The sequence below is a fragment of the Mugil cephalus genome, chromosome 12 (genome assembly GCF_022458985.1).
Source record: "Mugil cephalus isolate CIBA_MC_2020 chromosome 12, CIBA_Mcephalus_1.1, whole genome shotgun sequence".
NCBI lineage: Eukaryota > Metazoa > Chordata > Actinopteri > Mugiliformes > Mugilidae > Mugil > Mugil cephalus.
In genome coordinates, this window is record NC_061781.1 from 10280320 (window position 1) to 10424498 (window position 144179).

At 42.6% G+C, this 144179-nt stretch overlaps 1 protein-coding gene across 4 annotated transcripts; it reads right to left on the reverse strand.

Annotated features, from left to right (window-relative positions):
- Positions 1–13919: 13919 nt before the first annotated feature.
- Positions 13920–102828, reverse strand: epha3 (eph receptor A3). Of its 4 annotated transcripts, none has more exons than XM_047600592.1 (19): positions 102477–102828; positions 94668–94732; positions 87706–87717; positions 86199–86859; positions 55770–55925; positions 51692–52051; positions 46417–46541; positions 40439–40601; positions 40035–40140; positions 39497–39561; positions 38291–38416; positions 34674–34859; positions 31314–31375; positions 29096–29305; positions 26419–26568; positions 26010–26203; positions 21301–21456; positions 17854–17969; positions 13920–16594 (listed from the first exon to the last, which is right to left on the reverse strand). In XM_047600592.1, exons 1-18 carry the CDS (start codon positions 102568–102570, stop codon positions 17891–17893), a joined length of 2970 nt encoding a protein of 989 aa, XP_047456548.1. In that variant the 5' UTR covers positions 102571–102828; the 3' UTR covers positions 13920–16594; positions 17854–17890. The 4 variants fall into 4 exon arrangements, with proteins under 4 accessions (XP_047456548.1, XP_047456547.1, XP_047456545.1 ...); XM_047600591.1 differs by having other exon boundaries at positions 17854–17972; positions 102477–102821; XM_047600589.1 differs by lacking the exon at positions 17854–17969 and having other exon boundaries at positions 102477–102824.
- Between the last annotated feature and the right edge of the window lie 41351 nt (positions 102829–144179).

The following is a 144179-nucleotide window of genomic DNA, read 5'->3' on the forward strand; positions in this document are numbered from 1 at the left end:
TCTCCACACATTGACAGAAAGTTCAACAATTACCCCAGAGCCCAGCCTCAAAATATGATTAGCATGGACCCAGATGATAATGGCTTTTACATGCAATTACGCCAAAGGGGGACTTACACCATATATGGGAATAATGTAGTAGGAGAATGAGACAATCGTTTGCTAATGTCTGCTGCCGTTGGCTCACCCACGAGAAATTTGTTTATTATAAGGTTTTATATTCAGACACGATGCGTCTGCAGCAAATCATGTGTTTCGTTCGCTTAGTGACATGTAAGACTTTGGCGTGATGGGAACAAAAATGGGAGATGACAGATGCGCGCTGCCCTCGATCGAAGCAGGAGATATGCACAGATGTCAATACATAACCAACTGTAAGAGGCTGTGCAGATGTAATTGAATGCCTAAGGGAAAATTAGGTGTGAACTCACACAGAGATGGCTGACTTGTTGTGGAAGGTCGTTTTCAAAGGCTGTTGTTTGTTGGAATCAGCTTTTATTATACCTGGAGAAATCGCTGGCTTGTAAATTGTCGCTTCCGCTGTGAATTTCAGCGCAAGAAAATAAAAATGTGGTCTCAGACTCAATGTTTTTAAATAAATTTCTGTGACAAGACAAATCCAGCGAGGGCCTTTCTCCCATTAGGGAACACAAGTTACTAAAAAAGTCTAATTAAAGTTGAGCCTGTTGCAGAAAGGTATGCTGGGGGGTGGGGGGGAAATGGACGAAAACGAATCCAGACAAAACGTTTCTCCAATTAGGGAACACAATTAATATAAGGTTATTTATTTTTATTTTTGGCACAGTCGACATGTGGATCATGAGAAAGTAAGTAATATGTATTTATTCATTGCCAGTATCATATGATCAAACTATTACGTATTGACATAGATAGATTTTTTTCTCTCTCTCTCATTCTTTTCTCAATACTTCCATCATGACCGTAGCTGAATATACTGTAACACTGAGGAAGGGCTTGCGCCAAGGCGTCTAAATGTGTTTTGTGAAGAGAGCCAAAAAAACTAAACAAAAAAGAGAGAAGAAATGTAGTAGAGGAAATGAGTATTTTATCCTTGACTTGGAAGTTTGAGATGTATTGCTGTTTTATGTTTTTTTTTTTTTTTTTGCATTTAGTTTTTTAATTTTAATGTTAAGGTTCAACATCTTTCTGGTTATACGCTACCTCACATTACACCCTTATGCACTGCTCACACATGTATATACACAAGTATATTTGTGTGTGTGTGTGTATATATATATGTATGTATATGTGTGTGTGTGCATACAAACACACAACAAGTGCAAGCTATTAAACACACAGTTCATTCACCCATTTTATTTTAGTTAGTTATTTTGCCTCATTGAATTATTTGATTAGTTGTTAAAACAAGCAAAACCATTAATGATTTGCTTTGGTTTCTTAATTATTAAATGCAATGCCGGTAAGATGACCACACAAATAACAGCATGGGACTGTGTATTATTTCAAAATTTCATCAGAGAAAATCACATACATAGGCCTGTCACATTATACTGTCTGTTCAGGTAACGTGCTTGAAATTAGCAATTCATCAGCGTAGGTACAATATACAAACTCAAAGGGGGAAACAATAATCTAAGAGTCTGTTCCACAAAGGTGCGCCAGGAAAGAAAAAAAAATGTACGAAAATGAAACAAATAAAAACTCGGCCGTGCTCAGACAGTATGCTCCGGGAACATCTGTCTTTGTGACTTAACTTGATTTCCAGAATTTCCTGCAGCACCTTCGGGTGAGAGTCCGCAACAAAGCGAACAATAACTCTTTCTGCGGGACATAAATGCATGACTGCAGCAACGTTTCCAGCTGGGTTGAACACAGTTAGCGGTGTGACATCTGTAAGGGTTTTCCTTGTGGGTGTTCTACACGCCGCCCCACCGAAACGCCTTCTGTGTAAAATGCAACCAAACTGCATACACCCCCGTGTAGGTACACACACCAAACACACACTACTAAAACGACTACTTGTACACTAACACTTGGTTCCATTTAGCAGGGAACCCAAGTCCACCGTAACCCTAGAAGTTCAGATAATCTGCGTCTTCTAGTCATTTTAAATTTCACCAAATTCATTTTGAAAACAGCTGTATATTAAAAAATGTTAATTACTACTATTTACTACTTTACCAGTATTTTTTTATTAAATATTAATTAGCTGTTTATGAAATGTAGTATAGTAATAACAACTTTACTACTACTACTGATATAAATGATAACAGCTGTAGATATTTGGCCAAAATGCATCATATTCACCAAAGACAAAGAACCTGCTGACCCAGACAAGCAGCTCAGCGTGTGAGCGTAGTCAGCTCATCAGCTTCATTGTAGCTATTTGCCACTAAAGCGCACCGCTTCTTCTGCATTGTTTAGACTACACCCGTGATCAGAGCCCTGCAGGGCTGTGGTTTGCCGCTCCGCGAGGCCTTCCCCCGGCGCTGGGAGTCGGCTGCGTCGTCGCGGCGGTGTTGGGTAACCCTCACTCAGAGCTCTGCGGCTCGTCTCGGTGTAAACAGATGGTCTCTGGGCCGTGGTGACGGCTTTCTGATCTCGCCCAGATAGGGATTCAGTCTGTCAGATGAGATTTCCAAGCCCTACGGAGGTGAGGTGGCTGAAACGGTCCGAAATATGCGAAGTTTAAATAAAGGCCCAGGTCCGATTTCCTGGGAGAATTTCTGTTTAGATAATCGAAATCATGCTACGAAGTGTGACAAGATGTGATGTAGGACTCCCTGGTTCTGAGCATGGGTGGTGTATTTTCTTGGTGTTGCATGTCTACTTCTCTGCTACATTCTAATGAGACTAAAGAAAGAAAGAAAACTCCATTTGCTAGAGCACTAAAAGGGCAATTGTTCAAAAAACAGTACAAACTAAATTATATAAGTTATTCTTCAAAACCTCCCACAGAGATATGTAGTGTGAGAAAATATACATTACCACAACAAGCAACTCCAAGATGTTTTTTAGAACTGATAAAAACTTCTTTCTTTTTTACCATGCACCTCCTCAATATATTATGTTTTTGAGGTTATTATAAATACTGCATGTGAATGTGGGAATAAACAATCTTACAAAAAGACTCAAAATGATCAATAGGCTTCAAAACTCAGTCTGCAGATCATAATTTATTAGGGACCCAGCTTAAGATGTTGTTTTCTAAATGCATAAAAACCAGATGGTCCCAACTTTATGTGTTTTCTCACTTCTAAAATTTAAAATGTTCTGCTTCACAGTCAAATATTCTGTTGACTATGTATTATTTTGAAAAAAACAAATAAATTCTTCAAGGCACAAAAAAAAGTTGAAATCCTTCAACATTTAATAAATCTGTAGCAGAAGCTGCTTTTCTATATATTTTTATTTCCTGGTCCATTCATTGTTTTGACAGTCTTCAGATTTATCTGGTGACCCGTAGGAGAGATCAAAACACTCAGACCCGGCCTTAATGACAACCAAATGTCCTTGACCTTAACTCATGCTGTCCACCTTCGGCCGCATTCCTCACCCACTGACAGTATTCTTCCGTCTCATGATGTCAGTTTGGGAGCAGCGTGGATTCTGTGGAGCAGAAGTGGGGAAGGAAGGAGGAATTTCCAAGTGGGATGAAGAGATCATCCCTTTAGGTATTTTGCCCGTAGAGCTTACAAGCCTGATGAGGACGAGGCTTTCCAAATGAAGCTTCTTACAATGCGACGAAAATATTCGTTCGTGATCTCGCCACCTTCTTTTGGAGAGGGGAGACGGGGTAGAGGGAGGGACGGAGGTGGGGAGGGCACTTGAGTGGTTTCCATTTGATCAGTATGGACCTTAACTGGGATCTGTCCTCATATTTTCCATCCAGAGAGGCTGAGGCGCTAGCAGACCATCACATCATTACAAGGGCTTTGATAGCCATACCTCTGTTATAAGGGAAAGTAGGCAAGGTGCCCTGAGTGTGTGCGAGTCTGTCTGTCTCCCATCTGCCAGTTTGGCCCATTTCAGTTGGCCATGGAGCGCACTAAAATGAAATCTGAGATTTTGTCAACATCTAACATTGGACTCGCGTTTACGCGTAACCATTTTTTTTCTGTCTCTTGTTCACCGATACCTCAAAATAATTGGAAAAAAAAGAAAACATATTTAAAATATAAAAGACAGATAACACATGTGAAATATAAACTACATGTGTATATAGATATGTGATTATACACATGAATACATACATATGCAGACATTTGATCAATAACGCAAAAGGGCTTTATTGCCCCTAAATGTTAGGGTTGTTCCTCCAGTGGCCTGCTATAATGATGTATTAACATCATAATGACTCCATTAGGACAAAGCGTCATCTTACCAAATCAATACAGACATGCCTGACAGTCCCCACGAGTCTGTCTGTCTGTCTGTCTATCTGTCCCCTGCTAACTGTTCTTGTCATTAGTGCATTATTGCAGCCACTTCCCTGAACTGTAAGGGTGGCTGTAACTGGAGAGGAAGTCGGAATCAGGGAGCATGAAAAACGCAGCCGATACTGCCCCGGCTCGTTAATGTCTTTTTTCCCTCTTGTGACAATCATCGGAAGTGGGAATGTTTTACCATTTTTCTAGCAATAAGCCCCATCCGGTCCTTCGCGGGTCCTCGCTGGGCCTGTAAATGTCTTTCTGCATATATGCAGGTGCACTTGTTGTTACAAACTTTAAAAAAATAATAATAATTTAAAAAAATGTCCCACGCGTGCTTTGCCGTAGTTGCCGCTCGCACTTGCTCGCATAAGCAAAGATTTCCGCGCACATGCGTCCCTCTCCGGTACACCCACTCACACAAACAATAAGGTCCCCATGAAAGGAGGGCTGAGATCTGAGGAGACCTAACCAAGTTTGACAGTCGACAGCCCTATTAAAGCAGGCCTGGCTGCAACCAAATGCAGTGGTAATTGTAAATGTCAGGCAGAATTAACACGAAAATAAATAGCTTAACTTTCCTTATGTGTGTACATGAAAGGGAACAAGGGAGAAACATCACAGCGGAGCTGTGTGACACAGCCTCCTGCAAGTCAGCCCTCAACCAGTTTCACAGCAACAACTCTGCATAAGTTTGATTGTAAATGGAATATGAGCCGGTCTTAAAATGGAAAGAGCGTCAAATTATACATCCCGGCTTTATAAACAGATTACACATATGTGAACCTTTATGGCATTTATGGCTTTTCAACAGAACGCTGTTACCGTGACCATTTGACTTGCCCGTACTTTTCCACATTTTCATCTCGGCCATGATCGCATCGCAAATGAAAGTGACTGACGATTGAAAGCGCCAACCCCGGGGCTCGACTATTCCTCCACATTCCTGCAGGACAAGCGCGGTACGACTGACTGACTTGCTGGCTGGATGACCAACGGACTGTGGTAAACTGGCTTACTTCGGGGAACGGCCGGAAAGAACTTGTCATGTCTCCTCGGCTGACATGGAAACACACAAGAGGAAAGAGGAGAAGGGGAGAGAGAGAGAGAGAGAGAGAGAGAGAGAGGACGAGAGACAGCGAATGTGACAGAGATAGAAATCTTGCTTTACGCGCTATGTGGAAGCGGCCATGCATGCAGGCCGCACGGTCTCGGCAGTGCGCTGCCTTGTGTCATTTGTTGTTTTCTCTGTGTTATGTCTCAGTTGCCCCGCGCTCTGTATTTACAGGTGCTGGCCAGTAAATTAGAATATCATCAAAAAGTTGAATTATTTCAGTAATTCCATTCAAAAGGTGAAACTTGTATACTGTATACTTTCCTTCCACACATAGTGATATATTTCAAGTGTTTATTCATTTTCATTTTTATTATTACAACTGACAGCTAATGAAAACACCAAATTCAGTATCTCAGAAAATTAGAATATTCTGAAAAGGCCAATGAAAAAAATGTTTTTTTTAGAAATGTTGGCCAACTGAAAAGAATGAACATGAAAAGCATGCGCATGTATAGCACTCAATACTTAGTCGGGGCTCCTTTTGCCTCAATCACTGCATTAATGCGGCGTGGCATGGACTCGATCAGTCTGTGGCACTGCTCAGGTGTTATGAGAGCCCAGGTTGCTCTGATAGTCGTCTTCAGCTCCTCTGCATTGTTGGGTCTAGCGCATTGCATCTTCCGCTTCACAATACCCCATAGATTTTCTATGGGGTTAAGGTCAGGCGAGTTTGCTGGCCAATCAAGGACAGGGATACCATGGTCCTTGAACCAGGTACTGGTGGTTTTGGCACTGTGTGCAGGTGCCAAGTCCTGTTGAAAAGTGAAATCTGCATCTCCATAAAGTTGGTCAGCAGCAGGAAGCATGAAGTGCTCTAAAACTTCCTGGTAGACAGCTGCATTGACCTTGGACCTCAGGAAACAGAGTGGGCCAACACCGGCAGATGACATGGCGCCCCACACCATCACTGACGGTGGAAACTTTACACTGGACCTCATGCAACGTGGATTCTGTGCTTCTCCGCTCTTCCTCCAGACTCTGGGTCCTTGATTTCCAAAGGAAATGCAAAATTTGCTTTCATCAGAAAACATAACTTTGGACCACTCAGCAGCAGTCCAGTCCTTGGCCCAGGCGAGACGCTTCTTACGCTGTTTCTTGTTCAAGAGTGGCTTGACACACGGAATGCGACAGCTGAATCCCATGTCTTTCATGCGTCTCTTCGTGGTGGTTCTTGAAGCGCTGACTCCAGCTGCAGTCCACTCTTTGTGGATCTCCCCACATTTTTGAATGGGTTTGTCGTCACAATTCTCTGCAGGGTGCGGTTATCCCTAGAGCTTGTACACTTTTTTCTACCACATTTTTTCCGTCCCTTCGCCTGTCTGTTAATGTGCTTGGACACAGAGCTCTGCGAACAGCCAGCTTCTTTAGCAATCAACTTTTGTGTCTTGCCCTCCTTGTACAAGGTGTCAATGGTCGTCTTTTGGACAACTGTTAAGTCAGAAGTCTTCCCCATGATTGTGGAGCCTTCAGAACAAGACTGAGGAACCTTTTAAAGGCCTTTGCAGGCGTTTTGAGTTAATCAGCTGATTAGTGTGGCACCAGGTGTCTTCTATATTGAGCCTTTTCAGAATATTCTAATTTTCTGAGATACTGAATTTGGTGTTTTCATTAGCTGTCAGTTGTAATAATAAAAATGAAAATGAATAAACACTTGAAATATATCACTATGTGTGGAAGGAAAGTATACAGTATACAAGTTTCACCTTTTGAATGGAATTACTGAAATAATTCAACTTTTTGATGATATTCTAATTTACTGGCCAGCACCTGTATGTTTGCAAGCGCAGATCTGTGTTGTGTTCATTGCTTAGAGCAGAGTTCCTGGCTTACGGCCTTCTAAACTAGATGAATCCACCAGCTCCATTTGTAAAATTAAAAAAAAAAAAAAACTTATCCAAATGCAATTATAAGCTTTGCGCAAGAAATGTGCATCATATTTGAGATGACATTTCAGTGATGTCAGTGAGGAAATGCACGCACTATTCAACAAAAACATATTCTTGGTTCTTAGACCAAATCCAATATTTTTTTTTATGAATCCTCAATAGCACATGTCCAACTTTTGAGTCACTTGTTGCAAAACCTTGGCCATTTCCATGGTGTTTGAGTTATTGCGCGTTTGATAGTAATGTTGCAACCAAATGGTGACCCACTCGAGTACATATATGTATATATATATATATATATATATATATATATATCCATGCACGATATATGAACGACCAGTCTTTAACCGCTGTAGCAGCTGGTGAAGCGCTGGCCGCGACATCTTCTGGAGCTCAGCTGCTCGAGTCGATAGTGGCATTAACATGTGGCCTCGCAATTCACTGAGGTCAATCTGCGCGAAGAGGTACGAAAAGTGGCAGAAAATCCAGTAGTCAAAGCGGGACCTCGTCTGAACGTTTCCCCCCGTATCCGCGGCCTTCGACCCCGGTCATAAAACTGGTAGACGCAGAGGAAATTCAGCACTAAATCAGCCCGTCGCTGCCTCTCACACGCCGGGTTTGATCCTGGTGATGTATGGCTTTAATATATCGATGGGAAGACGGGGGAATGGATAGAATGAAAGACAGGCAGAAACAATAGATAGCCCCCAGGAGTTTCTGTGAAGGTGTGTGTGTGTGAGCATCAGGGGGAATCCTAACTTTTATAAAAAATAATAAAACTAAATGATTTGACATGTTGACATGTTTGCCTCTGTAACAGACGTTATTGATGAGATAGAATAAGATGAGTTACACAGATTTCAGCACCTGCACGTGCAGATCAACTCTGAGGGACTATACAGAGGGTTGGAAAGGAATAACTTTTTGGTTGTGTTTCATGTTCCGTGGCTCAAGTCGGTGATGTCATAGAAAATAGACTACATCACCCTCAAGGGCTTATCGCCCAGGGAGGTCCACAAGGACGCAATGACAACACAAAACAGGAGACGAAAGCGCTGAAGCAGTGGAAACACCCAGCGTTTCTGGCTTCCAAGAAAACCAAATTGATGAGGTCTGCAGTTAATGTGGAGGCCAATGCAAAGTCACTCTGTCACAGAGGGTCCCTATACTCCAGGAGCGCTGGACTCAGTGGGCACATGTAAGCACATGCTAATTAGAAAAATGGGCTACGTCAGAAAATGAATCATCAGGCGTCATAATAACTTCATGTGTTTGAATGTGATTCAAATCATGTATCAGGTCACTCAGAAATATTTTTATCTTGCAAAATATAAAAACATATCTCTGCAGTGCCACAGACCATGAATAGATGTAGACAACAGGTGTGTTGCACACAATAGTTTTACGATAACATGGACACAGCAATGCCTACGACTTCAATATACATGTTTCTGTGACAGCTCTCTAGAACATGAGCTATAATATAATAATAATGTATTGTGTGCTGTGGCAGATATTTCAGACATAAAGTCCATAATTTGTTATCTGTAGATGAACCTACACTGATCAGCCATAACATTAAAACCACTCACCGGTGAAATTAGTAACATTTACCATTGTGTGACTTGTTACTTAGACATGTACCTTTTCATCTACACCAGCCCAGACACCCCCCGCCCCATAGCAATGACACTCCAAATTCTCTAGATCCCAAACTGATCAAGCATCTGTGGGATGATCCATAGAGAGCCACTGTGAGACACCACAGGAAAGAAACACTCAGAAGACCCACGTCCATTCTCTGATGAGTCACAACTGTTTCGGAGACACAAGGGAGACCTACACAATATTAAAGTAATATTACAAATTACATGTCAATAACTCTAGAAGAGGTAACTGACATCTTAGTGTGCCAAAATAGTGTTTTCAGTTAAATCAGTGCATGTGTCTGTTCTCGCAGAAAAGGCTTCTTTATATCTGTGTTTATTTGTTCAGCTGAGACTATAAAGGAGAAGATTTTTAAATTCCGGTATTGAATAATTCATTTAACATGGGATGAAACCCTGTGGCAAAAATCTGTAAGAGCTCAGCACGACTAAACAAAAGCCATGTTGTTCCAAATAAAAGCTATCACACACAACTGTGTGAAATTACGTGAATGATGCAAAGAACGTGACAGCGGTGGAAATACGGCTGTTACCAAGCCCTGTGATGTTATCATGCTATCATCCTCCCAGCAACAGAAAGAGAGACACTATTACCTCAGACTGGTTGCGCGTTCATTACCGCGCGATGCCAACAAAGCAGGGCCAACCAGAAAAGCAGAGGTGAGAGGACGACGTGCGAAAGGTGAGAGAGAGAAAAAAGGGAGGACAGACGGCAGATAGGTGAAGGGTGAGGAAAAGACAGTGGACAGATAAGAAAGTGAGGGAGAAAGAGAAAAAGAAGGCTAATATAAGGGGGAGAGGGGACCGACGGAGATGATGTAAAGACATAGAAAGAGAGAGGGATGACAGAGTGCTGACATCAGAGGGCCAGCAGTCCCTCAACATCACTCAGCTTTCATGGAAAATCAATTCTTCCTGGTACAGACAGCGGTGATCAACAGCAGACACTCTATAGCTGTGCTTCCGCCAATAAGTGGTAATAACACCTCCTCAGGTTCATTACTACACTCTCACTCTGATTCTGGGCTGTGGTCCAGAGTGGACTTTTTTCTGGGGTTGTTGCAAATTACACAACTTCTCAACCCAAGGCCCAAAGGAGCCAGACACCACAAGGCACCCCCAGAGGTCCTGAGTGAGGTTTAGTTCAGGGGTAGTTTCCACTTTTTTCCGGCCAAGGACCCCCGAACTGATGGAGAGATTAAGTAGGGACCCCCCTGCTATGGGTTCTATATTAAACTCGGTCTAGTGCTATTTATACATATACATTATTATTATAATTTCAGATTCAATATGAGGCTATCCCTTAATCCTTAAATAAAATATGTTAGGTCATGTTAATGTTTTTAAAGAAACTAAAAACAAAAAAGGACATTTGTGTGAAACTAAATCTAATACATCGGTAATCCAAATTCAAATCCAAACTGTTTTTTTAACCACTACAAATAGTAAGCTGCGAAAAAACCTAATCGATCGCCAAACAAGACAAAGAGTTGCTGTAGGATTTAATGCTGACAATTGGCAACAGACGTGTTTCACAATGAAAACATTATGCATGCGGATTGTTAGAGGGTCGTGTTTACAACGGCAGTTCACGTCTTTGTTACAGCACGATAGCATCCCACAGCATTTTAACGTTTGACCTCACAACATCCTGTTGAATTATGAATTAAAGAGCCAGCAGCTATAAACGCACAAACTGACTGCACGAGACTCGGATCTTGCCAATCTATTGTTGAGATGAGTGTGGGTTGAAGACGTGAGAAACCCCAGGGATTCTCGACGCTGGGATTTGCCAGCCGTGCGTTAGTCACCCCAGAACGCTGACGCCAAGACAGCTTTGGGTAAATCATAAGGCCTGTAATCATAAGGCCTTAATTAGACAGCAAAGGATGCGATCCAGTTGGGCCAAAGGTTAAAGCTGTTGTGTAGATTCATACTTTTGGAAAACCAATCAAAAAGCATTTAGAATTTTCCTTGCTAACTCTCAGAGAGCAACACAAGGGACAGAGCAAAAATGATACATTTAATGCTGTTAGCATGAAAAAGTCCCATGAGGGATTTTAAACCGATGCCTTTTTCCAAGTTCATCTTTCTTGACGCATCTCACTGTGAGCGGCCTCACATGCAGCACAGGTTGATCAAAAATGCACAGCCACATGTGCTTTCCACTTAAGAAGACAAATATTTGGTCGCAGCCTCTCCGCCGTACCACCGCTGGGTAGGGGGGCTGCGATGATAGCTTCCCTTCCCTTTGTGATGGCGTCATTTGTTAAAGTGACAGAAGCAGCCTGAGCGCCGTAGTCCTGGGACCGGTGCGTGAGGCGTGCGCCGCGATGATAACACTGCATGTTACTTTGGTAATAAAATGATTGAAGAGTCAGGATGTGCGCAGATTCCACAGAGGACCCAGGCATCGCAAAGCTGACGACCGGCATCCCTCTGTCTCCGGGTGCGTGCGCTGGTTACGCGTGCGGTATTGTGACAGCTTAGTGCTCCCTGCAGTGTACATGTGTACATACGAGATCTTATTTGTGTCAGCCCCTACACCGCTTTGTGTGTGTTCTCGCACGTTCGGCACGACGCTGGAAGCTTTAATTCACCCGCGATCGACTGCCGCAGACAGATAAAACATGGTGCGAAACGAAGATAATTAACACATGACATCCCCGGCCCTTTATCGGTGAACTCTGAACCCAGGAAGTGAGCTTAGAGGGATGAAATCCTCACAGCGGGCTGGAGGGGCAGCCGAAACGGAGCATTATTTGGTTTGCAACATGGCGTCGGGCCCTGTAAAGCAGCTGCACACAGCTGGAGGTCAGTTCTCACTGAACCAAAAGGAAAAAGAGGGTAGGCCAAAGAATATGTTTCAAAGGGAGGATACATCTCTACACAGGGAGGATGGGATGTGGGCGCTTGTCCTGTTCTTTTTCCACATTAACATGGCCCGCTTTTAAGCGACTGCGCAAAGTTCACATGATGCATGCTGCACTCAATTATACACACAGGCCTCAAGTCAGCTGAGAATGTTTGCAGATTAAATTAACTTGGCATGTATGGACCCTTTAGGTCTAAGGTTTGGCCCTCGAAGGCTTAAAGAGAGCGCATTACTCACTTAATTTAAAAACCAGTGGCACCACTGTTAGCGACGGCTCTGCGGTGTCTGAGCACACACAGAAACAGTGGTGCTTGACAAAAATCTGCTTTGAGTTTTTTTGACGATTTTACGTTGCCCCCGTTCAAAGTGGGAAATTCATTTTACACATCATGACTTTGTTTTCTCATTATCATTACTCTCCAGGCGGAACCACGCTTTCTGCGCCTGCACTAGGAGAGTGCTTTTCAACGGCGCGCTGCCAAGAAGGATGATGAATGTTTCTGGATGTTCCTCTCCTGCATTATTGTTCAATAAGTTTTTTATCAGCTCGGAGAGAACTGTCACACGCATCTCACGTCCGGCACACCTGCTTTTACGGCCTCGGCTGCATCGCCTCATCGTCCCACAACTTTCACCCTCCGTGCCTCCCCGCCTTCCGCCCTGCTTCGTTTTTCCCATCACCCTGACGCTTCCAGAACCGCAGAGGTTTTATCGATAAAAAACAAGGCAACATCGGTGGTGTTGTCAAGTATACTGTGTTCATTGTTTCCTGACTCGAGCAGCGGAGCCGTGTTTTCTCTCTGTGCTCATCTGCCTGGGAACATCTGGATACTGTCAGCCTTTCAACATCGACCAGAGCGACCATCATTCTTTCCCCGCTCTGACACATCCCATCTCCTCCCAGTCAACGAAAAAAGAGAAAGCGCAGAACTTCCGTCTTAAAGCCACACAACAAATCAACTTTAACCACGGATGATCGGAAGCAAAGTGCTTTATTAGATGTGGCCGGGGAAACAAAGAGCAGGGTGGGAAGGATTTGAAAGGCAGAGGTGTTTAAAGTGGGAGCTTGTTGGTAGAAGTGGGAGGTTTGTGGAAACGGGTATTTCCAGCGTGGACAGATAGAGAAATAGATGGTCTAGCATGTGTCTTTATGTGTGACATTATTTAAATAGAAGTAATAGTAATAGTGGACATTAAAAAAAAAATTTAAAAATCTTTTGTTGAATAGCAACATTTTAAGTTATGTTTTCATTTCCACACTAGAAATATGCACTTGTTGGGTTAAGAATGGTAAAAGTTTATGGTTAAGATGTAGTTAAATTAACAAAAGCAGAGTCAGTATGCAGATTTATTTTAGCTTATGAGTAGTCATCAAAGAAAGGAAAAAACTACTAGTTATAATCATTTGATCAAATATAGATTTTAATTTTTCAACGTGTCTGCGCAACATTATTTTTTTTAAATATCGGAAATCAACATAGCATCTGGTTTAAATGCACCAATCGAAGAAAACTGTTTGAAAATTAAGGTGCGATGCTTTTTCTTAAGTGACATTTTATTTTTAAAAAAAATATATGATCTCATATATATATGTATATATATATATGTATATATATATATATATATAATTTTGAATTTACTTAAAAATATAAATTTATTCTATTATTATTTTAGTTTCTAAATGTGTTGCTCAAATTGAAAATAAATATAAAAAGATATTTTCTACTTTGCAAACTTTACATTGCATTGTTTTTCTGTTTATGTTGAAGGCCAAGATTGTCTTGGATATAAACAACCCTCATTTTACTCCCTATTTACCAAATGTAAAATAATAAAAAAAAAAAAAAGATAAGACCTGAGTGATGGACAACTCCCAGTTATGTTCTATTAAATGTGATGAAACTGTCTGGCCTACGAGCTCATCACATGATCAAATAAAACAAAATAAAAACACAGAGCAGGTCTATTATCATCCGTTTTTTGGAAAATATTTTGCGAATATTTATTTATAAAAATATAAATGTTTCCACTACAAATCATTTTACATTAGTAGACAAGGCCATCTACATTTGCACACATAAATTCTCACACAGACACACGTATCAGTCTTGAGACATAAAATTAGGGATCTGGATATAGGCTTCATAACAGTATTGCTCTCTTAGATGTCTCAGGTTTATAAAGTAAGTCAAAAACAAACAAACAAACAAAAAAAAAAACACAGACACTGACACATAATTTACTCTATGCTCCATAAAAGAAAGAAAAAAAAATGCACTGTATAATGTTAACAAATAAATAATGTATCTTAATTGCCTTTTTATTGTAGAAAAAAACAACGCTGACAAATATAACTCAAAACAAGATAAAATATAATACAGATGAGTTTTGTCTCTTTTTTTTTTAATTAAAAATGTTGCACAATTTGTATTCAGTCTTTTATACATACAAACATTTGTACAAAAAAAAAAGGGATGGCCATGTACATATAGTGGGATCCGTAGTGCTAGTTGCTATCATTATGATGGTTTACATTATGTACATGCTAATTAGATCACATAGCAGCAACAGCAGCATCCACAGGTAGACCAAGTAACAGAAGTTAGGGCTGACAGACAACCGAACAGGTCGGGGTTTCCCAAAAGCACCGAAATCACCTCTGTCTATTTGACAAGCTTAGTCTATAGCCGAGGCAATTCCATTTCAAAGTGCTCGAATGCTGTGTACTAAGTGCTTGAAGAAGCTTAAAGACATCCTCTTGATTTAATATGACCCACCCATTAGCACAAAGTACCAAAGTGCCAGTTCAAATATACCAGGTATCTGTTGTACTGAACAATTGGCTGGGGGACATCAAAACAGGAGAGTAGCATCTTAAAGTATGTACCTCGATGTACACAGATCTTCTGAGGTGCCTTTAGGAAATCATGTCCTGATATGTGACGTACTGGGATACTATCTCAGAAAGCAAACGTCTATTAGAACTGCTGCAACTCTCTCCAGGTTTCCAAACCCAATTAGTTTCAGGGCGATAGCTGATAAACCCCACACCCCAAAGAGAGCGCACAAAATAAAAAGACTGTCTTGAAATCAAACCAAAACCTGGAGCTTTTTGCTAGGTGATCCCACCATGATCCAACACGACGACAGGAGGCACTCTACTTTTTGCATCAAATACACCAGGATCTGTGGGTTAAAAGCTAGTATTATAATTTTTTTTTTTTTTTTTTTTACACCAAATTCCCAATCGGCGAAGAAAATGGCTTTGTTAATAAGTTAAGGATCCGAAGCTAAGCAAAATGGGCTACAAACTCAAATGGAAAAGGGCTGACCTCAACCCATCAAATGATCTCACGCAGGCGCGACCACCTGACGTTGCGGGGGCTTGACGGGGATGAGCCATAAGAAGAAACTCAAGTACAAAATGGTAGTTTAAAAACACGCAGCCACAACGGAAGCAGAGGGCTGGCACTGCTTCGTATTCCTAAGCTGCCCTCTCATTCATTACTTTCTTACTTTTTCCTTTTTCATGCACGTCTTTCTGAACCTGCCATCTCGGCTCCAGAGTCCGCTCCATGCCCTCTACTGTTTCTTCATTGTTCGAGAAAACTGAATGAAGCACACATCCTGAGATTTCACACACAGGGCACTGGGTAACAGCACTACAGCAGTACAATATCTGTTCGTAAGCACACTGAACACAGATGTCGCTGTAAAGCAAAATAACGTGTGATCTGCGTTATGGCCCCTGTACCTTCGAAGCACAGCTTTCAGTACATTATACATGTGATGGACTGATGGCTTCCGTACAATGACACTACTTGACTGCTTATATTATTATTATTGCTTTTATGGGACATGTTTACTGAATGGAAATGCTATAGGTTACAGAGTAAAATGGCTCGGTAGGCGTCTGGGTGCGTCTGTAGCTCAGCTCTCTTATGGATAGACAGTAAATGTAGGTAGTTTGCAACAAAACTTCACGCCTCAGGCTCCATTCGTTCTGGAGCGGTCCACGTCTGGGTCTGCACGCCGTGGTCTTCCGCGCACAAGCTGCGTCGCCGCTTTGCTCCACAGGCTGCTTGTTGGGCAACGACAATCATGGAGAGCTCCAGCGTTATGTAAATCCAGTCCCGTATGTCCCAGCACAGTCCTCGTACGTGTTCCTGATCATGTCTCTATTACTTCCTTCTCTTTCCTCTGCTCTCGACCCCCGTATTAGTCTGTAAGGCATCTCAACTTGGGCATGGAGGGAAGGAGGGTTGAGTCAGCCAGTGAACTGCTCTTACCTGGCAGGTGCGCACTGAACTCATTCCCATTTGTCTCTCAGGATACCTTTCAATGAATCAACATCACTTGAATCATATCATATTTTTCCCCCCATTTCCAGTTCGGATACACAGCCACTGTGTTAGAGTGCGATTAGCAACCACAGTCTGTCTACACAGACCAGCACAGATAGGTCTCTGGTGGTTTTTTCGTTTGTCGGGTTCAGTCTTTTTTTTTTCTTTCCTTTTTTTTTCTTTTTTTTTTAAACAGGCACTGGGCCGTTCTTGGTGTGGGAATCGAGGGCTTTCAGGCTACTCACTATCTTCTTCTGCGGTCCTACAATAGTCACTCCAACCTTCTTCAGATCCCTGGTTTGCGAAATAGAGAGAGAGAGAGACAGAGAGGGAGAGAGAGAGAGAAAAAGACAGAGACACAATCAGACACAGGGGAAGATGGGGAGAAAGAAAATGGAAAGTACACATTAGAGATGGCGAATGCGACACGCTCCCAGCGCTGCTCCCTTCACTTTCCTGTGCAGCTGTCATTCACAAAGAACTGCATTTCCCAGAAGGCCACGCTGACAGCTGCTATTATGACCCTGTCAGCGGAGGAAACTGTGGCGTGCGAGGACCACAGTGGCAGGAAGACCTAGTTTCCTGCATTGCATTGAACTGGATTTCTTTAACAGGGCAGGTACAAGTATGTGGAGCGGAGCAGCACGGGAGCATATTAAGGAACACTGATTCAAATTCATCTGTTAAATATAAACACGCTTATGACGTCTCAGAGGACCAGTTATTGTACATGCATTCAAGAAAAAACACACTCGTTTATAGGTTATTTAGATTGTTAGGCATGTCACGCAGAGTAAACCTGAAATACACAAAGTAGTTAGTCATCTTAATTGAGGTACTGAGTCTGTGAAACATACATCGCCAACAACTGCACGGTACAAACTGAGCAAAACACACGGAGCATTGCTTATGTTCACAGCACAATGTTAAATGTCTCCTAAATACGACTGTGTATTAGTAGAAGCAGTGGTATTGCAGGAAGGGTTGTAGCACGACTACAACAAATGCTTTCAGCCATTAATTCTAGCGCTGTTTTAAGAGGAAGAAAATATTACGCTGCATTTTAATTTCTCAGATGCAAGCAGAACACCGGGTTTGCCAAAGCAGCCAAAACAGCAGACATTTAGAGAATATGTAAGCACCAAGAAACTGACAAGAGGGGAGATTACACACTGTGCCACAGTATAAAGGGACAGTTGACTTTCTAGTGACAAATGTAAACTACAAGAGAATTGTATTTTTTATGTTTAAAGTTTAATGTAGTTCCTATCTGTTTACCTGCAGTGCATGTTAAACTTCAATTTGCAACTTCAATTATATTCAAAATGAGTTGCTGTTCTACTGTGAACATCAAAAGAGTAGCTTTAATGTGTTTTTTCTAGAGATCCTATAGTGTTTTTCTTTGGTCATAGTCTGATGGTAACATAGCTGATACTGAATGGCACTGTAAAGTAACTATCCCTTTAAAAGTCAGACGAAGTGGAAGCACATCAGTGGTTCCTGAGGTAGGTTATCGGTCTCAGACACGGCTTTGGTCTCGGTCCTCCACCCACCATCCAGAGCCTGAGCAAGGTGGAGCGGAGCTGGGCGTTAGAGAGTGGTGATCCCCATGGACGGCTCCCATTCTGGGCAAGTGGCTGGTGTGACGTGGACCTCCGTCAGAACCACTCTACTGAGACACAGCCAGGCCCGGCAACATTAAAACATTGAACTAGACGACATCATATTTATATATGTCCTGGTTAGTAGTACACATACATTATGCTATAATAAATTAGGCTAAATTGTTTGGCTTCATCTATGGAGTGCAAGGCACTCAGGTTGCTTTAGAATATATATGTATATATATATATATGAAAAATGTGTGCTAAAGTCTACCAAAAAATATGACGAATACACTGAATTTATAAATTTAGATGCTAAGCAACTAAACATCTAAACTAAACAGCAAGGTATTTGGGTCTGGGCTAAGTTGCTGTATAATCCTGAGAATCAATAAAAGAGTCATTTTTAATAATTTTAATCTGACTGTCCAGCAGACATAACCTTACATTAAACTCTTTCTCACATTTGTGGAGTTCCCACTGGGTAGCTATCGTTTCTTCTTTTTGGTTGCTGCTCTAGGTTTAAAAAAATAACTCAAAATCCAAGTTGTCTGACTGAAACTCTGTATTCAGCTCCCTTTTTCCTAAGAGCAGCATTAAGTGTGATTTATTTTCTTCATCTCTGGGAAAGAACAAAAATCATCTCGGCGACAGTAATACAAGTACAACATTAAGTATGTACAGACATATAAACAGACATTTAGAAACACGTGCAGTATACACCGATCAGGCATAACATTATGACCTATGTCCTAATACTGTGTAGGTCTCCCTTGAGCCTCCAAAACAGTTGTGGCTCATCAGCGAGTGGACTTGGGCCTTCTGGGGGTGTCCTGTGGTGTCTGGTAACAATGTTGTTAGTGGGCTTTGGATCCTATGGGTTGAGGGGAGGGGCCTCTGTGTTTCGAACAGATACTTGTTCAGTTTGAGATCAAGTTAACTTTGAGGCCAAGTCAACACCTTGTATTTGACTTGTTCCTAAACCGTTTTTGTGTGTGTTCCTGTGTCAGACTGCATGCTGCTAAGCACCATCAGGGTGGGGGTACCTAGTCTGGTCTAGGTGGTTCGTGCATATCTAAATAACATTCACACAAATGCCAGGTTCAAAAGTTTCCCAGAACACTGAATTGTCACAGGTATTTAGTTCTCCTGTCAATGGTTTTAATGTTGTGGCGGATTGGTGCATACCATCACACGCAAACAGTTAAAAGAGTTCACTTGATATCACTTATGATTTATTCTCCAAATTACATTAAACAACACTGACTGCACTGATTTGCAGTGGAGCTGGAATAATTTTTCCAGCAGTCTGGGTCAAATTGACCATTTCCTCAAGTAAACGCCTGAAACGAACTTCACAAAGACTCTATTCAGATTAATGAAAAAAAGTCCAAATGATGCAGTATTTCCTCGTCAGTCCATCCTATCCTCGAAAAAGAGCAGTAATCAATTACTCCAGAAGATGAGTCAGCACGCTGCGGCCAAGTATGATGACTGTTCTTTGGGGGTCAGAGCATTGCCAAGCCTTGTGCTGAATATCAAGGACTAGATTAAGACTGTACAAATCAATACAGCAATCTATACTGAGGAATGCATAGTCTGAGCCAAGGCTGCTAGCCTTCTAGCTGAGTTAGGCCGAGCCTTCAGTGGATTAATACTGCAGTAATCCAATTTAGCATTTAACCAGGGAAAAGCCATCGCAGTCCAGTAGGATTTTTTAGTGCGGGGTTAGTGTGGATTTTGTCAATACCCAATGTAGATTTGCACCCAGCCTGCAGTGTAAGCTTTTGTGTTTTGTAACACGTTGACTCGAGAGAACTTTGTATTGATTAAACACAACCATTGATTAAATGGCATGAAAAACTGTCTGGAGAACAGAAAAAGTAGATTTTGTGAAAAACTCCTCAGAGAGAAGGCAACAGCTACAAAAAAAAAAAAAAAAAACATAAAACAGGGAAGGACCAAGGAGAACATTAACAAAACCATTTATATTATTGCTGGAAGACATTAAAGTACTCTACAGCAATAACTACACATGTGGGCTCATGTTATGATGCTCATGGCAACTTCAATACAAAGTGTTACTTAGTTGTAATACATTTAATTTAGGATTCATTAAACAGTGTTTTCAGTAGTTTTAAGAGCCACTGCCCTCTAAGTAGTTCTGACAACTCCGCAGTTCAACTTTATTTAAATAGATGTATAATGCCTCTGCTTCCTCCCAACGTATTAAGCCCCACGCTGCTAATGACTGCCTGGTTTGTGCAGTTATTGAGTTACGGCTGCTTGCAGCGGCGACCACCTCTCCCCAATTGCCCCCACGGCTGCCATCACCACGGTGAATGGCTGCTTTGATCACAATGATTAAAAATGTCCAATTATTTACTCTGTCACATTCCACATCAATTAAAGCAGCAGCAGGCCAGCAGAGCTGGGGGGAAAGAAGAGGGGCAAGGAGAGAGTGACAAGAGAGGACATTTCTGGAAAAAAAAAACACCCAAGTTTACTCAAGTAGCTGCACTAAGGACTGAGAGACTAAAAGGATTCTTTAATTGTGGACCATCCCAGTCTACAGGGCCTGGAATTCATAACTTCTTCTAATTTGCCAGTACATAATTTAGCTGTTGGAGTCCTAGAGCAGACACAAACCTAATCTCATATCTACTCCACTAAATTCTATGATGTGAAAAAATGCATGCACAATATATTGTGTGAATAATTTGCATTGCTGCATTTGTTTCGTAACAGCAGCACTGCAACATTTCCACAAATATAATAGATTTTTGTTGCTGTAAACATCTTATATTTTAGAAGCTCTTCTTAAGTGACCATACATCTGGTGAGTCATCAGGTGGCTCAACGCACTCGTACCTAAGACATAACCTCCAGTAGGTCCTGCGGTGTGCTCTCCAACTGAGGGTGTCTAGATTTGGCTTCCAAATCTTCGCTTGGTCTTTGCTTTTGCAGCATTGAGAGTGGCATATCTTTATACACCTACTTGTCTGCCATGCCTTTCTCTTTCAAAACCCCCCGTTTTGCTCAGCAGCTTCTTTCTCATTCCCCTTTGCCTCCTGGAAGTCCCAGCTCAGCTGCTTTTTCATTTTTTTTCTCTTTCTTTTAATTCTCTCACCTTCCCCCTTTGGTTGTACTCGCAACATTCAAGCGTGGCTAAAGGCCTGTCATTATGAGTTACCAGGAGTCTAATCTGGACACCTTCGGTAATGGCTCTGTAGTGTTCTTTACTTGCTGAGAACAGGAGTATTTGTGTGTCTGTTCTTTACCGAGAGCCTCTTCAAATTCCTGGGCCTTTCCTCCAGCACTGAGGCCCTGTAAATGCTACTGGCGTGAATAGGCAGAGAAGCTTAATGTCTGTGTCTGTGTGTGTCGTCGCCTTACTCTGTGGAGGTCTTGGCCAGGGTGTCACAGGAGCTGTAGCTGACCCCGGAGAAGGCCTCCTTGCAGGGCAGGGTTCTCATTCCATCCATCCAGTCACCCATTGTTCCCATCGAGGGGACCTCTGAACTGCTCCTGTCCAATAACAGGTTGGCCGGTCTGAAAAAAAAGAGCCACCAAGCACATTAAATGGCGAAGGGAGAAGCAATTGCATGAGCGCGTAATGGTGACAGAGCTCGGAAACGTAACAGTTCATAGCATCGTTTCAGAAACACGCCGCCACGCAAGCGCCACTCAGCTCATCGGTAATATATTTGCCTCCACAGCAGTCAGCCAGTGCACTGCTACAACTATGTGAAAATAGAGTTTGTACAGAATTGATATTTGGTGTCAAGGCAGATGCGGAAGCGTACAATATTGCCAACACAGAAAATAATTGGGTGCAATAAAAATATATTTCCCCTTAGGGGACTCAGCCTCCAGGTGGACACTATGGAGGCGGTGGTCCTGACATGCTATATGAGCAGCAGGGTTACATTATTATTTATATTGTGCGGTGCAGAAAACTCATTGACCTCCTTCACTGTGTGCTGCACGGTCAGAAGTGAGTGCAATAGTGTAAAATGGCGTTTTCAGAGAGAGATGGGCAACTGTCAGTGGTCACACTAGCCGTCCCACAGGCTTTATCCATGTCTGCCAGACTGAACCACTAACACTGTTGCAATTAACTGGTCAGCGGCCAGTGCTACACTGTGACGACTAATTTTCAGTCATCTATTTGTTGCCATTTGTGCAGTGATTGCGTCAGACGCAGACAGAAATATGCAAAACCCATATATTATCTCTGTACAATGTCAGATTAAATATTTTCACTTTGATGCATACCACTGTAGGTATAAACTGGATTTACATTGGTGCATGGAGTCGGCTGGCGGGGGAGATGACATGTGACAAAATGACAAAATGCTCAGCCAACAGTCAACAGAGGGTGAAAGAATGGCTGCAGGCACTGCTCTCACCAGCTCTGACTCATGATAAAGGGGGGTCGGAAGAACGTCAATTTTGGATGTCACAACTGATGCTAGTTCGCACAAATGCAGTTAACTTGGCTGTTGAGAGACCAGATCACATGAAGGTAGGGAACAGGGAAACCAGGTCAAACCACATCAGGTCAAACCGGAGCTGCTGAATGATAAGTCAAACGTCGGAGCCCTCGGTGTGTGTTTACTGGTGAATTTTCTTTTGTTTCGTGCGCACATATATACTGTATAAGGACACACCACACCTGTCTTGCAGATCAGACAAAGGCACCTGTGCGTAGACACGCACACAAGGGAATAGAAGAAGGCAGAATAGGACAGGACAGGACAGAAAAAAAAGACTATTTCTCCTGTGGGAAATACTATTCATAGCATTGTAAATAAACTCATTAGAATACCAGGAAGGCCATCTCCGCCTGACTGTCATTGGCTGGAAGGTTTGGAGGCACTCTCAGTGATGGTGTTTGTGAACTTAGGAAATATTACTCAGGGATAATAAACTCTCTCCTTATATCTTATCCTCCGAAAATATGTAATAATTCATGAATATTTTTTTCAAAGAGCAAAGGACTTAAAAATAATGTATGTAAAATTATACATTTAACCAAATGCATTAGCACTTTCTTAATCCTCAGTATGGTGGGATAATATTAAGGCATGAAAAACTATTTTGTTTGTGCTCTGATTGCGAAGAATAGTAATTGTAGTTTGCTTGTTATTGTTTTGGAGGGACCTTAATACACCAGTACACTAGAACTGTTGTCTGTGCTTTACGTGCGGATGCAACCGAAGCACAATAATCAGTTAGGCTTCATTTAAATAAGCGGAGCACAATCGATAGAAAGTTACAAAAGAAAATCATCAAGCTGCCATTAAGCAGCAACGTCAAAGCCACCACAGAAAGGCTGCAAAATGGTTATGCTGTGGAAAGAAAAGTGAGAAGACGTCTCAAGCCGAGGCAGGAGAAAAGAAGAACAAGGGAGGGGAAAAAAGATGCACTTGAGGAGGTGGAGTGGGTGTTGTTACAATGATTGAGTCTTTTCCTGCCAGATCAGAGGTCTGTCAAAATGCTGAGGGCCCCCCAGGACCCCCTGGAACGAGACTGTTTCTCAGAGAGGGACGGAATTGAGGGCGGTGTGCATGAGAGCAAAAAAAAAAAGAAAAAATAAGAAAAAGAAGTATGCGAATCTTACTGAGATAAAATGGAAACTCTTTTTGTGAAATCTGGAATATATACTTTTAAGGGACAAGAAAGTATTATGAGGGTTATAACTTTTTCCTGGAAAACTAGCTGTGAAAAAGGTTTAGATACAGTATAGCCAAAATCTCTTAAACTTCAGGGTTGTCTAGTTATAAATTCTCCTTTTTTTTGCAAGATTATTGATCTCCTCTCCTTCCCTCTATACCCGGCGTCTTCTTTCCCTCCTCTGATCTCATCTTCTTCTATATTCTGCTTTCTTTCCCCCCTTCGTTGTTTCCACAGAGAGGTAAACTGTAAATGACCTTGTTTCGCCTCCCGCATCATTTTCTTTGTTGCCTTTGTTGTTACGTTTTCGGCAACATCTCACAGCAACTAAAGGAACAACATGATAGAGAGGAAACACAGGGACGTGATGAAGGGGAAAATAAAGAAAAAAGAGAGCGTCTGTCCGACGGCAAAGGGGTTTTTTAGAATCCCCCCGGAGGATTTAGCAACATATAGCAATGCAGAAAACACCCGCTTGAACAGAAGGAAGTATAAATACACCGGAGAGAAAATAAAGTCTTCTTTCTCGCTGTCATTTCCCTTCGACTCTCCTTTTTCTTTGCTCCATCTTTCATTCTTTTGACCTCTAAATAACCACGACTGCATAGTCTCTTGTTTTTAGGGCTCACGAGGGAGGGGAAGAGAGGTGGATGGGGAGAGGAGCTCTAACAGATAGAGTACATGTGGGATGGACAGTGTGGGAAGAAATTACCTCTCACTGAGTTACTGGGACAATTCCCAGGGCGTATCTGGGAGAGGTTAGACTGATATATAGGGTCAACAGTGACCCCTTCTGTGTTGACATGTGGCCTTTGGTATCTGCTGCATCTGATGGAGATGAAGTTTTAATGAGTTCTACTCAGGTGGTCTGAGCAAGTTGAAAGAACTCACATTTTTATTAATGTATACAACATGTATTGGTATTTGGATAATTAAACTGAAGATTCGTTCTTCAATGCACTCTATTTGTACCTGTTGTACCTGTTTTCTCTCTGGTTTCCACTCAATTTTTTTTTGGATTGATAGAAGATGCTATCCTCTGCTCATATTCTTACATGTTGGTGTAGATTCCTTAGTATTTTTGTGCACCTAACTGGTTTCCCTTCACAAACAGTAATAACATTTCTCCAATTCTAGATGTGACCCCCATCTCCAATCCAATTTCTCCCAAACCCATTACTCCAAACCCATTTGGCCACAACCTTAACCATGCCAAAATCCAAAATGCCGTTCCCAACTTCTGAAAATGAACCACCCTTTTCTCTAGATAGAAATATTCATGTAGTCATGCATGTAGAAGGACTACAAGTCGAATCCTAGCGCTCCGGTTGCAGCAATCATGTCTGATTTAGAAAACGGGATCCATGCAATCTCATACGCTTTGGACACCCAGAGCAAATCACACAGACACCGGCCTCCGACCCTGGCTAGACTCCTGTTGGCCCATAATTATTCTCTGACAGCTAACCTTGGCCCACTGACCCCAGTCTCTCTCCATCCACATGCAGGGACAGTAAACTCTGACCAGGTCTCCCCCACTCCCCCCACCCCCCCAAGTCTCCAGATGCTCTGTCTTGGTCCCAGGGCTTGGTCTGGACTTCGTGGAGGAGGGGTTGCTGCATTAGCCCGCCGAGACAGCCCCGAGACAAACGAGGTGTGTGGAGCTGAGTGCAGCTGCTCCCGCTGTGCAAGTGCCGCCACACACACACACACACACACACACACACACACACACACACACACACACACAGGCACAGAGAGTTCTCATAAATCACCACACCAGCCTCTGTCGGCCAGCCTTGGCTCACCCAGTGTTAAAAGCCAATCAGGAAAATTACATGCAAACTCCAAGGGACCTATTTTCACTTTCTTAAGAAATCATTAGTCAATGTTATGAGCTTTGACGTCTCCATAATACCACGGCTGTCTGCTGCAGGCCTAGCGCCTGTATCCTTCCCTGTCCACAAGTGACAACAGTACATGGGCTGACCTGCTTCCCCAACGTCCCCTGGGACCGAATGGTCATCCCAACAAAGGACAGAATTATAAGGAAGGGTAAAAAAGAAGGAGGGCAAGTAACTCGGAAAGAAGGGAGAGAAAATGTAGAGAAAAATATGCTTTCAGGCTTCACAAGAAAGGGGGCATTTAAAAGATATAAACTTAAGTGTTTGAGATTAATATAGGTTGTAATGAGTGGAGCTAATTTTCACACAGCACCGTGCGAATAAAGGCTCAAGGCTGAGCTCTTTCTCTCGACAATATATGAACGGTGTTTATTAATTACTTAGATTCCCTGTTCCCCTTTCACTGAATGTGAATTTGGAGAAACTCTCCGAAATGAAATCCCCAATAGTTAGCGGTTATGCACAGATGAGACCACAGACAGCGAAAACAGAAGTGTCCAAAGCGCAATGTCGTTCTGATACCTGGATGTGGTGTTGGCTGTGATTTTGAGGCTGCCGGGATTGCGGATGAGTTTATCCAAGATACTGACGATCTGTTCAAACTTGGGCCGATTGTTCCTCTCCTTTTGCCAGCAGTCCAACATCAGTTGGTACAGGGTGGCAGGGCAGTCCATGGGTGGTGGCAGGCGGTAACCCTCGTCTACGGCTTTTATTACCTGTGGGTAGGAACAGAAAGGATTTACAAATAGGCTAAATTACTTTGTTCTGCTCACCTCCTAAACATGATGTAAACATCTTTAAATGTCTACCGAGGTGGTCTGATTGGACGTAAAACGTGTCAAATCCGCATAGCTCACAACTTTGTATTTGCAGGTGTTGCAATAACACACATGCTAAAGTAGGGTTGATTTGCTAAAATGGCAGTACTCACATCCTGATTGGACATCTCCCAGTATGGCCTTTCCCCGTATGACATCACTTCCCAGAGTACAATGCCATAACTCCAAGCATCGCTGGCTGATGTGAACTTCCTGTAGGCAATAGCCTCTGGGGCTGTCCACCGGATAGGGATCTTACCTCCCTGAAATCCACAGAGAGAAGAGAAATCAGTCATTCTTCAGTCTGTCCTTTAATCTGCCAAACAAATAACTGGACATTCTTGATCATGACTATCTGTTGTTACGATTTGCTTATTTGGATCTGTGCTAGATCCCTGTGAAGTTGATCTTGAACGGCTACAAAAGTCCATGCACCGTTGTCATGATTGTTATGACGATCTTCATGAGCAAAGCTTTTGAAAATTGCATTTCAAAGTGTCTAGGCCTACTGCACGCTAGATAGCCATGAGTAACATTTGGTATGTGCTCTGGATCTGAGTAACAGATTTATGCTCCATGCAAGGGAATTTTATAAGCTGTCAAAAAACCTTATATCTCAGTGGGCTCTGTGGTTTGGACTTAAACATGGGGATCTCAGCTACATATCCAAAACTGTAAGAATTTATGAATCATTTGACTGACTTTGAATTTGAATTTGCTTTCCCAGACCGTCTATAGACATCCCGGTAATAAATTATACATGTTTTTGTTCTGTTTCTTTCCCAAAGTAACAGATTAAAAGATTAAAAAAGGAGAGACACTGGACCTTATTCTAACGTAAATAATGGCGATGTTTAAATTTAAATCATAAGCCAAAGTTTCCTGCGTCGCTTGTCACTGTCGAGTGTGGCCGCATTTGTCATCCTCTGAAGATAATGGCCCTTAGAAAAGGAGACTGATGGCAGCCAAAGCTAACAGAGATATTGGCCAAGTCACTGAACTCTCGTCTGGTGCCGTGCAGTCACACATACTGCCCTCGAAGATTCGCTTTCATAAACTGCTTGATGGGAACAGAGTTGCTATAAGACAGTCAAACACGCAGACAGACACACGGTGGAACAAATGACCGGAGGTGTACACTGAAACAGAGCATAAACACAAGTTATATTATCTCAATCTCGTACTATACGCAACACACGACCTGAAAAAGTGCAGACAAGGGGGAAGTTAAAAAAAAAGAATGTTCCAATGCGGCCTGGATGTGAATCTGCTAGCATGTGCGAAGCATTGTCAGTTACTGTAACATGGCAGAGTTTATTATTCTGTCTTATATTTTGGATTATGTATTTCTGGGAGAAAGGCAAACGGTACAGTGACTGTTTATTTGACAAGCAATTCTCAGCCAGCCAATTATACTCTGTTTAAAGGGGCTGCACGCATGGCTTAGACCACACGATCCTACGGAAATGACCACACACACGCACTGCTAAAAAGCACAGATGAGTGTCTGGAGAACGTGATGGCTGCTGCATGTGTGTCATAGTTTGGCATGAATATCTGCCCGAGAGTAGGCGTTACTAGTACATCTAGCTAAAATTGGTTGATGTACTTCTGCGCAAATCATCTCAAACGTTAATTTGCTCCCTTGCACACCTCACCCTCGTTTATTTAAAACAAAATTGTCTCACTGCTCGGTGACTCCTTGTCCACTTTCTGCTTTTCATGTTTCTATTAAAATACTTTTTTAATTGCTTCAGTATTGCACTGAATTTGTTGCCAGGAATATGTTCATCAAATGTAGAAGTTGAGCTCAGACGTTAACCCTTTAAAACTGGATCTGTCACTAGTGGCACGTTTGCACAAGTTCACCTTGGATTATAGTAAATACATCACGATTTGTGTTATCGTAAAGTCCCAATGGCTTCTGAAAGCTGACAAGTTGAGCTTTACGGCAAACATGGTGCCACTGCGTGATTTCACTTGGGCCTCCCCTGAAAGGTTATTACACTCTTATAACAGCAAATCAGCAAATACATCCAGGAGGGCTTTTTGAGGCTTAGGTGTTGAGAGGGTTAAGAGATTTGCTAGAGAAAACTAAAAAAACAAATTGCAATTTATACGGCTCAAATGTCGCCTTGACATGTATTGTTTTTTTTTGTTTTTTTTAGTTAAACTTCCAAAAGTGAGATATGTTGCCTTTGAAAATGCGTAACTGCAAATCCTGGAAAGTGTTAAATGACCTAAAACTAAAACCAGTCGGAAGCTGTCGTGGTGGGTGTGCAAAGCGTCCGACCACCACACACAAATTGTCCGCGGTTCATAATCCTCGCAACGGTCCTCTCTGTGACCTTCCAGTGGATGTGTGTGGATTTATGTCGGCCTTTTCACAATCATTTTTATTTATGTGTTCCCCTTTCTGCTTGGCGAACGGAAGAGTTGAGCAACACGAACAGTATGTGCGTCTGACTGTGAGAGCGGGAGTGGAAGGACGTGTGTGTGTCCATTTGTGTCAACAGTCTGCATGGAGGCCAGAACGGCTGAATGTCAGTTCGGTTTCTGGTTATTTTTGTTTGAGTGAAAGAAAAAGGCCATAAGACACTGTAGCCAATTATAGGACTCCCGTAAAGGGAAACTTTAGCGCTGTGTTCAGGTAGCTTTACATAAAATTTATTTATTTTTGAAATTCAAACCAAAGAAGAATGAGACACCCCAGGGCTCCCAGCACTACGGCCAACACATTTATTCATGTTGTCACTGATATCATTAATGTGTGGTCGTGTTCCAGCTTACCCTGGTGGTGTAAGCAGCCTCCGGGTCGTCCTCCAGCACTCGGGACAGGCCAAAATCTGACACCTTACACACCAGATTGCTGTTGACCAGGATGTTTCGAGCTGCCAGGTCTCGGTGAACATAGCCCATGTCTGAAAGGTACTTCATGCCCGAGGCGATGCCGCGCAGCATGCCAACCAGCTGGATACCCGTAAACTGGGCATCGTGTTTCTAAAAGAAAAGGAAATATGGAAAAAAATAAGGGATAAAAGGAGGGAAAGCACACTCGATTCAATGCCACGTACGTTCTATACAGCAGGACTTTACAGCACAACGGGAGTCTGACCTTTTTGGCAATTTGCATAAAATAAAAGCTTTCTGCATTAGTATCCACAGCTTTTTCATTAACCTTTAAAAGAAACCTTTGACGTTCTGTACCTAATTTTCAACTCAACTGTGAAATCTCAAAGTCAGAGACAGAGTAATGTATGGAAATTAGGATGAAGGTGATTGTTTCTTCTTTTATATATCACTGCATTTAGTCATCCACTTTTCATAGTATGCTGCTTATGACGCTTTTTATTATGATTGACGCCAACTAAAGCAAAGACTCTTTATCACGGGTTGACTGTGGTTTCGGTGACATTTTGATTCTTCTCAAGTGTCCATGAATATATGTCTGTGTGGCTTACTATAAATTCCAGTTTCAGTATCATATAGACAGCTTTCAGGAAATCCTTTCTTGTTTTGGCTAGGCTAAATGAACCTGTAACGCAGTGTACATACATTAAAACTAAGTGATTCAAAAGGGAAATAGTGGCATCTAAATATAGAGCTGGTCTTGGAAATTTAGTGGTCAGAGTGCATACAATTATTTTTTTTTCTATATGCATTAACAAACTGGAGATATATGTCTATCTATGTGGTTGTGGTAGTTCTTGGTACTGTTTTTTCAGCATGCAAGTGTGAGTATACGTTGCTCGTTACATGCACAGGCTCCCTCAAACACCACATCCTTTGCAAGAGGAGTGTACAACACGTGCGTTTCCTTCTGAAAACCAACCAGGCCCACCTCACCTTCCATTTCAATTGGGACCATTAGTGGCCAGACCACCTGGTTTATTCACTTCAAAGCTTTGCAGATTCTCAACAAAGATACATTACATAATCTATGAATCTGCATGTGTGTGTGTGTGCATTGGTACATGTGACACATTTTCAGTGATGAAGTCCAGGCCTCTGCACCAGGAAATAACAGCTAACTGCCCTGGATATGTCTGGATGCAGTGCAGTGCACATGTGGAAAAGGGCTAAAACAGGCGGCAGTACAAATGCTTTCGAGCCAGTGTTGCGGCTTGGCCGCTGTGCTTTAGCTAATTTCAGTGAGGCAGGTCAATCCCTGTTTACGAGACAGAGCCATGGCAAGAATCAAATTCACGCCTGGCTGGAAGAGCAGTAACTCAGAAACCTTGTCATTTGATAAGTTGTCTGGAGAGTGCAGCTGAAAATGATCAGAACTGCTAAACTCAACCAGGTACAGTATTTATTAGAAACTACATGGTAGTGTTTCTTCTCCTCACATATGCCAGAAGTTTCTTTTCATTATATTCATAATAATGCCACTAGAACTTGTACTAATCATTCAACAAACTATTTGTATGAGTGAATAATCTTTTTAATCCAACTGAGCACTGACAATCAGTTCTAGAAACTTACATCCTGTTTCCTGAAGACATTTTACTGCTCAACCAATGACGGGTGGAGAGTCTGGGTTTCATTAAAAACCCCATTTGGAACTGAAGAGGATACTGGGATTGGTGAAAAAAAAAAAAAAAAGAAACCCAAAAAGTCCTCCAGCCCTTGTTTCAGCTTTGTTTACTGGATATGCCATGACCTGGATCACTGGGAATATGCAAACATCTAAAAAAATGCTTACAGAACTGAGTTTTTTAATTCAATTAATGTTACTGTTTGCAAAGGTTTCTGTCCGACACTGGCATGATGCTACATTCTGAAATCATAAATAAGGCATATGTTATTCCCACTTAGACATTGCTTTCTTAGTCAATGTTATTACAGAGCACTGAACTTTTACGCCTGTCAGTATTGCGCATTGACTGACACGTGTAGGCAGTGAAGGCAGAGGCTCCCTGATGTGTCCTGAAAGTGCACTAGGCTCCTGTGATGCTTTACAAACTCATTTTGTACCACAAATCTGTGCGTTCCTTTTGTTACTTACTCTTAAAAAGCTGTCAAGGGATCCATTCTCCATGTATTCTGTGACAATCATGACTGGTTTACCTGCAAGAGAGAGATGGTCATGTCATATCAGATTTAACACTCACAAAATTAAGGCAATGGTATTTGTTGGTACTATCAGAAACCCAGTTCTATGACACATTGATTTTAGATTTATTTTCCGAGAGTGAGGAGGGAGAGCTGTGACTTGGGGTCCTCATAGTGACCGGGTTGAACTTAATCTCTTTTCTGTTGGTTACACAGACACACATGGCAGAATGAAATGATTCTAGTCAAGTTTTAGGGTCCCAGCAGGTCAGCTGTCAAAGTGTGACATCTTTATTTCTATGGAAGATCAGGCTGTAAGTCCACTTTGCCTGCTATCATCTGTACCTGATCAGTCTTCAGCCAACACAAGGTTTATTACAGTGGAAAAAAAAATCTCGAAGAAACCTTTAAATCAGTCATTGTTAAATGAACAGCGTCGGTGTCATGACTTGTTTGTGTCCCAGATGGCTTCGCTCTCTGTGCTTTACTCTTGACTTACCACCAGCCGTATGCTTCTTCTCCATTCTTATTCTGATTAATGTGCCCTCCTCCCTCCTCCTCCTTCTCCCCCTGCCCGCTTTCGTTTCTGACCTACCTTTCCTCTGTCATTCCATGCCTCTCTTTCCACATCACCCCATCCTTCCTCCTCCTCTCTAAACCTCTTGCATGTAATAAAGTGAGCCCTCTCCACATCTGGTCAGACCGGGGTTCCTTTTTTAAGGGCTGACACAGGCTTAGTGGAGAGGGTGACGGAATTGGTTCTAAAGGAAACAAATCTATTACCCTAAGCGGAAAAAAAATAACTTCTCCCATTAATGATGATGGAAGTTGGCTAACTTGATTTCTTTAATTAAATCAAAGCCCTTCTGAAGTAATGTTCTAGACCGAGTTTGGACTTGAAACGGCCACATGTGTCCATCCAGTTGTGACTCCATTTGGCTTGATTCTATTCATTTATAACCAATAACCACCTTTAATGTAGATGAGCCCACTTAAGTTAAATCAGTGATGGAGAGATGAAAAAATAAACTATGTCATCCTGTTTGCGATTATCGTGATTTTTTTATTTATTTATTTTTTGCTTCAAATTTCTTTCCATCCGGCGTGCGTTTTTCATTGCGGCTACGTGGCTTTTATTCTTTTTGCCAATTTAACTATTTAACTTTTTAAACAGCGCAAATTGTCTGCGAAAGTCGCAACATTTTTCACTTGCAGAAAAAAAGAATCTGTCATCATTAAACACAGTCACAGACCTAGCTAAACACCCTCCACCCACACCCAGTCCCTAAAAGGCTGTGATGGATTGTTCCGTTTACCAGTGAGCGGCTTTTATAGCTGCAGACGGGAACACACACACACGCGCGTGCGCACACACACGGCTCTCCCTCCTGTCCTCCGCCCTCTTCCCTTCCCTCTTTCTCTCTATTCTCAACATTGGCAGCGAAGATAAAGGCCCCCAAGCCCCTTTGTTCAGGGAACCCAAGTGAGCGAGCGTATGAGCGCAAGTGTGGGTGTGTGTTACGGGCTTGAGAGAGAGGAGAGAGCATGCGCGTGTATGTGTGTGTGTGTGCGCTCCTGCAAATATGCAGCCTGTGGATCAGCCAAAAGCAGCAGCAAGGTAAATGGGGTGTGAAAGTCTCAGGATTATTAAGAATTAACAGGAACAGCTTAATAAATCACCCTACAGCAGTGCGAGTGTGTGTGTCTGTGTGTGTGCGGGCGTAGGTGCCTGCCGGTGTGCGGGAGCATATCGAATGGACCTCCAAGAACTATGCCCTGCACTCACGCTGCTCCAACTTATGCACATGTGTTCGGGGCATCCCTCCAAATGTCATGTACACACGCACATGCACATGCACAGTCCTGAATATTGGGCATTGCCTATTAGTCTCATAGCAGCAAATGAAACCACAGTGCTGTGTTATTGCATCATTTCTCACAGGCTGGACATTAGCAGGAAGAGTGGTTTAAGATGTATTGGGCAAACAGTTTCAGCGATGAGGTATCACACACACGCACACATACACACACACACAAACCCCAGCTTCTGCTTTCAGGATGCAATCAAGGCTGAATGAAAAGGCTGTAGCAACAAAGCTGAACATGTGACTCGGTGTACAGTTTGTGCAGTTGTTTTTAATTTAAACGTCCTTCACACAAAGCTTTTATCCCAACATATTTGGGGAAATCCGCTGGAAATAGGTGAAACTGATGGAGTTCTCGGGTTGCAGTAATCTGATTTGAAAGCTTCGTGCCCTCCGTCAGCTCTACAAAAGAAAAATATTCAACAATGCAAAGTCTCACGATTGCTTCCGGGAGGATTGAAGCTTCAGTTGTACCTCAAAACGCTTAATAAATCTTTCTTTCGTTCCCCAGAGAACGCCACATGAAAACAATACACAAGGACCCTTGATTAAATTAATGCAATGTGGTTTAAATGTTTTGTCTATTTGCACATACAGGACATGTGAGTCCCTTATTTGGAGATTCGTTTTTGATCAAAAGAGGTTATGCTGGTAAACTCAAAGGGCATAAATTAAAGGGTACAATTAGGGCAGTGGGAAAGGGAGCTGAGGAAGAGACGAGCAAATGAGACAAAAAAAAAAATAGGACAATCAGGGACAATAAACTGAGAGGAAGTTCTCCAGGTATTTTACTCTACTCTTTAGAATAAGCGAAGTGGCAGAACTGCTTAACAAGCCAAGTGCCGCAGGGAGAGATAGAGGCTGGGCCTGTTTCTACGGCGACAAAGTTCAGACTCATTATTTCCATTTTTCTGCAGTCATTCCCTTTTAAAGAGGCCTTCTGTGTGCTAATGATAGTCTTATAAAGAGGCCCAGAGGGGAGCGAGCCAGAGATATGGATTTATGGATTTATGCCCGCTTTGGACACAGGCTTTGATCAGAGCTCATTGATCTGCAGAGATTTACACCACAGCAACTCAATAAAACTCCTTCGCTCTTTCACAGAAGTGTCGGCCGCTTTAGAGCCATTTGTCAAAGACAATTCCAAATCCGGAATCGGTAAAGAGTCTCTGGAGAGGTCAGATCTGTGATGGAATGTGAATGCAAATGTTCCGTTAAGTGTAATGTCTCCCACAGTTTTACTTTTGTTTGGTTTCATTCAGTAACAACCATCAGAATAACGACTAATTAAGGGAATATAAAAACACGATATGAAATACTGAGACAAATTAGATACCAGAGGTGTTTGTTGAGCACATGTCGCTTGTGCAGCAGGAACTTATGAAAGTGTTTTTCACAGTTGGTTCCTTTCAGTGTGCCACTGAGTCACGAGCCAAGCATGCACTTACTGCGTGTTACCACCCCCTCCAGCCTGATGATGTTAGGGTGGTCGAACTGTCCCATGATTGATGCCTCGGCAAGAAAGTCCCGTCTCTGCTTGTCTGTGTATCCCCCTTTGAGAGTCTTGATGGCCACACAGATCTCCTTCTTGCTGGGCAACTTCAGTCGACCACTGCACACCTCACCAAATTCACCTGAGAGGCAGAATAATGGAAAAATTAAAAAACTAAACAGTTCTGTAACTGCTTACTTGCATAAAAAAAAAGGTCTTTTTGCGCATTTAGTTTTGTTCAAGACATTCTAAACAGTATTCATAACCACAAGGTTTAACACATGAAAATTGTATTTTACTGATATATTACTGAATATTACTGATCTGTAAAGCTGCAAAGCTTTGAACTCATAGTTCATTTATTTTGCTGTTCATTATAGCACCTAATAGCCACATTAACCAATATGGAAGTATTATTTAGTTAGCTAAATTTTTTTTTTTTTAAAAAAAAAACACCCAACAATATATATTAAAAACTAAAAAGGTTAATAATGAATTATGTGTGTGTTAATCACTGGTGCTAACACCACTTTAATTAATTAATAATTATTTTGCGAGCATTTAGCATTTTTTAATTTTGTAGTGTTATCTCCACAAAATTGTCTAAATCTAAAATGTGTCCATTAAATTAAATTATGTTGTATGAGCTTGGAGCACAGCTGTTGGATGAGCATGAATACGGCAAAACTAGTGCGAACCCAAGCAGTGAAGGCCTCCTGAACCTTTCCAAAAAACCTCCACATACCCTAATTAATATCAAATGGGCTGCCTTTGTTAGGATTTGTTATTGTAGCTCATGGATCTACACCAGGGAAGCTTCCAGCCTAACTAAACCACCTGCTTTGTCCAGAGAATGCAGTTTCATCCTCAGCCAACAAACAAAAAGAGATGCTGTGTTTCAGTTCCAGTTCATCTAATAAATGATGTTTGGAGTCACTTAACCTACGGCTAGTTCGGTCTCAGCACTGAGAGCCTGCTAATGAGCATAGCATGCGGCAGAGGTACTGCACAAGCCGTCCCTGCACTGATTTAGCAGAAAGGTTCAACTGTTGTTCAGAGTGTGACCGTATATGACTTTTACAGATGGCAGTGAATCAGCCAGAAGAGGCTGCAGATCAAAAAGGCCCCCGATGATTACTCCTGTCATTTATTAACTCCCATTAATCAGGTGATACAGTTGTTGGTTTTGGAGAACATTTGCATAACTTGAATCCACGGTCCAAATCAAAACTCCTAACTGCACAGACGGCAATTTGGACCTTTCAGCTCTGGGTCTACGTTGAATTAAAACCCAGCATGACTCAACAACCACTCTGGGAGAGCTCAATTAGCATTCCATACTGGTGAGGGAATATGTGTATTTACTTCAGCCCCTACTTGTGTATGTGTGTGTGTGTGTGTGTGTGTGTGTGTGTGTGTGTGTGTGTGTGTGTGTGTGTGTGTGTGTGTGTGGAGGGGTGGGTGGGTGCATACAGTGAATATATACATGTGTTCATAAGGCACTGTAAGGTTTGCATGAAGGCTGGCCACTTCAAAGGCAGCTATGGTGACAGGGTTTTGGCCGGACTGCAGAAGATGAGTGAAACGTGCATGTGTTGCATTTGAGTGTGTGTTACTGTACACATAATGTACATGCATACTGAGCGTGTACATGCGAGGTGATGTCAGAGCTAAGGCGTCCAGATCTCTTTCCCCATCTCATACAGTCATATCCCATAGCGGCTCAGGATCCGAGAGGGTCAAACCCTGGACATGAAGCCCTGGTGTCTGGAAGAACTTAAGCCTGAATAATTACAACCTGTCTAAATACCAAAGCCATGCCTGTTCTTTCCCGCTCCGTTGTTCTGGCCTTCAGTGGGTGGACAGACGATCCCGGAGCCAAGGCACCGTTCTCATGTGGTCACTCTGAGAAAGAAGATCTCGACCTATCAAGGCTTGATTAGGGTCACTCGCTCCTTTCCGGACGTACGTACGACTAGGTATCCCACTTTGATGTTAAAGCCTGATCCATGTAAGCAGAGCGGGGCGTGTGTTTCATGTCTTTTAACACAAAATCACAGATTGGCAAGAAGATCAAAGTCCCCTGAGCGTGTTTAATGAAGACAAATGGGGGTTGACGCGAGGGATGGAGAAAGAGGAGGTATGTTGTGTACTGTTTAGAGTGTTTATGTGGCTTCATAAAAATCACACAGATGGGTGGTATGTTGCACTGAAGTTGATGGACAAAAATGTTTACATGGTGGCTCGAGCTTTAATGTTCATGCACCTCTGGCGTTCTCGGTTCCTTGGATTAGAACAGATTAACAAGAGGAAGACAAATGCCCCGTTCGTTTCCTCCCTGCAATGCTTACATCTGCAAATTTATGGTTCGCCCATAAAGAGGTTCCTTGTAATGATTTCAAAATGTTTCTCTGATTATTCCACTCTAAATAAATGGTTCTAAACTATTGTGCTAGTAACTAAAACAGTTCACCCACACCAGTTGCTTTTCCAAATGAAATAGATTTATTATACAATGCAGTGTTGAACTTCATGTCATTCTGGAGAGGCACTAAAATAAATATACTTACTGTACTCATTAAAAGTATATTTCAGACACTCCGTGGCCTTCCTCGCTGTGCGCGAGGGTGCCAGGTTTCAGCTGATAGGCTGAAGCTAAGTTTAGATGAAATGCTTTTACTGTTGCCTGTGTCTTCGTAATTGGTTTTTATAAATGACACGTGGAATGTAAACTGTGGGATCGATCAATTCCAGAATAAACTAAAAAATTGCTTTACACAAGCTCTTTATATCAGAAGTGAACAGCGGGGAAGGGAAAGGGAACAGCTCAGGAAGAACTGAGCGCAGCGTAGTCCAGTGTGGAGTCAGGTATTAGACTCTCAGGCTATCCTGACAGTTTTACAATGTGAAGGGCTGGCGGGACTCTGGAGACCTGTCCACTGTTATGTGCTGTGTGCTTTAGTCTCCATCTATTCTGACTGCACTCGACATGAATCATAATGCATTACCCTCCTGTCTGCACTCCTGCTCAAGTTATCAGTGGCTACGAGGAGAGGAGAGGAGTAAATGCAAAGAAAGAAATGAAAGGAGGGAGAGAAATGAAGGCAGGAAAGGGTAGACATGAACCAAGCGAAGGTTTTCTCATTTCACCCTCATTCCCTCCATCATAGGAGAGCACTGGGAAGAAGAGACCTCAAGCTGGGGCATTAAAATGCTTTCTCAATCCCAGCTGCGTGGTGTATGACGCACAGATAACTAACCTGCTGCTATGAAAATGTAGATGTGTAGGAGCACTTTATTTTTCCTCCGTGCACTTGTGTACTCAGTGTGTCTCTTTCACTTAAATAGACCATGAAAGAGTAAAAAAAAATCCCAGGAAGATACTGTGGTATGAATGCAGGGAAGAAAAGAGATCTAGCTTCTCTCATCTACTTTCTGTTTTAATTATTTTTTTTTTTGGTTGCCTGTATTCAGCAAGGATGAACTTTTCCCCTGATTACGCCATTAATCTGGTCATTTATGAAGTTATTGTGCTAATACTAGAAATAAAATGCACCCTTTGGCCAGTCTCACCTGCTCCAACGACTTTGTCGATGGCGATGCAGGAGGCGTCCAGCTCCTTGGCAAATTCGTGAACGGCCTGGCTCGGGTCCTCATATGTGTGCGGATCCACATAAGTCCTGATGCCTGGCAGGCGCACTGCAGCGACAAAAGAAAGTTACAGAAATTATCGCTGTCTAGAGTTTGTGATGGAATTCTGGCGAGGAAATTCCCTGAATGAACAGGTCGGGATATGGTGAGTTCACAGAATAAGACATCACCAGCTCAACGCTGACTCTAGTGAAACAATACGACAAGTCTTCGAGCGGAGCTCTTTTATGTGAAAGTAAATCTTAATCAGAAAGATCAGGACTAGATCCACATGTGTGATCAATACGCAGCTGATTCATGACACTAACACATTTTACGAGGTGTCTCTAAGTCCGTAAATCAGTTCTCCTCTAACAGAGACACTCTTGGTTCAGTTAAAGGATAGGGTTACTTCGTTTCTTTTCCTCTGTTCATAATTGTTTCCTTGAAACAGGGAGTTTATAATTTGCAGAACCTTGTGTTAGCTTGGACGAAACATAAGGAAAAATAACAACACAGAGGGCTTGCTCTGCTTTACGACTGACTTGAAAAACATGTAACGCCATCTTTCAAGTATTACAGCTGTATTTAAGTCACCCCTGCGTGAAATTTATGCTCTGCATCTGACCCACCCTAACAATTCATGAAGCAGAGGACGGTTGCTGTTGGGCGCCCAGGGAGTTCTGGGGCTTACACCTGGGTCAAGGTTAAAGGTAGGACAGCGGCAAATAAATAACACATCGTAAAGGAACTTAGTGAGAGTGAGTCAAGTGAAACACCCCTTTGTGTTAGTCCACATCAAGAACTAGACCCTGATCCCTTGATACCCTGAAGTCTGAACTTCCTGTAAAGTGACTTCTTCAATCCATGTTCCTTTAAGGATGTTGACACTAAAGAGTAGCTGTCTGGACTCCTCGTCACAGGCCAGATAAACAGTCTAAATGTGTTTCTTTCATAGCTAAAGCGTCCAGGGTGGATTTACAAACGGACCCAGAAACCCTCTCAACATGGCCTCATTTTGATTACCGTCTTCTCATATGACCAAACAAACCAGAGTAAAAGGGAAACCACTTCAAGCTCGGAAACATCGGCCACTGTGGAGAAAGTAACAAAGGTGCAGAGAGGACAGATTCAGGCCTGGGTACTTACAGTGGCCGTTCCCAAAGTGCAGTCTTTTCTCATCAGGATGTTTGGATTTGCTGCGGCAACAAAACCTGCCAGTTCAAACACGGAAAGATCAGAAGTAGTGCCACATGTCCCAATAAGACTTCACCCACTGACACAGTCTGGAGGCTACCGAGGTGTGTATATACACAGTGTGTGTGTACACCCGGCTCTTATACATCAAGTCAGGATTAGCAAGTCTTATAATGTGCCATAGATTTATAGATCCACTTCCGACTGCCAATTTCAGCCACGCATACAGACATGCCAACACATACACACACGTTTCCAAACACACACCTACGTGCAGACTTTACGGTGTGTTTGAAAGGTTTAAAGCAGGAGAAATAAAGGGACGGTTTTTAAACCGAAATTTCGAGCACGTTGTGCTGTGCTAACAAGTAAATATGTCATTTCGAGAGCTGCACATGCAGCCAACTGTCTATTACCACTGACGGGAGAGAGTAATTGGAAGAGACGGCAATCAAGTTGAGAATCCAGACCAAGTCAGTGGCGGACCTACCTGCCAATCAGGACGTAGAGCAGCACAGTGAGCAGGATGATGGCAACGGCCGAGGAAATGGCAATCAAAACAACCTGGCTGCTCTCACTGGAGATGGAGAAGGCCGCTGAAAGACAGATGGAAATAGCAGATGAGCAGTGTTTACCTCGTTTTGTTAAACCTGTCAACAACCTTCTAGTCCTCACACGCAGAGGTTAAATATTCCTTTGATACCTAATTTTGACAGAGTGGGAAACCTCATGAAACAGCTGCATACTTAACCCTGGAATTAAACTTCTCCTTTTGAAACAGGCAAAATAATAATAACAATAATAACGATACAAGCCCGTCAGTTCGTCCAATGATATTTTTTGACATCAACTGTACGAGTCAAAGACCAAAGAGCCTCTACTCTGTGCGCTTACAGTCGGGGCTGGTCTCAAACTGGAAACTGGGGCTGCTGGCACCGTATCCGGCAGCGGTGCGAGCCCTGATCTGCAGCAGGTAGGCGGTGTTGGACTTCAAACCATTCAGGGTCACATTACAGCCTTTAGCACGGAGGATGGTGTAGCTGATTTCCTGCTCCTCCTGCAAGACATGGACGGCAGAGGAGCAGAGAGGCTGAGTTACAGAGAAGGGAACAGAGTATTTTGAGACATTCACGACCAATTCACTGGTGTAATCTCGTTTGAAACCATTACGCAACAGAATGTGCATACACGATTAGCACGATATGGTACCGTATGGACTACGCACGTTTCCATTTCAGCACACATGCCAGTGCCCACATGCGTATGCATAAACATCCCAGACAGTTTGGCAGCTTTCTTCCCGATCTGATGAATTATGCCTTTTATATTTTATGACTTCTCTCCTACTGATCTCCACTGATAAAGCAACAGGAGGATTTACACAGCAGGTCTGCGCTCGGCACATTGTTTCCAGATGTGGAGAGTAGAAAAACGGCAGGGAAGAGAGGAAAGGGCAGGGGTGGGGAGGGGGAGGGCAGATCAAAAAGAGGAAAACTAGAGAGTAACCCCATAAAGTGGCACTATAATTTACACAAAATAACACTTAATGCAACTGTAGGACTGTGAAAATAGAAAATAACAGTGACAGCTTCCCCGATTTTCACTTGCATACACTCATAATACCTACAAAAGAATTATCCATTAGAAGAAGAAAAAAAATCTCTGTTTCTCTCTCTGTGCCTCAAGGCCCATTTGAATAGCCCGGAGTGAAAATTGCCAAGCTTATTCGTGCCCCACATTGGACTTCAATCACATTATTGTTGACCCAATTGTATGCTGTTAAACAAACTGTTAAACAGAGAGAAAATAGGGCAAGGCCAATCTTAAATCCTAATGAAAACCTATTAGGGATGACTTCAGTAATCCTGAAAATGAGCTACATGTTTTGCAATGTGGCCAAGCTCATAAAACTCATTCAAGGCCAAACCATGTCCAGGCATTGTCAGATCCTCTTTTTATGGACCCAGTTATTAACCGACGCTCATTTGAACGGGCAGCGGCACACTCGCGGGCACCGACTCAAACGCACATATATACAGGGTGTCCAAAAGAAACTTCACGCCCATTAATGGAGTGGATCAGAGTTTTATGGTGCACAAAGCTTTTTAAACTGGCATGTGTGCAAGAGGGTAACTGATACACCAGACCTGCACTGGGACAACGCTCCATCTCAACTATAAATCTCTTGCAACTTGTCACTGTTCACCGTTCAAGAGAGCGTGATCCCCTGGAAATCACACACAGGTGTAGGACAAGCACCTTTGTGTGCATGTGTGTGTGTGTGTATACATTATATATATATATATATATGTACTGTATACACTGATGCACACACAGAGAAAGACACTAAGGTCCCATACCTCTCTTGCAGGCTTACTGCAGTTTGGCAAGCTGTGTGACTATCCACTTGTGGGTGTGTGTGCGTGTGTGTGTGTGTCTCACCAGAGCGCTGTTAGAATTTAATATGGCCTCTGTGCTGCGCTCTGCTTTGATAATGTAAACAAAGCTGTAGCAGATTATAGCTTGTATAACCCGCACATACTCGCACACAGTCGCAGATGCAAATGCGTACAGGCCCCAAAAAGGAGATGTACAGCAGAAGTCTTTCAAATGCGGCGTTTTAGCCAGCATTCCTCTTTAGTCTAAGACTAAATAAACAGCTTAAATTAAAGCGGATTTGAAGCTCCCCCACAGCTCTTTAGATCACGACGATAAAACACGCAAAAACAATCAGCAAAGTGTATTCCCACAAATTTTATTTTCACAAAGTGCACTCTGAGTTGCCTTATCAGCTGCAGAGTGCCCTTTGGCCAGTTAAAGCGTCATGAAGATCATACGGCTGCCCAAGGACTTCCAAAAGATGAAACACAGCTCTTCTTCTGGGAAGCGTTCTGGTTGGGAACTCCCAAGAATATCACCGAACTTTTCTAAACTGTTTCCATATCCAAGATAGGAAGTCGCTCGCTCTGGACACTCTGGCCTCTGGTTTTCACGACTACGCGACACGGTGGCGCAGTATGTGCTGATGAGAGCAATGTGGGCAAAGCCAGAGGCAAAAGACTGGTTAGGTGTGGTTAATTAAAAATAATGAGTCCTAGCGTGAGCCATACCAGCTATATACCATGGTCCTTTTCACAGTTTGAAGTTATATAACTTTATAACATTAATTGCCAGTTAATGATTTCCCCGGTCGAAATTCTTAACTGGATCAATTAATAATTAATTTATTCATTATAAATATAGACATATAGAGTCTGACACTAAATCCCACTCGACGACTGCTCCGTTTATGTTGACACGCCATAGGAAAGCTGATTCTGTTGTTTAGCCTTGCCCACTAACTAAAATGGGTTGTCAAAATAAAAGAAACATGCGTGGGTGGAACACAATACAATTCAATAATACTACAAACCACAGCCTCAAAAATGAAAACACAGTTGAATCAACAGCTCTCTCAGTTTGAGACAAATGCTGAATACCATAACCTTCACAAAGCTAAGATTTAATGCAGGACTGTTAAATTAGAATGAATGTCTTTTCACTAGTGTACAGAACGAACTGTCTAGTGTGTGCATTTCTATTAGCACATAACTCATCAGGCTTTCTCACTTTACGTTCTTACATGTACATGTTAGCTTTGCTACTTTTAGCTTAATTTATCTACATCAGATTCTACTAAATCCTCACAATCATTATAGTAACTGTACACTATATAACGACTATCATTTCATCTATTCAGTTCAAAGCAGTCACAAGTTTAAGCTGATTGTATTGTAAGTTAAAAAGCTAACAATGGGAGTCTGGTCATTTTATGTGTTTCTTTATTTCACATGACTTTAGTTAAGGTTCTAACCAAAAAATGTCCCACATCCTATTAGAAAAAGAAAGCAAAAAAACCCACACACAAAACATTGTTATTTTATTTTCACTTTTCTTGTTATAATCTAGAAACTGCAGTCGCATCATTCAACAGCTTAGTTTCGCCGCATAGTTTATGTGTTTGCTGACAGCGCTAAAGTGAAATGACCTACTGGGTCCACATAGATGATTCCAACGTCCACGTTTTCATCAGTTGGCAGGAAATGTTGCACAAAATTGGTGCATTACTTAAAATGATTTAAGATTTATAGTGGCACATTATGAGCCTAAATGACTTGTGACAAATAACATTTTTGTTCTGCCTCGCACTAAGCTCCCCGAAGAACGGTCCTTGTTTATTTAAATTTTACCAATGAAATATCTCACCTGTTTAATGATCCTTATCATTGCTCTGCTTCTTTAAAAAAAAATGGTGTTTGTGTTTGAAATTCTGCAACAAAAGCATTGCTGTAATTGTACAACGTTTGGCGAACGGCTTGTCCTCCAAAATATATATTGGTCCGCTGAGGACAGTGCGAAAATCTTTGCTTTGAGTGATGTTATGGGTTCGAAATGTAAAATTCTACAGCCACAGAAGCTAGGCCCAAGTCGTCATTGAATTGTTATTGGATTACATGAGTCTAGGCTGTAGATGTGGGTTTTAAACTTGTGTAAATACAGACAGAGGAAACCACCGAAAAGCACTAAGCCTGGCTAATGTTGCAAATCTGAACATCGCTTCCTTGGTAAAAGCCTTCTCTTTTAATCTCTGTCGGCCTGTTTTTGTGTTCTGTGTCACCATCCTGTTTATGTGCGTATGCAATTATGTCTGTGCGTGTCTTTGGATGTGCCTCTAAAAGCTCCTTCTGTCTCATAAGTGAGTCACGGTGTGGTCTTGGTGAGCAGCATTTGAGCCCCAGCGTTTGTCCTCCGGTGGCCTTCATCCTTGGCATGCTAGATGCCCTCGGCGTCCCTCTGCCTGCCACACCAAGAGGCCTCTATCCCGCATTGTTATGGGGGTCTCCTCTGCTTGTCCAAGTTTGCTCTTCTGCACGGAAAAGCCTTTTGTCGGGGGGTTTAAAATCCCTGGTTATATATGGCTGTTGAGGAGAATCCTCTGGGAACTTGGTTTGTGTGTCAACAGTAATTCCCTTTCAATGGGAAATCCCCAGAAGATCATCATGATGTAAGCTTTTTATAAGATACAAAGGTTCCGCACGTATTTTAAGTCCACCCCTCCATTGTCCCTGCCCTTTTTTAATTTCCATGTTTTTGTGATGAGTGAGCATGAGTGTGTGACTGGGAAACCACAGCTGAGACCCACACTGAGCCCTGACTCAATATCACTCATTAACTTTTCCTCTCGCCGTTTTCCGGCCTTGTTTTAACATCTTAGGTAAGGGTGGCTGAGCTGAGACCAGAGTTTAGAAAGCTTCTGTCAGCCTACTAATCAAGAGATTAGGGGCCGCCGCTGGCATTCAAGCAGGCCGACCCCGAGGCGCACACATATACGCACACACGCGTATGTACGCGCTGGATCTGCCAGAGTGATTAAACTTGCATCCACGGCTAATTTCACCATCAAATGTCAGCCATAGTGCAGCATCGGTGCTGAAAGCCAGTGTAATTCGTTCCGCACTAATTTCCCTCACAGAGGAATGAGGGACCCCACAGATGCATTTACTGTCTGCCATAAAACTTGTCTCCATTAAGGAGCAGAGTGGAGAGGAGGACAGCAAGAGAGATAGAAGGGAAGATGGAAACAGGAGATGAGAGGTAAAATAAGGGAAGGGGAGAGAGGAGTAATGCCAATAGAAAGACAAACAACATGAGTGGGGAGGAGAGGAGAAATATTTTTGGTTTGTTATAATAGAGATCGAGGAAATCACCAGTTTTATGTCCATTATCCAGATTGTTTTTTTCTGTATTGTTAACACGCACACATACAGGAAGCAAGATTTATAGCATTTGTTGTGATATACTTAGCAAGAATACATTAAGAAACTATATATTTAGTGTAATTTGTCTTCTATCAAGACTAGATTTAAAGTGCATGTAATCATACTGTATTTCTTTTATAAGCTAGCTCCTGACATTCGAGGCAGGATCGAGGCACTCCCGCGCAGTGCAAAGGCTTAGGATGTTCTTATACAAAGATATAGAAGCAGCAATAGACTGACTGTTATAGCATGAGACAGTTAAACATGACCATCACACGACAAAAAAAGAAAAGAAAAAAAGAATGCCACTTAGTTTGAAATTTCCCGAAAAACTTTTTTGCAAAGGGTTAGTTGAAAAGATTTATAGTGCTCTGATCTATTTGGTGAATGTAGCTGAAATTAGCTTGGCTAAGTTCAAAGACTGACAAAAAAGGGGGAAAAACGAAACCCCCCGCGTTGCGCAATGAGTCCATTGTGTCGTATCGGCCACTCTTTGTACTGCAACAACCGGCGGCACGCAACACTCGCTGGGAGATCAGAAAGTGACTGGCTGTTTTGCAGGGGATTGATTTTTCTGAGCCTCAGAACTACCAGAAAATAACAGAATTATCTGAATTGTGTCCATTAAATCTAATACCGTTTGGAAAGTATAGGGTTAGGTTGCGTGATTAGATTATTTTTATCCTGTTCATATGTGCATGGAGCCAACAGGAATTCGATTGGCTCGGCCAGACATAATCTCGAATGTGCATTCTCCAAATTGTCTGTACGGGAATGGCTCTTGTAAGCATGCTGTATAGGCCCCAAAAAGGTGGAAGGTGTATAGGCCTCAGAAGTTGGAGGTACTAAGCAACTAAACTCTGAAAATAACCACCTGTCAACTCTGAAACTCACTAATTAAATGCTTGGTTTATGTCACAGTTAGGATGAAGTGGAAGTAGAAGATGAGATGTCACAGTTATGACCGTGGTATCTGTCCTCCCAACTTACTTCTAAGTGTTTTTTGTTGAATTATCCCAAAGCTCAAAGTTAGCAATAAGGTACAGCTTTCAGAGTGATATATTCTTCACCCACCTTTTCGTAGTATTTGATCTCATAGTCGAGGATGATGCCGTTGGGCCTTTCTGGCTCTTGCCAAGACAGGGAGACGCTGTTTCGGGATGTCTTCTCCTTTTTGATCACAGTTACCGGAGACGGAGCTAGACAGGAGACACAGACAGACAAAGAGGGTGAAGAAAGAGAGAGAGGGAGAGACTCAGTCCCTTTACAGTAAGGTTCAGTGGAAGTTCAGTCCCTGGTGTTGAATCCTGGCAATTGTCTATAGTTCCTGTTAGCCTAATTCGGTTTGCTGCCTGGTGGGGCTGCATTATAGACCGTTGCCCTGGTTTGTGAGTGGAAGTGCACTAATACAAACACACACACAAACAAATTCCCAAATACTTTAAATGCTAACACAGTGCTAACTAACATTAGTGTTGAATACTTTTTACCTTTGATTTCATATGTGTGAACATCCTCTTTTTCGTAAAGAACCTAACCTAGTATCTCGATAACATGTTCTGTCGCTTAAGCCATATTGCAGATTGTTCAAGTTACTGGAGATAGAATCGAGTACCAAAAAGTCTCAAAGAGTTTTCTCTGAAAGAAAGATGTCACTTTCCAGCCAAATACAGAAAAATAAAAATGAAAGAAAGAAATTCTCAGTTTGTCCTTCAGCCTTGAATGCAGTTTTAGCTAAACCGCTGTCCCCATGCCCTTTGGTTTGGCGCTTTCACTCTCACCAGTCTTCCTCGCCAATCCGTCACCCATGCATCGCCTAGCCTCGGGGAGTTCACATGGTCCTAATCTGGTAATTCAGCACATCTCTCCTTCTATCAAGCCCTGCACCCCTCCCTAATTCCGCGTCTCTCGCTCTCTCTTCGCTCCCTTTCTCATTTCCCTTTTTTACTGCTCTCTAATTGCCAGGCAGCTCCGGGGCCAGCTCGGCATCTGAGGCATCGACTTTTAATTTTATTAGACCACAGGAAAAAACATGTTTGTCTTTGAAATGTTCAAGCCTGTCTTGATTGTGATTATATGGCTGCAGAATGCGTCTGAGTGTGTGTACACACACTCCAGTGTGTATTTCCGCGGGAAGTTATTTTTTCTCCCGCAATGAATCCAGATGGGGAGAATCTGTTTCTATACCCCCTGCTTCTCCTCTCCTCCTCCTCTCCCTCTGGTTCTTGATAGTGGGGTGAGGCTGCGCTTTTTATTGGCTCTGTGGTTTATGGTGGTAATGATTTACTGTGTCTGGGTCGCTCAGAGGCAGCTTCGAGTTCCTCTCCTCCTCCGTTTCCTTCACCGTGCTTCGCTCCCTATCTTTCTCTGTGTGTCTTTCACCAGGCACTTAATTTCCTGTCACTTTCTGTTTCTGTCTGAGCCATAACTGCAAAACTGATACAGCATACCAGGTCTGTAATGGCCTTAAAACTGGCCTTCTGCGTCATTAAGACGCGATTCGATGGACATGATGCAGCTGCTGGCCCACATCTAGTAAGCACTTATAGACTATTGGAAGCGACAGAAGATCACTAGCAGTAGTACCAATGAAAGCTGATGGGGTTGCATGGCTTAAAACAGATGACAAATGAGAATGTGAAACATCTCCTTCACTTTCTCTTGGTATAAATGTCTCCATCAACCATATCTTCAAGGCGGTCCACACCACTGTGAGTGCTCTTCCTTCCAGACCGAGGTGGCCAAGTTCAACTTCACGTGAGACCTGGACTCTATTTGTGGATCACAGTTGTTAGCATGGTTATGACAACAAGTGGAGGGCAATGGAGGTGAGGGGAGGAGCGCTATCTGACAGCACCTTGACAGCACCGGCAGGACACAGCGCTCGTTCCCAGGGAAACACTTAATCCAGCTTTTAACAGCTTTGGCATCTATATGTGTGTGTGTATTTGAGAGAAAGTGTATAGACGGGTGGGACTGGTGCACTGACATACCTAATCCTTGTAAACTCTCAGGGCTGATGGAGAGTGTGCAGCTGCAAGCTTAGATATTTGTTAAGAGCGAGTCGGAGAGGGCCTTGAGTGTTTATGTCGAGGGTGATGGGTACATGGTTTGGGTCTGGGTTTTTCTTTTTTCTTTTGCAGAGCGTGCGTGAATTTCCGCGCGCATGCCTGCGATCCAGCTTTTCGGGCGGCTACTCGAACGTTAAGATAGTTTTCGATATTCTGAGCACGCACAGGTTGATTAGCCCTCTTCATATCTGATATGTATTCAGATTGCAGCGAGAACCCCCTGACTAACCACACACAGATTATTATACTCACTGACAGAAGACTCCAAAGCTTAGCTAAACAGCCTTTCCTTTCGCATTTGGATTGTCGTCTTTAATGCATACATTTTCATCTAAAATTCCCTCTGTTCTTTATCCTTATGACAATAAATTACTCGTGTCCTTACTTATCCTCAGGTTAGAGGCATGTGCACATATGTAAACACGCACAGATACTATATTGACAACTCTTGCCAGTTTTGTCACTTAAAAGAGGTCATGTCTGCCCCTTGTCACTTATAATAAACCCCAACTGTGGCAACACAGAGTCGACTCAGCAGACATCTGTCTGTCTATGTGACGCGCGTACAAACAACCTGTCACATTTGCATATTAAGAACTCTGACAAGTCGCTTTTTTTTCTTCTCCTTACATAAGTATGATTGAATGCACTTATCTTTACACTGTGTATGGGCTGTCGGAGCATTAACCCTTGACTACGTTTTCTTTCAAAAAACTTTATACCGCGCAGCAATGTAAACCAACAGGTGCTGAAGCATACTGAAAATACTACAGCATCACTACTGTTAAACACAATGCACTATTTTTATGTAACTGACAAAGGAACCTAGGATGATGTCATTAAAATTCTGGTGCAGATGTATCAAAGCAAATTTACATTTGCTGTCTCTAACTCTTGCAGGTGGGAGGTTCCTCTTATGTGCTGTCACAGTGTCTGCAGCACATTTTTAAGATCTCATCTTCTACTACCACTTAATTCTCACTAGGGTCGCTGGAGCCTATCCCAGCTGTCATCAAGCGAGAGGCGGGTGCACCCTGGACAGGTAGCTAGGGCTAACACATAGACAAACAACAAGTTGCACTCACACTCACACCTAGGGTCAATTTAGGGTCCCCAATCAGCCTAACCAGCATATCTTTGGAAGTGGGAGGAATCCGAAGCACCGGGAGAGAACCCACGCAGACACAGGGAGAACATGCAAACTCCACCCAGAAAGGCCCGAGGTGGACTCTAACCTGGACCTTCGCGCTATGAGGCATCAGTGCTAACCACCGAGCCGCTGTGCTGCCCCATTTTTAAAACTTTAATTATAATTTATTAATATTATTATTCACAAGATATCTCAGCTCTATCTTTCCTGATTTCAGAAAAACCAAACGCCCCGGGTGACTGTTATCGTGCCTTAATGACACTATGCAAAAGCAAGCCAGGCAACAGCAACTCATCATCTCTTACATTTCTGAAATGAAGTGAGGACACAGAGATCCTACTTGTGCATTCCTATCAAAACAAAGGTCTCCAAGCGCAACAATTCTGCCTTCATTAATCTTCAAGATATACCTGCGCTGACTGCTCAGTTTAATTTATCTGCAGCCCTTGCCATCTGCCTATCATCACAGACGTGACGGAGCCTGACCTTGCCGCGTGATGACTTACGCGAGAAGCTCCCATCTGTTCACCGTGGTCAGAAAGCAACCTTTCCGGGGGCTAAATCAATCTTCGAGATTTGGAAAACGGAGAAAAGACATAAATATGAGGGGGGCGTCCGGTTGCGTGTCGGGGTTGGGGAAGGAGCGGGCAGAAGGAACGAGCCTGTGTATGCAAGGACGGACAGGGAAAGGAAACATACTGATTCCTGTCAGTACAAAACCATCACCAAATGACGGAGACAGAGTTACTGGAGTGGGAAAAGTGAGAAAAATATGTTGATGAAGTAGAGTGAGACCTTTGCGCATTCCTTGCTAGAGCCAGGGATTTCTGAGGTTTGGCACTTTCTACTGTAGCTGGATTTATTTTACTCTTGGAATTTCACAGAACTACTTCCCTTTGTCTTCTTATTCTTTTAAGGAATCGATGTGTGGAGACACATTTTCATAAAAAAGATTAATGGGGGTTTTAGGAGCCCATCCTCATATTAAGAGAGTCTGTTAAAAGAAGGAGAGTTTTATTTTTTATTTTATTTTTTTTTTGTAAAGGGGAAAGACATCTGATCCCGGTTGTTAAACAGAGAATAGCGGCCTGGGATCATCTTGTAAATGTCCAGGGCTGACGGTTCTAGTGCATATGTTTGGGGGTAAACCCTAGCCCGGCGTATTATATGATATGGCTATTTACATGGAGAAGGAAGAAGAGTGTCAATAATTTTCACGTCTTTTACTTTTCCTCGGCTAAACTGAAATCAAAGACGACCAAAATCTGGTTTTATTTCCAGATTTTTATCATAAGAACCAGTGAATTTTGGGGGGATTTATTTGAGACGACAATGGGACTCATCACCATATGTGACTTCAATATACGAATGACCCAGTGAGGGTATGTCTGGAATTCCCTGCCAGACAGTACAGCTGTTGATGATTAACAGTCTAGAGACCCCTTGACATATTCTTTGTTGTTTCTGAAGCTGTTTTGAAACGTTTTGGGGCTCTGTTAGAAGTAATAATGGAACGAGAAGACGAGAAGTTTCCTGGAGCAGCATTCAAAGTGGAGCCGTTTCTGTTTATGGCAGACATCTTAACCCCTGGGCCAGTGGTTGCCCCTACTTTATCACACATTAGAGATGCATGCTGCACTTGTTTTCTCTCCATTTAAAGTAAAGAGTTGGCTCTCGGTGAAGAGAGGGATGGATATATTTGAAATTAAGGACGTATAATAACTCTCTGTAAGGCATGCAAGATGATAGGAATACATTAATCAAGAAGTATTAAGTGTTGCAAAACAACAGAGAGAGACATATTAATACTTTGAAAATAATCATAAAATCTACGCTTAATGTAGTCTACAGTTTTCAGCTGGATGAACTTAATGATTAATGTTGCCACTTCAAAGTTAATGAGTAAACTAGTTTTTCTTTCTGCCGAAGACAGATGATGCCACTACTGAACTATATTCAAAAAGGATATGAGGCATACTGTAATTAGTAAGCCTTGAAAATGATCCATGTCATTTATATAGACTGATCATGTAAACCAAAAAAAAAAAAAAACTGCAGTCTACTGCAAAACGAATGTGCGTCGTCCTGATTTATTCATCTATCTGGCCTGTCTGCTGTGACGTCTCACCAGCTTGGTTGGTGGTGATGGTGACGGCGGCCCACTGTCTCATCCTGGGTGCCAGCGACGACACGCCGTTCTGCGCCTCGATCTCGAACGTGTAGTTTGTGTGGGCCAGCAGGTCGGCCACCGTCACCGTGGTGTTCTGGAGGCCCGCGGCCCGCGGCAGGAAGCGCACGTTGCTGCGGCACGGCTCACAGCGCTGGGTTCCGTTGTTGCTGCCGTTGGCGGGGACGCCCCGGCAGCGCTTGCAGAGGACGGTGAAGGTGACGTCCCTGCGTCCTCCTGTGTCCTCCGGCCAGCTCCAGTCCAGGATGACTGAAGTCTCGTTGATGGAAGAAATCACGTTCCGCGGAGCCGTAGGAGGTCCTGGTGGACGTAGAAGAGATGAGAAATGTAGGAGGACATTGGAGTTACAGGAGAAAGAGTTTGATGACACAAAAAAAGTAGTAGAATAAAATGGTAAAAGAAAGGGAAAAGGGTGAAGTAGAGCAGCAGGAGAGGAAAAGAGCTGAATCAGCATCAGAACATCATTTTGTACCTGTGTGTAAATCAAATCAAATCAGTAAGACCAATTTAAATAATGTTTTTTTTTCTGCTCAGTGTACCTGCAAATGTTTTTTTTTGTTGTTTTTTTTCACATGAACTTAAATACTTTTAGGTGAACTTAAACTCAGGTGTCAGTTTATTGGAGGGACCAAATTGTCCTTGTTGGTGCGGTGCACTGTATACACAAGTATACACAAGCCTCTGCTTTTTAATTTCATTTTGGTAATCTCAGGCATGACTTAATGTGCGTAATGTGAATGCACTGGTGTCTGGTTCTCTCCAGATTGTTATATAATAGTTAGGACTACTTACATGGATGACAAAACAAAACTGCCAAATACCTCAGCTGGGAAAATGAGCAGACGGTCGGGGAAAAAGGGATTGAAATTCGCCCATTGGGTTGTTTCTTGAAATAAAATGCTTTGTTTAGTTCACTTGACCAGTTTACCTCACTCTCAAACTATGCGTAGCTCCTGCCTCCGTAATCTACATTGCACAGTGTTGAAAAGAGAAGAAAAATAAGCTAAAAGGATGTAGCTGTAAGGGGAATCAGGTAATGACATCAGGATGTCTGCAACTCTCACAACTCTAACCTTTCAAGGCCCGTGCTACGGATAGGAAACCCAACACGACTCCGAAATTTAGCAAATCCAAAAACAACAAGGTTGTAGTGACGTGGAAAAAGCCAACCATAACTTTTAAATCTCTAAATGGTGAGAATATGATTCAGAAACCAGTTAAGGAAACTAAAACCCGCTCACATGATAATGCTCGGTTAATCACTCATCACTGACCACACTGGTGCTTTGGACCTGTAATTCACATCAGCTATGATCTGCACATGCAGGCGATCTACAACTAATCCCGAATGTCATAACAATACGTAGAAGCTGAGCTCATCGTGTGAAACCGGCTGCGTAAGGTCGGAGGATGTAAAGCACAGTGCACGCATTTTGAACGCTGTTGATGTTTAGATTTAATCACACGCCGCCCCCAGAAAGAAGTCTGATCATCCCTCAAACATTTCGCCAAATGGCAACAGCCCACACCAAACAATCAGAGTCCTAAGCCTATATTCACAAAAGAAATGTTCTTAAAGATTCCGCGATCAAGCTCCCTGCCAACGCATATTCATTCTTATTCGTGCCTAAACTTTTCGCACTGTACTGTATATGTTTGTAACCTCCGCTCCCTCATGACAGAGCATATATTGACTAATCTGTGCAGCAGAAACTTCTGGCTTTGATTTTAGGAGGACCAGCAGCACATTTTGTTCATTTTTCCTGATGGAAGTGTAGGAAAGCTTTGATGCATTGGTACAAAATGAATCAATTGTTGGCATTAAACAGCTGATGAAATTGCTACACCTGGACCAAGCAGAGAGAACAGTACTATTGAACACGTTTAATATTCTAATTTTCCCTCTGCCCTTTGAGATTTTCAAATTTCTCCAGTAAACTTGAAACAACCTCTGTCACAGCGCTAACAGTGAACTGCCTCTCCCGAGATAATCATGATCATTATCTTCACGACAACTTATCTATTAATTTTCACCTCTTGCATCTCTCAATCTGTCCCGATGAGGTGAAATTTGCGTAGCTGACAAGATGATGTTGAGATAATCACGACAGGGACCTTCCGTGACTGTCTTTCTAATTAGGATTCTGTCTATGGCTGTGGGCGTTGATTTATATTTTCTACTGTTCTCCGCACTGTGTTTTTTTTTTCTCTCTCTCTTTTTTTCTTCCAAGCCCCAAACGGATGTATCCATAATCTGACATCAGGGAATGCAGTGATTCAGAGTTTTAGAGGGAAAGAATTTTGCAATGTTTGCAGGAGGCATCTGCAATCCATTTGCATCAGTTGGAGACAAAAGAGAATCACACAGAGAGCTGAAAGGCCTTAAAAAGTTCACGGCTGCCTTGGCTTCCTTGACCTTTAAATAAATGAGGGATGCGAACTCATTATATCCTTTGTTTCATTATTTTTACTAGTGAATTTGGAAATTGCACGTCATTAGAATAATCTTCCACTTTGTTAAGTGTGGGAATCCAGCTAGTCAATGTTTATATTAGAACCGATGCCAACAGCGATATATCTAGATACAATGATGTTGTGGTCTATTAGGTTTTGTATGGACAAAAACAGAAATCGTTTAATACAAAAAGCATCTGAAAACACTTTACAAACATAGCTCTGGCAATCCAAAATGGGCAGATACCAAGTGGAACTAATTTCAACTTGGAGGTGATGTGCTTGAGGTGATTGACCCAATTGGAGCAAACGGTGCTTTTATGAACATGCGTCCTTTTCCGTACTTGTGTTCTTGTGGACTTGTGAAACGTCGTCACTTGCTTCACTTGGACTGTTCCAATTCAAAGTGTGCATCTGACCAAGTACAATCCAAAACCCTGGATGTGTATAGTGGTGCGTACCATTTTCCTCGGAGTTCAGAAGTTGGCACTGACAACGACGTCACATCTGAGTTGTCGGCATTACAGTTATTGAAGACAGAAAAACTAGATGGCTGCGTCCATGAAAGCTCTTGGTTTGTCCGAACATAACTTGGTGGAAACTTGGTGTGTTCAATATTTTTTTGAGTGAAGAGTAAAATTAAAGTTGTTGTTTTTTAGTTTTTTTTTTTTTTTAATACTTAATATTAACTAATTTATTGCTATAATGTTAAACTAAATTTAGGCTAACACAAATTGTAAATGGAACAGATAATTTCAGTCAAATCTTTTAATTATTTATAGTGATTAAATCTACAAGATGGCACGGGGCAGAAATTTATAAAAATAATAACACATGAAAAACTTAAATTACACTGTAACCGCATTTCAACATATGTATGTTGAAAATACTGTCTGTACGACTGCTTTAGTGCAACAACAACTAATCAGAAGTGCTAATAAATGGAATATTACAGGACCTTCTAACTACTGTTTACACACGGGGCGGCCATCTTGGAAACTCGACTTGGGGTTAGTGAGGATTCTACAACTTTCCGAGGAGTGAATTCGAGGGAATCCGGGGTCCGTTCCAGTTGAAAACTCCAACCCACAACTTGGAAATTCTGAGTTCCGAGTACAAATGGAACGCGCCTAAAGTCCTGTCTGTTTTATCGAGGACGCATAAGGACGTAACTTGCATTTCCAGTACGCTGCTATTCCAATTATGCATCCTCCTGTTTGTTTGCCTACTTTATATTGATAGACGTCCATTGCACCAACATTGAGTTCCAAAATGACTACCAGAAAACAACTTCCAGTGCTTTGGTTACTATGACTGAAACTACATCAATATAAAAAAAGATCCTAGCGGACTCCAATAGCATGATGCCTGAAGCATTTGCCTTGTGAATACATACAAGTGGTTTACCTAGGCAATGGGAGCCACTAGTAACTAGTTCTCAGCTAAAAACTGATGACAAATGAGCAAATCACTTATATGTGGACAGGTTTTTAGAGCATCACAAAACACATGATGAAACCGGCACTATGTGAGAACACCAACAGCAACATAAACACACACTTACGGGTGCAGGCCATAGAGGCGGGGTCTCCATCAGCGCGGAAGTAGTTCTTCTCACAGCCACAGTGGAGTGACCCCTCGTGGTGAGAGAAGCTATGAGGGGGACACTTTGAACACGCCATGTTCCCGAGGGTAGATTTGTAGAAGCCAGCCCTGCAAGCTGGAAACAAAAGAACACAGACAGAAACATGAGCACCGTGCTGAACCAGCACATTGGCAGATCTGTTAACGGCCGTATTCCTCTTCAGGGCACCTACAATAGCAAGAGAAATGAAAGATTGGGAGTATTTAGCGCCCACTTTCTCTCTCTCTTCATCTGTATCTCTCACTGTGCAACTGTGGAAAAAGACTGAATGTAAATCTGCTGTTAATGCAACAAGAGTCCATTGACTGCTGGTAGAAAACAATAATTCTCTGAAATGTCTTTGTCTCTATTTCCTCTTCTCTTCGGCGCTCAGAAGGCATGAATAATGCAAATTGTCCCCTCAGATAAAAGGGAGGTTCTCTTTAAATATTGCTGGTAGTAAATGTGCACTCAGCAGCTCTTTTAAATCCTACTCAACACAAAACTGTTGCAATCGGTGCAAGTAGGGTGACACAACACCTATGCATGAGTGTGTTGGATGTGCGAGTACAGTATATGTGTGTACGTGCAGGAAGGAAGATCAAGGGGAGGGAATCGGGATAAGAAGGACTTTCTCGAACAGTTTTCTTTCCTTTTTTTTTTTTTTTTTTACCTATTTAGTTCCACTGAGATTTAAATTCGCTGCTGCTTTCTTCTCCTGTATCACAGATTGGGACCCCTGCCATCTTATCTGAACTCAGCGATGGAATAAAATGCATTTAAGCATCTCTCATTTAGGGTTTAACATCAAGAGTGCTGTATTTGCAAGCAGGGACCTGGAATTCAAATAACACACTGGATTAAAGAGTTCCCCCATTATGAGGAAAGACATGGCAGAAATTCAATATCTTCCAATGCCTATTTAAGTGTCGGAGCATCGGACACGCTATTTAAAATCCACGTGGGTAAAGTATGTGGTAGGAATATTTCGCTTCCCACGCACAAGTATGCTATTGTTGATTAATTGTAGAGTAAGTAAGTAACCAAACTCCCTAAACTGAATCATGTCCACTAAATAAGTTGCGGGTGACACTGATTGGACGAGACATCTTTTTTATTAAAATGCAAACATGCAATTTTCACAGTAATTTAACACTTTCGTGCACAGACAGACAAGCTCTCCCTCTGTCTCAATCGCGCACTCACGTGCACGCACACACTCGCGCGCACTACATTAAAGAAATAGCTAGCAGCAATAGGAGCAAGCCAGCAGAATGTGTGGGCTCAGCAGAACAGGTCTGACAGATCCCAGTGGTGGACAACACACTTCTGCAAAAGCCAACAGTGCTGATACTACTGCCATATCCATCACTGACACTGCCACACCAAGGTCCCAATGCCGCACTAAATACTCCGCTGACTCCTCTCTGCAGTGTGCGTGCGCGCGCACGTGAGAGTAATAGAATGTGAAGCGCCTTTAAACGGCCCAGTACGATCCCACCGACGGAGCGGCAAGAACAACGCTCGCTGACATGCAAAAAAACAGACCACCCTGATTGGAGGACGCGCCAGGAAATTAGACCTGACAGCCAGCAGCCCCGGCCAATCAGGTAACAGAAATAGCAAGGTAACCGCTGGGTTGCCGGGAATGCGTAAAAGCAAATTGTGGATAAACAAAGTTGAAAGGAGTTAATCTCATACCGGTGGCAGGCTGAGCCTTTCGTCTGATCCCCCTCACAGCCATAAACAACGTTTTGCTTTGTCAGAACAATCTTGTCGGAGAAGAAGGATCAAAATATATAAAAATGTGAGGCTATAAAGTCCGGACTTCCCATGTCTGTCTGTAGCTCTCAACCCTTTATTTTAAACTTACTTTTGAAGCCAAAAGTACATATTCATATAATTTAAATATATAATTCAAAACAACAAATAATAATTTGTTCACCCTTTGACTTGGCATTGTAACCGCACGGTTGACCTTTTTCATAGTAGTACAAATTTCTCATTTGGTACCCATTTTCAAAACCATTTCTTGTCACTCAATTTGTAAGACACACAAATTGGCCCATGTTTGACCACATGATGTATACAAATATCTGAGCTGTGGCCTTTATACTTTTTGAGATTGTAGAGCTTTTGGACAGAAGACCAGAGCTCAAAAATATACAGTACATCGTACAGCTTCAGCATTTATATTGTATGAATCTGTACAATTGTACGAACATTTTACTAATAATTTGTCAAAATAGTCAGTTTGCAGTGCACGTCATTAACATAAATTGTGATTAATTGTATTTCTTAGTGTGGAAGCCAAAGGGTTAAACAGCTGGGAAATGTAGTTTTTCTCGCTGTGGACATTTGAGCACATTAATGGCAACAGAAATTCACATGACCGACTAAAAAGAAACTATATTAAGCAAGATTGAGTGAGTTCATGAGCAAAAGCAGGTTGAAAATATTTTTTTTTTCTTAATAGAAAAAAAAAAAGATGTACATACAGGATGTGTGGAGGGAGAACCAGATGTGTCCTTTAAGCATTGCCAGTGCAACTGCTGGACATCGCATCTTATTACACTTGAATGACCTGATCTGGCAAGTCAACACCTCACAAATATAAGAAAAACAGCCTAATTTCCACTTAAGAGTTAAACATATAAGGAGAAACTGCAAGGCGCAACACAGCCGCGAAACTTATCAGGCGCAGACGGGGCCCCATAAACCTTCAATGTAAAAAAAATTAATAACCAAAGCTGCATTTACGGCGCGAGGTTTTCACATGACAGTATAGCGATATGTTGTATTTTCTTGACCACAACCCTAAAAATATTTTTATAACTGCTGGAAAAGGATAATAAAGGTCCTGTTTCCTCCCCGCGTGTCTGCCAGAATAGAAAAAAAAAAGGCAGCTCCGAAAGCGGCTGATGGCAAAATCAGATTCGGCTCACAGGTTAACTCCTCATCTAGAGGAGAGCCGAGATGTGTCACGCTGACATCCAGCGGCGATGTGCGCAGGGGCACGAGTGGATGGCACGGTATCATGCGCAGTATCGCGTGCATGTGGGTCTGGAGAGGAGACACGGCACCTCTTCAGATGTCGAGAGTATGTGTGATTAATTAAAGGATGTGCGCATCATTCATGCTGTAAGGTCCAAAAAGGAAGTCATCACAAAATAAAATGATTTAATGTTATTGTTATGTTCATAGAGAGATGCACTTTTCACCCGAGTGTTACCGTCTGGACAAGAACTATGAAAACTGAGAGCAGATTTATGAAGGGCCCCTTCCATGAACCATCTTTTATTTATTTTCAAATCAATAACAACAGCAGGAACAAGATGTAAGGATGGGGTCGCTGCTTCTACACACACACACACACACACACACACACATTTCCATTCAAGTTTAAGTTCTTAAAATCAAACATTCACACGCTCGCAAGGGTATAACACAATGTCTTGCTGCTTTGTACATAATGGCTGTAACGCAATCTCCTCATTCACTTTTAAACAGTCGTCACACACACAATCACACACATGTGCGCAGCGGCCACATGATATGGTGTTTGTAAAACGACTGGGGCTGCAATTTGCTCAATCAATAGTCTAGGTCATAGGACACTCTCATCAATAATTAAAATGACTGCTGGAGGGTCCTGTGGTCACATGAAGTGCTTTTTTTTTTTTTTTGCAACATGATGGTCGCGACTTAACCCAGCGAACGCATTTTTGCATTTTGTAATTTTATGTATAATACAGAAAGTGCAGCGTCTGGCTCAATTATCCTCTTCCTCAACCTGAAATACTTTCTGGCACCCACTGTGCTACCACAGAATCTGGAGTCTGTTAGCGGATGGCTGCGAAAGCTCAGCAACCGCTACTGGAGAAGAAATGGCAGCACATTCGAAATCCCTCCTCGCTGCGGAATTAGAAGCTCATTTGAAGCGTGCACGAGCTTTTATTAGAATATCCTGTAATCATCAGTGAAACGCGATTGCACATCATTATGCATTAGCATGTTACTTCTCACATGCCTCCGGTCCTCTTGACCCACTGACCCCGCTCATTGCTTGTTAATTGATTGGTGTCACGCGGGGAAAGAGGGAAAGCAGGTCTGTCCTTGACCCGCGCCTTTCCTTCCACCTAATCCAAAAGCTTCAGTCTTGGCCTCGATCCCCCCCCTTGCCTCCTCTCCCTCGCACACTTCAAGGCTCCGCGTAGCTGCAAGCCAAGCCAAAGCAAGGTGCCGACCCAACAATTGATTTCCTGTTTCCATACCACCCACGCCTCCTTTCTTTTTTAACTCCGGCAAGATTGCAGGGACCTTCGCTCCCCGCTCTCCTCCTCTTCCATCTCCGTCCGTCTCCACCTCCCTCTTCCTCCCGTTCTTTTCTGTGGCTTCCCCTTCTCTTTCTGTTGCTCCATCCCACTTCCCTTAATTGGAAAAGCCCTCTTTGAAATGGAAAAGTTATTTACTTTGACAGCTTAGGCATTTGGCTCGCAGTCTTATCCGGAGCCCCTTGTAATGTTACTGGAAACATGGCAACAGTAAACATCTTGCCCCCTGCCACGAAATCCCCCCGTGGGCCAAACTGTAACAAGTTACAGAATCTTAAAAAGGTCAAAGTCGTTTTTCATGAAACACTGGTATACTTCGGCTGGAAATGTTCTCTGCCTAATAGTTATGTTCCTGTACAAAAATTGTCGACTTACAAAGAATAACGCACGAAAATCCAGGAGCAGCCACATTTTCAAAAGTGTAATAAATAATCTTGTCTTGGGAAAAGTTTATGTGATAAACACTGTTATATTTAAACCTCCCAAAAACCTGGGACCAGAAATAAACGCAATAACAAGCACTCCGCTCACCAACAGAGAAAGCCACCATGTGAATCTGAGTAATTCATGACGATTACACACACAAAGCGACACAGACATCCATTATGCCCAATTACGATCAATTTATTTAAGCTATTATGACCGTAACCCGATAAAAGAAATTCATTTTTGTCACAAATACAAATGAAACCAATCATCAGAAGTGACGCGTCATGTCTCGGGGGCAAATTGCTACGCGTTCTGTCTCTCTTTGTTCAACTGCTGTGCCATTCGCCATGGCAATAACGCCAGGGACATATTGCGAGTTTGTTCACGTGTCAGCAGTGGTGAACCGACGTGCTTGTCCCTGCCAGCCCGAGGAACGACTCTGTACATCTGCAACTATTCAGAACCTCCAGAGCCAGCGTTCATTAACCGCTCAAACTAAACCTTTAAAGTCATTTCGTTTTTTGGCATGTGTGATGAAAGCAACTAGGGCTCATCATAATGTAACAAAGGGCTGATTATTTTACTGTGTGGTCGTTTTCAGCCGTGCCCTGGCACAGCAGAAGTGGGATATAAATAGTTGTAAATGCAGCAGTAAAGTTTCTTTTGCGCGCGTTTTACGTTTTAAATTGTGACGTCCTGAATTCTAGCTTCAGTTCATTAAGTTACTCTGCAGGTAAAGGCGAGAAACGTAGCTCATGGTTGTAAAGTGAACACATAAACGTCTGTTTAATTTCTTTCCTGCTGTTACAAATAATAATAACACTACATTCTTATGGGACTTTAAAATTTTCACTTGCATTATATAAAGCACAGTCTACAATGAAATGGACAAAAATCTAATCTGGTCCTGTGATTCAATACGTCTCAAGCTCCAAGTTCTATTTAATTGTATTAATAAGCCAGCTATATCAAAGGAAAACCTTCACAGAACACTCAAGTGTTTAATTTTAACATCAGTGTAACCACCAGCATTTTCCCTTCCCTCCTCTCTACGTGAAAGTGACCAGGAGTGCGTATTCCAGTGTGAAAGTGTGTTTTGTGCATGTGTGCGCGTCCGTGCACACAAATTGGCCCCCGTAAAGCCTAATTAAGTGATCTGATCCAACACTGATTTGCATAATAAAGCAGCCTGATGAGAAGGGTAAGAGGAGGACAAAAGGAAGTGGGGGAAGATAAAGGGACGCAGAGGAGGAGGACGGGATGAGGTGAAAGAGAGGAGGAGGAGGAGGAGGAAGGACGTAGGTTCTGATATTGTGGGACTGGAAAGCAAAAAGGAAAAATGAAAAAATTCACACTGTCTTGATAACAATGCAAAAACTGTAGGTGTTTTATATTCAATATACAATAATAGCAACCTATGGCAGTAGCCTGGTGTGAACTACTTCTTTCTTAATATGTTTCTTAAAAACTCTAGTTCACCAGCAGCTTGTGAATGATGATTATTTTAGTGATTAGTTATGTAATCGTAACACGGCCAGCGTGATAACTGCACTCTATTTGGAAACACTGGCCTTCATATATCCGTAAAGGGGAGGCAGACCGAAGTCTTCTTTTTTCCTCTTGCTCAGTTTTTTTTTTTAAAAAAAAGGCCTTTTCGGGTCAGTGGGAAACAGGGAGAATCAAATCAGCAAGTGAACAGCAGAATATAAGGTTTACTGTCTGGCGTAAGCACACCCTTTAAATCTAAACACTTTGAAATGTCATATTTATGGGATAATCACGCTCATTAAAAAAAAAGTCATTTATATAATACATTCGTATATTTTAATAGAATATATTAGTTTTGATAGTGGCATCATGGAAGAATACCACCTGCTTTAAACCTAAATAAACAGGAGGGAAAAGAATAGCACTTTCATTAAACTGCCATGTGAATTCCTGTGTGTGCGTGTGTGTGTGTGCGTGAAGGCCAATAAACTGGGACAAAACAGGGCAAGTACTCCACAAACCCCACACACACAGAGGCGTGGATCAACTCCCTGCTGTATCCATCAAGGATGCAATAACCGTTTCCTACGCACTCCACACTCCAGAGATCAGCAAGGTCAGAAAGGAAATCCAGGACAACCAGCCGGGACACGCACACACACACACACACACCTAGGAAATGTTAATGACATGGATGTGAGGAGATGAAACTTTCCTATCAACATCAACGCTTTCAGCAAATAAATTCATCCGTTCTTTTTCCACATCTGCTATAGGAATCACTTTGAGAGAAAGAGAGTAGGCACGACCAAAAAGTTGAGCACATACAGCTTTCCCACACACCGACATCGCCCATGCACACACCAATATTACACACATTTGCTTTATATCCGCCGTACGCGGCACCGACACATTTCTACTGTTTGCTTTTATCTGCGTGGATGCAGTCACCGTGTTTGAACGGGACACTGACCTTTTACTGCCCTCTCACTTTCACACCAGCGTACACACATGCACATTCCACTCACAGTCCCTGGAAACACAGCAAACAACCAAACCAGCATTTGAACCCATTTGCTTTCTAGTCATCCTTCACGGGACTATTGTGTTGTGTCTTAACAGCGCAGATAACCAGCCGTGTACACCAAGCACACATTCGCACAAAGACACTGACTGTCGTCATCTTGGTGATTTAGCTGCCCCGTACTATTGCACCATAACAACGTGTGTGACAACAGTAGCCGGTGGCAACGACAATGCCATTTGCATGCAGATATGGGAAAATTGATGTGGAACTCAGACAGATGTCCATACTTTATTTTGGTGTCCCAACAGTTAGTAGGACATTTAACCATGTGTTGTTAAAGTCCATGTTGAAACCTAACATCAAGTCAAACATCCAGAGTTTCTTTGATTATTAAATATACAGTGAAAGAAATACCTGCATACTAGTTTATGGCGGAACAATATATTTTTTATGAGGAGAGTATTATGATTGTTTTTACTAGAAAAATGTAGCTTTATAGTCACATAATGGATAGTAAAACATGAATAAAAAGGTAAGTGAGATTGTGAGAGACATGGAATAATGGAAAAATATTGGAAATGGGAAAACAAGTAAGAGCTCTTCTACATTTTTTTGTAAAATTAGATAAATTCTAATAGTGCGTGGGTCTTTTTTTGGTCACCCTTCATCAGAGGCAAGCGACACCAGGACAGTTTTATTGACCAGTCCCAGAGAGGACATGCTCTCTACTTTAAGAGAAAATAGGTCATCTACAGCGCTGCTAGACGCACACACACATGCAAACACACACACACACACCCACACACAACGATGGTGACCCATTTCGCTCAATGTGCTCTGTTGACAAGACCCAAACAAAGAAATTGGCAGCTTGATAATTACGCTGTTGCATGTTTAAATACTTGTATTGAAAACTGAACATATTGCATTAATTGTTTTGCCTGATTTCAGACTCAACTGGTTTCCATCCTCTGTTTGACATTGCCTTCCAAGCTGATTTCCGTGGGTGAGGGGAATCAGTTTTCCCAAACCAATTACAGACCAACATATCCAGTTAAATCTAACATCAGATTAAGCTGATACAGACACAATCCCACTGGGTTTGCTGAGGTTATTAGAGTGGAGCGAAGTGAGAACAATAGCAGTGTCTACATAGCCTATGTCAGTGACCCTTGTTAATGTTCCTCTTTGGTTCAGACGCAAATCTTTACATTGACATTGGCGTTAATCCTGCCCATGGTGCTTATTGGATAATCATTATTCCTCCCATGGTGCTCATTGGGCCGCTTTTTCAATTGAGGAGGCTCTGTTTCATGTCACAATGCCAGACAAGGAACCATTGGAGTCGGTGGAGGGGACGGGTTCAAAGTGAGCAGACCTTTATTCTTGGCAGACATATTGAATTATCATAAGGACAGGGGGGACTGCTAACATTAACGATGGCTCTGCTCCATTAAGTACCTCAGTAAGTCTATCCACCGAGCCAACATGTACAGTACCAAACCTTGAATTTAACACACCTAAAATGAAATACACTGAACTATTTACACATGTGGCTTTCCTGCTTTGACATGTCAATGACAGCTAAAAAAAAAAAATAATTTTTTACCAGAATCGCTGCTCTCATTCCATTTTTAAATATTTATCTATATGATGGTTGACATTGAGCCCCAGTTGGGGGGATGCTACCGTGCGTGCTGAGGTCTGGGTGAAGTCCAGTAAAGACGACTTCACTGTTAAAGCACCTGAGGACGGCTGAAGGATACAAACATGCACAGAAACACACAATATTGCGGGAATAAACAGACACCTATATGTGCATATGCTGACAGACACGTAGCTGCTGCCATATGCTAAACAGCCCCCGGGCTTGTTTCACTTCAGACAACATGACATTCAGGCTTCCATACTGCCCGCTGCGTTAGTCTCATTGGGATGTGTACAACCAAGAATGAACAATGAATGTCGGAAAGTATTGAAAACAGAAACATACAGTATAAATACATATGGCGGTAACATCATTCAGTCATTACAGCAGGCCACATTTTAAAATAAGTAGTTTTCCCTACAATGCTTGTTGTTGACATTCCTCCTTGAGCATTTTGTGAATTATAAATGTTTCATCTTGAAAACCAATCGCGGCAATGCTGGTGTTCTGTAATTTGCCATTGAAACATCTGGTTGGCATCTGGTTGTAATGGGGAACAGAAAAAACTCTTTATTGTACAAAGTCTTGCGGTGTGTTGGGGCATACAAAATCAAATCAAAAAACAGAAAACAGTATTGTGGGTATAGCATGAATGAAATAAAACAGCGACAAATGCATGCTAAAGTTTCCATACGGCTGCAGACCTGTGGCTTTTGACGCTGCTATTCGACACCACACCAAATATTTCACATGCGTGTCATTCGTTGTCACCTTGAAGGTGAATAACTGAACATGAATCTCTCACAGAGGAGGGAAGGTCAGAATGTTTTTGTGTCGCGCTGGCCTAAGGTGGCTAATAGGATTCCTCTGCATGCCGCGGGGGATGCGATGAGAGGCGATTCGATCAAGGTTTCATATCACGCAATAATAATCACATTCACAGCTTCTTGGCGATGTTGCGGCTGCCTTCACTCGTAAATCCAAATGAGCTCTATCGCATTTGAGGTTTTGTTCGGTTCCCCAGCGCTGCTCCGAACTCAACATTCTTCTTCTTTAATGACGTGAAAAATAGGGTGAAAAAAAATTAAGAATCTGAATAAAGTTGTAGATGCCGATGTGAACGGGTGACTTCAGCGCGCGGCCCGAAATTTGATCATCCGCAATCTGATCTCCTGGTAAACTGAACTGAAATTCAATTTTACAGAAATCAATTGTGTTATATTGTGTTATATTGTGTTATATTAGAGCAACTGTACACATGCATTCCTATATCTTTCAGAAAAGCCATTGGAGCTGCTGTCCTGGTCAATATTTCCTGCTTAGCTGTCTTTTATCAGATGGTTCAATATTAATCATATCATAGCAACACTATATCTAAAACATGGGGGGAAAAAAATGTTGGATCTTATTGGTGGCGGTGAACTGTTAATGGTATTCCCCCTGAGTTGAAACCAGTGGCTGCTGGAACAGCCTCCAGTCACAGATCCTTCTGTAAAGGATTAAGTAGCTAGTAGGAATCCAGGAATCCATAACTGAATGCCTTGGTTGATGATCCACTGAGGGCCACTATGCAACGCTTTGCAGAATCAGTAAAATGGGGTCTCCTCGGGCTATAGGGGCCTAGTGTGTTGGGAAGTTATGGTAGAGCAGATCTGCTCTGCAAGTATGTGTCCATCATGTGCATGCATCTGTGTGCATCCACATAAATGTGTGTGTGCAGTAGGATTCCTGGGGCAGGTGTCTCAGCAGTGGTTGGGGCAGAACAGCACTAAATCACTCCTCAAATGACACACCTCACCACGGGTGTCCAGCCATGTGTTACCGCCGAGAGAGAGGGAGCAAGATAGAAAGAGAGAGGGAGGGATAAACCCAGGGGTAACGGTTAGTGGGTCACAGAGAGAAGAGAGGGAAAGATAGAGAGAGTAAAACCCCCCCTCCATAAATCAGCATCTCGTGATTTCAAGAAACTGAGAATGCGAGGATGCGTGTATGTTGTGCCTTTTCCTGAATGAATGTGCGTTCTTATCCCTGTCGGTGCAATTGTAAATGTGTGCGCGCGTGTCTGTGCGAATGACAGACCAGCGCAGGTGAACCACAGACGGGGCCAGACATCCTGGCACGATCCAAATACACATCAAGACTCTCGCCTTACCCCGACCCGCCTCTGGCTCCTCCTCTCGCTCCCCCCGTCACCCACAACTGCCGCACGCATAAGGTGCACAAACACCAAATTACGCTAACGACTGATGAGCGCTGTTTATTTTCCGTAACCATATCTTTGCCGTTTGTTACATTCACATGACTATGACCTGTTTCGCGTCTCATTTAATCCATATGAGCGGCCATATGCCCAAATAAAATTAAACGTGCTGCGTGTCGTTCACGGGAGTAGTTGCAGAATCCTGCCGGGCGTGTAAACAACATGTTGTGTAATGCGTCACATGAATAGATAGTATTCAAATGAGAGTCCCTGACCTAATCCTAGAAACACAAATCACACACAACTATGGATAATGCTTCGGAGATCCTTTAGAGATTAACAGTTAGTCGTAAGATAAATAAAAGTTATACTCTCAAAGCCGTAACTTAGCTTAACAACTGAGCACCAGTGGGGAATGCAGTTCCACTCAACAACATAGCGCTTGAGCTTTTCTATGTTTTATTGTATTTCAACTTTACACTGAGAATGCAATCATTTTACTTGCGTCACCTTATATAATGAAATTACAAGGTCAAACTGCAACGTGGAAACGTGTGACAGAGTTGACGTAGTCGATAGACGACGACGCAAATGATCTCAGGAACTAAAACCCTGACACGTGTGAAAACCCTGCCACCGCAGCGTCTCACCTCCGCTCGGGGCCGACTCAGTCGCGGCTTTCTAGACATTCATCTCAACGACTGCGTGGCACCCTAGGTGTGCAGAGAAGTGGATGCTTGATGGTGGCGTGGAGGAGTGCAGCTTCAGCAAGTATTTCTAGCGGGGCACCCCGCAGAGCAAATGTTAGTTGGAGCCCGTGCAGCTCCAGCTCACTGCAGTGGGGGAACAAAAGTTAAATAACCAGATTCTACTCGCCCTCTCAAAGCGATGCTTGCAACCCGCACCCCGAATTGCTGCTCAGCGCAAAAGCATTTCTGCCCTCAGCCTTTACGCACTGGCATATACAAACCTGCTCTGTGGCTAAACTGAAGCCACACACGCTGAGAATAGTTCACCTCACACGCTGACTTGTTTCGTTGTTATCACTCTTGGATCTTGTAAAAAAGGATGCAAGGCTCGGTGCCGTCATCAGACACGCACACACACTGCGTGCTCACATGCATAAAAGTCATGGTTCACGGCGTCAGGATGGTATCGGCCCGGCCATTCTGTGTCAGCATCCTCCCAGACCACAACTCGTGAAACTTGGCTCAACAATCCATAAAACCTGCAACAAAACCCCACCTTAAAAGTCTGAACACTGTTTCCGAAACTTCACCTACCGCGCGAATAGAACCTCAAATGTTAGTTCTCGCAACAATCGAATTAAGAAAAACTGCTAAATATAATGGAACATAATGACAAGCTGTTAAGTTTATGTGACTTCGGGGAGCATTTTCACCCGGTCTATTCTAAATCTGTCTGTAACGAGCGGACTCCAGAGAAACCAATCAATTAATTACATCTTGTTGAGAAAAATTTCCCCTTCCTTTTTTTAGAAAACATTGGTTAGCATTACTTTAGCCTGTTGTTATGAGGAACGGCAAGAGCAATAAAGGGTCCCACTGTCGTCATTCGTCAGGGGAGAATGCAGACATTCATCATGGGGTTGCTAAAGAGTCTTGTAAAGAATGAGCTGCCACGGCCCATTTAAGTTGGAACCCCAATTTAAATGCTTTTGTGTATTATTCCAGGATTAAGCAACATTATTAAGGATCCAAGTATATTGTTACTTTCTATTTGAGGAATTATTTGCAATTAGCGTTAATAGCGAATATTTGGAAAAACACATAGCTAGACGGACAGTTTCTCATTCGCTGTCTCCCACACACACACACACACACACACACACACACATGCCTACTATGGTGTCCCCCTTAATGCTGGGGCCAGTGACAGGCTGAAAGGCGAGAGTGATGGATGGGCAGGGCTTAATCACCTTTAATCAGCTCCGTCCTTGAATAATGATGAACAGCCCTTTTTACACGCACAGAATGCGCACAGAAAGAGAAGCTTTGAGAAAAGATGTGTGTCGCGTACTCTTTGTTGAATTCATAAATAGTGGCAGATGCCGTCTCTCCTCCCCTGCTTTCATTCCATACATTCACTTCGTCAATGCAGCAGATGCACTGCAATCCACCGCGTTCTCCAGCTTGGGCCGGGCGGTCTCGTCCGCGTATCGTTGTCATACGACGACATAAAGTAACAACGGACGACGTGTCTGGGGTTTTGTTTCGTTATGCGACTTTCAACTTATTACAGAAGCGTCCACGTTGAGCTGAGGCAGAAATGTACTGCAGCTCCCAGTGCTAGGTGTTGTTTGTGCCAAAGCTCTCCAGGTGTAAAAAGAATGCTGGCAAGTTTCTGTTGAGCACACACAGTTAAATAATTCAACCGTTTCATTGTTTAAGGCAAGTTAGAGTGTTTTTCACTGCCAGCATTTTTTTTAAATTTTATTTCTGTTCATGCACTTAATTTGAAGTAATTCAAAGACAGGTGAGATTTAATGTAAAAAATAAAATGAGTAAACAACATTTTTTGAATATTTTCACCATGACTTTCAAATGACCAGAAAATGGCAAAAGCCCCATCCCTGGCCTCATTCTCCCGACTCCCTCCCACTCTCCCGTCAGCCACCGCAGACTCGGTGCGGTTGACAGGCAACTGAAGGGCAGTGCTGTCAGGGAGGCCAAAGGCTGAAGCGTGGGGGGCCTGGTGGGGCAGCTGAGCCCCAGGACAATGCCATTACAGTGGGGATGAGGGCTGCATGAATGACCAGAGGAAATCATGGGGCCAGCAGGAATGTTCTCCCGCTGGGCGAACACATGGTATTTCACTCTGCAGCCGAGTGATAACCCCCACTCTCCCCGAATAACAGTTACCCAGAGCAGTCCATCATTAAAAAAGAAAACCCGGTGAAGAGTTGACATTGCAGGCAGATGCAGAACGGGACACGGTTACATGAATGGAAACATGTGAAAGATGCACGGGGTTCGCGATCTTTACGGAACATCTCTTGAGTTCATCGAGCGTGCGCGTGTACGCCCTTCCTGATTTCTGTTCTCAGAAGGGTCTCCTCAAAGACAGATCCAGCGCATCGCGCCTCTTTGATGCAAAACCGCTCCACTTATTTATCTCATACTCCTTGTTGCCTTCGTCCTCCACGGCTCAAACGCAATGTCAGCCCTCCACTGGGTTTGACAACAGCACGCGTGAGTGGCCTCCCATTCAGGGAGACCTTGAGCACCATGCAACCTCTGCGGCCCCCACGTTTAAAGCCTCAAAGGGGCCAAGGAGCATGTTACAAGGCCACATAGGCTGGTCTATAGTGTGTGTTACACTTTAGTGTCGCTGACGGAGTGTTTAAGTTAAACTCCTTGAACCTCAAGGGCTATAGGAAGGACAGTCCAGTAGGTGAGAGGTTGTGGAGACAGATTAAGCTACTATACATTTTCAATGGAAGCCACTGATATGATTCTGACATTCTCTCATTGTGCGTCGGACGCAACATGAAAGTTGAGCTGGCTTCAACTTTTTCAACCAATCATCAGCGTTTTCTTCACCTGTTGCCAGGTTAAATATAGAGTCAGTGGCCATTCCAAACATCGTCACCGAGCACCTGAGTGACACTCCAACATCGACTGCGATTTTATTCCATCACCGCAGCTCTAACTCTGAGCCGGCTTGCTGTTAACAACATTAGTCAGCTGTCAATTAACTGTGCGCGGGTGGAGCTGCAAAAAATAAATAAAAATCTAGTAGCGCGCTCAGGCAATCACAAGCACATACGGCAGCGGAAACTCAACATGGTTTAATGTTCAGATAATTCCAGGTGCCGACTGTCAAGAAGAAACGTCTCAGCCTTTTGTCTATTTTTGCTGATGACAGTTCAGTTAGGAAGATCAACCCCTTTGCTTTTTCATTTGAATAAGAGAGGGAGAGCAGCCGCGTGGAGCATGTACCTGCTCCACTTTGCTGAATTTTGTTTAACTTGAAACACAAAAAGTTGACACATGCTGTTTCAATAAAAAAAAAAAAAAAAAAAAAGAGAAGGTGAAAAACTGACAGCTACAGATACAAATTGAGATATCAACTTTAGGTGAAGGTGTGCTTGAGCATCATATTTTGTGCTATACCTGCAGTACATCTGAATGTAGCATGGTTTAACTGTGAAATGAGGAACGCGGGATCTCAAATACTCCCCACAATAAACTCATCTATTATTATTGGAAATTTAAAGCAATACATAGTCATCTGAAATTATGCCATTGTATATGCATATACAGACACAATTTAACTTCCTAAAACAGCAGTCTGTATAGAGACCACTGGTCAAATTAGGATTCGTGTTTTCATGTTGTAATATGTCAGGACCCATACAACATACTGTATTTGAAAGCACTTTCCAATGTAAACCAGATGTTAATGGTCAAGTGCAATTAAGTGAAAATAATTTGGTATGCTCCCTCTAATTCAACTTGCTTCCTCATATTTCCCACGCACTACAAGTATCTTTCGTGCATGTAAAACCCTTTCTCCTTTTCCCTTATTGTTTTCATAGGCCCATAAATAGTCCGGGCCAAATTAATGAGACCACAGAGACAGTGATGGAGGAGTGAGGGGATAAAGGAATGAAGAGATGAAAGGAGTGATAGATGGCATCATTATAACACAACACATCTCACTTAACAGAGCTGTTGGCTTTGGAAGTTGCATGTTTTAGCACGCGCCAACTGCAGTCCCGCCATGCTCCGACGTATGAACACACTCGCGCATGCACACAAAGGCAGCCCTTTGAGGCATCACGCTCCCACGTGCACGCACATCGACATAGACACGCGTGCGTGACAAAACGAGCGAGTCACACGTGCACAGACACATACAGGAAGCGTAAAAGAAGTGCCCATAAACACACTTAGGTGACAAAAAAAAAGAAAAAAAGAGACACACACTCACACACTCATCATAATTAGCTCAACTGCAGTTATGAGAAATGAAGATAGAGCCTATTCTTTCCCCACCTGGGGACAATTTACTGGGTATCTCAGTTAAGCTGAGCACACTGGTAATTAACACTGAACCCCAGTCAGTGAGCTGCCAGATAGCAGAACTCTGCAATAATGCATTATTTTAGGTGAAAGACTTTTTTTTCTGTACTGCAACATCCTCACAATAGGGAAAACTAAAAATATATATTGAATTCAATGCTAATTACTGGAATACATCCAAGGAGTGCTCAGCTCCGCACTGGACCCAAATCACGTCATTATTACTGCATCCTGGACTAATGTCAACTGACCTGTAGAAGCATCACATAATCTCTTAAAATAATTTGTTGCTTTTATATGTGAAAATTGAAAAAAAAAAAAAAAAAATAAAACATGGACACATTAACTTCATTATTTTTTTATATAAAATTATAAAAATAATGAATTCAAATTAATAATAGCACTAAAGTGGGTAGAAAAAAATGGGACAAACTCACTTACGCGCAGGGACATGGGTGAGATTGACAGAGGAACGTGTTTGCTTCGTAATTAAAAGACACGTGCACCCGCAGTTGATGCATGGCATTGCAATTAACACCTTATTTGGCTGATAATGGGATGCAGCGCAATCCATCAACGATCAAGCAGTCATGTCTCTCGCTCTCACACTTTGTGCCTCTCAACCCTTAAATTTCCGCATGCGTGTTGACGGCTGCACGTGTCACTCAGCGCAACATTAGCATGGTAAGTACATGCAGATGGCAGCCGCAGCCAGTAACCTTTGAGGAGCCATTTGCATGTAAATCGATGGATTAATTGGCTGAAGCTCATTAGAGGTGGGGTCTCATCAATACCATACACCTCGCTTGCCCTTGGCTGTCGCTGCCGTCAGGATGCGCGCACAAATCAGTGCTACATGAGCCCTCTTGATTGGAAACATGCAAATGAACGTAAAATCTGGTATTTGTAAAGTGACATTTTTTTGCGTTGCCTAAACAAATTTCAGAGTTAATTCCGATCTTCATCACATTGTGCCTTGAAAACCTGCTTAAAGTCGTGATTCAATGAAAAATGTTCAAATCAGATGTACAGAGCAGAAACTGACAGTTTCAGTTTAGAAGTTTGCTTCAGCAGCAATACAAAGATGGCCGAGGAAGCCAGGGGGAACAGTCGGTGACGGAGGTGGGGGGCTCACATTAATCAGGGATATTTCTCTAACATTCCTCGAGGCTTTGCACTTTGGCATCGCCTCCAGGTGCTGGAATTGAACACTTAATAGCGCGAGACTAGCGGAGCGGAAGAGATGGAAAAATTGGTTGGTTGTATCGCCAGGCGTGGGCCAAGCCACCTTCACCTTGACAAATGTCTGGTGCCATCCGTTTGAACAGACAGAGGTGGAGGGAAATGAATCGGCGGAGGAGGGGAACCGGTGGATGATGAGTACAGTAATCTTGTCGGACACTGCTGTCTGCCATTTTACTCTGCTCATCATCTCACTGCTCCTAACCCTCCATGCATATTTGTGGGTCTGTGTGCGCAATTTGCGAGAAAGGTCAGCGCTCATCTCCACAGTATCCCTCAACCTTTAAAGGTTGGATTCTTTGTCGTGGTCTAAGTGGCACTTTGTGCGGGCCTCCGTAAGACGGGACACGCAGAATGAGGGACGAAGCATTCAACGGTTTTGGCTGTGCAAACACTGTTGGTACACATTCTGATATTGGTAAAGACAACTTATGGGACCTCGGGGCGTCTAGGTCCCTCACACACGTAACTTGTGCGCTTGCTTTGTTTATTTTTGTTTCTACTTCCAGTTTCAATTTCCACTTCTTGCTTCAGTTTCAACAATGACGAAACTTGGAAACTCTCACGGAAATTTCACCGAAGACGAGTCAGTGAGTCATACAAACTTTCCTTGATTTGTTCCACCTTTATTGACCCAAAACAATCAATCTGAAAATTGCAGCCAGAAACACTGAAGCGTAAAAACGCTACTACCAAGTGGACCAATCACAGCACTTGCGCTCTGCATCGCCGTAGTTACATTTCTGGGGAGTTGTACGTCAGTTATGCAGGCCCCCGACTAAGTCGACTATTAGAAGATGTGGGTAATCTGTAATACTGGGATTCATGAGGTCAAACATGAAATGAAAAACCAAACCACTTTTACTTACATGTCAAAATATGTAAGTAAAATATAAATAGCGATTAATAGACTTTCTTTACTCCTTAATATAGCATGTACAACAATAAACTAAGGGGGGAAAAAGAGAAAAAAAAACTGAGAAAGAAATATTAGATTACCAGATACCAACGCACTGAATCTGAAGGTCCAATCTGAGGTCTTGTTTTTTCAACATTCAAAATAACTGCTTTCCCTTACTTCTTCAAACTGTGACAGGAGTACTCAACAACTGGACAATGATAGTGAAAGAACTTAAAGCAACACACAGAGTTTCCCACAGAGTCACTAGGGTTTCGTTTATATGCTTGAAATCGATAGTTAGGATAAAAACAAACTAAATTGTCAATTCAATGTGAACCATTTCCACAGAAGGGACACACATATATACACATGCACACAGCTGTGGGCCTTTAAGGCTGTCCAGTGTGGTCTGGCGTTGCAGTCTCCGCGCTTGGCTGCACTGGGAATGCTCGCTTGTGTTTGGCATTCGGAGCGCAGGGACAGTTAAAGGCCTGATCGCTGAGGCCTGACTGCCTTTAATCAGCGCACACAAACTGACATGCTCATATGCATACACAACAGCAGTACAGTCCTCCCACGACTCGCTCCTCTCTCACAGGTCCACGGGTTCGCGCGCACGCGACTCAAACACACCAGAGGGCATGCCGTTCCGCCTGACGCCATTTCTACGTTTTCGCCACCACCGTCGACGGTAAAATGTCACCACTCGGCTTCATGCGTCTGGAGAGGGATGGCTACGGAGTGCGCAACAAATGACTGCAGAGACCTTTCGCTGCATCTCGATCAACTGCCGGAGTGGGAAGAATCAAGGATGCATGGAGTCTGAGTCTATGGATCATTTCAGAAATACAGCCCTGTCTGGGACATCGGTGGCTTGAGCAAGGGCACAAGCTGAGAAACACATTTTCCCCTGGTTGCTTTGTGTGCGCTCGGATGAGGAGTGTGTGCGTGCGTGTGTGTGCCTTAGCAATGAGTCAGTGGAGTCCACTTACTGGTTTGCTTGGCAGTTAAAGAAGGTAAGGTTCTGCACTGTTCACGGAAAATCCAAGTTTTTGTTCTCAGGAATGTCTGCAGGCCAACAGACAGAAATAAAATCTTAAGCTGACATAGGTACCTCACTAACTGTTAGTTCTGCCTTGTGGCATCTTGTGACATCTTTACTTGGTTTACATCCATCCAAACAAGCTCCTTTTAGAAGTCTTCTAAACAATGAGACTCGAAAAGCATTCAAAGAAACGCTTTTTTCCCCCCACAATGTTCGGATCCAGTTTTTTCGGGGCACAAGTTCAACCTCACGGTCACATGTGCGTGTCTAAACAAAAAATGATCTGCACCTCACATACCTTTTGGAACTATCTTTGCTGCGAATGGCCGAAGGAACCTCACGCTATCCATTTCATCCACATGTGAATAGCGAATTTTAATAAATCTAAACCATGTAGCAGGTTCTGGAAAGAACCATGAGCTCAGAATGGCAGAACATATCTCTCACTCCTAAAGTCAACACACGTCTTATTACAGATTTATGGCAGTATATAGGCCAATGCTGTAGTTTGTAGCAGACCCACTACCATATGTTTCCTTCCGCATTTGCTAGCAGAGTCAGCATATACGTAGGAACAGTACAACAGAAACTGGACCTGGAAAGTCAAGACATGTCCTTCCACAGTCAAAGAAGTAATATGAGAAATGAATGAAAGAGATGTCTCTAATCTATACCTGTAGACAGGAGGAAATTTGTATGTGCAACATTATTGAAAATGTTGATTAAGGACAGGATTGACAAAACAGATCACTGCACTATAGTGAAGCGTTCATATTTGTGTGTGTGTGTGTGTGTGTGTGTCAGTAAGAAGTGGTTCCAGCTGTGGTAAGTGCTTTGTCTTCCTCTCCTCTCGAGCTCATTTCTGGTTTACTAATGACCCATATATATTGACAGGCATGCCACTCACACTCATGTCGTGCTCCCATTCCCTACTTCTCCCCGTCTCCCTTACATGCACAAGCACATATAGATCCCAGTGGAGCTCACTTCTAGCACACCTGATTATGGCCGCAGACACAAACAACGTTAACACCAAGGTTACGTTAGCAAGGTCAACAACACGAGCAAACACAGTTACAAGAAACTAAACAGATTAAAAAAAAAAAAAAAAACACAAAGCAAGCAAGGGCACACCAAGGATCAGACTGATTGGATCGCCTCTGCGTGTAAGAGAGAGAGACAGAAGGAGAAATGAGGGGATTTTGTGTGGGTTAAGCGCAGTTTGTGAGCAAAAACCACTTGGAACTCCAAAGTAATAAATAAGACTTTTACAGGTTTGTAGTCAGTGTTATTTGATACAGTATTTAAGTGTGGACTGTCTTTAACCAATACAAATATTACAAAGTTCATCCTCTCTCTAGGCTGCTTTAAGGCTCTGGCATTATAATGCATTGGTGCCGCGAATAGCCTTGTAGACACAAAGCGCCGCATTTGTACGCTGCCAAGTGGCAGCGTCGAGAAATATGTGGCACATGTGCAAATGTAGGGTACTATTTGTCATGTTTGAGGCATTTTGGCTCTGCCCTTGCCACAGAACAGACTGGATAAAGAACTTATTTATAGTGAAACCGAGTTTTAATATGGATCGACATCGGAGAGCATTGATACTGGCAGACCTGCTGCCTCAGCGACCACGAGCACTGCTTAGAGACATAGGCTTCACGCTTCTGCTCTGGTCACTCCCATTCAGCTTATAGTCGACCTTTCAACCAAGCAGCATAGTGTCATCACCCAGGGGTGACCTGCCGTTGGCTTGATGGAGGAATGCAATCCAAGTTGAATTTGCGCTCTTTGTAGTTGTGGAAACAGACACCAATGCACCATCCTAATGCTACAGGTTAAGCTTGGGTTATAGGAACCCATCAAAAAGTGCCGACAAACTAGTGAACAAGCATAAATGCTTTAGCCACAACGGCGTAGGCTTTGCCTAGACCTGTTGCTGGAATACAAACCAAACTTTACTTGGCACAAATGGTAATGCCTTAAACGTAATTTGTCACTTTGACAGCGTACATACGCCGTAGCTCTGCAACCCTGCACAGTATACTATACTGTAACCCAATATGCACCTTCCCAGAATTGTAGTGACGAACCTAATCTGTAATTTGTCTAAAATGCACCTCCTTATTCACGTGTCTCAGTGGCTGGACAAGGACGTGAAGCTCTCTTTTGTTCAGCCTGCTTCAAACTACCAAATCTACTCTTCTCTATATTCGGTGGTGCAGTGAAATGAGTGAAAGCAACTGTTGATCAAAATTTACTAACTTCAACTCATAGATGAGTCGCTCACTTCCACTTCATCTTATCTCAACTCATCACAGCTGACCCGTCACCTGGGTCGCCTGGCGTTTTAGTGGCAGGTACAAATAGTATCGGTGGCTTTCGAACATGCCGTTATCTCATGCTCCTCCTGGACTCAAGCTTAACATGTTGTTTGCGAGTGCAGATGTGTGACATAAATTACCATTAGAACAGAGCATCAAAGCAGAAAATAAACACATCAGTGAGGACGAGATTTCTGTGACAGAGTTCTTTCACAAACAAATACAGCAATAATAATAAATCACTACATCAATGACAACCGCCGCGTCTTTGAAAATATGAGGCCACACTATAGAATTACCTGACTTCCATGCTGTGCCCTTATTCACAGAAGTGTTACGGCTGAGACTGCTGTTCTCGGGCTGTCATTAAAAAAGTGTAGCGTTTGTTAAAATGTTATGGTTACGGCGACATCTGCGATGCAGCAGCAGAGCAAAGATGAGACAGCTGCACGAAGACAGACACTTATGCGGCGACGCTTGGGTTTTTCTAACCGCAATGACACCGAGAGGCCTCTCTTCACTGAACGCATCTCAGACGTACAATGAGATGATGCTTCTGACAACTACTTACTGTGTCGCAGTACAATACACGTCTATGGTGCGTGTTTAGATAAGTGAGACACTTGACAGGCGCAGCCCCTAGATGTGTCTGAGGTTACAGCTGAGGGCGCCAGCATATCTTCAGCACCAAGGACAGCAGACACCGCACAAGGTTCATCTTAAACAGCCTTTTTATCTCTGATTTTGATTCGGAATGTGACAATCTAACACTAAATACCACAGGTTCGGCCTATTGACAGGATATGACTGTATTCTGTTGTATTCCACCCTGCTGTATTTGTCCTTGTGGCACACCTTTGTCTTCAAGTTGTTGTGGAAACTATTTGTTATTGGCCAACGCAGCATAACATTTTGAAAGACACATTGAAGGGAAAACAATTAGAGGAGACAAAAAAACACAGAACGCAGAACTGATAGCGTCACAAATCAGCGGGAGACTGCAATATCCCGCTTTCTTTCTCTCCTCCTCTTCACCCCCCTCCTCCCCTTCTAACGCCCCTCTCTCGCTCATCTATCAGAAATGACGGAGTGACTCCCATGTTCCCCTCCGCCGTTCCACTCCCCTTTGTGTATCCAAACACTCACTTTGTCTGTTGAGCAGGACGCATCCCGGGGTGTCCCTCCCTCTGTCCTTGTCTGTGCCCTGACACACATTCTCACATAAATGTACACACAGCGACAAATATTTGAAGTTATGCCACAGTTATCCTGCACCAAGCCAAGTGCACAGCAGTACACTTATGTGCCGTTATATTGCACGTATTTACACCCAACTATACAATCTTCTATGTACACTACAGCGCAGTTCCATACATTGTAGACATACACACACAAACACACACATTTGAACACACAAAGACTTACCACCGTGAAGAGGTTTTGTCAACTGGCAGGGGCCTCTCCATCAAATAAACACCCCATCTATCTAGTCCTCCATTTCTGTAGTACGCACGGTTGTGTGCGTGCGTGCCCGTGCGCGCGCGTACGCATTTGTGTGCATTTGCACGTGTGTGTGCTGGGTTGAATTCCTGAGCCTGTGGTTACCAACAGCTTTGAAGTCCCAGCAGCACCAGGGCCCCGAGGTGACAGGCTTACCCGTCACCCCCAGCCTCCGCTGGAAGGCCCATAAAAAGAAAAGCAAACAGGCAATAATACCCAGAATGAACAAACCTTTTCCTGCATCCTTGGCTGCAGCGTCCTTGCCTTATGCATGCCAGATACACACACTCACACACACACACACACTCTCACACACACACGCATACAGACAGCATCAATATACTACATGAGTGCACACGGAGACGAAGAAGTAGACAGTGATTTAAGAGGGACTCAGACACAGACATATGTTCATTCGATATTTCAGGAAGCACACGTAGCGATGGATGAGCAGATGAATGTGCACTTTCTCTCCGCCCCGCTCTTCCTCTCGCGCTATTGGGCACTCTCTTGCCTCCTCTCTCTACGCACGTGTAAATACGCACGTATTTATACACAGCATGCACGCAATCACTGTTTCTTTGCATACTTAGCAATTCGGCGCATTTGGTCTCCCTCCCAGCAGACAGACAGCGCGTTGCTCCTAGCCTGCACAGTTGCTGCAGGATGCTCGGCATGATTTAATTAGCTCATTCTTTGTTTTGCTTTTTGCACGTCAATGTTATGGAGATCCCCATACAGTCTAGCAGTTGTGTGAGCAGCATTGGAAATAACTGGGAGGGGAGGGGCGGGGAAGGGAGGGGAGGGGCGGGGTACATGAGCTTAAAATAGTAGGCAACTCTAAAGTCAGTAATCCATTCTAAATACTATATATAATTACCATATTAATGGATGCATACATTTATGAATAAGCATATTCTCTTTTGGTCCAAGCTCAGCCACAACTGAGCTGTTTACGAGTCAATAAAATATAGTAACAGAGCAAGATTCAATAAAACTTGAAGCAGGGTGCGTAAAGTTCACCTGAAATGAAACATAATATATGTATGATAAATCAATAAATATGCCCCTTCCCCATGAGTGCTCGGTTCCTACGGTGCCAAAGTTTGCATTTCCTTCAATTGTATGTGCACAAGCAGATATGACTGAGATTTCAGGCAGGAGAAAAAGTCGGGTGTAGCTTTACATTTAGCAATTTCTGCTAGATGCTGTTATGCTGTTAACATCGCAATTCAAGACCTTTCTCACTGGAGCACTCAATCCAAGCCTTGTCCTTTCTTCCAGCCTCTCCTCTCCTTTTTAGCTCCAAAAGGGCTAAATGCCAGGCAGCGCACAGCCAAAAGGCTGCAACAGAAAAAAAAAAAAAAAAAAGGCTCCACATTAAGCTAAACCGACAAGAGAGGAGAGAGCTGATGCAATGGAACACCAGTGTTAGAACAGAGCCACTTACAGTATAATGCTCAATTCACTCAAACACCCACACACACACGCTTCCACACACACTTCCATAGGACAGGACAGATTTAATTGACGAGCTTCCCCGGACTGGTTCTGAAAATGTGTGACCTCCACTCTGAGCCGCGGCAACTGGAGGTGCCCTTCAGCGAGGAACAAAATGCCCAATAATGACAGGATATTGGTTGCACTGTGCTCCACTGTGCTGCTTCCTCTCTGAGCGCATGATGCTGCGGTGTACAATGTGTGGCGGGGTGCCGCTTGAAGAAGGAGCAGTGTGTCAGAGTACGTACTGCATACGTGAGAGCCAAAGCACACAGACGCACAGGATGCCAATGCATCTCTGACAACACAAAAGAGGGAATGCATTAGCCTATTACTGGATCAGAAATAGTTACTACAGCCAGTGCAATTGAGGGGAGATGTGATGCTATGAGAGTGCGCATTTCAAAGCGTTTGAGTGAGTGCGTGTGTGTGTGTGTGTGTGTGTGTGTGTGTAGAGCTGACATGTTCTGGTGAGAGCCGGGCAGTTATATAATGGCCAACACAAACAAACACAGCCCTTCCAAGGGACCAGAGGAGAGCCAAGAGTTCCATGAATTCACAGCGCTCAACTCAACAGTCTGGCAGGAAAAATACACAAAAAAACACGGTGCGGAAAACAATACGGGGGACGAAAAACCGCAAGGAAAATAGTGAGCATACCTGAAAGAGTACGACACTTTGGTTAAGTGACAACAACCGAAATTTGAACTCCTCGTGAGTGAGGCTAGATGGACAGATGGATGTGACCATTTCCTGCCGAACGTAAATAGCATTTAGTTCCGGTCTGACCAGACTGATAAAGACGCAGTTGACCGGCACTACCAACGACCCTGAAACGTTAGACAAAATTGCTGATCAGAGCAATTAAATGGTAAAAAAGAAACAAAAAAAAACAACAAAATGCTGAATCATTCCGAGCTAGGTATCTGATCGGCCAGCTTGATGCAGGCTTGCGTGACAATGTCAGGGAAAGATGCATCATGTGAGCGTGCTTGAAAGCCAGGCCGCGCTGTGCACATGAGGGCAGCGGCTAAATCACTTAAGCGAGAGAGTGGAGAGTGATGTAAAACATTCGACATGAGATGGACGGAGGGCTTTGAACCGGCAGCCAAGACCATCAGCCACTGGGGTGAGCAGCAAGGGAGAGGGGAAGCAAAGGAAGTCAACAAAAGAAAGAAGTTTTTTTTTTTTTTCTGAATGCTGAGATTGGCCCCGTCAGCAAATAGAAATTATTGTTCATGCATGCAGATGTATCAACAATAAATCTCGACAATACTCTTTTTAAAACTGTTTTTTATTTCTTCGCCCACTTGCGGCTTAAAAATATATCACAAACGACGCTTGACAAGGCTCGTAACTCACATTTATGCACGTGTGACACTGTGTATTTGTGTCCAGATTTATGATAGCGAATGTGTAATCGTAATAAGCATTAGGGTGCTGGCAAGTTTCAGGGTTGTGTGTCTTGGTAAATCCTGAAAGAATGTAAACCTGGGTCTCAACGTAGAGCAGAACAGCTGCTCGTGTTTGCGGCGCGCACGCACGAAGCTCACACACACATACGCGCAGACACGCGCACACTTTCGACAAACAGGCATCCGTTCGCTGTTTTAGGATCAAATTAGGGTTGCAGGAATTTCACACCGATGGTAGATACGAGCCGGTTCACCTGCTCCAGTCTGTTCTAATGACAGATGAAAGACGGACTTAGGGAGATTAGATCTGGCCTCACATTCTCCGAGGAAAGGCCGAAGGCTGCTCGCAAAACATACAGTAATCCAGAAGATGACTGACGCGTCCATTCCACTGCGCAGCTTTTTAAAACTTTTTGCCATGACAAAATCAGATGACATCTTCCGATAGGGAAGCAGAAATCACTTACGCAAACAATGCACAACACGCACACTCGCATGAGTCCGACTCGCGCAGGACGTTCCAAGCCAGACAGGATTCATGTGCTCTTTTGAAGGCGCCACTGCAAAAACATCCCCGCTTTCGCAAGCATCTCCGGCTACACGCGTGCAGACGCGCACATGCACGCAGACACACATCCCAGGAAGATAATGACAGTCTAATGCTCAAGAGTACTCTGTTAAAGCCCTTAAACACACTTCGGAGCCTGCATAAACAAAGGCAACTGCTCTCTCTCTCTGGCTCAAACTCTTCGTCTTCTCTCGCTCAATTATAGCAGCGGAGGCCTAGGTAAGTGGAGGAAGTCGCATCAAGGCATCTTGTCAAAAGAAACAAAGCATAAAATATTCAGAGGAGGTGCTCCACCCTCATCTGACTCAGAGCTGACAGCCGAATGAGCGGCCCTCGGCCCAAACACGGACGTCACCGCATTCTTAAATGAACCTCGTTGCTGCTGCCAGTCAACATGTTTAATCACTTCATTGTTTCTCTATTGTCATAGCATTCTAATAATATATGTTTGTTTGACTGAAACTGCAATATGATTGGTGATTTCCCAGGTCACAGAAGAGTCAATGCAGAGCTCTGTAAAAGTCCCATTTGGATATTATCGAACCCGCTGAAATGTGTCTTTTCCTCTCTCTCTCATCTAGCCCGTTTCACAATTAATCAACGACGGCGACTCAGGGTACGAAGTCTTGGGGGTCTGTTTGAAGGTCTGCGACGTGTAAATACGTGAGAACCCATGTTTTCGACATCTGTTTCTTCCTGTTTTAGCTGGCTGCAGCACTGTAAATATATTTTCATCTTCTTTGCTATCTGTCTGTACGGTGACCTAAGCCCGTTCAGCCATCTATCTGTTAACACAGAGGGCCTGGAGAGCGAGCTGTACGATGGGGCCCCCGACGGCTGCACGCGGGGGCTGCGGGGGCCTGTTGGTGCAGCTGTCCCACTCCAGAGTAACATAAGACCTTATTAGAGTCCATTAGGCCACTCTGAAACTAATAAGAGATTGTCAAATACATCCAAACATTCACACAATTCACAGAGGCAGGAAGTGAAAGGAGGGTGGTAAGAGGGAGACAGGGTTCTGCCATTTGTCGGCATAATGCCCCATTCTTGTAATGACACCTTTTGTTCGTTCCAGTTCGGGGACAACGTCAAAGAGGCAGGAAAGCGCCTTCCAAACGTATTACATAAATGTAAAATAAGTGTATTTTCCCACTATTTTATTTGGAAAAAAGTTCAATTCTAATGACTTTCATGAAGTTTTTCATTTCAGATGTACACAACACGGACCAGAAATCAGTTTTGAATCCACTGATTGATCTCATTCTGTTCCCTGTTTTTGTGGTTATGTTGTCCAATGCACATATGTTTTTTATCCGACAGCTTTGACTGTGTTTCACCTCGCATCTGGACAGTGAGACAGACCCAACTGGAGTCCACAGCCCCAGAAAAAGAGCTTCCCCTTGACCCGACCACAGGGGCTTGACCTGGGAGGCTGACTTTGATCTTTAATTAACAGTGGGCACGGCCCTGGAGAGGAGAAAGCTCATGATGAACATGGGATCATTTGACACAAAGTGCAATAACTGAGAACGCTAAAGAAAGATTCCTGCTAAACCTTTTTGACTGCATTCGAACGCACAGCGGGTACGGCTGCTTTTCAGCTGAGAGGGCAGAGCGCTGAAAACGAGAAGAGAGGAACGCTTATAGAACGACTTGGACCACAGAAACTTTCCACAACAAAGAGAATGTGAGGGTTTATGGCACATGCAGCTGGAACTTTGCTCTCATTTTTCACTCAGCAGCTTTCTTAAGCATGATCAAACAGAACTAAACAGAACCAGGAAATCACACAGTGAGTGAACTGTACATTACAGTATTACATCTACATCTGTTACAGGCCATATTCCCCATAAAGGAGCAGAAATTACTCAAAAACAAATAATAAATAAATCAACATCTGTGAAAAGTTAAAGTAGCCATTATTATATATAAATATATGTGTGATATATATAAGGCATACTGTTGTCTGCTTCCCCATTTAACTTAATTCAATGTTCTTTGAGGGGTTGAGAGGAGGGGCCTCTGTCAATCAGGCTTGTTCCAGTGCATCCCACAGATACTTGATTAGTTTGGGATCTAGAGAATTCGGAGGTCAGGTCAACGCCTTGTGCTGTTTTCATGTTTTTTTAGTTGTTCCTACACCATTTTTTTTGTGTGTGTGCCTCTGTCAGGCTGCATCCTGCTGGCGATGGCTGCTGCCATCAAAGAATGTCTTTGCTATGGGGTGGGGGTGCCTGGTCTGGTCTAGGTGGGTGGTATGTGTCTGAGTCACATCCACACCAGGTCCAAATGTTTTCCAGCAGGACACTGTTTTGTCACATGATGGCCGAGGTTATTTGCTTTTCCTGTCAGTGGTCATAATGTTATGTCTGATCAGTGTGTGTCGGGTCAACCATGAGAGGTTGATTGACAACCAGAGCCAGGGCACCAACCAGGGTGACTACTTCCAGTCAGGAGATCCCTAGAGAGCCGGAGCTCTTATCTAATCTGGCTGAAAATAATACTTTGAGTCAGGCTACAGGCGCTCTCTGGCAGTGTGTTTCAATTCGCATCACACACAGACACAGAGGCTGACCCCTTAATTTTCAGTCATTCGGGGACTCATCGCTTCAGCGCGTCTATATTTGCTTCCTCACAGACAACGTCGGGACGCTGTAACGGAGCTGCTGTATGGATACTAAAGCGCATGATTTCAAGAAAGACATGGTTAAAAAATGTTAATAAACAAATACTTTTGTGGATATCTAATGCTGTCGTAGGATTTTCGTCTACCTGTTTTCTGACGGAGTCGTTAAGGTCAAATGATGTGAAGTGGAACGAGGACGATCAAAGGAAAATCACAAACGCACAAGTTGTCTCCGTCTACTGGCAAAATACTGTGTAAAAGGCTGCATGTCAGTTCATAATCCTGGCACCGCAGCCAGGAAATCATCTAGTGCCTGCAATCGTTCTGACATTTTCATTCTTTCCAATCACCATTTACCAACAATGAAAACCAGCCTAGTGCAAAACATGTGTGATGACAATGCTGCAGACAGAAAGAGCAGTCAAGATAGTTGGAAAATGAAAGGCAAAATTTGCGGTGACATAATATATGACTTTTTGCAACCAACTTCAATGACTACTCTCTCATGCCTTCACCAGCACCAGCTACGATCACCGCAACTATTCCATTATTCACGATCCACTCCAGCCCTCTTTTTTTTTTATCCTGTGTTATCAGTCCCATCCTAGCTACCCTGGTTAAGATCAACACATAGCTAATGATGTGCCACAGAGAAGAGCACCACCATGAGCTGCACCCAGTAGTTCAAGGAGCTGGATAACACATTGAACACATGCATGGGAATACGCATCTGTAACGACCAACTTATCGCTAAACACCCAGGGATTCTTCGGTTCGCCCGGGAGTCCCACATACGAAATGCACATCTGCACAAGCGTACGCCCATACACACATCAGCTTGGTATCTGACATTAAAGCATCAGGGCTGACAGATATGAACTGTGAGAGTCTTCACATCAAACGGTTTCCTTTGGCAGAAAGAAATCATTTGATTTATTTGGGCCACGGGTTCCAAAATCTGATAGGTGAACGGGAGACACAAAACATAAATGCCTACAAAGAAAAGTAGATGCATGCAATAGGTGGATTACAAAGCTACTGTGAGGGCACTGTTGAGAAACGAAGAAGGCTTACTTTGACAGGTGCTGCTTCTCTCCTCGTATCCTGGGTTACATAGACACTTCCCAATAGGCACGAGCCACTCCCCTTCCGTGCTACAGTACATTCGTGGAGGCTCCTCCTCTTTGGAGTGGTTGACGCACAAGCCTTTGACCTCCACCAGCGACTGGGAGTCCATGGGCACAGTGTCGGGGAAGGAGGCCAGATTCCTCACGGTGTGGGGGCACTTTTTAAAGTACACCCTCACTGAAACTAAAGCTACGCAGGCGCCCACATCCTGGAAGGCCAGGTAGAAGCCCTTCTTGCTCATGGGACCCACCTCGCGCACCTCAGTATTGAGCTTGAGGATGCGATCTCCCAGGTCGGTTTGGGTAAAACTCTCGTCAGCAGCGATAGTGTCAATCTTGGAGAACTGATGTTCTCTGAAGTGGCTGCCCTGGTCGTCATCTGTCTCCTGGTAGAGGAGATTGAAGGTCTCCTTGCAGGTGCCCAGGACCAACGGGATGGAGTTGCAGTCCCTGAGGGTGAACTTCAGCTCCACGTAGATCTTCTGGGCCGACTGACGAGGGATCCAGTTGGTGCGAAGCCAGTTGTTCTGGCTGTACTCCATCACATTGCAGACCTGGAAGGTCCTGATGGGGGTGTAGTGCTCATCCACCCCACTGATCTCCTCCCACTGGAAAAGATGGAGAGAAGGAGAGGTCGAAAGGAGAAACAGAGGGAGACAAGACAGGGCCACAGACAACAGGCATAGGAAATACAGGAAGAAGGGGGAGAGATTGGAGAGAGTCATAACGGAGGAATGCAAAGAAAGAGATGGGAGGAGAGGCATAGATATCAGGAAAGCGATAGAAGTAAGAAGTTTCGAAATGAAAAGGAAAGGCAAGGGGTAGAAGTCAAAGAGGTGTGGGTGTCAGAGGAGGAGGGAAAAGATCGCAGGAAGGTTGAAGAGGAAGACGTGAGAAAGTAGGTATTCAGAGCCAGAGAAGGGGGGAGGAGAGGAGAGGAGGGGAAGATAGCAGAGAAAAACATAAAGTTATCTCCACCCTGTAAGCATTTACAGATGAATTATTTAGATCCAGATTCAGTCTTGCTGAATACTAAGCATCTAATAAACACTTAAGGGTGAAAAATCACACCAGCAGATCTCTTGGAAATTGCTCCAATTAATTAAAAGCAAACTTGCTGCCTTAGCCAAATTTGCTAGATTAGAATGCTGTGAAAACATTTCTGAGTAAAAACCACCAAGTGTAATTTCCTCTTTTCAATCTTTCCAGACTTGTGCGGAGCTGCTCAATTAATGTTACACATTAACAAAACCCGGTAGTGTTTTTTTCCACCCTTGTACTAACATGTTTTTTTTTTCTCTAAAAGTGAGGACTTTCAAGCTGCAGTCTTGGTTATTTGCATCACAGTACTACTGCTACTAAAGGAAACGTGCTGAATCCACTATGAAAACGAAAGAAGCTACGACGTAAAGACAGATGTGAGTGTATACCAGGAACGTTCGTGTCTATCTTACATTTTCCCTCCACTGGGAGAAAGCAAAGAGAGAGGAGAGGAGAAAAAAAGAGAAGCGGGGTCATTCCTTTTGAATTCAACACAGCGGGAAGACTCATTGATCATGCTCTTTGGCGTTGCTGTCCCGGCAAATCAACAGTGAATCAGAGCGATGATGAATGGATAAACACCTGAAAGAGTGGGCTCATAGTGGTTAAAATGACAGTCATTAGAATGGATGGGCGCAAATGTGCAGATGGATGCTTTGTCTGTTTTGTTTTATTTTTTTTTTCTTTCCGTGGATGCGTGCCTGAATGAGCAGCGCTTTCTTCAGAGACAGAATCATACAAAGAAAATACGTTCTTGAAATTGAATTCTAAATTATCCCTCCCAACACACTGGCATCAGCGGAGAACACACGCATATATTCACACACATGGGGCTCAAGTGAAGTGTTTAAAGTCTAACAGTGGGCAAACACAGTAGGTGCCTTCAGCCCCAACGCAGAAATTAATGGCGAGCTATGAAGCTATGCCGGTCCTCTATTTCATGAGTGTTGAGTGCGGGTATGTGGGTGTAAAGCGTATCTACGAGTGTCTGGTGCTCAAGGAGCTCTCAGGCTGAAGGATGGCCACTTGCTTTCTCATCTCAAAGTAAAGTTAATGAAAACCCCCAGAGAGTGGGAGAAAAGAGAGAAGGCGAGAGAAAGAGGAAGAGGAAAACTCAAGAAAATAAAAGTGACTGAGGTAAAAAAAAAAAAGAAAAAAGGAAGAGATAAAGTGAAAGGAAAACTGAGGGGAGTGATTCCGTTGGTGTTTAGTCTCCCCCGTCATGCTTTCTTTGGCGCCACCTCATTTATCAGAGGGTAGTTCGAGCTTTCTGCTGGTCTAACAATAACAGGGATATGTCTGTGGAGTCGAGCGGGGGGCTAAATATAGAGGGCTAAAGCTAAACTATAACAGTTCACCCACTCACGAGCGGAACAGAGTTTAAATATGTATATAAAAATGATGTGACGACGTGCAAAAATGTTTGCTGATAGGCTTCGAGACGGCAGAGAGCGGCGGGAGGGCAGGATCTGCCACGATGATAAGTGATTGTGTTGACATTACGTCTGATAAGACAATGTACTTGAAGATAATGAGATGAAAGCATGCTACTAGGCTTGATTTAGAGTATATGTTATTGTCACAGTCAAACAGTGTCCTTCTCACAGATTTAAAAGCTGCACTACCAGGAATTTGAAGTCTTTTTGTGCAAATGCAATCACTGCAGACGTATTACCTGCTGTATGTATAAACAGAAATACGCACGTGATATCAAAGAACTGATAAAAAAAAAAATAACAAAAAAGTTTAAATGAAGTCAGTACATGGCTGTGTATCTTGGTAATGTATAGTCAATATTTAAGGAAGACTCTTTATTGCTTTTTTTGTTGTGTTTGTCAGTGTGTCTGTGTACACCATTTAGCCTCACTGTGCAGATATCCGTGTGAGCTCGGAAGATCTTTGCCAAACGCAAACACGAGAGCTTGCGTTTGGCAAACGGGTATGTGCGTACGTTTGTGTGAGTGTACTGTGTCATATTCCAGGGAAAGGTGACTAAACTCGAGCAAGTTTCTGCCAAAGTAAGCGAGAGAGAGATAAAGCTCCTCTCCCCCATTACCATTCCCAAACATTACATCAGGAACATGAACTCCTCCAACCTTGAATCACTTATCTCCATTAGTCATCTAAGGCTTGTTTATGCATCCTTCATACAAGAAGGAGTGACGAGCATCGTTATCCGTTTCCCAATCCAGAAGTACATTAGCTAAAAGAGATACTGTTTTGTAATCAAGTATTCGACCAAGAGAATATTCACTCAGTCTGAATAAAAATACCCTGAACTGGAACAAACAGGCAATTTTGGAAGGAATTTTCAATCATATCGAGATCCCTGCTTAATAAGAAAGTATTAGCGCCTGGTAACAGGTTGGCAGTGACATAAGTATCTGCCTCGGTCCTCTTCTTCTCTTGAATGAATTCGGTGTTGTCAAAATTCCTGGCAGATTTGATGCTTTCATCTACCTTTACTGTGGCATTTGACATTTGGCTGATGTACAAGAGAATAGACATGGGCCTTCTGAGGGCGTCCTGTGATGTCTGGCAACAGGATGTTGTTAGTGGGGGACCTTCGGGTCCTATGAATTGAGGGGAGGGGTCTCTGTGGATCAGGTTTGTTCCAGTGCATCCCACAGATACTCAGTCAATTTGGGATCTAGGGAAACTGGAGGCCAGGTCAACACCTTGTGCTGTTCTTTATGTTTTTTTTCAGTTGTTCCTAAATGGTAAGTGTCTGTGTCAGGCTGCGTCCTACTGGGGAGGAGTGTCATTGCTATGGGGTGGGGGTGCCCGGTCTGGTCTAGGCGGGTGGTACATGTCTAGGTGACGTCCACGCGAATGCCAGGTCCAAACATTTCTCAGCAGAACATTGTCACAAGATGGTCAGTGTTATTTAATTCTCCTGTCAGAGGTTTTAATGTTATGCCTGATTGGTGTATATACACATACGTATACAGTGTATATCATTTCTAAATGTGGCTACATCACTTTGACTTGGTGCTTGTAAAGGTAGATCGCGAGCCAAAAAAAGTGTAGACACTCCTAGCGGGTGGTCTGGAGCCAATCCCAGCTACCACTGGCGAAAGGCTCGGTACACCACGGTCTAACACACAGATAAAACCCACACAGGCAGAGGAAGAACATCAACACTCCACACATGTTTGAACCTAGTACCATTTTGTTGTGAGTCGTCACTAACTCTGGTGTGCCGTCTGTTTTTTTTTTTTTTTTTTTTCCCTGCTTTGTTGTTTTGTGCTGCTTTTGTTTATCCACCAGTTCCGCCACCAGCAGAGGCAGCTCCCCCTGTGAATGTGTGGAACTGTATGTCAACCAGGATAAATAAAGGTCTAAACTGAGCAGCCACCCCCTTGTTTCTCTCCGGGGGGGGGGGGGGGGCTAACTCCCCTCCCTTTGCCCTCTAATTGATACATAACAACACCAGGACCCTACACCAGCCTTTGCGACCTCTGACCACGACCCCTGATGGTCACAGCTGGGGCACAGTTCGGTGTGATCCTGCCCATGGTTCCTCTGATCTGTGCTGTAGGTGAAGGAGCTAACGGGACAGTAAAATGAAGTGTGGTAACTCGATCCGCTCTAGACATAGCTACGGCAACAGGCACGTCCCAGAGTCACCGACTCAGCACACCAGTTCTCCCACTTCAAAGGCATTCAGGTCAATGGCAGTTAATGGGCCAGTATAAGGGCCGGGATAGGGTAACAATGCATTTGGAGCGCTTGAGTTTTTTTTTTTTTTTTTTTAAGAATAATTATTTTATATTTGAATAGTATTTAATTTTAATTGAAAAATGTTTTTGTTATTATTTAATTTTAACAAAATCAATGCAGCTTTATGTTATGAAAAAAAACTGAATTAATTGTGAGAGCTTTCCATTTACATTTTTTAATAAAATTTTCCATTTATTATTTTACGATGCAAATTTGGCTATTTGTGATTTTTGGGAAATTGGATTACGAAAGATAAAAAAAAACAGGAACGCAAAAACAAAGCGGACATGTTGTGCATTTCTAACTGTCCGTCGCATCTCTACAGGTGGAGAGGGGGATTTTTAGTGCCGGGGCGTCTACGGCAAATGCAAAGGCGGCTTACTTTTTGGGATCCACAGGGGTCGGCCGGGTCACGGGCTCGACAACTGCAGCGTATCAGTTAGAGGACATTTCATCGGCCGGCGTTACCAAAGGAAAACCTGAACGCATACTTCATGCCTCCTCTTCTTCCTCCTCGCTCTGAGCTTTGCCCGGCTAATCCTTGTTTATGGTTTGCTCAAGGACACGCCGACACCAAACTCTGAAGGATGCTGGGAGCACTTCAGCGTATAACACAGCTTGTGTGTACACTTAAAAGGTGCAGGTTGCCCATTTTTGTAGTTTCTGTGTGATGTTCAACAGAAGAATATTTCATTCAGATGTGAGTACATGCCGCTATGCGTTGTCAGCCATGAGCGTTTGCATTAGCCGGTCTTACCAAGAGGAATGTAGCTGCAGCACGTTTTATACATCCTCCACTTCCTCATCTCTAGTCCCTTGCTTTACCCTGCTAATCCTTGTTTATGGACGGGCTTTTCCCTGTACTCTCGCTCTTTCTGGGGGAGTAGGGGGAGCAGTTTATGCCGGTCAGGCTGATTTCGCAGATGGGGTGGACACACTACACGGGGGGAGGGAGGTCGGGGGCTTTAAAAGCCTTTGGGTGACTAAAGAAGATGAAACAAGGGTCTGTACTTTAAGGGCAAGAAAGACAGCAGGCTGACTGGATATAAAAACGTCATGTCTGCCACCCCGTTCTTCTTCCTCTTCTTCTTCTTCTTCTTCCAGACTGGAGAGTTGAAATGTGAATGTGTTTTTAGTTTAATATTCCATATTATACAGGACTGCATTAGAAAGCTGTGTCTGTTAAGATCTCAAGCGTTGTGATACAAAAGTTTAAGTTTAGTTAATACCACCACTAAAGTATTATAAACAAAATATTTTACTGCACAAACTATAACAAAATCCCATTTTTATGTTCTTATTTTGACTGTGAGAAAACATAAAAGCATCTATTTTACTGCAAAATATGGCTTAAACTTGTCTTTATCAAGGCAGAAACTTAATATTCAATCAGCGCAGTGCGTAAAGTTCTCGGCCGGAGCTGCCGCCGCGCTGTCGTATTCCCTGTTAGTGCGAAGAATGGACTTCAGTTTGCATGTAACCATTAATTCTATTTTGTATTCGCAGTCAGTGTCTGGGGTGTTGGTTTGTTGCTGAAGAATGCTTTCAAAGCATGCAAGAATGTAATCTTCAACACTCTTTAGTGATGGGCTAAGCCCCCTGGACACGGCTAAGCAATCAGTCTGCCTCCCAGACAGATAAAAGTATATCTGGATCGCAAACCACTCAAACACACACAGGCACACACTCAACAGTCCGGTCGGAGGCTCCGGAGTGGACATCCAGGAGAGGCTAAGCTCTTAATTTGTTCTGACCGGAGCACGTTGTGTCTCGGCGGGCCAATAGCCGCGGCCTTTCCATCAATGTGAATGAGTGTTTGTCTATGTGTGTGCGTGTGTGTGTGTGAGTGTGTGGCGGGGGAGAGAGAGAGGGCTCAGTGCCACTGCCACATTATGAGAAATCATTTGTGAGCAGCAGTCTCTCAGGGCACGCTGCTTATCGGAGCGCAGTCAGTGGATGACGTGAGTAATTACAGATGATTCACCTTGAGGACTTGATCATCAGCAATATCTCTCTCTGTGTGTCTTTCTCGCTCTCACTCCTTCCTGTCCTCCCCTCTCTCTGTTTCCACCCCCGCCTCCATCTCCTTCCCTCTTCTTCCTCCTTCCCCGCTCCCTCCCCCTTTCTCTGTGGAGTCATTCTCATTTAAGAATGACATTGGCTCCCATTCCCACAGCTTTTTTTTTTTTTTTATGAACTGCATAAACAGCTCCTCATCTGAGCGTCTTCAAAGCAAACAAGTTGAAATAAGACAGACATTGCTGCACAAACTGCATAACCTCCATCGCACATTCCAACGTCCGCTGCCGGATCGAGCGCCCAATATCGGTGCGCAATTTTTCCAAGTCGCTCACACTCGAATTACTTCTATCAGCACAACATCAATCTCGTCCTTCAAATGGTCACGCAATTGTTGCATAGCCTGCAATTGTCTTTGGACTAAATGCATTTTAAGCAGGCCGCAGTTTTTCCTTTTGGTCGTCTTTTTTTTTTTCATTGTGGTCCAACCTCATGAAGGAACTCTGAGCGTTCTGACGGTGCCAGCGCTGTATATGACCGAGGGAAACAAGGTTTGGCAGCTCCATGGAACAAATGACTGGATTACCTTAAGCCACTGCCAAGGAGTAATTCTAACACTTAATAAAGGAAAAACGAGGAAGTGTGTGTCTGTGTGTGTGCGTGTGAGACAGAGGGCCTGCCCCAAGGCACAGTAGTCTAACTAGTTAGACAAATAAACGTTGAGCGAGAGCCCCACTGGAGATTTCAGGGGGTAGAGGGAAACTGATAGATGAGGCTGCAGAGATTATTTTTTCCAAAAGTACTGCAGCGTCGGTTTTCTTTTTTTATTTTGTTTTATTTTAGTTTTTTTTTTTTTGAAAAACTATACCAGTACAACATCTACTGAAAAAAAAAAAACATTCTGCAAAAAACACACATTTAAATTGTTTAGAAAAGGTTTTTGGAATTACCGAAAGGCTACGGTCCCTGAACACAGATTTCACCATCTCCCTTTTTAAAAATCATACAATGGAAGAACATTGACTACCTGCCGTATTAAAATGTCGCGACTGACAGGAATGAAGTGGTGTAACAAATGGATTAACAAGTGAAATGTCTGCGATGCGGTCCCGAAGTTTACATGCAACAGCAGTAAATCCCCGTCTCTGTTGTTGATGTGATATTCGGTAAAAAAAAATAAATAAACAAAAGCCCGTAATCTTATCACGATTGGGGATGCTTTTGCGCAACCTAAAATCCCTTAATGCCTTAATCTTGCTTTAAACACAACACACACACACACACACGTTTAAATACACAGACACCCACACATACACTACATGCAGCACATTTTCCCCTTTAAGCATCTTGACCATATGGCAAGCTCCGGACGCTTAGCCCTTAACCTGCGACACAAACAATGGAAGGAGAAAAAAAAAAGTCTAAAAAAAAAAAAAGAAGTAGGTTAATCTGCACTTGGCTCAGTCGTTCAACATGACATAGTGAGAACCACGGGAGTTTGACAATCCTGATTTCATGGACGAACCCCCATTCTACTCATGTTAGTGGATCTGTCTCCTATATGTACTGTATATATATATAATCATATTCAGGCATGATGTGGGTAAAATATGTAGAGATAGAAGATACTCACCCCATGCGATGGGTAGGAAATCCATCCCAACTCCCCTTGGCTCGCTTTAGAGTCTAAGAGGTTGACTGTGGACAGGAAGAGAGAGAGAGAGGAAAACAAAGACAACATATGAGTGTCTAGTCCTTGTTAGCCCCAATTAGCCTTTATCTAATCCCACAGGAGGGATCACCAACCTCGAGCACTGATCGTGACTCTATTTACTCAGCTGCCACACGGACACACACACACACACACACACACATATAACCACACTGACTAAACCCTATGGTCATAGTGAAAGTAAGGTTTTCTTTTCCTTCTTTGGAGGGCATCAAAGCAGGAGCTGGCTGGTGCAAACAGTGGAGATATGCTGAAGAAGCACCGGACAGCCATCATTTCAAAAAACGCAACAAGACATGTTCACGTTTGAAGGCTAATGCTTTCGACCCATCCGAGCCCCCGTCTCTACCTTGTCGCACATACATCTGCGGAGGCCGGGCTACCCAGGTAAAGCAAAACTGCATCGAATCGGAATTCAAATGCAATCACCAGTTTCGGCGGCTGGTCAGAAATTAAATTGGCCACAGTGAAACCAAACTATAAATCCATTTATAATGAATGGAAATACAATTTTATGTGTGTGTCCTGCCAGGAATCCATTCTTTTCAAACACACATCAAGCAGCCGGGAGGGGAAATCCATGACTAATAGAGGGAATATGACAGAGGACAAAGAAGACAAGAAGCTCTGTTGGCGTGATGAGGTCCAATGAGGTTTGGGAAAAGCAAGTTTCGTACAGAAAACGTTAAGGTACCGGCACAGAAACCGTGTCAGTTGACAGTAGAAAACTATTTTTACTTTTACTTATGCTACCGAACTCCACAAACCAATAGTAGAGGAAGACAGTTGTTGTATTTATATGGCCCACAGTATTCCACTAACAACCAGAATAACCATCTGAATCAGCAGACACCGGTCTGATGTGGCCCAATCAGAAGGAACTGACAGTCAGATTGAAAGTGACAGCATAAAGCGTTAAATAACCCATCCAACTGAGAATATCAGCCACCTACTTAGCACATAAACGCTTGACCCACTCATTTCTCTCTGAGTGGAACAAATACATTCTTTCTTCTTTCTTCTTCAAATTGGACGTTTGCCCCATGTGGGGTAAACATCGGGCGACGAGACAGGTTTCCAGCATGGACCGACACACAGCAAAGCCGTTCAAACAAGCGTTTAAAAAGACAAACGGAGCCAGAATCAATGTGCCATGCCCCTGTAAAAACACAGGCCGGTCTTAGTCATCTTCTGTTGAATGAATTCAGCGTTTGATGCTGCACAGTGATCTTATCAGATCATTTTATTTGGCGGTTATGTTGGAAACTTTCACGACCTCCGTCCGGCTGAAGTATTATCCACATAAACATGGACAATGGAAAAGGCAGGTGACTCAACCACACATGAATATTAAAGTTAAAGTGGCTCTAACGTACAGCATCTTCCTTAAGTTTTCTATTTTTGCCGTATACACCCAGCTGCAAAATGTAAAGCGAATGATTGTCACTGAATGCAACTTTCAGCATGGGTCATGAAACACAGAGCGAGGAACGCGGAGGCGGCTTTACGCCCAATGAATGCCCCACTTCGTTAGTCAACCTGCAATGCGCCATCCACCACAAATTCGGCCTAGCAACACAAACGCAGGGCGGTTCGCGTGCACAGCTTTTGACTTCCTTCGACTTCGAGCCAAGATACAATAAATATAGATGCGATAAAATCTCCAGAGCTAAGTTGGCAGTGTTCATTATCTAAATTAATTACATTTTTAAATTAATTTTTTGTCCTATCTTTTTTTTTCTTTTATTACATTTCTCAAACTGTGAAAAATACGATGCGTGGCTCTGGACGAGAAGCTGCCGTAGTGTGAAGAGAAAATAAACATAAAACTCCAGTGGGCTGGAGTGCGATAAATGGTGATAGAACAATGATGCACGTGACCGTTATCCTCGCACACATTGAGCCATATGCTTATTTTTTTTTTAATGAAAAGCTTTTTTTCCCCAAAGCCTTTAGCTGAACACACTCACGCACACTGAGTGACCTGCACGAAAAAAAACAAATGACCAATAACGTTAACATGTAAAGAGCTATTAAGTTCCATTGTTCCAGCAGAACTGACTCATCTTCTTTGTCCTCACTCTGCCGAAAGCACAAGCAGTCCACGGCTATAACCTCACAAACAAATGTACACTCACGCACGGGCTTACCCACTCGAGCGCGCGCGCACACACACACACACAGCAAAGCGAAAGCAGCAGTGCAGTTAGGCCCTGCAGCTGTGACTTGATTCACTATGAAAATATGAGGAATACATTCTCCCTGCGCTCTCCTCGAAACTCCAGCAAGCGAGCGCGCACACATCTCAAGTCAATGAAAATATTTGCGGGCCGCAAAGGGCTGCCGTGGCACAGTAAAATCTTTTTAAGTCAAACGCGATCCTATCCTCCCAATCATCTGCGTCTGCATGAACTTAACGTGCAGAGTGAAGTGATTTTTCAGGCCTGCGCGCTAATTGTCGTTTCACACCAGAGTAAAGGTTGAAATGGAGATTCATCATTTTCTCCGGGCGAGTCTGTTAAATATCAGGAAGAGTTGCAAAAAAAAAAAAACAGGAAGACTCACACATGGAGACTTATTATGAAATTCTAGGCTCGCAAACTACCAAATTGAGGCTCACCTGAACGTTAGCTGTGCTAAACCACTCAGCCAGCTGAGTGGCAGTAGACACATTCCTATTAGAGTCTAATGAAGCTATCTGTTCATGTCAGATAATAGCGGCTCAGGATCCAGGGCCATTGCTTCCAATTTACATTTCTCAACGAGCCGAGCCCACCACTCAAATTGAGCCGAGCGAGGGAATTTGAGAGCAGAAAATTAGGCAGCTCTCATATCGCAGGAGAAAAAAAAAAAAAAAAAAAGGCCCCCCTCCAGCTGCACTTTGGCTGCAGAAATCAGCACCCACATGGTCACACAAACACAAGTACGCTCGCAAACAAATGCATAAACACTGCGGCTGCCACAAATTTGCATCCTCATCCAAGAAACAAGAGGAGCGAGCGCACAAAAGGGGCACCGAAATGCCCCCCTCTACTGTATCCATGCACCCGTTCAGACGCTCCCCCCAAAAACGTGCACCCATCACCGCACATGCGCAATCAAACAGGCACAGAAACAGGGGCGCACACCAACACTTGCTTAGTCTTTCTTCCTCTAGCTCCCTCACACTCTGCTAGCAAGCTAGCGTCAGCCGAGCATATAGCTCCTGCCCCATCAGGGAGCGCCTCTGAACGGGAGGGAAGGGGGGGGTATTAATAGCAAACTCAGTCGGGCTGTTAGGGACGACGCAAAATGTCGCAGAGGTAGAAACAGGTGAGCGAATTCGGAAAGCAAAACCACCCATCAGGCACCCCAGGCAGAAACTAACCCTGGCGAAAGGAAGGTATCTGTTTTTATTTTTCTTGGTGACCCAGCGTCACTAGATCACGTGCGGAAGGCTGGAGCAAATTACATGTGCGGGGTGCTTATTATGACCTCTGTGATTTTAGAATTTAACATCCAGGCTAACAGTGTAATGACTGCGCGGCACAGATTTTAATTCAGCTTCTACCAACCACTTCACAGCCCGAGAGGCATGGATAGTTAATCCTCAGAGTCAAATAGAATCCAAAATTTGGGGCCAAGGGCTCAATCAGACTGTAGAATAGAATAGAATAGAATAGAATAGAATAGAATAGAATAGAATAGAATAGATATGTCATGCCATCCATCAAAGTGGATGTGGCTTTGTCTTTGCAGCCTGGTTCTGTGCATGTGAAGGTTGGCAGGCCGCACTGCAGGCAAAGCAAGGCGACTTGTGTCTGTGTTAAAGGGTGAAGTGTTCACCTCCCATTATGAATTATTCAAGAACAGAGTCGCTCTGTCTGATGTTGCTGCTGCTTGCCCAACCCCTCTGCCCCCATTCTTTTCTTTCTTTCTTTCTTTCTTTCTTTCTTTCTTTCTTTCTTTCTTTCTTATACCTCCTGTTATTCTTTTATACCTACTGCCTTAAACGTCCCTTACATTCAGATTCACTCACATACAAGCACTCACATTCCGCACACATACAGCAGTCTGTGATCATATATCTCCACACATAAACCTTAACACGCACACGGACACACAAGTGAAAACCATTTCACCTGAATCGTTAGGGCGCACGCCGGTGAAATCGAGCATCCAGACCTTCGTGTTTAGCTCAGCGTTTTGGCCAACGCGCGTGTACGCGCACATACAGGCCTCTGTGCTATGTGGAGGGGATGGGTTTATTTTGTGCGCTCCCTCGCTTCCAGCACCAGTGAAAAAGTACCATCGCTCACGAACGCTCATGCGTCCCGGCGGGGCTGCTGCGCCGGGCTCTCCGGGCCAAGCCTCCCTACCGCCAGCTAAAAATACCCGAGGCCTCCCGACGTCCCGCAGCGGGCCAGCGTTACGCCAGCTAGGAGGACACGCTGAACCACAGCAGAGCAACTTTCTCGTTTACTTATTTATTTATTTGTACACATACATTGTGGAGAAAAAAATGAGGCAATATCCGATATTTGATGTCTGAGTCCGAACCTCTAAATATTATTCATTAGAATAACGAACCAAACTTTCTCTTGAAAAGTTTTACGTAAGGTCAGTAGGACCGAGCGAAAACGACACGGCGATAAAAAAAAAATAAAAATGAAAGAAGTAAAAAAATAAATAAAACAAATAAAAAGCTGGTTGGGGCAGCGTGTCGATGTGGAAGATTAAACAACAAAGAAATTCAGATTTTCATTATTATCTTCCATAGTTATATAACTATTTTCTTCCACCAAGTCTTAGAAAAAGTTAATCTGTAAAGTGGCCACTGCGTAACTTCCTGTCAGCTTTACTTATCAACAAATTCACATATGCTCCGTCGTCGACTTTCTAATTTCTAAAATAAATAAATAAATAAAATCCAACTTTGTTCTCATACCCTACTCCATGTTATTCCGTGTTAGGGTAGACTAGGCCACCAGCTGCTTGTCAGCCAATAATAATAATGATAATGAAGAAGAAAAAAAACTCAAAAGTCACTGTAGCTTTACTTATTCTTTCGTCACGTCAGCTTTAAGGGTGATGTTTTGTCATTTGTCTTTGTGGACGTGAATATTATCAAAATGGATACAATTACTTGCCTTCGGACTTTTACAAACCAATACCGTTTACCAGACACCAAAAAATGTGTTTGGTTTCACGCATGGCCGGATGAGTTCTTTCTGAAGGTGGAGGCCACACAGACGATACGGGATGACGACGCATTTGGATAAACACTGTTTAACATTTAACCCAAATTAAAGAAGCTGCGCTCCACTAATTCTCATAGTCTTTTATCCTCTTTTTGATCCATATCTTTGCTGCCTGACTTTCTATATAATGTAGAGAGGGAGCAGCTCGATACTGACACACTCTGGCAGATTTATGACTCGGAAAGGTGAATTTAATTACCTGATTTGTTCTTTGTATTGACACTTGGCACTTTTCCTGTCCCAACTAACTTGTAAACCGGCGAGTGGATTTATCTATCTGACTTTGCTCGCGTTTGGAGCCGCACACACCAGCTGAGTCTCTCTCTCATTTCTCCATTAAAGTCTGTGCGTGAGTGTGTGTGTGCGTGTGTGTGTGCGTCTCTCTCTACCCCCTCTTTCAGTCTCACGCTCACACACATAAACACATTCTTAACAGGAGACTACTGTATATTTTTGTTAAGTTGATGTTTATTTTTTGTGGTTTTCTTTCTTTTTCATCGCTAGGCCAATGCACGCCCTCTATCAGAGTTAAATTTCTATCAACTGCTTCAATCTCGGCTATCACTTAACAGTTGTTTGGTGGGAGGAAACCGAGGATTTATAAAGGGCCTTGGTACTGTGACTTTGTGACTTTCTTTTTTTTTTATCAGGTTTTGTCTTGGAACTCTATCGATTTTCATATGTACTATAAATTTTAACCTATTGGCCTCTTGCACTGCGTTAACAAATAAGCAGATATCTTTGGCTGAGAAATAATTGCGCACACGAGCGCAAAACTTTCAAAGACGGTTATTTTTTATTTAATGAAAGGGCCATCTTATGTTGTTAGTTCGATATTTTCTATCTAAAAACGAAAACATCTAAATAACAAAATCAGGCTATAAGATAAGGAGGAAATCCAGTGTAATTTAGGACAGGGGAGCAGCCTAATGCAGGTGCAGGTGGTCTGTACATTCATGAAGTTCATGATCTATAAAAAGTTAGGATTTTTCAACCAGTTAGAACTGATCGTTCTGAGCTGCACGAAAACTCGCAGTCCAAAACTTTCCAAACTCATCCTCAGCCTCACTCTCTCGCAGTTGTCTAAACGGACGGCAGGAAGACAAGGAACGAGGTTTTATACACTGAGAGCTCTCCGAACATTTAATTACTGTGGAGTGGATTGTACCTACTAAATAAATGCTCATTAACATTCACCAGGTTAATTTGTTGATGTGAGGGTTAAACCCAGGATCTAAAGTGAGACCTTTATGTTGGTGTGAGGTTAGAATTCACGTCGAATCAGCTCTTGGTGATATATCAGTGCGAGCACCGCGTGGATTTCAGATCCCGTGTAGATTTGCGGGGAATGGGTTCGCTTGGTATCCATTTGGGATGCGTTCTACCCTGTACTCTGCAATGTCCGACACTCAAATGTATTTTGCCTTTTCGCGGAGTGTTAAGGGTTACGGCCGGGGCTCCGCATCTTTTAGCACGCGTTTGTCTTCCCTCTCCTCCTCGCTACAAAAAAATAAAAATAAAACATCCGAAGCGTTTAGCAAATGTGTCACAGTGCCTGTCCATTTCAACATTTGAGAAAGTTAATCAAACTCTTTTTTTTTATCTTCTTTACTGCAACGTTTGGTCCGAAGAAGTGCTGAGAGTGAACGGCTCTGCCGTGTTCTAAAACCCTGCCACACGCTTATAGTCATTTACGAAGTGACTGAAACTTTCACAGGGAAGACTCGAAGCGTCTTTGCAGCTCTCTGAGTCTGAGAACGTTTTTAAATACACATTTAAACTCAGTCATTTAAAGTCATTACAGGACTTCTTTTTAAAGATGTCAGTTTACGATAACCCCGCAGTAGCCCATATGACTTTATTCAGGTCAGAACCATAAAAAAAAAACAGCCGCACGCGTTTTTACGCACTACTCGAATGTGCTCATCTTCTATTTATTGCCTTTAAATCGAGTTCGACTTACAGTCACCCAGAAACTGGGGCGTCTACCCCAAATGGATTCTTGGATAAAACAGACAGACATGAACCTCTCACACAAACACAGACGCCGGAGTTTCTTTAACCCTCTTGTCCGCGTTATAACTCTACACGGGCACTTTGGGAGCAGCAGCCTTGACATCGCTCAGTTCATTCATCCCCATTTAATGAATATTAACCCCCATTGACGAAAATTATCCGAATTTGGGCTACGCTGTCTGCCTTGTTTGGCTCCATCTTCAAGTTTATGGTCGGATTATTGCATGTAAGTGATCTGATCCGGGTTCTCTGTGATGCCCGGTGTCACCTTCACTCGCTTTGGGATCATCATTGCTCTTATTATGATATAAATTGGACAGCGAGGAGTCCGTGCCGAGCGCACAGCACTGGCCGAGACGTGTGCCGTAGCGCACCATTCATGCACACACACGCACACACAAGCGCGCACATACAGGCATAAACACACATGTCCGAGGCTTGAGAGTTCCCTTACCTTCATTAGGAGGGTAGATGATGGGGAACGCGGGGACAACGCAGGACAATAAAAGAAGTAAAATGAAAGGGAGTGATCGCGGATTGCAATCCATGGCGGCGGATCAGAGGTACATAACTCCATGAAGCCACTGACTGATCTGGGAACGTCTTCTCTCCACTCAGCTTTCTCCCTCTCTCTTGCTCCGTCTCCCTCCGGTTGGAGCAGTTTTCCGCTGGGTCCTACAGAGTCTGACAGGCAGAAATGCACAGTTCTCAAGTTCATCACGGGTCAGTTTGGAATCTGCTTTTTTTTTTCTTTTTCTTTTTCTTTTTTGTTTTGTTGACGTGCTTGACAAATTCAGCTAAGCATTGCACAGTTTGAGTCGATACAAAAGTGCAACGTGAATCTCTAGAATGGAGAGACAGCAAAAGAAACAGTAGAATTCTGTCTCGGGGCATATTCTTTCACTTTCTACAGATAAAGTACGTCCATTCAGTTACGTCCTTCAAATAGTCTTCTTTTTCTCTACACCAACAGCTTTTCTACACTCTCCTAAAATCTTAGCACAATAGTAGTCATGTAGTTTTATAACTATCTGCCTTTTCTCTTAAGAGTGACTTTGTGGATTTTTATTTGACCCAATTACCATTCTGACTTTAAGTCAAGGCTGGAAATCAACCAAGGCTACTTCAAAGCCAGTGTGGATTTATGTTTAAGTAAACCCCTTGAATCACCAATGTGGAACTCGATATTTTTGGTAAAGGAGAGAAAAAAGTGCTGTGATTGTTTCAGGTTTGGGACACTTTGGAACTGATTTCAACGGCAGACCAACCATTCATCTTGCCTTCCTTCTGGCTTTTCATCATTATTATTTGGAATGGTTAACAGTGTCTTGTGATGTTTTAATATTATGCTGGAATAAGCTACAAGAGAAGTGGTGACTGTGAGAGCAACACATTTGTTGATACACAGGAAAAAATAAAGCATGATTTTTTATTTTTTACAGTTTTCATTGTCACTTTGAAGTGTACTTAAACATATTGCTCATTTAAATACACAACATCAGAATGCCAGGGTCTACTTGTGTGAAAACAATCCACATTTTTGTTGACACTGTTTTCCGTGTTACAGTAATCACCCACTGAAGGACAAAGTTTTATTCCTCGCTGCGTTGAAGGACACATGACGTGTGTGTGTGTGTTTGCTTCTACTGTGTGCATTTTTTTTTTTTTTTTACATTTTTTTCTTCGGCGGAGGCTATTAGGGGCCCCTGACACCACAATACTTGATGTACACTGAAAGGCTGGGGTGGCAGTGTAACGTCAGGGCCCTCGCTGAGACGCCAGCTGTTGTGGTGGGGGGTTGGAGGCTGGAGGTTAGGAAGGCATGTGATGTATGGGAAAAGTTAAAGGAGACAGCACACACCGAGGCCAACAATAGCTCCTCTTGGATTTGTGGGAACAGGTCCTGAATTTAAATGATCGGTTTCTGGATGTGAGCGGGAGCAGAATGTCTCACTTGGAGGTTGGAGGAATCGCTCGTGGGGCGTGATTCCAAATCAATTATCGACCTTTAATCAAATAAGGAATCAAAACTGCGATTCGCAGAGCATATTTTAATAATTAAGATATTGATGCAAAATGACAGACACCCAGTTTAACTGAGTGAACTTAATAAACATTAAAAGAAGCCATTATGACTCAGTGGAAAACATAATAAATATGTGTGTACAAGAAAGAAAGAAATCAGCATCATGGAAAACGGCTATTTAACACATGACTGCATTTTCAGGCCATTTTTAAATCATCCGTCTTTCCCAGTATGTTGAGCACCAGGACGTGTGTTCCTTTAAAATTAATTGACAACTTTTTACAGTGCATTTAACGCACATATTTTAGAACAAATACCATAACAGCCGGGCCAACTCTTGAGAGATTTATGGGTTGCAGGTTGTCAATGGATACGGTGAAGAACGATGCCAGGAGGTCTCTGGCTACATTATTAAGTGACTGTGGCATGTGGATTTACAGCAGGTTTTAGACATGCCAGCCTTTGTCATACATCATCTTCTACATCCCACTAATTCACTTATTACACACGGAGAGAGATTAATACGGGACGCCCCACAGCTAACAATCAATTCAAAGGACAGTCGTTCTGGACTCGTGCATTTATGGGGAGTAGTTCCAGCTGAAAATGTTCCTGTATTTTCTCATACATTATAATTATGAGGACGGACAAAACTGACGAACGGACTTGAAAAAAACTTTCAGAGTGACCAGTTTGTTGTTATTTTAATTATATTTGCAAGGAAGAAACCAGTTTATAAATCTGGACACTGTACAAATGAAAGTATAGTGATTAAAAAAAAAGAAGCATTTTCAGTAACACAATATGAGTGACAATGATAATAGTGTGGCGTTTGGAGGAGCTCCATGCTGACAGTTAAACAGGATCAGTAGTAATTGTTTTCATTTGCTTGTCTGAGAGGCACTGTCACTATGTTTTTAGTCAATAAACCTGGAAGTTAGTTCAGACTAATTGCAGAGAATCTGTTTTTGATTGTGGTGAATTGGAAGAATGCGATGGGTCCCTCCCATCCATCCACTCTGGCAATTTTTTCTCTCTCATCTCAATGAGAGCTTGTCCATCTTGAACCCTGGCCAGCGGAACAATCCTGTATGAGATGGAGGAAAATATTGATTTAGGAGCCGCAATTGTAAAGTCATCGTGTGTCCTGACAAGGCTAGTAGAGAGCCCAGAACTCACAGAGCAGATGTTGTTTGGGGGTGGGTGGGGGGGAGCTTTGAAGCTGCCAAGATCTGGCCTTCTTACACGGTAACGCACAAACAAACAGATAGGCTGACTGTGTTTACTGCTTGCTGTCAGTACCCTCTTCCTCCCTGCGGTTCTTAGGCGGCGCATTCCTCCATACTCACAGCGTACAGAAGGAGGAGAAGCCAGCGGGCTGCTGGCATGTAACACTATCCCCCCACACCAAACATCATACCACGGACGCTTTCTTACCATTGCCAGCGCCACAGTTCTTCACCCTTTCCCTCGTCAGTTCTGTTTTCTTAAAGCTCCAGAAGGGTTTCCAAAACAGAAGGGAACCGTAATTGACGCGTAATTTTTCTTACTTAAAGCAGCGATTATATCAGTGCATAACGATAATTACGCATTGAAGAAGAGTAATAATAATAATAATCACTTTTATAATAGTACAAATAATATTTGATAGATCTATGTGTCAGCATGCAGTATAACTATTTGGGTCTTTTGAAAGCAGCAAATAAAGACAGAATTACTTCATTCCAAATCAGGGAAACATGCGATTCCTTCACATTTCGCACAGATGCAGTCAGAGGAAATCTGTGATGTCCCACTTTGTGCTGGAAATGGACGGCAACTCCAGCATCACACACATCCAGTGTCCGCTCTTATCTTATCTTATAAGGAACGCGCAGTTGAGTGCGTCTGTTTACAAGTGCCCCTCTATTTCCCGCATTTGCACCAGTGATTAATTGGGTTATGGTTTATGTGGCAAATTCTCCCTCTCACCCTTAGAGAGATGACTCTGATAGGACTGCCTGGCCAGCCATAACAGAGTGAGACATAGCTGGGCCTCCTTCAGCAAACTCTCTGTCTGCAGCCAGCCATCATCATCCTGTTACAGTTCAGTGGGAAGGGGCTGGCAGGGATAAAAAGCATAAAGCACGCTGGCAGTGGATTCTTGGGGTTTTTTGTCATGGGCTTTTATTTAAATTTGGAAAGGAAAGGACAGGAAGAAAAAAAAAAAAAACAATTGTTACCCATTGTTGAATGAATACGCTTTCCCTCTCAATAAAACCTGGACACTTAGTGGCTGCACCGATCAGTTTGCTATTCAGTTAATCTCTGGTTTCTCTAGATTTGTGGTCCTAAATGATTTTTTCACAGGCTCGCCGCTGCCATGGCATGAACATCGGTCAAATCTATGGTCACTCATGTGTCTGTGTGAGTGACGGCAACATAAGAAGATGATTGTGTTATTCTCGGACAAAAACAACAACTTAATAGGACAAACCCCAGTGCTGGAAAGCAGACTGAGTTTTCTTTCTCAAAAAAAAAAGTAGCAGTGCAACCATATGTTACTTTATCGCTACATTAAAAATAATGTTTAAGGAGCTGTGAACTGTTTCCAGAAGAATCCACTGTTAAACAATCATAGTGGACAATAGTTTTTTCTGATTTTGGTTCAGATTAAAAATGCTTAACAGCAAGAGAAAAAAAAGAAAGAAAGACCTGGATTCTGTCCATCTCTGTATAATTTGTGCCTTTATATCCTCAGATGATTTGAACACGCACCAAACCATGTTTTTCTTTTTTTTAATATATATTGGGATTGCTGTTATAATGTACTTTAAACTATTTTTGTGTTGCAGATGCAGCAGTCACCAGTGAATTGTGCACACTGATTATATTTCCCTCTCTTCTTACGGCGTTTGCCTGTTCGCTCAGGGTGGCCATAGTTACTCAACCCTGTCCCCTACAAATTACTTTCATTTACAGCTATTGTTTTCTGAATTATAGTTGGCTGTGACATAATTGCTGGCTTGTTAGCGTTCTTTTTTTTTTTTTTTAAATTAATGAATGATGAATGGACCACAGGGTTGGTGGGGCAGGTCACAGGCGCACAACTGTGACCCAGGAAACCAGGGTTCACACAGGGAGTCCTACTTGTGGTCCGGTTTAGGCAACTAAAGCACTTAAACTGCACTACAAGTGAATGGTGTGCTGCGAAATCACATGTTTTTCTGGAAATATTGAAAGTTGGATTCATGTTAATGTGTATTTAAAGAAATTTAAATTTGTGGGGGGTAAATTAAAAAAATAAATATGAAAATGTCTAATCAACCAAAGACTTATGCAACCGCCCTGCAGTACCTCCGCTGACCCCCTGTTGAAGACCTATGCATCAGAAAACTGAATTTAGCTGCATGTTATAAAAAGGCAATGTGTGCTTTTTTAGGAGAGTTACGGTTTGGGAAACACCTACGTAGCTAGTGCAACTGTTCCACATTGCTCATACCAGTAATGCTAAAGCTGAGCTAATTCATATGAATATTTAAGAGGCTTTTATAGTCAGTTGCAGATAGGAACAAAAACAAATGAACAAAAACAGTTGTTCATGCAAATTGAAAAACTGGAAAGGCTGAAAAATGACACTGAGTTGCAGCATTCCACCAGTCTAAAGAAATATCTTCCGAGTGAATGATGATCACAAAAAAAAAAAAATCGTTAACTAACTAATTTATGTTGGGAACTTCCCATGAAGCAGTTTCATTTCATTTCTCAAAATTCCAGTTTCAAACAGTGAAAACAAACTCATATACAAAGTCAACTTTAATGTGTCAACTCCAAGACAGGTCTTGTGAAGGGAGATAATGTTTCCTCTGAGAGAATCAACACAAAATCGGATCCTACCTGGGAACATGCTTAGCCGGCGAAGCCTTAAACTGAGATTTGCCCGAAAACAAAACATTCTGACATAAGGGTTCATTTAGTGTACGACAACTAAACAAGGCTAAACCATAAGAGCTGGTAATTAGAGAGGGAGGAAACAACATTTGGTCTCCTTGATGGCATTGAGGTTTTGTCGCAAGGAGACACACAAAAATGCAAACAAGCTGACAGAAGCTCTTTCACCCGTCCCCCATCTCTCTCTGTCTCGCGCACACACACACACACACACACACACGCACACGCACACGCACACACACACACACAACTGGTTTGTGGAGAGTAAAAATTGGAAACATATAGTTGCTTGTAAATCATTAAAACCGCACGGTCCATGTGCTTTAGGTTTTGTGAGTATGAATCCATAACTAATCTGTTTTCACTTATTACTGAATTCTTTATGTAAAAAACAGGGTTATATCTGGTACTGAATGTGGATATTGAAATCTGGAAAAAAAATACTACTTTATAGAGGGAAAGAAAACAATAGTTGGACGCATAATACTTGATCACTAATTTTACTGTAATAATAAACTAATTACATGATGTTGCAACATAAGAGTCATGGCCTGTCTGAGATAATTAGCTAAAGTGACTGGAAGCAATTTTGTTTTTTGGGAGGCACTTCTGTCCTAATACAAATACACGCCTTCCATGGAATCGGCTCTCATCAATCTTTGAAGGAGAGAGTCTTAACTCCCATCTCACTCACTCCGCTGTTCCCTCTGCCAGTATTGTCTTGGATACGATTTCTTCTCCATCTGCTGTGGGATTGGAGTCGTGACCCGCCATCCCTGTCCACACGCTAACACAGTTATTTTAAAAAAAAAACTAGCTAAGACATTTGAATGATCAATAATAAAAGGTGCAAATGTGACAGAAATGTTATGTATTCAGAACTGCGAGTGTCATTCGGTAAACCCATTCTGGTATTCCGGGCGCTAATCAATCTAACGGCGTTAAAGTGACTGTTATTGCGCCTGTGTACATGTCTGTGTGCTTTCCAGTGGTTTTACTCTGAGGGCAGCATTCCTCACTGGGAAGACAGTCAAGTCTGTTGCTGCACTGTTGCAAAGACATGGAACTAAAATATTCAGGAGAAAAGCACCTTAATTATACAGATGATGGAGTGCAGGCCCTCAAGTTGTGTGTGTTTCTGTGCGAGTGTGCCCCGGCGCGACACAACTTCCATAATAGCAGCTAATTGGCCGATGGCTCTGCATATCCCTTACTCTCATTGGGTGAGCCGTCTAGACTGTCGCCGCACTTGCAGATATCCGTCTATGTACACGGATGTATTTGCGTACGCGTTTTTTTACAACGTACGTCCAGCCGCTACTGCCTCCTGCGAGCAAACAAGGGTAGCGCATTGTTGACAGATGTTTGTGTTTACTTCTGGGGCCGTTATTTATCGTGGCTGTTGTTCAGGTTACCTGAGCGACAGTCAAGCCGTTGAGCCAATATGAAAGGCAGCTGGAGCACTGATTGACACTGACCAGTCTTGCATATATACTAATTATGTTGCATTAAGATGGTTATTTCATCACCTACTCATTATGCTCCCTCAGACGTTTTCACTAAGGGGCTATAGGGCCTTTGACAGAGAAGCACGAACTGTACATGTAGAACTTCATGAGGATTAATGTGCTCTTACATGACGCAAGACAAGTGCTACTTTGAAGCGATGCGGTTTTCAGCCGAAGCTAAAACAGAACAGGATGTCATGCAGAATTCGTAATAATAACGTCTTTGTTTAACACTGTAAACTACCCTAACAGTTTGTGGATTTGTACTGTGTTTCTGTCATCTGCTCCTAGCCTCGCCTGTGGAGCTGCGAACAGTTTGGCAAGCATGGTAAAAAACCAAGGCTATGGGTGTGGTGCACAGCTACAAATTTAATCCAACTGCGTTAGTAAGGCCTCGTGCTGGAACAGTGTAAGTGCCCTGGCTAAATCCTCACTGGAAGTCTCGCTGGAATGCTGTTTTGTTTGTGGCAACACTCTTGAGCGTGTTACTATGCATAATATGCAAATTAAAAGCCACGTGAAAAACAGCAAACGATACAGTTATTCATTAGTCACATCAGCAGACAAACCTTTCAACCGCAAGGCGTTTTTACGGATTTGAAGTGTCGCGGCAGGAAATGACTCGATGTGCAATGTGTTTAAAAGGGACGGGCCTGCCTTATAATCAAACAGCTGCAACACAACAAACAAGTTACTTCAGATTTATTCTCGCCTGTAGCTACACTGTTGCAAATGTTGCTGCAGATTTAGCTGCACAGCCCTGTAAAAACCTGCAGTACAATGCTGTATCCCTTCAATACATTAATGCAGTTTTATTGCATTCTGGGTAATTTGCACTGAATATTTCACAGCATATTTTGAGCTTTCTGTTGCTTGGCTGTAATGTATCAGCTGGTGTCACTCGATGTCACATCACAGATCAATAATGTCACTGCACTGAACCCAGTGTTACACTGTGGATTTCTTTATGAGTTTGGTTTATTTTAGTAATGTTTCTCACTTCTAACAACATGTTGCTAAAGTTTCAAAATGTTTGTGAATCCTGAATTTGATAAAGTGTGTTTTAAAAATGTTTTTTAAAAGCTGAAGCCAATTGATTTATTTATAAAGTAATTCTGAACTAGTAATGGATTAGATTAGATTTTTTTATTGTTATTATTCATTATTATATTGTTAGTACTGATTATTTTAATCAACAGTAATAACATTACACTATAATACAGCATGATAAAATACTGTAAGAAAATACTGCAATGAAAGTACAGTAGTTTACTGTGAATGAAAATACAGTAAGTTACTGGCAGCCATGTTGACAGTAACTGTAAATACACAAATACTGGTTTTACACAAAGTACTAAACACTATTTGTTTTTTTTTCTGCTTTGAATGCAGTCATAAAAATAACTTTACACAGAGATAATGGATCACTGAAAGCTTTATGGAAACTGCAGCTGTCCACGGCACAGCGAGGCGAACTCCGCCGGAGAACTCACAAGTGACACATTTGAGAAAAGTGATGCTGAGCTGCTGATGTGAGCAAGGGGACAACTGTGTGCGTCTTCAACCGGCAAGCGACTGTGTTTGTTCAGTTGAAAATAATCAGCTCATAATAAGAGGTTGTCACATTAGCGATTATACATCGCTGACGATGCCCATTTTGCTTGCTTGTCAAATAAACTTGCACACTCAGATGAAAAACATTGTGCATCAATAGCGAGAAACTGCATCCAATTCCCACAGTGGGTCTGCTGGGCGTGTTTGATCTTTTAAAGCCATACAAATGGTTATAATAATGCCTGATGGATATTAAGTACAACCAGAATCCGTTCAACATGCCCGTGCGTGCGTGCCTTAGATGAGGCTCCTGATGATAATACGCAATCTCCTTATTTTCTGTTCTGGGAACTCCAACCAGTTTGTTTGCTAAATGAGTGTTTGGCTAACTAAATAATCTGCCCTCGGCCTCGACATATTAAAACATCCACGAATTAATGAAAACTGCAGGCCTAAATGTAGCAATGACTCTTATCATTACTCATGATAACCAACCCTGTTCCCGTAAAAACCCACATGGCACTTCATCATGGAGCAGGTATGCTGGCATCCATTGGGCCATTATTTGTCAGCCCCGTCTATGCATGTATATTCCCCGGAACACATGGTTACCATCAGCACAACTCCGACCACAAAACCACAGTGTTAGTCTAATCTCTAAATACCGTGTGTAATAGGCCCTGTGTCATTATGCTGCTTCGCTTTATGACACACGCATATGTCCAAGAAACAGCTCAATGATGAGAGTGCGTTTGTACCACATCCAACCGAAATAGGGAACGCCGAAACCCTCAACGGTCGTCCCACAGCGTCTGCCTTTCATGTGAAAAGTGTCTCATGTTCTTCCTGTCTTGTTTAAGAAATGCATCTTGAAGAGGGCTTTACATGCTTTTACTAATAAGCAGATGTGCCTCCTGAACACTGCATGTCTCTGTGTCTGTGTGTCTGGGTTTTGTCTGCTTTGGGTGAGTAGGTGGAGGAAAGGTGTTGCTAAAGATCACAAACATTTGTGTCGGCCTCTCTCTTTCTCCCTGTCTCTGCAAGTCCCTGTCTCTGCTACAAAGACATCTTGAGAACAGGGAGATTAGCTCCATTTGTCTTCATTAGCATATTAGCTAACAGGTCCTTTCGCGGCGCCTGTGGGAAACTGCTGTAATTGCTAAGATAGCTGCAGACTAAATCGCTGAAGGAATCTATGAGCACGCTTGTTTCAGTAATGGAGGGACTTCAGAGATGAACTTCACCTTGACTTCTGTGTCTCATGCTCCTCTCTTTGGTCTTACGTCTATGTGCGTGTGTGTGTGTGCGTGCTTCCTATATGTGAGCTAAAGCAGCAAGAAGACAACAGCCCAGAAAATTACCCTGAGCAGCCAGCTGTTTCTGAATCTCATCAGAGGAATTTATCAACAAGCATAATTCTGGCACCAACCTCCTACGGCGCCACGAACACTTCCATGAAAAGGATCATCATACAGCTTTCCCATCCACACTTGTGAGGGCTGGCTGCTTGTGAGGGGTATTTTTGAGTCTTCATTTCATTCGAGTGAATGCAGAAAATGAATTATCCCGGCAGATCTAAACTGCTGGGGAGGAGAGGTTGTTTGATCCATTCTAATATATGGATGATTGCAATACACTGTGATTCAAATTATGAAGCGTGCACTCATCCTACTGGCAGCTGAAATGCTGCTAATTGCAAGGCACCAACAAACACAGAAATTACAGCAACTGTGCCCAATTAGAGGATATTTTTGCATTGCTTTCTGTGGTTCTATGCATGATTAGTTGCCTGTTCAGGTAAAGAGTTAGCATGGAGTACATCTAAAGTTCAGAGAGTTCTGGTCAGAAGTGTGGCTGGACTTTTACCTCTGAAACTTGAAGGTTTGTCTTGCTGTGTGCACTAGCACGTATATATAGTCCTGGCTACTTGCACTTAAATCCTATTTTCTCACGTCCAATTGTTTCATTATTGTTTAAAGATAAGCAGAGGCAGGAAATCCACAATAGGACGTGACTAAGAACTTTCCTAGGCAAAGCAGACAAAGTTTGTATTAGTCATCTCACAATACTAGACCTACTGTAATCCTGAAGTGCAACACTGCATCATTGTTGACACAGAGGGCAACATCAGAGAAGAGAAACCGCAGAGAAACAAACGGAATGCTGTATGCATATTATGCATGTGCAAGCGCACGATATACTAAATTGGCCTTGGGATCCCTGGCTTGCGTGAGTAATTCAAGCAATATAAACACGCATGCTTGTTAGACAGTCTAAAGTGTTGTGACAAAAACCCAGTGGCACATTTTCTCTGACACACACGGTTAACATCACGGCATCTCCTACCTCCAAATGGCCATTTTATCTTACAATGGACCTTGTTACCCTTGAGATACCTCATATCACTCAGTCCTGCTGTCATTACTTGAGGTTGGCCTTGAGCCAGACAATCGGTGCCTTTCTTAAGTAATTATCTCTGGTCAGTGGAGTGTCTAACCAGGGATGGCGTTCACACATGAGAACACTTCATTTCAAAAGCAAAAAACTTTCTTCCTCAGTTTAAGCTAGCACTCTCATCCATTGTTCCTGGACCTACATAGACAATAGGGCATGTTACTTTTTTTTTTTTTTTTTTTTTTTTCATTTCTGAAACATGCCTGCCAATGCTTGTCTACAGCTAATACGTTCATGTTGCAAACAGCTCCTCTTGAGATAAATGAATTGGTTTCAGATGAAACACAAGTAGGAGGCCAAGCTAGGTAATTTTGAGGCGAAAATAACACAATTTAATCATGAGAACAAGATTTGGAGCACTCCTGAACACAGTTTCATGTAAAAGACAATATCCATGTTCTACCAAAGTCTTCTGTTAGTAAAATATCACCAGTTTACTGTCAGTGAGTGACTGACACTGTTTAATTATTTCCCTAAGTCGTTCCGGAACGAGAAGCGTTTATCCCTCAGTTGAACTGAGCTCTAATGTTCTTATACTGTAATCTACAATGCGATATTACAGTTTTGTATCAATTACAATATTACCAACATATCGGAAGGAAATATAAGTGTGAAAATATGCAAAGACACAAATAAGGGAGATAGCTTGTCCTGGGAGTAAACTTGAGTAAACTAACAATTACACACAGCAAGTAGTAAGTATAAAAAATACATTCTACACTCTGCCGAGATGAGAGGACAGTACTAATCTCTTAATGTGTTACATTGCTAACTAGGTGCCTCCATCCAAGAATACTGTGATCACCTGATCCAGCTTGACTGGAAGTTCCCAACAAAAGTTCAAAGAAAACTGGGGATGTAGACTTTGTCAATTAGGCATCAATGTTTTAGTACACACTCCCTTTGGATATCAGACTTTTTTATAGACCTCTAAAAACCATTGATCTAGTCTAAACAAGGTACTATGCAAAGTTGTATTTAAGGACAAACATTTTTAAGACCCGCTTTGGTATAACTACAGCTTGATCCATTGACTGCAGTTCGACAGTTAAAAAGCAGATTGAAGTGTAACTGGAGAAATACGTGGGAGAAAGTAAGAGAATGGTAAAGTTTGGTTGGGATGTTGGCTTGGACCTTCTAAAGAGGATGGATTGAATGTGATTAGAGGTGCCATCCTGTCTGCCAGAGTACTCAGGCACCACTTAGATCCTGCTCAATTTGCCAACCCACCCAGGCTTCCACTTCCACTGTCCTTCCATCTCTTCTATCCTCCCACCCATTCAAAGTGGAGTGCGTGCCAGGGGCAGAACCACATGGGCAATTCCAGAGAGAACAGTGCTGTAATTGCACTGACTGAAAAAAAAAAAGTCTACAACTGACCTGTCTGGTTAGACGAGAAAGGGTTGTACCATCCTCTTTCTCCACACATGGTCTCCCCTGTCTTTCTTTCCATCCCTCCCTCACTGCTGTCTATGCTTCAGGGCCAATGTATTCCAAGCCTTGCCAGGTCGAAGAACTCACCCGCATGTCAGACATCTCATTCTAAGACACTATCCCTCCCTTCCTCCGCCAACCCAACACCTCATCGGCCCACGGGCTCTCATGGGAAGCTGCCCTTTTCTGTTGCGCCAGAAGTTGCATCCTTACACTCCCCCATTCCACTTTTCCTCAAGATACCAAGAGGTGGCAGAGGTCTGCAAGAGGGATTATTTTACTTCCTACCAAAGCAATAAATCATATTGTGGAGAAGGGCAGTCCAGTTCGTTCTTGTGTCAAAATAACCACAATCGGGGCGGTCGGACATCTGGGATGTCTGTTCAAGGATTCAGAGGACACTGAGTTGCTCTGATATCCTCAGTTAGCCTAACATAAATACTGGATCAGTCAGTCAAAGTAAACACAACAACACATGTAGTTCTGTTCCCAAACATAACGTAATTATGCTATTAATAATTGTGAATACTTTATGAATGTGCACCCACCCTAACAGTGATCAGTGACCGGCTCACATATATGACCGGTTGCCTGGTATGGTATATTCAGCTTGACGTCTTTGCAAACTGATATGCCGGCCCAAACCAGTTGCACACACACGCCGGCAGACATCCGGAGCAGCAGGCCAAAATGTAGACAGCTTTCACCAAGAAACATCCCTGCTCCCACCTTCACACCTCACGGCCCTTTACATTCTGTTTGTTTTTTTTCTCAGATCACCTATAGATTTACAGCGGACCACCTGCGCGGCTGACAAACCGAGCACGCATGCACACACACACACACAAAATACAACCAGCTGGGAGGCAGCAGAGATCCAGTAAAGGAAGCGCTATGATTGATGTCTAAACACCGAGGAACGAATGAAACCAATCAAAACTAATCATGAATGGCAGCTCAATACAACGGAGGCTGAGCAAACATAAGGAATATGTCCGCGGGTTGACAAGGATGAAGCTACATCCTCTGATTACAATAGCGGCATGCCATACTGTATACAATCTGCTCCACTGTTAGTTTCATCTCAGTGTGCAAATGTTTACAGTGACGATGAACAATGGCTTTCATGGGAAATAGATCAGAACAGCGTTTTGCCGACACTTAAAACATTTACGTGTTTTGGCTGGAGATGCAGCAGAAGCTCACAGACCGACCTCCACTTTCTGTCCTCTCAGAAAAAAAGCCAATCAACTGTACAATGCGGAAACTGGCATCTTTATATGTAATAGCATCTTCAAGTTGAGTGTCATGTATTAGGACTTCAATCTAGCAGTATGCAGCAGAAGCTTTAAAGTTCTTGGATCCTCATAATTTGTGATAATATCATGAATTACATTAAAAACAAGGTGACATGATGATGAGTGATGTTCAGTTGTGGTGATGTTATCATCTCTGCCGCTCCCCTTACTGTCAAGTGTGCAACTTTACACTTCACTACATTTGCGTGGCTTCTCAGTGGACACTGGAAAAAAAATAAAAAATCACAATACACTACCTTCCTCAGCAGGAAGCCACAGCCAATGATCAACGATGAGCTAGTGAGGATTTAGCCACGCAAGAGCCAATTAATTTCCAAAGCAGTTGGACATACCTAAAAGCAGGTGATGATTTATTTACATTTAACCAGAAGTCTGCTAAAAAAAAACCCAACTCATTATGTGAAATTCAAAACTCACATAAGTGGCCCCCAAGTGGCTTAAATAACTTTCAGTTGATACAGTTTTAAAGTAATCACTTCTGATGCGTGCAAGATACTTCTCGACTATGGGAATTAATTTAAAAATATAGTGGAACATGTACAGGACCAACGTGGTTACCGCTTTCCTCGGTAAAGGCTCAGAGGAAAAGACAAACAGCGTGCAGTGAGGTGCTGCTTGTATGCAGGATTATTTTAGAAAAGGGCTGTCATGTCATGTAACTGGGCTTCCATGTGAAATTTTATATAAAGGTTGTAGAATAGTCCTGTTAGTTGGGATTCAGCAAAGATTACTAAATGAGCCAGAACATTAAACAAATACAGTAATCTGTAACATTTAAAAATGCTAAACATTCAATAAAGGTCTGGTAGCAATGCCACACAATACATGATCACTTGAGGTTAAAGAACGGGTCATTAAAAATATCTGACACATGGTATGAATTGTTCAAATGCAATTGTATTTCCACAGTGGATGCTGTGTAGACACCATTACAACTGTTATTAAGTCAATAATGTATTCTGCACCTTTAAATATATAAAATCAGTTTTGTTCCAAATAAAAGGTTTTCACTCTTTGAGGTCTGAGCTCTTGTTGGTTATAAATAACAAACCCCCAAAACGAAATCCAAGCAGATTTATTTGCTGTAGCAGCATTTCTCGGTTTGAAAAACGCACGTGGCAAATTGCCAAGATACAAACAAAACTGGCAGATAAACAGCAGAAATTTGTAACAGTGTGCAGGACGTTGACAAAAACTGTTAGCGATGCACACGTTACGACAAACTTTATGCAGAGTTTTTAAATCAAAACGTGTAACCGTGACCTTTTGTGAATTTACATACGCAAATTCTGTTTTTATTTTTCACTTATCTGTTTGCATTTGGGAAAAGCTGACATGATTAATTTGCAAAAAAAAAAAAAAAAAGTAGGGGAAAAAAGGGAAAGCAACCTCCCGCTTGAACTTGGCTTCAAAGCTCAGTGTGAGAACATTTTAATGGTTTAAAGGAAATTAGCACAATTTCGTCACTCAGTGTTGCCAGCCTTCCTGCGTGAAACATTTGACTTTAAGCCCAAACAGCGAATGAATATCTTTGACTTTGAATGACTTTCTCCAGTCCGGAGGTTAGTCGATAAGCCTTTCTCAGTGTCACTGTGCTCCAACCATGTTGACAACAGATGTCCTGTGTCTCAGCCACTTACTGGCATCACAAACTGCTAATAAACTGTCGTCACTGTAACTGTACCACTGACTGTATCTGACTGCGGCGAACGTCCACACGCACGCAAACACATTAACACATCATGGTGGCGCAGTTACTCACCCTTAATGAAGCCACTATGTTTACTTAAGCAACCGCAAACAGGAAATTAACTTTTCAGGCCTTAGGTGTTTGTCTCAGACGCACAAATACACACAAATGCAAAAATGCAAAAAACTTTAAGATTCCTACTCACCATCCAAGAGCTAACACACGGCAAAGAACCCCATGGTGAATTCTAAGTTACACTTACCGAAGCATTGTGGTATCTGTGTATTTGCGTTACTGTGGGCCTGGTTTATGTGGCTACTTTCCCAGAAGAAACGCTTTCTTAAGTTCCTGCTAATGCGCAGATGTTTGGAAATGAATGCATCGTGCTAAATCATTGATGGGTTCGAATATTGCTGTTAATACAAAATGATCATTTCCTACTGCTGCAGCTGTACTTTAAAAGCATTTAACTGGCAAAACGCAAGGTGACTTTTAGTATGAGATAAGTTGGAAACACTGACATGAGAGACAAGAACAAGAAGTTAGCATCCACACTGAGCTGCTAAGCTGCAGGCTCCACGCATCCAACTTCTTAGTGAAGTAACCAATTCCTGCAGCTCAGGCTGTGTCTGTTCTGTGACCAAATGAAGTAGAAATGTTGCAAATTGCTACTGCCAAGTATTTGTGAAGTTCCACATGTCTTGTTCTTCCAGCTCTGTGCTCCAGCACATATGCTTTTAAATAAGACACCGGATACTTCATGAAATCATGGTCTTACGAAATATCACAGGTCAGTTATGGGGCGGATCTTTAATATTTCTGAGGTGAGTGGATGTGCTGGCCCTTAAAGAAATATTCACCTCATGGAACAAGGTGAAATTGTACCTGCACGTAGCTCCAGGTCGTTCAGCCACAGACATTAGCTCATAAATAGCTCCTATGTAGTTCATAAAGATGTTGATTTACCTTCGCTTTATTACATTTTTTGGATTTTCTTTTGCATTTGATTACTTTCTTAACTGTCAGATGAGATTGGTACATCAGTAAATGCAGGGCGAGTGGGCGGTGTCTGCACCTGTGACCTGCTAGCCCCCACGTGTAGTGTGTATTCATTACCAATTTACCTGTCTAAATGACAATAAATGTCAAAATATCTACAAAAACTGCATTAAACAATTGTGCACAAATGTGCCTCAAAGCACATAAATGGTAAAGTCATGATCCGTGTTTGTATGTGTGTTTGCAGAAAATATCCTGTAATGCACCATCCTTATACAGTTGTAACATTGTTACTTATTGACTTACAGAAGAAGAAACTCATCAACTTGGGTTTCACTGGAGAGGTTGTGTCCTAAATGTTTAAAATGCCTGAAAGGAGTCTTTCCCAGTCTGCAAAGAGTGAAATTCTCAAAGACAGCAGTTAAATTTATTTTTAAAAAGTCTAAATTTGTTCGGAATTTCAATCCCGACCATAAAAAATGTTACATGAAATATAATGAATGTCTTCGGTTTTAAAGTCACTTCCCAGCTGAAGGCATTAAGGCCCCATGCCATCAGTGAACCATCTTGGAAAGGAGCGCCTCCTGTTTTCCAGACAATCACAGTATTGAGTTGTTCTCCCAACAGGCCGTTCCTCCGCTGCAGCCATGTCAAGCCATTACACAGTGTGAGGACGATGATGTCTCCCCTGGAGGTGGTAAAGAAGTAAATTGGAAGTGAAGTGAGGGGTTCCGTGTCCACTGTGCAGAGCGGGGCCCAGACAAACCCTGGGGTCTTCAGGCCCTTCGTTAGCAGACTGGCCTGCATGTTTTCATTTGCTGGCAAACTGCAGGAGGTCAATTGCTGTTAAATTACCAGCTTTGGCTGGGAAAACAGCATGTAGATAATTAGTTCACTCTGCCTGTCCACACGATTAAGTTTTCTGAAAAACTGTCTAAGAGATGATTCAGGGCTCCAGTGCTGCAATTAGACCGGTATTAGTCCAGAGTTTCTGCCTGTATGTGTATCTGCGGTTGAGAGGTAAGGAAGCACGAGGGGAAAATCTGGTGTTTGGTAGACAAAAACAAAAGTGAGACAAGAAAAATCATATTGCGTTTCAGCTATATAAGAAGAGAAATAATTACCACTGAAATTAAATATATATAAACAGTATATTTTCACCTGCTGCATTTGTGGTTAGTTTTTTTTTTCTTACAAGCAGCATTCAACAATCACTGAAGGCACTCACTGATCACGACTATACAAAGGTTACTGGCACCCTAAAGCAATCTTTTGTCTGTTTCCCAAACAAGGAAATAATACAGGACTGTCAGGCTGTCAAGAAATTTTATATATGACAAATACGGCTACACAATGAGATAGTGGAGCGAGAGAACCGATATTTCAGGTTGAACAACACATTCCGTAACGTCACTTCATATTAGGCAAAGTTTGCTATTTTCAGCTATTGCAGTTTTCCGTCTAGCCCAAAGCCTTGCGTGCTAGCCGGATAGAAAACTATACATTTCCATATGTACAACATGAATGTGAGTGTAAGTGGTTATCTCTCTTTACGTGTATAAGTCCACAGCTTGGCCAGAGTTTACCTGCTCCTGTTTTGAAAGGAAATGTCCCTTAACGATAAATGTATTGAGCAAGCTCGGCATACGAAAGTATGGAAAATGGAAATGAAGCTCAATTCATCCAGGAGATTATGGATTGTGTCATCTGTTTGACCATTGTTTCTTATGTGCTTCATGTCCACGTTACATTGGTCTTTTTTTGTCATGCACTTGTCTTATTAAGATTTGTTAGATCATGTTGGCTTCACGCATGAATGTTTTCCTATTTTTCTCCTATGTACATTCATACTTTAACCCAAAAGATGATGATAAGATTGTTCTTGTTTCATAGAGAGTGTGCAGAAAACCAATTCTGTTCTTACCATCTGCGTATGTTAATGGACTTTGATCTTCAGTTGGACACATGTGTCAGGCTCTTGGCAATTAATGAAATATCCTAATAAAGTCCTATAATGACGGCCGAATTAAGTGCCATGTGTCCAACTCTCCAGGATTGGAAACACAAAGTGTGGTAAGAAAAATTGTTAAATTTGAAAGTAAACTATTAAGGCCACAGAAACTGGCAAAACTACAGACATAGATGACCGCATGGAGCCATGGTTCTAAGTCTGTTGGGGATGCAGTTTGATATCCCACTGGACAGTGACCTACCATGACCATGAATCATCCTACCAGCAGGAGGCCACATAAGAGAGTGTTAAGCATTAGGAATTCACTTATAAACTTTATACATAAAACTTGAGATCAAGTTCAGACTCGGCCTCAAAGCAAGATATTAGCAGGCACAACCCTTTAGCATACAGTTTATTATCCACTTCTACCCCACGCGGTTAGAAATAAATAAATGTGTGCAAATAAAAAATTTAGTGCGAGTAATTACGATTATTAAATAAGCAAATAATTGAGGAGGGTTTTTTGTCTGTATTTTAATGTCTTAAATGACTGTTTCAGCATGATTATACTACTAATAATAATAATAATAATATTTCACAGCACAAAATGCCTGTTGGCTTTTGTGCGTTCAGCGTAGCACTCAGATTTCACTCTTACCTAAGAACAAACAAGACGTTTGCAATTAGTGACGATTTCCCAAAAAGTTCTTAAATGGTGCATACAGGCAATTTAGAATAAAAACTGCGCAAGCCTTTATTGCAATCAACTGCTGCCGTTGCTTTCCTGGTGAGGTCAGGCTGGAGAAAATTCCGTAGCCATTGTCTGCACCAGGCATCTGCGCGGGGTCGGCCCTCTTTGGAGTAGGGAGACGTACGTGCATGGGACTTTCCCCCAGCTTTTGCGCCAAGCGCTTTTGTTCAGTATGTTTTACGTGGACCAGTTCTCCATGAGTTTTATGAAGTTGAGCAGGAACACATGTCTGCCTGAGGGGTTTGTTTAAAGATAATGGCACTTGAGGACTTCATGTGTGCAAATGCACTCTATTACACAGCTATTTGGTGCACGTACAGCAGACGTGGGCCGCTCATATGCACCATCACGACTTCAGGCTTCTCTGCCCTCTGACTATTCCACGGCAGAGACAATTAAGTTTGGGATCATGAGGCTGACAGTGAACCCTGCAGACCTGGAAGGACTGAGCATCGCCCGGGTCAATCCTCTGTGTTTCATGAAAAAAAAAAAAAAAAAAAAAAAAAAAAAAAAAAAACCTGAGGAATCCTGAGGCAATGTGAATCTCAGAGTTTGGCATACCTCTGCAGTTATTGCAGAAAAATATCATCTGGAGCTTGTCAAAAGAGCAAAATTAAGCATACACAAATTTCACATGAAAGAGGAAAACAAAGCAAAACAAGAAAAAAAAAGGATTATATTGACACAGAAGTGACCTTAACTTTGCTTGACCTTATTTAAATAATTCATGACAGGAATTTTCAGCAAAGTCAATGTAACTCTCTTTCCTCTGCAAGAGGATCGAAGCTATTTCATTATAAAGCGACAGTGTGTTTGATGGTGCACTGACCCACAGAAAGTAATGACTGGGTATATTAGTGAGGCTCCCCTATCTGACAGCATAAAAACTGACAGAGAATATTTACTGTAAATCAGTCACCAAGTGCATTTTATGTCAAACTTGATGAGTCCTGCCAGAGTTTCAGTTTATTTCTGTTTTATGTGAACACTAATCAAGATTAAAGTAAATTTGCCGTATGAATGGTTGTTTTTTCGCTCACTTATTCATTTATTATAATGTAATTGGAAGATGTATACAGCACACAGTCTGTCGCTACTGATATCACTGCTGAGACGTTTACTGAAATATAATTATCAAGCATCTGCTGTGAACCAGAGATGAATCAAACGAACATGCCCTTCAGATTACTGAAACTGTTTACTTTTACTGAATACATCAACATTGCATAAAGATTTATTTTATTTATTTATTTTTATTAAAAAATAATTTGACTAATGTATCCACGTGCTGGCTATTCTGATGAGAGTTTGATGAGTTTAAGTCTAAGACAAAGAACAAATGTTGATATTTCAAATTGAAATATGCAACTGTGCCATGGCCAGGTGCTGGAGAGCAACGCTGACAGACTCAGCAAGCAAGCCTGTTATCTCCAATTATCTGTAGTATATAATCCATAGGATAAACAGAGAGCTATATTTGCGTTGTGGATACAAGGATTTCCCCTCGTGCGCGTGGAGGCAAAGGTGCAAACACAGTTATCTGCTGACATATCGACATAAGCCACCAGCAAACTGCTCAGCCTTTAATGCTGAACTGACCACTGGCCATGCTGTGCACACAGGCCCGGCAGACAAAGCAAATACGCCAGCACGCAGACACAACTGGCTAAATGTTAAATGCTTTTAGTGGGCAAACACGCTGAATTGAGATTGAGAGATTTGCGAATGTATGCAGGCCAGGCGCACAAATAGCACACACCATGTATATTGTTATTCTATTATCTCACTCTCTCTTAGTATCTCCATCATCCAGACCTCCTGTGACCCCAGGGGTCAAACCAGGGTGGATGTCCTCCCCCACAATGACCTTTGTTGAGGTTTGTCAAGGAGACCCCCGGGGAGGATCTCCGGTGAGGACACATGCAGACACACAAATGCACATACAAGTCCACGTTATGTTTTTTCCTAAAAAAGAAATATAAAGACAAACACATTGTAAATACTCACTCCTAACCTATACACACATGCACAATCACGCATATTTAGATTTTTATGACATTCAGGGGACACAGGAGCACAGTAAGAACCGCAAAGGACAATAAATCAGCCTGGCTATCATTGTTAATTATGTTATTGTCCTTCGTGACAGTCCAGAGCCAGATTAAACCAAATTCGTTTGGGCACTGGGAAACACTTAACTCTTCTAGACGTATACCCACATCATATTAAACCAAATCACCACTTATAGCTCAGCAGTAACCCAGCAACTTTACATATTCATCGTCTGTAAATGAGGTTATGCCGTGATGTTCAGAAATAAATCGGTTTACCTGATCTACCAAACAGGTGTAGCACAGTCAGAAATGACAGTTGCCGGACAGCACACAGAAACGTTACTTTACAAAGCTCTCCCTCAATAGTCATTCACTGTGACCTACATAGTAAACAGTCAATGGTTCATTCTATTCAGGAGTGAATGTGAGGCATACTGTGTGACATCAACTGACGAACTGTTGTGAAATTGTATTTAACACAGATACTAAATGTGATAAGATGAATTTAGCAAAAATTTCTAATTATCCTACGGACATTTTGGCAATGAGTTGAAAATGATTTGGGGCATAGCGACACCCAGATGCTCGCATACAGTTTGTTCTTGCAAAACAAACAAAGTCATTGTTTGCTGGCGACGGAGTGTGCAGCACCGTGTCCCAGAAGTATTGGCAAATGATTTTGCACAATTTTTCCAGTCGCTATTCTCCTGAATAACTTCCAACGCTGACATTCGCCTCATAAAGGGACCTTGGAGCTTGAGAATATTTAGTGATAAAACTCCCAAAATAACAGCCTGCAGGACACAATTACTTCCATTCTCACCGTGCAAATCTGTGGGACATTATTGGCCAAATCTCCCCCTGTCAGGGATAGTCGTTCGGTTAATCCACCTATTGTTATTCATCAGGCCTGTCTCGTATCGCAGCCTCATCTGTGACCTTTCACCCTTCTGTCGAGATAGATTAGCTCATCGACTCTGATTAGGACATCATCTGCCCCACCTCAGGGGTCAAGTTTATTATGCACCGTCCTAATTACAGATTTACCTTGCTTAATTGGATGTGTTTGGTTGAGGTAGGAAAGAGTCATCTGAAGATTAAAAGTTTAACATTCAAATGAGGCCGACAAATCTTACAAGCTTTTTGGGGGAAAGATAGCATGGTCCAGAATTGGTCTGCTGATTTCTGAGATATTCTGCCAAGAGGGTGAGGATAACATCACAGCTCGCAATAAGTAAGTCTCTTCAGAGCACCACTGGGACTAAATGAGTGTCATTGTGAAACATTTCCTGAGACCAATCGTCAAAATAATTGAACCTTTCATCCAAGTGCTTCACCCTGGTTCTCTCATCTATTTCCAATTCCAGTTGCAAAGGCCTCCTTTATCTGGCTGGTAGATGTGAGTGGTGACTATAACTCAAGGAGATGGAGTGAGAGAGAGAGAGAAGAAAAGGAAGGGAGAGGGGGCCCGGCTCTTGTATGAACAGTAAAGTGAAATATACACCTGACGTTCAGAAAGGAGCACTTCTTTTTTTCTCTGGATCTAGCTGGTAGAAATGGAATATATAATGAGGCTATATTTAGGGCTTAAACATGACTGCACTGAGTAATGAAATAGCGAAGGTGGAGATTCATTACCTGCCGCATTATGATTTAATCAAACTGTGTGGAGTTATATTAATTTTTCTCTGACAAAGGGCTCCTTCATATGTGGCCTTTTCCCCCCTGTGCATGGATGAGGTCAGTGGTGTTACTTAGAAAATCTTACGCCTATGGCTAAAGCTCTGCAGCAAAAAGAAGAAGCTTTTAATGGGGGACTGAAAAATAGTGGATGGAATTTTTTGAAAGTGCTGTTGGGGTTGCGTCGGCCTTTGATAGAAATCAGACATTAGTTATTTAACACACCAGCTTCTGGGTAAGTGACCTAATGGTAGAGGTTCATACTGTAGTGGCAAATTCCTAGCTTTAATTCCCAGTATGGGAGCTGATTTCCTCCATAATGATCTGGTCTGGCCTTCTGAATCCAGTACTGTTTTAGCATTGGATGCTGTGTAAGCAATGTCTGCTTTGTTTTAAGTCATCTACGCAGACGTACATTAGATATGTAAAGACATGAACATGAACTAGCAAGTAGCTCCTTGCACAGGTCAGCGGGTCACGCTGACGGAAATAGCAAGAAAATGGTTCTCACCTGTGAATGTAGTTTCCAGTTGGCAGTAGAGAGGGTATGTCCATGAGGTAATATAGAATTTGCTCACTTTGTCTGTTTGATTTTTGCCCAATGCTGTGTTCTTGTAAGCTGAAGACTTGTTTTTTACAACTTAGTTTCATGTACTGACAATCCTTCATAATAAATGGCAATGGTCTTCACAACAACATGTCAAAGCAACCATTATTAATGGGTTGGCCATGCCTTCCAAAAATCTTCCAAAATGTGTTGTTGTTCCTTCCATCAGCCCCAAAGTCTACTAACTTTGTGACACTGTAATACAGACCTTTCTCTTGTGCACTTGATAGAAAAGTAGCAGTAGTAGGGCATCATCATCATCATTATCATCATCTTCACAGAAGCATAAACACGTTGGTTTAGGGAATTTGTTTATGTTCTTATTGGGCAAACACAAAAGTACTTTGCTTAAATTAAGCAAACGTTAATCGCTTGAATGAATTGCTACAAGATGGCACCGTGTTTTGGTGCTGTGACTCACGGCTGTTTGTTTGTGCTTTTTGGGTACGTCCACCTCGCCCTTGTACCACTACACCCGCCAGAACCTTGTGGACATTGGTCACCACAAGAAGACAGCAGTTTCGAGAGACTTTTACTACAACCCCAATATCCGAAATAGCGAAACTGCTGAAATCTCTGTGAATTGTTGTCACGTCTGGGAAGCGGCGTGCCACGGGTCCATCCTCCTACTGAGGCTAAAGAACCATCCATACAAGCCGCCTCTGTCGAGCCTGTACCTCACCAACGTCAGATCCATCACTCACAAAATAGACCACTATGTCTTTTTTCTCCAATCTCGTACACTGTTTAATGACAATAGGATCAAGTAGTATTGTCAAAAGTTCAAGAACTGAGCCCGAATAGTTTTTACTATTTCCAAGGTCACAGTTGTACTCATCTTAAATACAGTATTGCTTTGTACTTTTTTCCTCCTTGCTTTTACTAAAAAAAAGAGGAAAAAAACTATTTTTTAAGGTTCTGTCTCCTTCTCCAGTTTTTGACACAGTGATATTTTGTATGTTTTAGAATTGTCTACATACGCTGACCTAAATATTGTCATAGTATCGTATCGTGAGTCACCGTGACTCCCAGCCTCATGTGTCTCCTTGAGCCAAGTAAAATTATCTGCTCAAGAAGATTGTTTGTTAATACTACTGACCCTGTTATGCTTGCTGCCGCTGCAATACCTCATTGAGATCCACACTTTGCAAGGTAAACAGTGTTCTAAAGGATCCTAAATGAGGTAATCCAGCTGCGGCCTCTCCTCCTCTCCCCTCAGGCAGGGTTTTGAATGCGAGAACTGTTACACACCCTCTTTTATGTTAATCTGCTCTTCTGGCTTCCAAATAGGAACCACATGTCTGGCAGAAAGTGCTTCAGAGTGCAGTGACAGACGGGTCTTTCACAGAGTGGATGCTGTAGAAGCAGGTAGGAACTCTGGCGGATCGTCGGAAAGAGTGGAAGATATGATCTCGGAAGAATCTTACAAGATAAAAGATTAGATAAAGTTATTTAATAAACTTAGCATTTTGAAATCTTGATGAAGAGGGACAGCATCTTTGTGAAGCACATAACAAGTCAATGAGAACTCACAGAGTGCTACCTCCGAGACAGACTCTACACTTTCTTCTTCTTACTCTCACTATGCTTTAGATTAAAGATCTGTATGCTGTCACTCTTCAGGGCTCACTTCAGCTGACGTAAGTGTGGTTGTCTCAACCTAGGAACCCTGGGACATATTCCACGAAGGTCCAAGGCAAACCTTCAGAAGAGTGAAAACGCAGCCCCTTCCACAATGTTAACTTGACCTGAAGTACGAACAGTGGGTGGTCACGGCTGACTATTCAGAGACCTGAGTCTTCAGAAAAAACAAAAGCATTGGGTGTAATAAAAATGGTTTATGTTCAAGTAAAAAAGGCAAAACCAAAGTCAACACTGGAAATTCCGCAGATTTCTTACCAACCATCGGCACATGATTTACCAATATCGTTTAACTTATCAATTGGTTAATTCTCAAAACTGCCTCAACCTAGTAGTAGTAACTTTGGTCTCAATCAAATATGCAAATGTATTTATAACTTCATTACCTACACTTGAATTAAACTTCTACTTCGTCCCTCTATCTTGCTTTGTCTCTCAGAGCGTTTTACACAAACCTTCTGGGTAAAGAATTGATTTGCCGTCCAACTGTCTGTTACGACGCAGCCTTCTTCAAGCAACTATAAGCTCCCAGATGTGTTACTCTAATTAAATCCATAGTGTAGTTTACTTCTTTGACAGCCCATTCTCCAAGTTATCACTCTTTCGCTTGAAGCGCAGTGGTATTCACTCTGTGTAATTGAAAGATTTCTCTGGACGTCCTCCAGGCTTTAATGTGTCTGGTATTTGCAGCTCGCGGCTGTTTGCCTATTTCTTTTTCACTTCTAATACATTAGGCATCTTGTTGTGATTCATAGCAGCAATAGATCTTCCAAAAAGGCCAAACAATTGGCCATTACAATTATTGTTTCCACTGAATACTGGGTCCTTGCAGCACCGGCTTAATGACTGAAAAGTGAAAAGACATTTGTTCTCCTTTTCTCCCTTTTCTGTGTTCTGTGACTACATATTATTATGTTTATGTATATAGCTTTTCATGTAATTACTTTTATAGTTAATACGTTTTTCTTCACTTACTAACAGCACATATTGTGATAGCGTCGCCAGTTCACGTTATTTCTTCTGAACCTTGCGGTAAAGTGACAGTAAACACAGCTAATTTCTGTCTATATCATGAACCACTGACTTACTGTGGCAACAGAAGTATGAAAAATTATAAGTCACGTATACAGTGTCCCGTATTTCAGTTAAAACATAATTAAACCAGTCAGTGATGCACAAGGGAAGCCAATGCACCGCAACCTGATCTCTCCTATATGTTTACTTAACCAGGACTATAAGCATTCTGCAATTATACCTATCATGTCATAATACCATGTGTAAGGCTTATACAGGCTCACTGTTTAGTCTCAATCTTCTCACCTCAAATTATTACCAGACCAAATCGACAAATTAAAGGAGGAAAGGCAATACTGTTGATTTAGCCAGTCGGTGATCAGCCATGGCTGACTGTATGCGTGCTGAGCACAGAAAGGAGTGGGAGCTACCGGAGAAAGGGATTGCGGACGTGAGAGGGCAGCGGTGGGCCGAGAGCATACATGTGTAACCCATTTCACAGAGCCACACCATGGGAAACATCTCCCTTACTCTCAGCTCCAGTTTCCATAAGATTAATTCAGGGAGAAATAAAAACAAAACTGCAGCAATTGTTAATTGGGTCATACTGTATTTCAGCACTTACACAAGCCAGTCCATTATTGACACTAAACCGCATGAGACTGAAATGTTTTTCTTATACCTAACCAAGGTAGGGACTTCACCACGTGCACGACTGCAAGAGTTTTAGGGGTAAAAATTATTGTCATGGATCCAAAACAACCTGCTCAGACATTTCTCAAGCCTAAATCCTGTCCTCAGAGAGGTTTCAGAAGTCCTTACATCTTTGTGGGAGTGTACAGTAGAAGGTTGAGCGGATCACTTGCTCATTTCCCTTTCCTGTTTCTTTTGCTCAGGTGTATGTGCGTCGGACTGCGTCGCCGTCTGAATCTAGGTAGAAATCATTAACAACGAAAGGCGTTATTGAACGGCTCAGTGGTCATTTCCCCTCCTAATGCCAGCGTTTACCACTTGAGCCTTTAATTTCCAGTCCTTACCAAATATACACCCAGTGACACTGACACACACACACACACACACACACACACACACACACACACACACACACACACAGAAAGCTACTTTCTCAAGTATATGAATCTGCACTGTGTGAAACAGAATGAGCCCCCAAATGTTACTAGTACATTCATTAACTTATTTCAAATCCTTCAATAGCTCAAATTTACTTTGTCCTGGATTAATTAATGGTGGACGTAAGATCCATGGAAACGAGCAAATCCATGAATTGGAACCTAGCAACATAACCACCCATGTAATCATAAACCAGTTAGCCATCCAGTATTGTCAAACTCTCACATAACTGGGAAAATACTTTTTTTCGCTTATGTGACCCTCTGTTTGGTTTGTCTTTTTTGGGCATAGTCCAGTATAACATTATGGTCTAACGGACAAACGACCTCCTCAACCTGTCCGTCGACAGGACGGCAACCTGTCTCTGAATGAGCTTCTCTGCTGACTATGGTGTCATGTAGAGGTTTGTAGACATTATTCATAATGGTACAGATTCAACTCAATTCAGTGTTCTGCTGAGAACATTTTAGACCTGGCATTTCTGTGGTTGTGGCTTAGACATGTACCACCCACCTAGACCAGACCAGACACCCCCACCCCATAGCAATGACACTCCTTGATGGCAGCAGCCATCGCCAGCAGGATGCAGCCTGACACACACACACAAATGGTACAACTCAACTCAAAAAAACATGAAAACAGCACAAGGTGTTGACATGGCCTCCAGATTCCTTAGATTCCAATCTGATAGAGTATCTGTGGGATGCACTGGAACAAACCTGATCCACAGAGACCCCTCCCTTCAACCCATTGGACCCAAAGGCCCCAACTAACAATTAACATTCTGTCATCAGACACCACAGGTCCATTCACTGATGAGTCAGAAGGGAGATCTACACAACATTAAGAAGGTGGTCATAGTCTTATGTCCAATCGGTGTATATTGGAGATATGATAGGCTAACTGTGCTCAAGTAAAAGGGCCTCAAAGCCTATGCATTAGCTCAAGGAGGGATTAAAATACTGTACCATGCTTGTGCTGGGCTTCTAGAATCCGGGTGCCAGCTCCATCTGAACCCCCTTCACACAAATAACAGCCTTAAACTCCCATTAGCCATGCAAATCCAATATATAAGTGTTGACTGACTAATGGAGGGAAATATGCTGGAAGTTTTAACCAGGATCCAAGTCTGTCTCCCGCCCGCCTTTGCTCATCTCTTACATTGCGGGTGTCTCTGTGCATGTCTCCCCTCACTGTAGCCTGGTTTAACCCAAGACGTTGCCCAAGCTCCTTAAGTAATTCCCCTCCCTGCCACCATCACATAATGCCCTCCTACCAACAACTGTGTTACGGCTGCTCAACTGTACAGGTGCTAGGATGCCAGCACAGATTGAGACCATGCTACAGGAATTAGGCACACACAAACACACAACAACAAGCACCACATGCACACACACACACACACACACACACACACAAGATGCACACACATACACACACAAAGAAAAAGCATACCCTTACTGCCAAGTGAATTGTCGGATTTGCATCTCATTTCACTGGTGTGTGTGCATCAGTTTTAGTGTGTGTGATTTTTTTTTTTTTTTAGCTCTTTGAATACCTTGGTGCCACACAAAGGTTTTTTTTCCAGCCTTTCTAGAAAGGTCTGTACCATGGCAATAAGGAACAGATTTAGATGTGCAGTGACAGCTTAATAAACTGAATGTCTTTGGGTGCCTCCGTCTGTAGGGGGAGGTGTCTGGGGAGCTGCTCAAGATGCATCAATAGGAGGAGGATCTTTCTTTGGTGGTGCTTGGGCCTGCACAAAGCCCACAGTGGCTGACCTACAAAATGGTGGTCAAGATGGAGCTTTATGTTTAAGGGCTGAAAGGGAGGAGAGGTCTGATTAGTAGGTTAGAGAGAGTTCAGCGGCTCTGTAAAGCTCTGGAAGACCTGCTGACTGGAGACTGAATGGGCCTGGTGGCATGGTAAACAGGCTGAATAGGAATCCAAGGCTAGGGGAGTGGAGCAATAGCGCTAGGTGGGAGGGGAAACACTTGTCTGGGTTCAGGGAACCCTCGCAGGAGATGTGTAGAGGCCACTTGCCCGGACTATAGGAACCACTGAGCCTGATGGTGTGCAAAAATGGAGCTCCATGGCAAGGTGTTAAACCGATCCCACTTCACAGCCAACCTCCCATATATGCGTCATCAAAGTAAGCTCATGATCATAAAAGCTTCGGAGCTTTAGAGCAACCTCAGCCAAGTTGTGAATATCCTCCATATCAAATATGAATGCTTTTTACTTTTCCCATGCTCTTGGTGCAACACAATAAACTTTGTAACAAAAAACATTATGAGAAGTGTACTTTTTTTATATAAATGGTCCACAATATTGTTTGGGTGAAACGTCTTTTTCTATTTCCCGCCCTTTCACTCTTAGAGACAAATTTACTTTTCTATCTGTCTGCATTTCATCAGTGTGGTACATGTCTCTGGTTTTGTTTTTAGGCATTGTCCAACAAAATTTGTTTTGGAATCTCCGGGGTCCCATTCAAACCCTATGCAATGTAATGTTTTCTCCTCTAACATTAAACTCAGAATAGGGACCATTCCAGGGAGACGGGGGGAGTGGAGAGTGGGACAGAGAGACAGCCTGCTTCTAACTATTGTGCGCAGCCACATATGTAAGCTTTCTTTCTCTATGTCTGTTAAACATTGTGATGCAAACTTGTTTAGCTCATTTATTAAGGCATACGTGAATAACAGACGCGCCCATGGTCTTTCCCTGGTTGCTCTATTAATTTGCCTTCTTCAGTAATATTTATCCAATTATCCAGCACTAAATCACAGATCATTCACTGCACTACAGTGTAATGTCTTCATCCATGCAATTATGTATCCTCTCTAATCGCTTTATCAAGAAATCCATCCATGCTCTTCCCCCATCCCAGGGCCATTCATGGAGTTCAGCACCAGTCGCCCCAGCTCAATTAAGCGAATTAGGTGAGCTGGAACGGGGAATGCTCAGTACCTTCTGGTGTGCTTCGGTGTCCTGCAATTGTGCTAATGCTAAGCGGTGACCCTGCATGCATAGCCCCGGGCCAACCCAAGACCACTCCCTATTCAGGCGCTTAACCTCAATCGAATGCTCCATTAGTGCCACAATACTATACCTCTCAGTCTGAATGCTAACTTGCTGCCCTTTTTTGTTTTGTTTTGTGAAGACATGCCAGGCGCACACACAGCAGTCTGCTAGTAATCCGTGCTTTAAGTCTTAACATGTGTTTGCTTGAATGGGTTTCCATGAGACTGGAACGAACAATGGTATCGTAACCCTTCACATTCTATTTCCACGCAAATGAAGATATATTGAACGATGTTATCTGGATACGAAAATTGAATTCAGGTTTTATTTTTTTGTCACAAGATTAAATTTATGTTTGGGCGCATTTGATTTCAGAGTGTACTCACGCTAGGTGATCGGTACCATGCGCGATGTCAAGTTAGTTTGTCTACAGTTATTGCTTCTGTGCTCAGGCATGTTCGAGTGTACCATGCTCTGGCCTTTTGTGAAGAGATAGACCAAGGTATTGTTTGTTTGGACTTAGACGTGGTACGCATTGTGTATGATTGCTAACTATCCCCAATGGAACTTGAACACTAGCTACAAGGTAAAACGGAATCATTAACTCCATGGTGTATGCTAGAGGACTTTTATTCAGTCCATAAGATGAAATTGTGATGACAAGCATACCAGGGCATGAATGGTGTGATTACAAGCGAGTTGGGGAGGGAGAGACAAGCATATGACCTTATGTCCTTATTCATCACGTAACACCATCAAGGTGTCGCCTAATTAGTCCCAAAATTGTTCTGCTACATGAAAACAACCACCAACACACAGTCAGGGTCATAAAGTACCATAATTTGCGCCAAGTAGAACATGGAGTCATAAAACAGATGGTACTGCTTATTTTGGAAAACCATCAAAACATATTTTCATAAAGACTTTAAACACATTTATATATTTTCATTCCCTGTTCACGTGCTTTGGTCTGTTTGGTTGCACAAGTCTGACATTCTGATGAGAACAGGGCTATCTGTTGTGGATTATGTCCATTTTGCCTCTGTGTCTATTCACTGTTGTTTGAGGGAGCAGAGTTCTCACTCTTTACTGGAACAACTGAATCAGTCAAAGCACTTCAGAGTCATGACGTTCTGTCATCTGCTCCCTCCCGTATAAAACATCCATTCTTCAAGTGAAATCTTAGCCACACCGCCTGTGCATTGGCATTGTCATGAATCTAATATCTCAGTCTGCATGGACATCTTCCCTAATCAGTCTGTCTGAGCCCGTTTTCCCATAATATCCTTGGATGCTACCTAACACTATGACAACACTTGTCTGCAGCCTAGGACTTTCCTATGGAGCGAGGCAGAATGGAAACCATTATTAAATTCCAGCAGAGATTCTCATTCTGAGCCAGACTGAGCTCATTAAATTAAAATGATGAGGATCTTTGTTTGCTGCAACAACAGAAGAGCCTGCTAATTACCTTTTTGATATGAGGAGCTTTCGACTTAAAAATAAATCAAACCAAATGTTTAAATAAGCCAAGGGAGCAGCGAGACACTGATTTCGAAGACAGTATGTGAATTATTCCCCCACATAGAGGAGTAAATTGATTGTTGACGTTTAGCTTGAAAAAGAAGCTAAGTGTATTGTACATGCTGCGTCTGGTGTTCATGAGAAAGGTTCTTGCCCAGTGCAAGTCTGATGCTGTTTAGGTTCTGTAGCTCAAAAACAAAAGAAGAAAAACTTTCCCCAGTCAAAGAATGGTAAAAGATAATCCTTGATGTTACACCAATAGAATATGTAAGTCTGATCAAGCCCTTTGAAAAAACCTCATCCCTGCATGGCCTTCATTTGTTTTGGACGAACCAGAGTTCAGCATGGTTAAGCTGAACCCGCTAGCCCACATCTCTTGGCTCTCAGACGGCTTCCGTGTATTTGTGTGTGCGTGTGTGCGCGTGTGAGTGCGTGTGTGCGTGCAAACAGGATTTATCTAGCATGTCGTACAAAAGGCTGTGGTAACTGGCAGTCTGGATGACCACAGTGGGAAACTAAACCTCACAATATCGAGCAGACACTCTACACACACACACACACACAAGAGGATGGAGGGGGTGGGGGGGGCTGTGAGAGAAAGATGTTTGAAAATCCTATTTGCTTTGTGCTCGGACATGGTATCCTACACCCACAGAAATGCACTACTAAAAACAGCAAGTCAAGGCCTTCTTGTTCTGTCATGCGCATATAGCATGCACATACATATAAACTATGTTTAATTGTATAGTACTATAAAGTACTCTTTACTTCATGATCTCCTGTCTACAAGACATACTACACAATGTGGAAGAAGTGTGTGCACATGATGCCTGAGCTGCTAATTTGTTTTGTTAGTTTCTTTTAACAGATGACTGAAAGAATTTTGAAGCTTCAGAAGCCATAAATATTGCACAAATAAATGCCTGCTACACTGGAGTCCTTGTCAAAAGATTGCACAGTTAATCAGCGCCAGCTAAATCTCTTTGAATTTCACATTATACCAGTCTTTTAAATTAGTTTTCTGTGTTGAGCTGAAGGGGAGCAACCGTGGCAAAGGATTAACCTACAACAACAAGGAATATGGTGGAAATAATAAGCTACTCACGTCACTTGGGTTCTACGAATTGAGTCTCTGTGTAGGTGTAATTACTCTCAGTGCCAGAAGGGGGAGACCACCATTCAACGCTGTATCTTTAACCGACAGAAACAGAAGCAAAGTCATTTATTTAAAGCATTTCAAGAATCCACTCAAAAGTCACCGATACTTGAGCGAAATCGTGCTGTCAGTCTTCCTGTACCCTTACTTCTCTATTTCTTTTACTAAATACTGTATATGCTGTGCTCATTAGAGCAGCTCAAACCAACAGTCATCAATTACCACTTGAGTCTTCCCTCTCTCGGCTTGCTGTCTCGTCTTTCAGTGAGCTATCGCACGCACACACACGCACGCACACACAGACACAGTCAGAGGGTTTTGGCCAACGCAAGCAGAAACACACCTCCCCGCAAGGACAAAGTAGTTGTTTTCTACCCTTTCCTGCTCTAGTCAGCAGCAAAAAATTAATATTCTCTCACGTCAAGCTGTACTTGAAAGGGGAAGGGTGTATTTATAGAGACTGTTTTGACATGCAACCTTTTCTTTCAGCTACATCCCAGTACTCTATGCACCTATAGGTTTACCACACCACTATCTTTACATCTATGCTGTGTCACAGCTATCTGGCTGTATCTGTATCCATTTGGCAACAGTTTGATTGATTCTGTGTAGTAATATTTAAGAACTGTTAAACTTTAAAATGATGTGCTGGTTGCAAAAAGGACATCATTACATTTGAAGAACAGTTCAATACACCTCAGTTAACCTATAACCCTGAAGCTCATCGTTTCAGAAGATTGAATGTCTCTTATATTAATATCAGCTCTATAAAAAGCTAAAGTCACAATGTCCCAGCTGGCCTCTGTCCAACTAGCCAGACACCCAGTGCAATTTCTCATTTAGCATTACTGTTGTCAGCCAGAAGATGGGAAAATTTCTTTCCATAGTCTGATTCAAATGTTCATCCGCTACTACAGGTGCTATAAGAAATTGAAACATTTGTGGTATTAGCTAACCAACTAACTAACCTAAATATTTAAAACTTAAATAAAAAAAATAAAAAAAACAGAGAAGCAAAATGACCCATGAGTTGTTCCAGTCAGCAATACATAATGGCTACTGTGTTCAACATAATATAGATATACATATACATTATATCATCTGTCCATAGCTGGTTACCAAAGATCCTCTGCTACTGCGGTGAACATTGTCAAATCAGCAGCCACCACAAAAGCACTCTACATTGTTCTCCAGCGCTCGCTTCAAAGTTATATTTATGAACCTTTGCGTATGTGTTTACACACTATATACATTACAGCAAGCAAACACACTTCTGAAATTTAAATATTCAATAGGGGGGATCAACACCATTCTTCTGTGTATGTGTGTTTTTGTGTCTGGTTCAAGTACCGGTGGCAGCCCTGGTAGCATATGTTGAAATGAAAAGTGAATACCTGACAGTGTTACTGAACCATAGTAGGATTCATTCTCTGTGAATGACCTTACTTACTCACTTTAGTCATCCATTGGCTGATGAGATGTTTCAGTCTTTCAACAAATATTGGAAATAGGAAATGGTTGGAAGAGAGGTCAAGTTTGCTGTTTACATAAACACTTTGTTAATATGGCTATTTTGGGGATATGGAAGAATAGTTATTTATGTTCAGAAACATCTGGGTGGATCTGTCAGTTTGTTTGAAAGGAAATCTGTCAAGCCGAGTCTGGGTGCTTGCATGGAGACGAACTAAATAAAGTGTAACTTGTTATTTCACTGCGATTGGACTATTTCCAAATGTTTTGGCAGGCAAAGTCAAAACCACTGCTCCAACAAAACCAGAATTAGTTCAATTTAGCACACAAGCTGCACTGAGATTTTTGTCAGGATAAAAAGTTTCTGCCTTTTTTTTTTGATGTCTGAACATTGGCTGTCTTCAGGAGTGAGATGGGAATTTAGCTGCACCCAAAGAAGACAGAGAGAGAGTAAAGGGAGGGAAAAAAAGACAGGGAGCACAACTGTTGATTGCAATTTGCATTTATTGTTCATGCTTCAAAGTGAATCATGCCTGCTGTTTCCCGGCCCTGCTCCCCACACCGTACATTACGATGGAGACACAAAGAACCAAAGACAACATTTCTCTTTCTCCATTTCTCACCCTCCATTTATTCCTCCCTTCCGTAATTCTCACAAAGGATGGGACCATTACAAATGTCACATTGACAGGTGGGAGCTATTCATCACCCTGTTAGAGGTCCGGTTTGGGAGATTTGTAGCCACCCAGTTCACAGCACTTCTAAAGTGTGGGTGGGCTAAACAAGCAGCACAATTAGTCCCACTCATTGCTGGGAAGGACCACAAATGTAAAAAAATGCAGAGGTAAAGTAAAACTATCCAAGTAACTATCCAGATCTAAAACAATAACAGAAATAGTCTCTACGCATGCAGATGAGACAGATGGCAGGGAAAACGATCAATTTTGCAAAAATTGCAAATGTATTGAATTGTACTGACTATATTAAAATTGAGTTTCAAACAAGGGTTACTGTAAAGACCCCTTCACTCTTTCTATACAGTGTGACGTTTTTTGAGGGGCGGGGCTTAGCTGGAGGCAAAACATCAACACAACAGCCTGTAAACGGTTAGGACTGTTTTGGCAAGAATGGATGAGAGAAACGTATATTTTAGAGAATATATGAATACATTCACTCCCCAAGGCAATGAGTGTTATTTTAAAAAGTTGACTCTGACTGATGGAACTACATTTACCAACTCTCTCACTCACTGGATGGATGATTTGACCACAGGAGAATGCTCAAAGGAGATGAAATCTGGGCTGTCTTTATGTGAAATGAAGCATCTCCAACAAAGATTTCACAGTTGTGAAAGTGGAACAAACTAACGCTGTATACTAACGCTAGCTAGCAGTTAGCATTAGTATTAATGTTATCGAGGCTGAAACTGATGCTGCATTACATATTAATCTTATCTGATATCATGTGTGCCCATTGCTAGTCTCTTTAGTAGTTTTTGAAAAATAAGGAATTTGCATCTGGCTAAATAAAATAAATCAGATTTACCGCAACAAATTGAGCGCACTGGGACATAAGAGGCAAGGCTGGTTGCACTATATACTGAGAATCAATGAGCTAAGAAGTTGGACTAAGGGACTGCAGACTAGTGAATAAATATGCCAACTAGCTATCAAGCCCAAGAGAGCTCAGAAATCTGTCTTCCATACAAGTGATCTCAATACAGATATTCAGATTGACTGGCACTCATCTGTTCTTGAAAAGACAAATATTGCCCGGATATTTCTCTCCAGCTTAATTCCCTCCACCTCACTCTGCCATATAAGAGGAGGAGAGATCAGTATTCGAGGTCACAATGGTCTGAATAAAACCAGGCAATAAGATGAAAGCTAAATGGCCCTGGGTGATGGAGTGAGCAAAACAAACTGCAGGAGGATGGTCAACCAACTCTGTGCTAATGAAACTCTCTGTGGTCATGGTCATTAGGATAAGTAACCGTTGAGGTCTGCAGGATTTACGCATAATACATAATTTATCATTCATAAGCTGTCATACAAATTAGCACAAATCTACTCACGCGCTCACTTCCCGGCAGGACCGGTCTTCTGCTGTCATTTACTGTGTTTGGAATGTGTTGGGTTCAGTACAGCTCATCTTCTTTGTGTTTGTGCGTGTTCATTTGTCTACTTAGTTATTAAAATACTCCGAGGATCTGGTTTTGAGTAGTGACAAGAGGTTTGGTACAGTTATTGTCAAAGAAGATGTCTCCATCTTCGTGTTAAAATGTTAAAATACATGTGTTTTGTCTTTTCCGGGTATCTCATAAAACAAAACATTAATGGTGCTCTTATTCAATTTGCTCTTCCACTTCGGAGGGGATGAGTCATATGAGCCTGGATTCTTTGGTGGACGTCAATAAAACTATGATTTATCAGAGCAGTTTGGCATGTGAACCACGGTGCATGGATCACGTGCCCAAGTGTCCTTGAGCAAGACACTGAACCCCAAGTTGTTTTCAGTCCTCTGCACTTGTTGTGTGAATGTGTATGCATCTGTGTAGACGTGTCATTGTGACGCGCTCTGAGCACCAGATGGGACATTGGCCTTCTGAGGGTGTCCTGTGGTGTCTGGCAACAGAATGTTGTTGGTGGGGGAGTTTGAGTCTCATAGGTTCAGAGGAGGGGCCTCTGTGGATCAGGCTCGTTCCAGTCTGGTCAAGGTGGGGGGTACAGATCTAAGTAACATCCACACCAATGGCAGGTTCAAAAGTTTCCCAGTAGAACGTTGAATTGTCACAGAATGTTATTCACTTCACTGCCTGCCAGTGGTTTTAATGTTGTGACTGACTGGTGTCAATAGAAAACAATTGACCTGATATCCAGAAATGGACAGGAATGTTGTCAGATTGCAGTGACTGATATGATCTGCATTGCTGACCGGAATTGTTGGGCATGGTTGAAAGTGTATTCCGTTGCACCTGGTTGCGGAATCACAATACCGAGTTAACCACAGCAGATGTGCAAAAACAAGATTTCAGAGGCGTTATTTTACTCTTTAAATAAAGTTAGTTACTCCCTCACTTCTCAGCCTTGGTAGGTTTTCCACAAAAAATTATTTGTCTTGGTTTTTCGGGGGAAAACAATGTGCATTCTGAGCTGAAGGCCAGCTTACTAACCCTCCCAGCAAAAGTGGACTTGGGGCCTTTGATCTGGACCTTTCCTGCAAGCTGCCTTGTCCTTGAATAACTGAAGCAAGAGTTGACTTTTGTATGGTACAAACTCCGTAGTGTGATGCATTACCAATAAATTCTACAATGTCCTCGACCGCTCATGGCCAATAGTGAGATGCAGCGTGAAATTGAGATGTTAGCTCGTCCTCAGGGGGAGCATGAGGAGTTCAGATACCTGAAAAGAGCTTGAAGAACATCTGTTTCTCTGTCATAGTCTATTGTCAGTTGGTTGAGACGGTACATCAGGATGCCTTCTAGGACTTTCCCTGAGTGAGCCAAGCTTGAAAGGTGTGAGGCGTGTGTCTTATTCAGACTGCCAATGCCAATTACTGCTGGTAATGAGCGTTTAACAGTTACCCAGAGAAAAATGTCAAAAATGCAAGAGGTCAGGATATTCCCTCATCATACTCTCTCACATCACTTCACTTCTATTTTTCTCATGCTTCTTCCTCCTTCTATGTTTGTCTCTTATAGCAAAAACTAGACATGATGGTTCACAGGTAGTAATAGAGAGGGCAGTTACTGTATAATTCATTTCAGAGTTCATGCATAGTTCATGCATGCATCTAGAAACTTTGAAAAAAACTATTATTAATAAGAAACTAAGAACGATTATTACTGTATGATATGTTATGATGTAGTGTATATTTTTTTCTAAACCAATTGTGTTTTCTATTTATCATTCCCGTTGCTTTTTTTGCTGTTAGCCTTAACAGTTCATCGCCCTTTTTATTGAAACGTGCACCTTCTCTCATCCTTTATCAGGGCCTCCAAATCCCTTCAATTGCTTTCCGTCTTAACCGCACTGCGCCTGCTCTCGATGGCCCAGCTGGCAAAGACAGGGTCACCGCTGGGTCTTGTTTCCAGGGATGTGATTGTTCACTACAGATGAGAATCACTAAGCTTCCCTCTGGAGGCTGAGACAACAGAGAGGAAAGGGCACTGGGAGATTGGAAGGTAATGAGTCCATTAATTAAAAGGTTTTTCAAAACCAGCTGCAGTCTCAGCCGCACACACTTCACACGTAGAATACAATGTCTGCGGTTTGCGCAGGCAACGCAGGTGATCGGCTTATTCTTCCTCTTTCCATTAAGCTTCCGATTGATGACCTCAGATTCGGATGAGGTGCATGAATTAAGCGCTCCTTGTTCATGCGCAGATAAATATAGCGCACATGCACAATAGAGGCAGGTGTTGCAGTCCTCACCCACTGCCCCAATGATGGAGGTGAGAGGCGGTCAGGCATCAAAATATTATAATGCTAGTTGGCCCAGCCTTTATTAGACCTTTAATCTCAACCAGAGGCCCAGCAGTGACCATCCACCCTTTAGCACAACATCCTAAGGTTTGGACATTCGGCAGAGGTGACCTGTCATCTCCAGTTCTTCCCTCCTTGTTTAGAGTCTGATCACTGAGCTTCGATTTATCTGCCACTGATATAAGGTGTGTGTTTATGTGTGTGTGTGTGTGCTTGTGTCATGGGGTAATAAAGAGATAGACCGTTAGACTCTACAGCCATTGATTGGGGCCAAGCAGACCTGACCTTCTTATATCCAGCAAGCAAAATCAGCAAGGTGGCTCCACTAATGTCACACACACACACACACACAGAAAAACACACAAGCCATCGATCAGTCTGACATACACTGAAGATGACAGATACACTGACAGTAATCAGCGCTGAATGTGAAGAAAGACTTTCCAGAGAGCAGCACCAATTTATTACTGACTGGGGCTCAGTGGTAGACAGATAGACACGCTGATGCATGAAGACAGGTGAAAAGATGAAAGGATTGTTGGGGGAAGAAGAAAGGGATCAGAGGAGCAAAATGGAGACATGTATGTTGGGCCGACTGGGCCGCCAGACAGAGGGAGGAAGAAAATGATGCCTGTTGGAGGTCAGGGAAGAGCATTTCCCCCTATTGGTGGCCTCCATCAGGGGTGTATGGTTACACACCCACACACAAGCACTTATGCACTCTCCCCCCACAAGATGACTGAGATTGGGTTATTGATTGCATTGAGACAGGCGGATCTCAAAGGACAGCAGAGGTCTCTTTATAGAGGGACTTTTCTAGCGGTAGTCATTGCTAACAGGAAAACAATAGGTGACCTTAACTCAGGAATGATCAAGTCAACACTCGAGCTGGGGGCTATCAAAAAAAAAACAAAAAAAAAAAAACACATAAAACATTGAAAAGTATATTTTCTTAATGTCACACCAGATTAGTTAAAGTTAAGAACGGAATTTCTACTAACTTTTATTTGAGTGATGTTGCATAATAGTAAAATAATCTATTCTTGATACTGATGAACCAATAAAATGGATAACATTAACTTAAATTTGATAGATTACTATATATAGGCTAATTTATAGTGAAGGTAGATTACAGATCATTTCTTGAAACAAAACAAAGCAAGCATTCTGAAACAAGCAGACTAGTCACTGTGGATTTAGGAAAAAATAAGAAAAAAGTTAATATTAATAATAATAAATAAATTGTACCCAAACGCTTTTTGTAGTTATCACCTTGTATTACAACATGGATAAGATATTAAATTACTTCTCTCTGAAGTACGCCAAGCTTATGGGCACAAATTATATGGTTTCGGTTTCATAGTTGGTCATGATTTTTTCTTCTGATTGTGGTATTAAAATGAATAATATGAACATAATGTGCAACCTTAAGGAACCTGCCTTCGCTGCTTTGCATGCCCTCAGGATACCAGGTTAGTGGTGATTAGTGTTCACCCATCCCACGTTAACACACATCTAAACAAACACAGAGAGCAGAAGCAGAGGCACGGTGTTCACCCCCAACTACCACCGAGACCCGCAGACTAACCTCTCTGATCCATAACCAATCGAGAAAGATTACCAAACTGAGTTCTGAGAAAGATCAGATGAAACTTTAATTATCCTTGAGGGCATAGTTGGTCTTTGCAGCAACATATTTGTATAAAGAAATAGAATACAAAATGTGCTTCATTAAAACAGAAACAAAGTCTTTTCAATACTTTAAAATCCAACATTCACACTAGAGTGGATACTAATTTGTAACAAACAGACATATTCCATGAAGATAGCAGTGAATACTGAGATGCAGATATCTTAGGAACAGGAGGTTTCCATTTGGACATTTCAAGGTGAGTTAGAGCCCAGGACCGTGGCTGTTTTCACATGGAGAGGCCCGGCGGCTCTTCTCAGGCCTTGACTAGCAGGACTTTCCTCCCAGTGAAGTCTGAAATAACAGTAATAATTTAGTAATCATTTTTTGGCCTGCGTGCCTTTGAGACAGAAAGTAGACGAGGCCCACCTGCGGTCTATGCATGACTGAAATGACAACTGCAGGTGGCCCATTTAGCCAAGTTATAAACCAATTCTATTAGACTGACTTTATTTCCCCTGGCTGACTTTGCAAAATGGTATTCTTAAATGCTAGCTATATGGTATTGTGCTAACTCAGCACCGTAAGGATACAAAATAGCGTTAAGCTAAAGCTCAGAGGACAAAGGTAAAAAAATAAATAAATAAATAAAACAGCATTCACTAGAGGGTGGTCAGTGGAAATAAATCAAGCTTTGGCTTTTGAAGCATAATACAGCAAAGTTATGTAAGAAAACGTGCAAGAGTTTCCTTTTAATAATTTGAATGGTAATAGGAAAACGTACAAAAAGCGCAAATCCAATGAAGAGCAGGAGCTATACACTAAACCCAGACAGAGTATCATCTGTAATTGATTCCTGTTCATTTATAGGCTGAGAATAGCCCATTTCTGAATGGTACAACTTTGAATCTAAATAAAGGATGTTAGCACAGGGATTTTCCTTTTTATTTATTTTATCATGGGAAAATATATGACACTGTCCACACATGGCTTTCAAATTTGTCTTGTGTGGACAAGTGGACAAGTACAGGTGTGAACCAACCAAATATTCATTGAGGGCGCGCTGCCATTTGATAGCTCGGACCATATCTCCTGGTGGTCCTGGTGGGATCTGACCACATTC

Coding starts and splice junctions, on each gene's coding strand:
- epha3 (XM_047600589.1), bottom strand. CDS start 102,570: ATGGATTGCAATCCGCGATCACTCCCTTTCATTTTACTTCTTTTATTG. Junction 38,417..39,496: donor GCACTTTGGGAACGGCCACT/GTAAGTACCCAG, acceptor TTGTCGCTGCAG/TGCGCCTGCCAGGCATCAGG. Junction 16,595..21,300: donor CTGGCCAAGACCTCCACAGA/GTAAGGCGACGA, acceptor TTCGCAAACCAG/GGATCTGAAGAAGGTTGGAG.